The 144,179-nt window shown below is 32.4% G+C and overlaps 11 protein-coding genes, 1 long non-coding RNA gene and 1 pseudogene across 21 annotated transcripts in view; 7 read left to right on the top strand and 6 right to left on the bottom strand.

Moving 5' to 3' along the window:
- Positions 1 to 10,411, top strand: part of LOC117926215 (agamous-like MADS-box protein MADS1) — a 12,694-nt gene extending 2,283 nt beyond the window's left edge. For both annotated transcript variants that reach the window (XM_034845292.1, XM_034845293.1), the window contains exons 3-9: positions 3,372 to 3,453; positions 6,947 to 7,008; positions 7,099 to 7,198; positions 7,302 to 7,343; positions 7,942 to 7,983; positions 8,097 to 8,260; positions 10,098 to 10,411. In XM_034845292.1, coding sequence (XP_034701183.1) covers positions 3,372 to 3,453; positions 6,947 to 7,008; positions 7,099 to 7,198; positions 7,302 to 7,343; positions 7,942 to 7,983; positions 8,097 to 8,260; positions 10,098 to 10,101 — 496 coding nt within the window. In that variant the 3' untranslated portion in view covers positions 10,102 to 10,411. The remainder of the gene's footprint in view (positions 1 to 3,371; positions 3,454 to 6,946; positions 7,009 to 7,098; positions 7,199 to 7,301; positions 7,344 to 7,941; positions 7,984 to 8,096; positions 8,261 to 10,097) is intronic.
- A 15,474-nt stretch (positions 10,412 to 25,885) lies between these two features.
- On the bottom strand, positions 25,886 to 32,724 carry LOC117926576 (probable galacturonosyltransferase 15). 7 transcript variants are annotated; one of them, XM_034845711.1, is made up of 7 exons: positions 32,577 to 32,724; positions 32,134 to 32,505; positions 31,848 to 31,894; positions 30,571 to 30,732; positions 27,343 to 27,924; positions 26,920 to 27,222; positions 25,886 to 26,485 (listed from the first exon to the last, which is right to left on the bottom strand). In XM_034845711.1, exons 2-7 carry the CDS (start codon positions 32,339 to 32,341, stop codon positions 26,201 to 26,203), a joined length of 1,587 nt encoding a protein of 528 aa, XP_034701602.1. In that variant the 5' UTR covers positions 32,342 to 32,505; positions 32,577 to 32,724; the 3' UTR covers positions 25,886 to 26,200. The 7 variants fall into 7 exon arrangements, with proteins under 7 accessions (XP_034701602.1, XP_034701605.1, XP_034701604.1 ...); XM_034845714.1 differs by having other exon boundaries at positions 30,571 to 30,729; XM_034845713.1 differs by having other exon boundaries at positions 31,848 to 31,891.
- Positions 32,725 to 48,788: 16,064 nt separating this feature from the next.
- LOC117926234 (psbQ-like protein 3, chloroplastic) lies at positions 48,789 to 51,663 on the top strand. 2 transcript variants are annotated; one of them, XM_034845311.1, is made up of 3 exons: positions 48,789 to 48,893; positions 50,034 to 50,549; positions 51,172 to 51,663. In XM_034845311.1, exons 2-3 carry the CDS (start codon positions 50,091 to 50,093, stop codon positions 51,265 to 51,267), a joined length of 555 nt encoding a protein of 184 aa, XP_034701202.1. In that variant the 5' UTR covers positions 48,789 to 48,893; positions 50,034 to 50,090; the 3' UTR covers positions 51,268 to 51,663. The 2 variants fall into 2 exon arrangements, with proteins under 2 accessions (XP_034701202.1, XP_034701203.1); XM_034845312.1 differs by lacking the exon at positions 48,789 to 48,893 and adding an exon at positions 48,928 to 49,409.
- A 10,255-nt stretch (positions 51,664 to 61,918) lies between these two features.
- Positions 61,919 to 64,549, top strand: LOC117926297 (cell division control protein 45 homolog). Its single transcript, XM_034845387.1, has 2 exons — positions 61,919 to 61,998; positions 62,351 to 64,549. The coding sequence occupies exon 2, from the start codon at positions 62,487 to 62,489 to the stop codon at positions 64,263 to 64,265; it is 1,779 nt and encodes a 592-aa protein (XP_034701278.1). The 5' UTR covers positions 61,919 to 61,998; positions 62,351 to 62,486; the 3' UTR covers positions 64,266 to 64,549.
- Positions 64,550 to 74,778: 10,229 nt separating this feature from the next.
- Positions 74,779 to 77,856, top strand: LOC117926217. Its single transcript, XM_034845294.1, has 2 exons — positions 74,779 to 74,910; positions 76,433 to 77,856. The coding sequence occupies exon 2, from the start codon at positions 76,435 to 76,437 to the stop codon at positions 77,473 to 77,475; it is 1,041 nt and encodes a 346-aa protein (XP_034701185.1). The 5' UTR covers positions 74,779 to 74,910; positions 76,433 to 76,434; the 3' UTR covers positions 77,476 to 77,856.
- A 7,889-nt stretch (positions 77,857 to 85,745) lies between these two features.
- Positions 85,746 to 87,481, bottom strand: LOC117927390 (protodermal factor 1). Its single transcript, XM_034846898.1, has 3 exons — positions 87,271 to 87,481; positions 86,419 to 86,803; positions 85,746 to 86,317 (listed from the first exon to the last, which is right to left on the bottom strand). The coding sequence occupies exons 1-3, from the start codon at positions 87,425 to 87,427 to the stop codon at positions 85,987 to 85,989; spliced, it is 873 nt and encodes a 290-aa protein (XP_034702789.1). The 5' UTR covers positions 87,428 to 87,481; the 3' UTR covers positions 85,746 to 85,986.
- A 3,696-nt stretch (positions 87,482 to 91,177) lies between these two features.
- Positions 91,178 to 94,647, top strand: LOC117926122 (annotated as a pseudogene).
- Positions 94,648 to 97,084: 2,437 nt separating this feature from the next.
- Positions 97,085 to 103,291, bottom strand: LOC117927373. Its single transcript, XM_034846875.1, has 5 exons — positions 102,591 to 103,291; positions 102,248 to 102,325; positions 101,872 to 101,945; positions 101,678 to 101,785; positions 97,085 to 97,650 (listed from the first exon to the last, which is right to left on the bottom strand). Exons 1-5 carry the CDS (start codon positions 103,246 to 103,248, stop codon positions 97,534 to 97,536), a joined length of 1,035 nt encoding a protein of 344 aa, XP_034702766.1. The 5' UTR covers positions 103,249 to 103,291; the 3' UTR covers positions 97,085 to 97,533.
- Positions 103,292 to 109,147: 5,856 nt separating this feature from the next.
- On the bottom strand, positions 109,148 to 110,595 carry LOC117927262 (ribosomal L1 domain-containing protein 1-like). The gene has a single exon (XM_034846713.1). The coding sequence runs from the start codon at positions 110,529 to 110,531 to the stop codon at positions 109,284 to 109,286; it is 1,248 nt and encodes a 415-aa protein (XP_034702604.1). The 5' UTR covers positions 110,532 to 110,595; the 3' UTR covers positions 109,148 to 109,283.
- Positions 110,596 to 118,362: 7,767 nt separating this feature from the next.
- LOC117927126 lies at positions 118,363 to 119,969 on the top strand. The gene is made up of 2 exons (XR_004653291.1): positions 118,363 to 118,551; positions 119,617 to 119,969. It is a non-coding gene; the product is annotated as an uncharacterized LOC117927126 (long non-coding RNA).
- An 8,961-nt stretch (positions 119,970 to 128,930) lies between these two features.
- Positions 128,931 to 130,560, top strand: LOC117926625. The gene is made up of 3 exons (XM_034845792.1): positions 128,931 to 129,139; positions 129,254 to 130,014; positions 130,154 to 130,560. Exons 1-3 carry the CDS (start codon positions 129,055 to 129,057, stop codon positions 130,247 to 130,249), a joined length of 942 nt encoding a protein of 313 aa, XP_034701683.1. The 5' UTR covers positions 128,931 to 129,054; the 3' UTR covers positions 130,250 to 130,560.
- A 3,174-nt stretch (positions 130,561 to 133,734) lies between these two features.
- LOC117926624 (peroxisomal and mitochondrial division factor 2) lies at positions 133,735 to 135,310 on the bottom strand. Of its 2 annotated transcripts, none has more exons than XM_034845791.1 (2): positions 135,204 to 135,310; positions 133,735 to 134,962 (listed from the first exon to the last, which is right to left on the bottom strand). In XM_034845791.1, the coding sequence occupies exon 2, from the start codon at positions 134,952 to 134,954 to the stop codon at positions 133,971 to 133,973; it is 984 nt and encodes a 327-aa protein (XP_034701682.1). In that variant the 5' UTR covers positions 134,955 to 134,962; positions 135,204 to 135,310; the 3' UTR covers positions 133,735 to 133,970. The 2 variants fall into 2 exon arrangements, with proteins under 2 accessions (XP_034701682.1, XP_034701681.1); XM_034845790.1 differs by lacking the exon at positions 135,204 to 135,310 and adding an exon at positions 135,114 to 135,203.
- A 3,288-nt stretch (positions 135,311 to 138,598) lies between these two features.
- Positions 138,599 to 139,353, bottom strand: LOC117926121 (transcription factor bHLH149). Its single transcript, XM_034845197.1, has one exon. The coding sequence runs from the start codon at positions 139,351 to 139,353 to the stop codon at positions 138,889 to 138,891; it is 465 nt and encodes a 154-aa protein (XP_034701088.1). The 3' UTR covers positions 138,599 to 138,888.
- Between the last annotated feature and the right edge of the window lie 4,826 nt (positions 139,354 to 144,179).

Genomic DNA, 144,179 nt, shown 5'->3' with positions numbered 1-144,179 from the left:
ATCAAGTTATTTTTTCTTTGGGTTCTTGTATCCGCAGCTTCAATGATCATATAAGCTTAGAGAGGTTCAGAGGAGAGAGAGGGTAGCTTAGAGAGGTTCAGAAGAGAGAGAGAGAGAAGGTACAAGTACACGTAGCTGGGAGCCAATAGGGGGTGAGTCACTTTTTAGCTCTCTCAATGCATGGGGAAGAGAGCGTGCATACAGAACGGCTGCTCTGCTCTGCTCTCTTTTTCTCCATCTCTGATGCCGTCCTAAGACCAAACACATCCATATTTCTCTTTCTTTGCTTATTTTTAAATTATTAAACGTTCAAAAAAAAAACGGAGACACTGGGTAAATGGAGGGCTCTCCAGGTTATTACCCTACGCGTAATGGACACGTGACGCATGTCATTCTCTTAGAGGCTGATGTGCTTTATCCAATCATATCTTGGGATCTTGTGCCAGCGAGGCAGAGATAGCCAATCAGTGTTTCGACAAGATTAAGGTACAATACAGGCCAGCTCCTACGCAGAGTAATTATTGAAAGTATTCGTGTTTTTCATGTGTGTACCCCTACAAATGTTATATGTTGTTGTAGTTGTTATAATATTATAATACCTATGTCCTTAGCTTGTGACATGTTTGACCCTACGTGACCAACATTAATTTACTCCGTACCTTTAGCATGCTCTTTCTATGCTTTACTTAAATTGTACAATCTTTTCAATTGGTCAGATCTCATTACTCAACTCACCGGTTCCCATGAAAGATAGTAACGTTATTATACTATTTTAATGGTTACCCTTTTTCTTCTTTTTTCTTCTCAAAATATACTTTCTTCTTATTATATTGTCATATGAAATCATAGTTAATATGACCCTATATCTAGTGTTAAGCTTTATATATTCATTCTAAGATATTTCCTAAGTTTTATATATTCATTCTAGAATATTTTCTTGTTCCTTGTGGGGGTGTGTGTATATAAAAATCAATCATTGCATTTTATTTTAATAATCGAGGAACTTTTTTATGACCAAGCTCTTAAAACTCTTCATAGGGATCAAAACCTTAAGATGTTAACCGTCCTATAACAATCAATACTGAATAAATTTAGGGTATCGTGATTGACATAATTTGAAACTATAACTATGTATCACTTACTAGAATTATACTTTTTAGTATTTGTATTAAGTGATTGAGTTACCCTGATAGGTATCAATCATTGCATTTTATTGTAACCAGTCAAAATTTTAGTTTTCTAACTAACATATTTATCGTTACATTAACCTAACCTTTTTTCCTTTTAATATTTTATCTATTATGAAAAAGAAATACAACAATGAAAGAGAAAATAATAAATTAAATTTAGAGTTTTGTAAGTTACACATATGGGTTTTTGGATATATGGTTTATTCTTCAAGGGATTTTCATATTTAGTTATTATCTTTGAAAATAGCATAATTTGTGGCTCAAGTGGCTGGAATGGGAAGGGCATCACAAGTAAGTTGATATCTATAAGGCTTGAGTCCTAGTTAGGTAATGTCGAGGAGGAGAAAAGTTTAGTGTTATGATATATTGCCAAAAGATTTTAGCTTTAATTTGATATCCATATTGTTGATCCATTAGCTTGATATATATAAATATAGTTCAGTGAGTTCATAGGCTATTCATGTTAATTACCTTGGAAGAAGTTGCCCTCCCTTACTTTTGTTGATGTTTCAAAATTCCTTTAATAAGTACAATTGAATGCCACACAAAAGGATTTTTTTTTGGGATGTGATGGGTATTTTTCATTGCAGGGGATGCTCTCATCTATCAAAGCTTAGGGAAATCATTTATGTAATAAGTTTGGTATTTTTTTTTTTTTTTTTTTTGGGTGAATACTGGTCAAGTTAGCCAAACTTAGAGGAAACAAAAAACATGAAATCCATCATTGGAGAACCATAGCCCCATGGGAAAAGGGAAAATGATAACCCTTACACTATGTTTGATTTTCATAAATTATTTAGGAATGAAAAAAAAATGGTAAGATAAATGATTTTATCATATTTGGCTTCACCCGGAAAAAGATCAAAGAAAATCAATATAATTAAATTTAGTTAAAAATATATGCATTTTAAAATTATTTAATCTCTATATAATAAAGAAAAATAAGTAAAATGAATTTGAAAAATAATATAAAAATAATTTATTGATTTTAAATTTATTTTTAAATTTTTCTTCATTTTTTCTTTCCTTCATATTTTCTCTCAAATTTTCCGGAACCAAACATAGCCTATATATTTTTTCCCAACCCCTATATTAAAGAACATATGAGTGCATCTTCTATAACTTAATTAGGAGTCTTTATGAATGAATTAAGTGCAGGTTCCAGCTAATCTTATTTGTTGGACCTTCAGTCTAATAGCATCTTCTATAACTTAATTACCAGTATTCAAGTCACAAATATTTTACTGTTTCACTTTTACAATGAATTTTCCAAGAGAAGTGTTCAAGTATCCATCTTCATATTCCATTATCTTGCTTTACTGTTTCTGATTCATCAATGCTTGGTGGGACTTAAACAAGAAGACAACAACAACCTCAGACATTAAATTTTCAAAGATGTATAGCATTCCAAGAACTTGAACAAAAAGGATTTTCTTTTGTGTCATGCATGAAGGCTTCAATCTGATGGTCCATGTAAAATCTGTGTGATTTGTGTAATGCTACAATGAAATCAGAAGCCGATACAAGATTCTTTGCATATGAGATTAGTCCATCTCCCACCAACAAAAATTTACAAAGACAAATCTCTAGCTACTTTATCTTGAAAAAACAGTGACTTCCATTACATTGAATTCCTGTTTCTTTTCTTCCAGTGTTAATTTTTTCCTTTACATTATGTTTGGTTCTCGAAAAATATTAAAGAAAGAAAAAAAAAACGTTAAGAAAAATTATTTTCTCTTGTTTGCATTTTTCCACAATTTTTTTGGGAACCAAACAGCTTTAGGGATTTCATTCCTTTGTCTAAAAGAAAAATGTAAAAGCCATAGCCAATCTGAGATTGAGCTTGGCATAAAATATTTTAAATAGAAACTTGTACCATGCCATGCAGTACTAATCTTCCAAAGTGCTTCAAGTGCTTAGCAGTTGATCATATATATATATATGCATGTCTCTTCATAAGGATTGAGCTGTTGTATTGCAGGAATTCATTCTAAAAAGACTTATCCTACCTGGGTTTGGAAGTTAAAAATGTCCATTATTATCATGTCAAAGAATGTAGTATGTTCCTGAAAGTTATGATTACAAGCACTACATTTTTGGCTGATTATCACTCGGAACAATTGCTGACATGAATGCTTCTCTGCAATCATCCAACGTAGTGAAATTTTGTTGTGTTTGCAGTGTGAGAACGACAATCGAAAGGTACAAAAAAGTGTGTTCTGATTCCTCCAATACCGGATCTGTTTCTGAAGCTAATGCTCAGGTAAAATTTTAACTGCTCACTTGTCTAAACGAAAACTCAGCCTTCCTCCTCAAAAGATTGTAAGTATTCCATTCATTGAAATTCATACCTGGCCAGTATTTTTTTTTGGTTGGGGAAAGACCTTTTCATTAAAGGTTTGCAGGCTCATGCTCATGTTCATACATTAAATTCTCAGTTACAAAATCTTGTCATTAATTTATATTATACGTTAGCTTGCAGGCAAATGCAACCCCAGAATGCAACAACCTTTCATTAACTTGTGTCCATTATTTTGTTCAATTATGTTATTATATTAGAAAATATTGATTAAGTATGAAAAATCCGTTCTACTTCATAAAGGAGAGTAAAAATAAAATTCTTATGAAAATTGAAATCCTCTCATGACTTGGATGTCTTTCTCCGTCACGTACTTTTCCTATTCCTAGCTATCAAACACAACAGTTGAATGTATCAATTCCCATAAACATCCTGCTATAAAAAAAGAACCCTTATATGCCAAATAAAGTTGGTTTAAGGCTCCATTTCAATCCAAAAGATTATGTTTGGTGCTCGAAAAAATTGAAAAAAAATTGTAAAGAAAAAAAAAATAGAGACAAAAAATAAAAGGAAATAAAAAGTGAAGAAAAATAAAAAATAGAGTTAAAAGTCGATAAATTATTTTTATATACTACTTCAAAATTGTTTTATTTATTTTAACTATTAATATAAATATTAAATAATTTTAATTATATTTGATTTTCTTTGAAATTTTTCATAAGATAGTCAAACATTATAGAATTATTTTTCTTAATATTTTTTTTCTTTCCTTAATACTTTTTGGAAACTAAACATAACCAAAAGTATTAGGGAAAAAAGGGAGACAAAAGAAGAAGAAATTAAGAAAAGTATGAACAAATCCTAGATTCTCTCAAAACAATAGAAAAACCAAATAAAATATCACCAAATTAAATAACCCAACTATAGTGTCAAGTTCTTGCATGTCTTATGTTTGATGTGATCTTAGTCCATCCATGCATATAGAGGGTTTCAGTGGATGAAAACATTGTATAAGAAGGCTGTAATTAGAGCCAAGGTGAATGAAAAATTATAATTCAGAGCTAGCCCTAGTTTTCTCTCTATATATCTCTCTCTCTTAGAAATCGTCTCTCCAAACTCTGGCTCTATCTTGTTGCCTAGCTGAAATAACCACCAACATTTCCAAGAAGATCCAAAAGTAGACTAAGATTCCAATATGCCATTATTGACTAGGGTATCTTCAAGAACCAAGAGCCAACTATTTACTCTTTATGATGTTCAAGCTTTTGGACAATATTTGAATCACTCAAAATTTTGAACTAGGACTCAATGGATGTTTTGTTTTTTCCTAAAAACGACACATTCAAATTAAACACCCTTTTATTTATTTATTCGTTATTTTTTATATCCTAGCTTTAGCTTAATCTTCAGAAAATCATTCTTGATAGAAGCTCTACAAGATTAGAAACACTTTTATGAGGATTACTTCTGAAGGGGCTCTTAGCCAGTAGCATCCCAGTGATTACTTGATGGACCAAGTTATCTCCATATATATTATCTCCCATGTAGTTTCAAACTGATACCAAAATTAATAGAGTGAAATTTGATGAGCTAGATAATAGGTCAACCATCCCAAGTAGTTGGGGCATTGAACCTATTTCACCAATCCTCCCATCCTTGGGGCCAATCTTCGTCTGAGTCATAGTTGTCATAACCATGTCAGATTGGCTGGTCTTGTAGCAAATGTATTTGGAAGCCAACAAGTTCAGTCACAACTGTAAGAGAATTTGGATATGATTTTGGCTACAGAGGAAATAGGAGATCTTAAGGGAAGGAAAACATCAGGACCAACCCTACTGCTAGGGACTCCTAAAATGGGCATCTAACCAACATATTTGTCCTAGACATTTCTCATTGTGCATTTCCTCCTTTTCTTTGTGTGAAAAATTAACAGACTTGTCCATGTTTTCTAGCTTTCAGATCCAAATTAATATCTTTAATTTGGTCATAATTAGGTAACCTTAGATAATGACCAAACGAGGGTTTATTTGATTCTCTAGCTTTGCCCTAGACTAGGCCATATGTAGATCATGGAGGGTTTTCCATGATAAGAAAATTGCCTCTTCCAGTAATGGCTAGATTGCAGTTTTCCACATTTGTAAATTCCTTCCCATAGTTTTGAAGAGTCTTGTGGCTTATGATCTTCAGAAACTCAGTTCTGAGTGTCAAAATGTTGAATCTGGCAAGATTTGGGTAAGAGGATTTTTTGAAGAATCTTGCCCTAGCCTTTCAATAATGTTATTTCTCGACTCCAAGTGCCCAACTACTCCAACATGGCTATTGACATAGAAAGTATTCCATTTGTTATAGAAATTTCAGACTTAAATTCTGACAGTAAACCCTCTTCAATGCCTTAAAATGCTGTCCCTACACATCCTGGATGGTAATGGGGATTCTAGCACTTAAGGAGTTTATGCATTCATAGAGATGAACCAAGATAATTCATGAAGTAGGAGATAGCACTGTTGGATTTCTTATTACACAGTTTTCCTGAGCACAGAATCATAATCCATAGCCTGCATTTGTATAGTGGTGGCAAAAATTAGCCAGGTTCAGTCTTACTCAGTGGCAGTATGCCTATATCTCATGTGCATCCAGACCCGAAATATTGGATTTCAGACCCAACCTTATTTTCCTAGCCATCTCCAATGTGAAAAACTGGGTTCAAACAAATGAAGCATCACCATCTTTTATAACTAAACCTGTAGTTTTGACAATAATCTTTTGTTGGAACCAGCTTTTCCTGTATTCATTTCGGTCTTTCACTAAAATTATTCATACAGAAACTGTGTTACATGTATGTTTGGTGAATAATTTGAAATCTTCTCAACTCAACTGGTGGAAACCAACTAGAAAATCATGGTTTTCCACCATTTTGATGACGATTCAAATGTTCTCTCATTGCTCTTAAACATGAAAAAGGCCAAAATTTGACATGCTTCATTACTTCAATTAGTGTAACAGCAGCAAGCAGACAAAGATTGTGTTAACCCTTGCCTTAATTTTTTAGCATCCGTAGACTACATAAACTGCCCTATAAGGCCAGCGCTTAGGATTCTCAAAGAGCTGTGGGAACCTATATAGAAGTATATGGACAATTAAATAACTGGCATGGACATGGCTGCAGAGTGGATCATAACTCTTTTGGTGTTGAATGCTATTGCACCTAGCACAAAGTTTTTGAAAAAAAAAAAAAAAGGAAAAACTTTTTGGTTTATATTTTTTTTGCTTCTTCATCGAGCACATACCATATTTTCTTGGGCTCAGTTAAAATCCTAAAGAGAGAAGTGTATTGAGCCTCAGAAAGAAAACAAAAATAAAAGTGACTTTGCTATATGATGATTTCCTAAGACTCTGCATGTGTTAATTGAAGTGCAATATTCTAACATTATTACTACTACACATACATCAACCTCAGTTTTACCAGCAAGAAGCCTCCAAATTGCGCCGTCAAATCAGGGATATACAGAATTTGAACAGGTAAAGTTCATGAGATGTTATGTTTAGGCTCTTATGTGATACTTCTGAAATTGGAAATTTTGATTGGAAGAAATTGTTATATATTTTCAGGCATATCCTGGGTGAGGCTCTTAGCTCTCTGAACTTTAAGGAACTCAAGAATCTGGAGACCAGGTTGGAGAAAGGTATCAGCAGAATCAGATCCAAAAAGGTACCTACTATATGTTTCCTTTGTGACTATGTTTTCTATTGTCAAGTCTTTTCATCAGTTCAATGCCCTTTTCCTGTGTTCTAACTTGCTCTTATTCTGCCAGAATGAATTGCTGTTTGCTGAAATCGAGTATATGCAAAAGAGGGTAAATAATGCTTCCTACTTCATTTGTTTGTTTGGGTTTTTTTTTTTTTTTCCTTCTTGTTCTGAGAGTAATATTTGCATTTCAACACACTCAGCTGCAGCTGTCTTCAAATTAGAGCTGTTTTTGACTTGAAGTATTGGCTCCATTTGGATTTTTAAAAAATTGGGCAAAGTAGAAGGAAAGAAAACTTTTAATGTAATTCAAATCAGAATTTATATTTCCAAGTTTAGGAAGCTAAACCCTACTTATAATGCTAATTAATTCCAAACCTATATCACTCAAAATTAAAAATATTCATCCTGAATCTGATTTGTTAATATTCAAGTAAACTTTAGTCAGAACCTACTTCATTATGCCCTAGCAGAACTATGAATGTTTTTGCAAAAAAACAAAGAACAAAAGACACTTTCAGTAGTGGCAATATGAAATAGGACTGGTTCGAACTTAATTTGACAACCCAGAATCCATGCCAGTTCCGGTAGTAATTAAACTCACAGCATTTTCAAGTACAGCTATTTACATGTTACTCACAAAGTTGATGTTTAGTGAAAGTTGAAACTGTGGTTGATGAAAACAAAATGTTGGTTACCTTGTGCAGGAGATTGAGCTCCAAAACAGTAACTTATTTCTGCGAGCACAGGTCTCTCTCTCTCTCTCCCCCTCCCTCTTAGAGCAAATATGCATGTGAACTAAGCATATTCTTTTTTGGTTGTAGATTAATGGTAATAATAGAATTAAGTTTTGATGATACAGATAGCTGAGAATGAGAGAGCCCAACAGCAAATGAACCTGATGCCAGGGTCTCAGTACGAGAGCGTGCCGCAGCAGCCATACGACTCTCAAAACTTGCTCCCTGTTAACCTCCTGGACCCTAATCACCATTACTCTCGCCACGACCAAACAGCTCTCCAACTAGTGTAAGATTTCTATATTCCATTCACAGCTCTCACCATTTTTTTTGTTTTGGATGCATATTAAACATATATATACTTACCATATCTTACTAACTACTCCTAGACAAAGAAACCAACATGAATAAGACTTCGTTTTTTGGAACATGAGAAGCATATATAAAAATACTTTGAATGTTTGTTGCACAAGAAATCACAATTCAACCCTTAAACCAAAAGAGATAACAAGTTTGGCACTACTACTTTTAAGAGTAAGTGGGTGTTTTGTAAAATTTAATACTTATTATTTAATGACTTAAATTGATTTTAGGTTAAATTGTTATTAAGTGGGTGTTTAGTAAAATTTAATAATTATTATTTAACGATTTAAGTCAGACTTAAGTTGTTAAAATAATATTTTTACTTTGTTTGATAAAGTTAACTTAAAATTTATTTTAAGTTATCAAAGTGAAATATTTATCCTCATTAGTTGTAATCAATATTTATCATCATTAATTTTAATGAATATTTATTTTCATTAATATTAACTAACAAATTTGTTTATTAAACATCCATATCTAAAGTATTATTGATATATAATATAACTTTAAAATGCATATATATATTAGTAAATGCATTTTAAAGTTATATTATATATCAATAATATATAATATATATGTTATTGATGTGAAATTATGTTTCTTAAATATTCTCTCATCAGATGTGGTCAACTAAGAGAAAAAAGATTTGAAATGAAGAATAAGTTAACTATTTTAACTTTATACTTAGTCATTTTTAATTTTAAGTTGTAATATTAAGTTATTTTACCAAACATGCTTAATCTTTTTAATAACTTAAATTAAGTTATTAAGTCATTTTAAGTCATTAAATTGACTTATTGAACATCCTCTAAGGCCTATTTGTTTACTTTATTTATATCTAAAAACTTATTTTTCCTCAATCTTAAAAATTCATAAATTAATGAAATATCATTTTATTGTTGCTTTATCTTATAATGGATTAGTTATTATCATATAATAAGATTAGTTATTATCATATAAATATCCTTGTTTGTTATTTCTTGACTTGATAATACTCTTTCCATTTTGTTGTTTTACTATCTACTCATTTATCTCTATATCATATTTATTATTTCTTTGTTTCATAGGAAAACTCATTTGTCTCATTAATAGAATTACTTCAATAAATTACCTATTACTCATCTACTTAATATTAAAAATCTATACATATCAATAAAACATCATTTTATTATTTTGTTTATTTTATAAAATCTATACATACCTATTTATAAAATTTTCTTTATTTTATTCATTTTTATTTACTTATTTATTTTTCTATTTTTCAATCTATTTTATTCTTATTTATATTTGCATAATTTGAAAAAGAAAATTTGATACTCTATCGTGTCCAAAGACCCACTTTAAGGGTGTAATGGTCCTCCGACACTTCAAGCCCAGAGATTGCCCATTACTAAATTTTTGTGTAGAGTACTAAAACATACTATAATCCTCAAAACTTAATTTGTTTTAAAAAAAGAAAACCAACACATCAAATCAATATGTTATCATCCAAACAACTTCAAACTTAAATCAATATTTTTATATTGTTTTTGTGATCCAAAGATTATTTAAATGACATAAATAATAATTATTATTTTATTTTATTTTATTTTTTATAACCAAAGAACTTTCCATGGTCAAGTTCTTAGGACTATCCATGGGGACCAAACCTCGAGGTGTTGATTGCTATAAATAATAATAATAATAACAATAACAATAATCGGATTATATATAAATGAAGAAGAATTGATAAAGTAGTGTGTTGTCTTGAACAATGGGTGCAGGTGAGAAGCGGTGCTGTATTTGTGGGTCTCTTCGTGGAGTAGAATGGGAATGAAGAGATATGTTTTCCTGCAGATTGCAAGTGTAGTTAACTTTATGTGAAGTGATGGTGAGAAGCACTGTGTCCAAGTAGAGAAACAAGTGAGAGAGCCCTTTCCCATTTTCTGATAAAACTCTCTTTTTAAATTACTCTGTTGCCTGCCACAAATTAAGAAGATGTATTAATTCATCTTGTATGACTGAAACACTGAAACTGGAGATGAAACTGGAAACTACCTACATTGCTTCAATCCACTTGCTCCAAATGCTTTATTAATTAATTTAGTAGGTGATGCAGCCGCTGAGCTGATTTGGAGATCACTAGAGACTAGAGTAGTGATCTACTTCTCTCATCTACCAACCACATATACACCATCTTCACACTTGCTCTTACTTCCATTTTCATCAACATTCACTCTTTTCATGCATTTCTACATCCTCCCATCAACAACAACATTTTTTTTTAATTATTATTATTATTATTATTATTATTATTATTATTGTTATTATTATTACTAAGATTTCCAAAACCCAATTTTATAAAAAGGTGTTTAGCAAGTTGTTTTTAATAACATGTTTCAAAAAATAAAAACCAAAAAACTTGTCTGGATAAGTTATTTTTAAAAATAATTTTCTATTCTGATTTTATAAAACATTGTAAATTCAATTTATACAATATTATTTGAATTTAGTTAACTCTTATAATTAAAATAAAAATAGTTTTGTAATTAAAAATTAAATAGTTTTTGGTAAAATATGAATAATAATTAATATTTTAATAAAAAACAAAAATTATATTTTTTTATAAAAAAAAAATACTATTTTAATATATGTTAGAAAAATATAGATATTAACATTTTTGTAAAAGCATAATTTTTTTAAAAAAAATATGAATAATAATTTAAAAATAATAATTGTTGATATTATTTTATTTTAAAATGGATAAAGTTTAACTTTTTAACACATAAATGAACCAAGTTTTTCATTACATACACATATTTAGTACTCAATTATAGATACAATACTATGAAATGGTTTGATTTATTATGCAATTAAATTGATTTTTTTTATTACAAGTTATTCTTAAAAATTAGAAGATTCTTTAAATTAAGTACATCTCACTTAATTTAGTATTTATTTACCTAGTGAGAAAATTTAGAAAGAATCCTTGTATTCATATGAGAAATGGTAAAATCATGACTCATAATATATAAATTTTAGTCAATTATTTTTTGTAGTGATTAGATCTATTTTTTGAGTTCCAAATGATTTTTAAAAAAATTATTAAACTCATTAATGAATTCAATGCAAAGTGGTTTGAAGTTCAATTCTTGTGAAAAAATTTATAAAAATATCATTATGTGCCAAAAATAATAATAATAATAATAAAGTTATTGTGAACCAATTTTTATCCATAAACTTTTAGTATTAATTTGGTCACTATTTAAGTTTTAAATTATTTTAAAAAGTTATTAGACTTGTTAATGAATCTAACTCATTAAATCTTGTTTAAAGTTTATTTGTCTAGTGAAAACAAAAACAAAAAAACAAAAAAAAGTATGGTTCGATATAATTAGAAATTAAAACAATAATCATTTTAGATCATTTTTTTTTTCTATTTGAGTTTCAAGTTATTTTTTAAAAATTATTAGATTTGTTAATAAATCCACTGCATTAAATCTTGCTTGATTTGAAGTTTATGCTTAGTGAAAAAAAAATATAATTATATTCAAAGAGGAAACTAGTTAAATCATTTAAAATGAATTTGGTCCGTCTTTCTAATGTTATTGAGTCCCATAGGTTTCTAGTACTAATTAAATTGGTTTTTTAGTTTTAAATTATTTTTAAAAAGTAATAAATTTTATGTATCAAATTATAGTTTGGTTTGGAATTTATTTTCTTAATGAAAAATTTTAGAGAAATTCAAGAAAAATAAGAAAAACATATGTAATTTAAAAGATCGTATTTAAGGATCTTTTGTATGAGCATTGATTATATAAAAAAAAAAATTATATCATGTTCAATTTTATTTACTTTTTATGACCTCGTAATTTTCATGTGCATTTCCATTGGTGAGACTCGTTTTTATTTATGAAAAAATGATTTTTGAAAATTGGAGTCATCATTTATTTTTGTTGTTTTTAAAAAGGGAAACAAAATAAAAAATGAAACTCTAAAGTGACTCATTTGTAGGAAAAAAAAATATCTACAAGAAAATCTGAGGTCAAAGTCCAACATCAAGTTATTTATTGAAAAGGTACAATAGAATAACACTCCTCTAAACCCTTAAAGGTATGTACTAAACAAGTAAAGAAAACTTTAACAATTAATTAATTTTGGGTACCAATAAAAGAATAATATAAGTGAATATAACAAAGTTCTGTGACATAAGAAAACAATAAGAATGTATAAAATAAATGATAAGAGAATTGCACAAATTGATCTATTAAATTGATTAAAAAATAATTTGATTATTTTAGACATTGTAACACATTTTTAAGAAATTTCAAAATTAATTTATTTGTATTAAAAATAAGTCCAAATTAATGATTTCAATTTATTTATTTCCAAACAAAATGTTTCAATTTATTTACCACAAATGATTTCATTCAATTTGGTTTTATTTATAAGCAAAATGATTTTTATTTGTTTTTGTTAGAAAAATTATTTTTATAAATTACATAGAAAAGAAAAAAATTACAAATTTATTCAAAAAGTATTACAATCCAATTTTTATTTAAAAGAGAATGAATTTTATAAAATTATCTAAAAAGGTGTTTAACTCGAAATTTTTATTTAGGAGAAGTGATTTTTATAAAAGGATATTTCAATCCTTTTATTTTACAAATGTATCTACAAAAGGTGTTTTGTTCCAATTTTTATTTAGGAAAAGTGATTTTCACAAAATTATTTATAAAAGATAATTCAATCCCTTTTTATTTGCAAGCAAAATGATTTTTGTTATTTTTACAAGACTTTTATAATTTTATTTACAAAAGAATGCTTCAACTCAATTTTATTAATAAAAATGATTTTTAATAGGAAAAAGACTTTTTACAAAGTTATTTACAAAAATACTTCAATCTTTTTTTTTATTTACCAAAAATCAAATAAAAAAAGATTTTTTCTTTGTTTGGTTTAAGGAAAGGTTTTTCAATTTTATTAAAAGAACTTTTAAAATTACTATAATTCTATAAAAATGATTTTAAATTTATTATTTAAAAAAACCAAAAAAAAGTTTCAAATTTATTTTAAAAATAATTAGAAGAATGATTTTCATAATTTCATTCACAAAATGTATTCCAATTTTATTTTTATTTAAAAATGAATTTTACAATATTATATAGAATTATGTTTTTAAAAAAAATGAAAATTTCACAATATTATATAAAATAAAGAATTTTACTTAACTTTTATTGAAAAAATATTTTTTACAATTTTTTTTTATTAAAAAATCTTTTACAAATGTATTTACAAAAAAGGATTTCAATTCAATTTGTTTGTACAAAAATGATTTTTACCATTTTTATTTTATAATTTTTATTTTGATAATTTTATTTTTAAAAAAAATTCATTCATCTTCTATTTACAATATTATATAGAATTATGTTTTTAAAAAAAATGAAAATTTCACAATATTATATAAAATAAAGAATTTTACTTAACTTTTATTGAAAAAATATTTTTTACAATTTTTTTTTATTAAAAAAATCTTTTACAAATGTATTTACAAAAAAGGATTTCAATTCAATTTGTTTGTACAAAAATGATTTTTACCATTTTTATTTTATAATTTTTATTTTGATAATTTTATTTTTAAAAAAAATTCATTCATCTTCTATTTACAATATTATATAGAATTATGTTTTTTAAAAAAATGAAAATTTCACAATATTATATAAAATAAAGAATTTTACTTAACTTTTATTGAAAAAATATTTTTTACAATTTTTTTTATTAAAAAAATCTTTTACAAATGTATTTACAAAAAAGGATTTCAATTCAATTTGTTTGTACAAAAATGATTTTTACCATTTTTATTTTATAATTTTTATTTTGATAATTTTATTTTTAAAAAAATTCATTCATCTTCTATTTACAATATTATATAGAATTATGTTTTAAAAAAAAATGAAAATTTCACAATATTATATAAAATAAAGAATTTTACTTAACTTTTATTGAAAAAATATTTTTTACAATTTTTTTTTATTAAAAAAATATTTTACAAATGTATTTACAAAAAAGGATTTCAATTCAATTTGTTTGTACAAAAATGATTTTTACCATTTTTATTTTATAATTTTTATTTTGATAATTTTATTTTTAAAAAAAATTCATTCATCTTCTATTTACAATATTATATAGAATTATGTTTTTAAAAAAAATGAAAATTTCACAATATTATATAAAATAAAGAATTTTACTTAACTTTTATTGAAAAAATATTTTTTACAATTTTTTTTTTTATTAAAAAAATCTTTTACAAATGGATTTACAAAAAAGGATTTCAATTCAATTTGTTTGTACAAAAATGATTTTTACCATTTTTATTTTATAATTTTTATTTTGATAATTTTATTTTTAAAAAAAATTCATTCATCTTCTATTTACAATATTATATAGAATTATGTTTTTTAAAAAAATGAAAATTTCACAATATTATATAAAATAAAGAATTTTACTTAACTTTTATTGAAAAATATTTTTTACAATTTTTTTTTATTAAAAAAATCTTTTACAAATGTATTTACAAAAAAGGATTTCAATTCAATTTGTTTGTACAAAAATGATTTTTACCATTTTTATTTTATAATTTTTATTTTGATAATTTTTTTTTTTTTTAAATTCATTCATCTTCTATTTACACAAAAAATATTTTTTAATTAAAAAAATGTGAATTTCACAATTTTATAAAATAAAAAAAAATACTTCCATTAAAAAAATTTTGATTTTTCTGTCACTATATACTTAATAACTTGAATTTATTTATTAATTAAAATACAAAATTGTATTTTATTAAAAAAAAAACAAAATTAAATAGTGATTTTATTGGAAAATATGAGAATTTATCGGATTATGGGAACTTATGGATGATCATATGTATATCTCTTTGTGACTCTCTATATAAAGGAGATACTTCTAATGAAAATATATTATATTCTCTTCTTATATTCTAATTTCTCTTTCTTGTTTTCTTCTCTTTTCACTTTATATTTTTACAACACATTACTAGTCTCTACAAGAGAAATAAAAATATTATTCTCTTCAGAGAAATAGAAAGATTCTTCTCTTATGAGAAATAGAAATATTCTCATCTCTTCTTTCTCATAAAAAGGTATGTGATAAACTTATATTATGATTTTTTATTTTATTACCCTTTGATCTCTATTTTCATTTATTTTATTTGAATGCATAAATATTACAATCCTTATAACCAGAAGTTATGGGATAAATAAAAATTATAGGGTAAATTCATAACCAGAAGTTATGAAAAATATGTGCAATCCTTATAACTAGAAGTTATGAAAAATATGTACAATCCCTATAACAAAAAGTTATGGGGAAAATTATAAAATTACAAATACATGACCAGAAGTTATGTATATGATCTATAATTATTTATTTTTAATTATATGGTATAACTAGAAGTTATACCAAACAATATTATAGTCAGAAGCTATGTACAAATCTACATAATGAAAGTTCATAACCCGAAGTTATGCACAAATCTACCCAATGAATAGTTCATCGGCTGAAGCTATGTACAAATTTGCATATTTTCTTGTTTTGACAAAATGATCATAATTCAAAGTTATGAAAAATATTGGCTTTTAATTTTTATTTTGTACTCACTTATTTTTCACAACTGGAATTATGGAAAACAATTTTTATTAACAATAGTTTCATAGCCAAAAGCTATACATACAATTTCTAGTTCTCTTGTATAACCAGAAGTTATTCAAAACAAAATTGCCAATGAATCTTGGAGCTATGATCAAAGAAGGAAATCAAGCATCCTTGTAGGATCACGCAAAAACACTGATTTTCCTTCATCATCATATTCCTCAAGGTTTAACAAAAAATGAGTTTTTGATGAGAAATCATCAATCTCGTCCAACTAGATCTGAATCATTCCTTGGAATGAATGCAATATTGTCCCAAACACGTGGACGATGACGAGGATGTGGTCGTGATCGTGGAAGAAATCCCCGATACCATGGTTTTTATAGTATTAATTCACCAAATTCTTAGAAAAGGAAAGTCTCATTACACCACCAGAAGTGGAATAATACTGAGGTAAAACAAGAAAATGTGAAGTGTTTACAAGATAAACCTCCTAAGAACCATGAGAATAATTGTTATAGATGTGGTATGAAGGGGCATTGGTCGCGTACCTGTCGTATGCCCAAACATTTGGTCAACTTTTACCAAGCATCAATAAAAGGAAAGGAAGTTGAAATGAACTTCATCGATAATGATGGCACAGTGGATCTAACCCATTTAGATGTTTCAGATTTCTTTGAGAATCCTAATAGGAAAATTGACCATCTAATTTGTGATGGAAATGTTTGTTATCATTAAACGTTATGTTTTTATTTAGTTCTTTGCAAATAGTTTATTTTGTTATCATCTTTGAACACATTGCTTATTATTCATCTTTTATAGTTTATTCCACATTTAATTTAAATTATTTTCTTTATTTATACTTGATGATACATGGATCTCTCCCATACCTTGATCCATCACTACAATTAGTTTGATTATTGAAATACTTCCTAGTTATTTCATGTATAAATTGCCCCACACTTACAAAATCAAATGTGTGAGATACTTACGAAATATATAACTTTAAATTATCTTTTCATATTTGTTTTATTGTGTTATATGTGCTCTCATTGCTTTTACACAACTTATTAAGTTAAGTTATCATCGATGACTAATATTTTTACATTGATTTTAACTTTTTCTCTATGATAATATTTATTCAACTCTATAAAGACGAAGTCTTTATGACAATGTTTTATGATTTGTTAATTTGATGAAACTCTTGTCTCATTAATTGCACAACATTGATGACAAACAATGTTAATATTATATCAAGTGATAGAAACCTGATTAAAGGCTCCAGAAGAGCTTATACTATGTCACTAATAGTATTTGATTCCATGTCAATGACACTTTATACGATACTAGATCCAGAAGAATCTTGTAAAACCAACTTGGTCCTCTGGGGTAAAAGGTCATATGGATGTATATTACAAAACCAGAAGTTTTTATTTAGTGACTAGTCTACTTATACACTTAAAAGTATAATGACATGTGCAGATTATCATTTTAATGAGACAATTTTCCCGCCATTAGGGGGAAAAGAGCCAGTTCTAGAATAACGGCGTCAAATTATTTGGAATTGGAATGCATTGACTTTGACTCATCTTGATCCTCGTACAAATCAATGTGAACTAGAAGTTCAAATGATCATTCATTTGCAAAATCTTACAAATCAATTACCAGATGCATTCATTGATACAAAGAAAGTAACAAAGTCATATATCTCAGCTACAAATACTTCAGCATGGATTGATGTCCCTGTAGAACAGTTAACAAATTAATCTAAGATACGCCTGAAGCATGGTAAACCTATCGGCTCAAATTATGTAACTCCTCGGAAAAGGAGAACCCAAGAAAAACTTGGCACTCTAAAAGAGGCCATAAAAAATAACTGATCAGTTTAAAATTGATAAATCTATAGTCCCAAAAGAGGCACAAATAATGTAGAAAGCCCTTGAAGAGGCACATATTGAACAAGAAGCCCCTAAAGAGGCACATATATTGAACAAGAAGCCCTTAAAGAGGCACATATTGAAAGAGAAGCCCCCGAAGAGGCATAGATACCTGAAAATTTTGAGATCTCAATAAGTTGTGTATACACGGGAGAAAAATTGGATCAAAATAATATTATTTTCACTTTCCAAGTGGCCTCCATAAGAAATGGTGAAGATCCTGAACCACGAAATGTGGAAGAATGCCGACATAAAAATGATTGGCCAAAATGGAAATAAACTATATAGGCAAAGTTAAACTCATTAAAAAAATGAGAAGTTTTTGGACATGTAGTCCAAACACCTGAAGATGAAACCTATTGGGTACAAATGGGTATTTGTACGAAAACACAATGAGAATAATGAGATCATAAGATATAAAGTGTGATTAGTAGCACAAAGTTTCTCGCAAAGACCTGGTATTAACTACGAGGAAACATTCTCTCCCGTCATGGATGCAATCATATTTCATTTCTTAATTAATTTGGCAATCCCAAAAAAACTAGATACGCATCTCATGAATGTTATTACAGCATATTTATATGGATCCATGGATAATGATTTATACATGAAAATCCCTAAAGAATTTAAATTGCCTGAAGCAAATTGTACAAAGCCTCGCAGCATGTACTCAATAAAGCTACAACGATCATTGTATGGATTAAAGAAATCTGGACACATGTGGTACAATCAACTTAGCGAATACTTGCTAAAAGAAGAGTATATGAATAACCCTATATGCTCATGCATCTTCATTAAGGAATCAGAAACCGGATTTGCAATTATTGTAGTGTGTGTTGATGACTTAAAACTTGTTGGAACTCCTAAAGAGCTCACAAGAAACAAATTACTTGAAAAGAAAATTTGAGATGAAAGATCTTGAAAAAAAAACAAAATTTTGTCTCGGCTTGCAAATCGAGCATTTTTCAAATGGAGTTTTAGTACATCAATCAACATATAGTAAGAAAGTTTTGAAGCGTTTTTATATGGATAAAGCGCATCCTTTAAGTTCTACAATGGTTGTTTGATCACTTGATGTGAAAAATGGCCCATTTCGTCCTTGCGAAAAAATAATGAAGAATTACTTGTTCCTGAAGTACCATATCTTAGTGCTATTGGTACATTTATGTATCTTGTCAATTGTGTACGTCCAAACATTGCTTTTTCTTTCAATTTATTAGCAAGATATAGTTCCACTCCAATTCGAAGACATTGGGATGGTATCAAACATCTATTACGTTATCTTCGCGGAACTACTAATATGGGTCTATTTTACTCAAGGGAATCAAAGTAACAATTACTTGGATATGCAGATGTAGGATATCTTTCAGATCCACATAAAGGTAGGTTACAAACAAGGTATGTGTTTAATTCAATGTTTTCAAAACCAGACCGGTGATCGAATAGGAAAAGTTATCTGTTCACGGTTCACTGGTCGGATCGGCGGTCAAACCACGGTCGAACGGTGACATCATAAATATATAATTTATATATTATTAAAATTAAAAATAATTATAAAATTTTTAATATATATATGAATAAATTAAAAATCAATAATATTATCAAATTAAATCATATTAATATTTTTAATTTTATTAAATGAAATATGTAAAATATTAAAATGTGAATAAATTAAAAATGAAAATTTAAACTAATTTTATAATTTTTAAAAATATTATATTATTTTTATTTAATATTTAAAAAAAATAAATTCTGATAAATATTATTTTGTTTGGCATATTAGATAACAAAAGTTGTGTAGTTGAGTGGTGTCCTAGGATGGTTATAGAACCTAGGATCCAAGTTCAAATCCTCTTGGGTGAGACTTGTTATTTTTTTTTTCATTGATTAGGTTGGTTAGCAATCCCACATCAGATTCTAAGAGAAATGAGAATGTAAAGGATGCCTATAAAAGCTATCCACATAGAGGGTCAATGCATTACATCATTTGGTGGGCTCAAGACTTAGCCCACAATATGGTTGAGTGGGGTGTGGGCTTTGTCATTATGAGACAAGGCCCAGCATGGGCTTTTGCCAGAGCTTTTTATACAAGGGAGCCTTTAAGATGGTAGTTCAATTAGAACCGTCTGGTTCAATTAGAACCGTCGGGTTCGATTAGAACCGTCGGGTTCAATTAGAATCGTCCGGTTCCACCTAGTCACCGATCCAACTGCTAGTTTAGGTGGTTCGTGACCGGTTTAATTCTTAAACAGTTCAACAAGGCAAACTAGACCAGAATTGTTACCATTTGATGGTTAAACTGGTTGGACCAGCCGATCCGGTCCAGTTTTTAAAACATTGGTTTAATTACAATGTTACTACTATTTTAGGGAGATCTGATAAACAAACAATGGTGGCCACGTCATCATATCATTCAAAAATACTAGCAATTCATGAAGCAAGTCGTGCATGTATATGGCTAAGGTCAATGATCCAACATATTCAAGAAACATGTGTACTACCTTTCATCAGAGGTAATGCAATCGTATTACATGAAGATAATACTACTTGTATTGCACAAATTAAAGGAGAATTCATAAAAGGTGATAGAACTAAGCATATCTCCCCTAAATTCTTCCATACTCATGAGCTCCAAAAAAAAGGTGAGATTGATGTTCAACAAATTCGGCCATACAATAATCTAGCGGATCTATTCACAAAGGCGTTACCTTCGACCACATTGAAAAAGTTAAGTTATGGCATTAGAATGCAAAGATTGAGAGATCTACCATTTGAAATGTTGAAGAAATCATAATCATGTTTACATGAAGGGGAGAATGCTAATATGAATATATTGCACTCTTTTTTCCTTTATCCAGGTTTTGTCCCACTGGATTTTACTGGCAAGGTTTTTAATGAGGCAGTTACCATATTCTTATGATCATCCAATGGGGAGTGTTAGAAAATATGAGAATTTATCGGATTATGGGAACTTGTGGATGATCATCTATATTGATGTATATTTCTTTGTGACTCCCTATAAAAAGAAGATACTTCTAATAAAAATCTATTATATTCTCTTTCTATATTCTAATTTCTCTTTCTTGTTTTCTTCTCCTTTCGCTTTATATTTTTACAACAATTTGACCAATTTCAATTTTATAAAAAAAAATGATTCCCATTTATTAGAAAAAAAAAATGTGTGATTCATTATTAAAAGGATAATTTCATACTTGCCAAAAAAATATATATAATTTAGTTTTTAAGAAAAAAGGTTTTCCAATTTGTGAAAAAAAAAAATTTATTCACTAAAAATTATTTTGGTTTCAATTTATCTATTTATTTAAAAAAAAACGTGATTTCATACTTTAAGGAAATTGGTTCTAGAATTGTTAAAAAAGAAGATTTTAGTCTATTAAAATTATGAATTTCCTTTCATCTTAAAAAAAAAAAAATTATGAATGACTAAATCTTTATAAAAAAAAAAAGTTCTAATTTAATTACTATTACAAAAAAAAAAAAAATTTAAATCCGTTCATTAAAAGGATTGCAAACAAAAGGATAATTATTAGTTTATCACCAAATTTTTACATAACAGTCAAAAGGAAACAATAATAAGTAAAACTCATGCTCACCAATAAAGCAAGAAAAAAAACCTAATAGAAAAGTAAAATATTTATAAGAATAATGAACAAAAATGAATCAAATATAAATAACTCAAAACTAATATTTACATGCATGACAAACAAAATAAAACCAATATATACAAAAATAAATAAATAAAGAGGACGAGGATGAAGAGCAAGTATATTCTCTTTATATCACGTTTACATGGTTCACAGACCAACTGAGAACTAGTAAAGGAAAAAGAAAATTTCAGCTTAGAAATTAGGCTGTCAGAATACAAGGGATTTTCAATGAATATGACAACTAATTAATCCCATAATCAATATTATTTATGTCATATTCAATAATGGTCCAATAGCATACTTCAGGAAGTTTGATTCTAATTTAAATAAAGTGTTCAATATATTGCAGTCCATTTCAATACTAAAAAATTTGTTAATTAGCTAATCAAATCTCTATGGAGATAACCTAATTGTTTTAATTAGTTGTTAATTATTTTTTACTAAATTCCTTTTTGGTTCTAGGAACCAAAACTACGATCAATCAGGGATCAAAGACAAATGTGAAATGTAATTGTGAAAGCAATTAAACCTTGAGTAAGAAACTATAATTGGAAATAATCATTGGAACATGTGGAATTGTCTTCTAATTATTATGATAATATTGTTCAAAGTAACATTATGTGCCTTCTTCAAAAATTCATCATGCTCTTTATCAAACATCACTGCTAATAGAGCCTTTTCACCTTTCATTGTTTTAGACAATTCGAATTGAACCAAAAAGGAACACATCTTAACACATTATAAACTAAAATCATTTCTGCCATAAAACTCTCCATGCTTGAACTTTTTCATCATTTCAAGTCTTAACAACCTTAATTTTTATATTAGTTTATTGTGAAAAATAATCTTAGAAAAATAAGAAGAAGAAGAAAACAGGAGAATGAAAAATGTACACATACAAACCATACAATGATTTGCATGATTCAGCTTAAAACCTACATTAATGGATAAAGAAGAACTTTCGTTGTTGTTTAAGGAAATCACAGTTACAAAATTTTCGCTTTCCAACATATTTTTTACTTTTTCTCAAATGCCTATCTAAATTTACAATAGTGAAAGAAATTAAAAAAGAATCGATAAAACAAATCAAAAGAAAATTCACTTTATTTTAATTATAAAATGGTTTAAGTGATATTTGTTTTTTGGCTGAATAGAAAAAACCAAAATCAGCTAAAAGTAACATGTTGACGTCGTCCAACATAACTAAAGTGAACTTATTGATAACAAATTCACTTTACTTATATTGGACGATGTCAACAAATTACTTTTAATTGAATAAAAAAAGCAAAATATTTTAGTTTTTTCTAATCAGTCAAAAAACAAACATTACCTTAGTTTCTAATATTAGTAATAAGAGTTCACATATTTTTTTGTAACCTATCCTCCTTGTCACAAGCATATGTATTTTACAAATTATCACAAACCCAACTTGTATAAATTAAAGATCTATGTTATATTTTAATTGTGTTATTATGTTTTTTAATAATTAAATATAAAAGAGATAAAAATTTATAAATAAAATTATCAATATTTTTAAATAAAAAAGTAATTATACATATATCACCATTTTTTTATATCTTTTAATATATCCAAATTAAATATATTTTAATTTTAAAGTATTAAAGTGTTTTCAAATTCTATATATTACTACAAAAATTTTAAAAATACTTGAATATGTATATTATTTCTTATTTTATTATTTCTTGAAGTTCTCTATTTATTTTTATGAGTTTTCATTAATTTTTGTCTCAATAATTTTTTTGATAGGCATAAAGTTTTTACAATTTTATTGTTGAAGTATGATTAAAAAGAATAAAAGTTCTAATTAGATAAAAATAAATAAAAAAATTTACTTCAATGAAGTACATATTTTTCGTTTCAATTTTTTCTAGTTAGATATATAATTTAATTTAATTGTATATATAATATATTATTTATCATTTGTATAATTCAATAACTTTAATTTAGTTCAATTTAAATATTGCCTCATTTAAATGCTAGTTTGATATTTAATATAATTTAATTAGCTCAATTTAAATATTAGTTTCCTATTTAAATAATTTAATTTAATTGTTATACAAGTTGATTATTTTTTTAATTATGATTGTTCATCCATTATTATAGTTCTTTTTTTCTTCAACATTCTCATTAGTTTTGATGAATTTTGTTCCTACCAATTTTTATTTTTTCATTTTTTTTATTTTTGTCTAACATTTCTGGTATTTTCTTCAATTTCAACCATTAATATTCCATTGACATTTGATACTTTTATTATTAGTGATACAATGTTCCAAATGAGCTACAACCTACAAGCATGTGAGAAGTCGAACATTATCTTTGCAAGCATAATTATGAATTGGGAAGAAACGACATGAGATGAGATCAAGCATGGAGATAGTTACTAACCTTTGAACGGCGGAGAAATCCATTCTCAATTCCCAAACAAGATATCCTGGTAGGGAGAGGCTCCTTCGTGGAACTAATGCATGACCAATGCCACCGAAAAAGTAAAATAAAATATTAGGGGGAATAGGCTTGGGTAAAATGAGTAAAATCAAATAGAGCATGCGCAAGAAGCCTGTAGCATACGCCCCTCGCACCATTCCATCACTCTTTCAACGTCCCTAGTGTTCTTTTACTCCATGGTTTACAGTCCCTTCTTTCATTTCCATTCTCTGTCAAATTGTATGCTCTACTGGGTTTATCAATATCATTGCATAATCAAATCAAACCAAACCAAACATAAATCATCATTAAAGGGACTGCTTAGATCTTCGTGCTTAAAATTCCTCCAAATAGTTTAAGCTTTTGCTTAATTGTGGTCTAGATAATGGAATGTTCAAGAAAAATACCCAAGGAAAAGTGAAAACAAAATAATGTATATTTAATTTCAATAAAATCTGTTCTTCCCTCAAACGGAGCATTGGACTAGTTCTAGTTTTAGGGCAAATAAGAGTTTGATTGGTTCGATTGGGTGTCTCTATGCATATATTCTCAACAAGATTAGGACATTCTTTTTGAAGTTTCCCGTTTTGAAAAAAGAAACCATTTATGTCCTTTGGCACATGAGTGGTGTCCTTCCACAATCATGTGAAGAGCTATGTTAACAAAACGAGCAACTAGCGTCGAAATTTGAAAACATCCCCCCTTAATCCCCTAAACACACATACCCACACAATGGAAGCCAAATCCACAAAATACATCATCAACAGTGAACAATAAAACCTCCCACCTTCTGGGGTCTTTGTTTTTTGATCAGAAACAATAACTAAATAAAACTGATTGCAGAAATAGAGGAAGGGGGGGGAGGGCAGGGGGGCATCTCGATTCTAGACTGATTGAGAATCATATCAAAATCCACTTTCTGGTCTATTTGGACCAACAGACATAATTCGATTAATCCAATCTCAATTCTTTACCAGGTCTGGGTTTGAGCATTGCTATCTTGGAAAAGCCTAGAGGTCTTGCCTGATCTTTCATCACCTATCTAGAGGGGTACTGAAGCAGACCTAAGAAGTTGGGTTTGCCTATTGTCTCCACATTTACCACCAAAATCAGGAGAAAACTAGCACTTAGCATCTACCAGTCATAACAACCTGATGGCTGGAGAGTGGGAGTTTGGCTGGCTGAATTCCCTATTACACCAGGAGAAGCAACATCAATGAGCCCAAATCAACATCACAGTTCCACCGTCTGTGTCCCCTGCTTGTCTGCAACGACATAAAGGGAGTGAAGACCCATTAATCCAACCCTAACCCCAACTAACCACAAAATGGTAAGACCTTCAACTCAACCCCAATCCAGCATAACTGTCAAAACCAACCCCACTTAAAAATCAACACCTTACAGCTAGTTTCAGCACAAGGCATAAAAAGACTAGCCCAATTGTATGCCTAACCTTATAAATCCAACCCATTGCCAGAACCTAGCCCCTTGTGAAAGGTCGACCAGCCTAGAGATTACTCCTCTTTCATCTAGTCATATGAGATGCTTTTCTATCATTCAATTTCTACAAACAAATTTCACAAATTCTAAAGTTTAACCGTAAATAAATATGATTGTGATTCAAGGAGAAAGTAAAGAGTTTAAAAGATTAGTTTGTAAAAACTGCAAGTAGGCTTGGCACTACTCTTGTCCTTGAAGCATCAGAATGCAAAACACTCCATTTCCATGGAAGACCATAAAAGATGAACCACCAAGTAGTCCTTTCTGTAGGCAAAATAATTGATAAGAACCTCCAGCCACTCCAAATTGAATTGCTCAACAATAAGACCATGAACCAAAATAGGAACCAAATCCTCATAAAAATAGAATCATTAAACTGCTTTCATTATTGAGTTAAGTAATTTGGATTGCCATAGTAAAAGTGATATACAATAGTGCTATATCTAGCTTCATCATGATCCTTATATATCTTGAAGATCGACAATACAAACTCCGTTGTGTGAATCTTGGTACCTTCATCTATTTTCTATTTGTGGACATGAAATAACCATGTCATACCATCCAGAGGTAATGCAGAGACTGAAGGCAAAACCTTCTTCCCTCTGTATCATTATATACCTCTGTTTTGGTCCCAAAATTAATATAAGATGTGAGGGTACTTTGTCCTCCTCACCCCTTGATTCTACATTTCCTAATAAATTTGTTTGAGAAATTTACATGACTAGTCCATAAACTTCGTACCTCAGGGAACCCAATCTCAAGCCACGGCTTTGCAGGGCCACTGAAATGTACAACAGCAGCAGCTTCTAATCTCTCTCGGCTAACTTCTGAAGCTTGACAACCTAACCCAGCCACATGCCATGAAGAATCAATAGGATGCACATGACCCTTAAAAGCCATCAAGGCTGGTGGAAGTGCTCCTGGATACCATAGTCCCAACCCAGAATTGAGGTTCTGCAAAATAGTATCATTTCATTATGATTGAAAACAAAGATGAAATCTATACTTTTGCATTTAATAATTGCAGCACTGAATCACAAGACCCCAGAAAACACCAAATAATATTTCTGATACCACATCTTGATGAGGATGGTATTATAAAACACAAGACATGCAGTTTTTAGTGTGTAATTCATTATCCATGATTCTGTGGGATAATTTTTCTTTTCCATATGTTCTACTAGGAGAAAATGCCTTAAATTTTATTCCCTAGCCTTTGTTCATTTCTGCATTATATCACCCTGGTGCATTAGAAAGGACGGGGTTCACCATCTCTTATTAGAAAAGACAGGTCCCTACAGTCATTTCCTTTTCGAAAACACTAAAATATATTCCTTTGAACTACCATTCATTACCCGCTTTCTAAGTCAAATGAAGAATTTACTCACAAGTTCAAGCCATCGATGGTAAGCTTTTGTGATGTTGGACCTCCTCCAAGCTTTAAGGTCAAAAACATTCATCCCATACAGCCATGCACAATGATCATAATGGAAGTTGGATGATATAAGTGGGTTTGAAAAATTCAAATAGTCCTTCAATTTTCTTCCTGGGCAACAGTTAGATCCACACCATGAATCAACAACAGCGCCAACAACTTTTCCATTGAGATCTAATTCCCACAGAGATGATAAGTCATGTTGTACTACAATATCATCATCCAAGAACACTATCTTGTCAAGATCTGGAAACAGCTGCATAGCCCACAAAAGTCAGATAATAAATCAATCTTCACTAAAGATGCATAGGCAACAATATCCGCCCAATTAATCAAGCCAGTTGAGAAATTTATTAGGAAAGTCAGGGGTATTAACCTCAGGAATATAAATCCGTAGATGATTCATAAGGGAGAGGCAGCTGGGGCTTAGAGCCTCTAACTTCCTTTTATGCTGTCCATCAAATTCAAAGTTGTCTTCTTTTAAATTGTTGTAGTAATGGCTCCAAATTAAGCGGTGAATCTCTAACATCTCCTTAACCCCAACATTCACTTCCTGGGACCAATCGTATTGATGCAGTCCCTTGACTTCCACCACCGCTGATTCAATAGAATTGGTAGCAAACCATGCATGCATTGGAGTGTATGTTTTCTTGTCTGTGACTATATGAAACACCAATTTTTCAGGGTTGGCTGCACTTTGGACGGCAGAGGAGATGACAACAGAGGCAGCAAGTACATTATCAGTTAGAAGAACAAGGTGGTGGAAGGAAGAGTCAGCAAGGCGGGAAACAGATTCAGGCGGAGGTAAACGAGATCGGGCCATGGCATTTACCGCATACTCTTCAGCCAGTTTGAGACAAAGGCAATGTACACTTTTGGGAACACCATGCGAAGCTAAATGCCAGTAAATTGACTCACGCTGTCTGGCTGATTGAACCTTACGCTCCATCTTCAAAATCTGCATATTCAGAAAATAAATGGAGGATTGGTGCTTTGACATTATAATGCTAGCACAACAAAAGTTCTTTGCTTAAAAAGCAAACTGATGGCTGAATAGAGCTTAAAAATCCATGCTGTCATCCTCTCCAGTTCAGTGTTCTCAGTTCAATTCCATTGGAACACACAGGAGGTCTAAGCTATTCTCCATATTTGTTCTCTGGGCCAAATAATTTATTCCAATGAACCACATTAGCTAGGTAAGATAGGCTAATTAGCATCAAAAGAAAAGTCAGGTATAATGTTGGTTAACATTTTTCAAGACAATATGAAATTTATTTTTGCAAGAAAGGAAAGATAAATACTTTAGACAAATGATCTTGCCCTGGTAGTAATTTGTGGCTACAGTAGAGTGGACAACATGCATTCAGACCAATGCTAAAAGATATGCAGACAAAACAATGCCAAAATGCCCTTGGATCATTTTAAATTTAGAGTTCTCTCACCTCTCCATTCACATTATAATACAGGATATCTGAATCAGAAACACATCCTTTAGGTTGCAGGGTGCGTCAGACTTCATGAGTGGAAAAAAAAAACACCTCTTTTGACCAAAAATTGCATTTCTAAGATATTGCTACAACATGGTGGTTCAGAACCTATTAGCATCCTATATGCTGGTATCCTCATTAAGATATTTAAGACAAGGGTAATATTAGCATAAGTTACCATCGGTATTCTCCAAGGAACTATTGTTTTACTATCAATTTTCTCCTACATTCATGACAAAAATATCAGTCAGCAATGTAAAACACGAGTAAATACTTAGCGCCACCAACAATTTTTTTAATAAAAATGATAGGTTAAAAGATGAAGTAAATACGTTAGCAATAAGGTGCATCTGCTAAGAACTGAATTCCCCAACTTGTTATCACAACCAACAATTCAAGTGTTTGTGAGAACATAGATAAGCGATACCATTCATAATCAATGTTGTTCATGTGCCCAAACCGAAGAAACTTAAAACTCCTTGATACCATAAAGAAACTGATTAGAATAAGGAATTCTAGTGAATCTGGATCAACTTTATATTATAGTATTGTGTCTTATATAGGATTCTATACAGCAGATGACTTGAGAAATGGTGCAGTTGTTGGAAAGTAGTTGCATTTAGCAGGAGATATACAAGACTTAGTCCTTGGAGTTAATCTTTTAGTCCAGATATTTGTATTTGTCTCTCATTGCAAATCACATGGGCAAAAAAATTACAAAAGTTGAAAAAAATAATTGAAGGTGTCAAGATCTTTTAAAACCAGGAAGTAATGGAGAAGAGAACAGTGAGAATTGAGAAAGTGTTACATATAAATTTTGAGTAAAACAATGGAAGAGTGGTGAATGCTCAATTGGACAAGGGAAAACAGAAACAAGTTATTGAATTCGAGGGCAGCACATAGGAATGTTGTTCAAATCATGACTTGTTGTGTTGTCAACAGCCCCACTCTCAACCATCTTTCCCAAAGTAACATAGGAAATGAATATCATTACCAACAGCCCCAGATGTCCAACAATACATCAGTATTTTTATGCTTTTCAATACTTAATATTAATTAACTTACCAACTGTGTGCAAAATTATAGTTCAATCCGGCAAAATTAGGATCAAAGACAACTCTGGTAGCTAATCTAGATTTTGATCGTTAAATTTTGAAATTTCCATTTTTCTTTGTGGTATCTTCAAAGGCTCAATTAAAAGTTCATTCTTAATAAGAATAATCCAAATCTAGATGATCAAAATAAACACCCAAAATATAGGCCAGCTTTTTGAGTCTAACAACTTAAATCACTAGGAATGGCATAATAAAATAACTGGTAATATCAGGAAATTGGTTTATGTCAATTGAAATTGAATTAAATTTTTTGAGGGAAGATTGTAAAAGAAACGCCATATTATTTCAATTCAGTGCAGCCCCCTGACACCACATCCAAATTTTCCCACTAGTAGCAACTTGCAATTAGTTTACAAATTTTAAGACCATCAATCGATCCACCCATGTTGAAGGCGTTTTAATCCTTGTGGTCCTAGCAGATGTCTTAAAAAGATAAGAGTCATAGCAGGACATGGAAAGTAAAAATATTGATGAACAAGACGGTGTCACTGTGTCAGGAACCACAAATGTAACTACAATTTCTACCATGCCAGCAGAACACACAGTCATTGATGAAAAATAATGAAATGTACCAACATTCAAATGCGTGTATAGGCCGTAATCGTGAGAGGGGACCTTCCCTCATTTATTCACACAAACAACCAACAAACAGAGGTGATAATTAGATCTGACAACAGTCCGGCTTCAATGGGGTGAATATAAAGCAAAGTTCAGCTACTAAATTCATAATTAAGTCACAATTATACTCCATGGGAAGATTACCATCAAATTAAGATTCTTGGTTTTGCCTTTTTGAGCAAATGGCCCCACATTAGACTTAGGTCACGTTCAGTTTGGTACAAGAGGCAGACCCTGGCCCACAACCAGAAGTGTTTTTTGGTATTGATCTAGACTTCGCTGACTTGATGACAGATAATAATGCAACTTCACCTAGGTGGGTAGTGGGTGAAAAGACAAGGGAAAAAATGAAGTTAGAAAGTGAGAGTAGAGTGTTTGTAGTACCATAGCCTTGGTCTTGAAAGCAAAGGCCTTAATGTCATGTCCATTTGACGTCATATCCTCCACTAGTTGATTGAATGACGCGGGTGAAGTCGTCTCTATTCTTCCCCCATCTTCTCCTTGACTTGCCTCCACTAGTGCTCTCGTCAGTTCATCTCTTAGCTTCTTCACATGTGCCCCCGTCACCACAGTTTCAACAAAAACAATCTCCACATTATCAAAACCGTGTTGACGACATCATCACATCACAGTGCCATAGGCAATTCAATAGGAAAAAAAAAAAAAACCAAGTGGACTAGAATCATATGATTGCAGTGCAACTGACCACGAGTCAAATAATGGAATGGCTCGCAGTAGATTACCGACAATTCCCCAAAATGCTCTCATCCATGGACTGTACCGGATGCAATGCAAAATGCAACGTCGAAAGTGACACCAATAAATTTATTGAAGGACGAAAATACCCTCCCTCAGATAAAATCATAAAATAGCAAGTGGGGACGTCTGACGTGCGATGGGTGCGAAGGAGACAAAACGTGGGGACACTAGCCCAAAAAGAAAGAAAGAAAGCAGGTGGGTGCCACCAACTTCGTTATGAAAATGGAGAGAAGTCGTAGAATTTTTTGACACTAGTACAGGAGAAATTGTAGTCTTGACTTTAATAATAATAATAATAATAAATTTGTGCTTATCAAATTTCGTTTCCATCTATTATAACTTTTTACAAACCAAAATCTTTATGCATAAATTCTAGAAATTTTAATATGAAAAAAAGTTATAGGGCATTGCTACATCTAGATGAGAAAATGACTCATGATCATTTGAGAAAGGGAAAAAGAGTGACCTAGTTGCCCCAACTCATAGTAACTATGAACTACTGTTACCAAATTATTCATAGAATGTATGAAAAGTTCTACCCAAACGAGAGCCCCCACTTAGAAAAAAGAAAAAAGAAAGTACAAAAACGAAAAAAACATGACCAAAGGTATGAAATGAAACCACCATGGAGCAGAGGGTATAACTTGGTGTCGCCTTTAGATTGTGACTATCTGATGGGTGGTGGTAAAGACATGTTTTACTGAGGCATATTTTTGTCCATATCACCAACATGGACACGTGGCAGTCTACTACTACTACTACTACATCTTATTCCACTGCGTCCAGCAACTCTTAAAATTCCCGTGTCGTCCCACCTCAACTCCGATGAACCACTAAAATATCCTACAATTTAAATATTAAAGGGTGTTTTCGTCATTAAAGGTAAAAAAAAAAATACTCACCGCAGATAAATCACTCCCGCCGAAAACCCTCAACCCTATGCAATCTGCTGCCATGGAACAAAACAAAATCACACCATTACGATTAATAATTATATTTACCAAAAAACAAAAAATGTCAATAAAAGTTCATGAAAAACAGTTTCCCTAAGAAACATAGGGTGCAGGCGCTGAATCAAACTGGTGAGACTCTCACCACACATCCTAGCTAAGAACTCCTTTTTATTTTAATAATTTATAAAGAAATAATCCAAAAATAAATCAACTTTTCAATCGAGCAAGAAATTACCGAGGGAAGAACAAAGAGTGGCAGATTCGAGTACAAGAAAAGCAATTCTAACGAACAGAAAGGGCAAACAAATTGCTAGCAACAGAACCACCGGCAAGAACGTCCGATTAGAGAATCGGCGATTGGCGGCTGCCGAGGATCCCTTGCCGGAGCCGGAGTTGGGTATGGTGACTTTCTTTATTCCGGCGGAGGATATGTAAAACTTCATCTCCTTCAGATTCTTCCGATTCCCCCTCCCAATACTCGACACTCCGTTTCATTCCATCAACTCCGATCCAAGATGCTCCGATTCCCGCTTCTTCTTCCTGAACAAAGCTCCCACCTCAGATCCCCACTTACTGAGTCCGTACACATATTTAGAGAAGCTTTGATCTTGAAAAACCACATTGAATTCAGAGATCAGTAGTGCAAAGTCACGCATTGAATTTGAGTTGACAATTTACCTGATTTGAAGAGTTTGGGGTTCAAATTCACTAACTGATTCTCAATGATGAAGATCACGCTCTTGTGCTGTGTTTTTCATTCGTAGCTCGGTTTGGATAGAGACGGATAGAAAGACATTTAGAGAGAGAGAGAGAGAGAGAGAGAGAGGGGAAAAGCCAAAACTAATGCCGCGTTCGTTCCGCGGGAAATATATCGAGTATAATAATAACAGCTTTCCATTTGAGCCCTATTTCTTTATCTTAATTACGGACTTAACCCTTATATATATCTTCTTTTATCACCGACAAATCGTGAATGTGACCGCCTCTTTCCCCTGATGCATACTCAATTAGCGCAACCCTCGGACCTAACATGTCTGTCAGTTATTTGGGATCTTTGGTTAAAGAGCTAAAATAACCCAATAATAAAAATATTTTATGTCAAATGGATATAAAAAATTTGATAACGGGTATTTTGATCATTTCAATCAAATATATAAAAATGAGTCAGCGTTTTCAAAACCAAAAACAAAGGATAGTTCCTCCCTTCCAAAAGTAAAATCAAACTAGAAAACACGTTGAAAAACTAAAAATATTAAACAAAAAATGTGATATTTTTAGATAATATTTTTTAATTATTTTTAGTTATTTTTACTAACTATTTTAAAAAATAATTATATAAATATATATAATGATTAAAAATAAAATTATGAACATAAAAATTATTTTTAAAATACATTTAAAAATATTAAAAACATTTTAAGTTCTCAAATGGACTTTTATTTTATAAAATATAACCGTTTTCAAAAACAGCTACTAAACAAGGTCTAAGGTACTTATAGAAAGTAAAGAATTTATCTTGCACGTTTGTTTTGTAATATTTAGGATTTTAATGTGTTGCTTATTAAGTATTTTGTCCTAATGTCATGTTGTTTATCTATAATGTATTTTGACTATTAATCAAATATTTCTCCAATGAACTAAGATTAAATTCTACTATTTTTATTTTGAGTAATTGTTGAAATACTTAAGAATTGGAATTTGTGAATTGAACAAGGGTTGAGTTTTGCTCTATTACATTGTAAGCCATATTTCGAACATTTTTTTGAAATAGCTAGGAATTTAATGTGTTGAAATTGTGTTGTGGAGTGTGATTAAATTAGGGTTAAGTTCTTTTGTGTCTTTTTGTGATCTATGTTTAGGAATATATGATGATTTCAATATATTCACTTAACTTGTTTTGGAGTTAAGTTTTTTTGAGAATATTAATCTATGTTTAGGATTTGTATTAAAAGTGCAATTTGGGTGAGTAAGTCTGATTCAATTGGTATAAGTTTTGTTAATCATTTTTAATACTTAAATTTAATTTGAATTAAGTTTTTTTCAACTCAAACTCAATTTAGGTTCGGGTTGTATCAAGTTTTAGACAACCGGAGTCTAACCCAAATTTGATTTAATGTTTTTATAATATTTATATTGTATATATTATCCTATATAATATGAAATTATATTATATCATCTACTTTTCATTTTTTTATTTATAATTGTTGTTACTATCTTGAAATTTGATTCTATTTATTATTTAAATTTTCATATAAATATATAAAAATAAGTTTTTTTAAAAACAAGGGTTTTGAATTATTTTACTCAATTAATTCAACAAATCCGAGTTTAACCCAATCAACTTAAACTCAACTTGAATTTAGAGAAATGAGGATGAGTTAGGCATGCATGAGTTAAGTATCTTAAATTAGTGGTTAGATTGAGTTGGATTTAAATTGATTGTTTCTTAATTCGGTTTAGACTGGAATTAGTCATCAATCCAATCAACTCACCTTAAGTTGTAACCACAATTTGTATGCTAAAGTTGTTAACTAAACTTTATGAAAAAAATAATTATTTTGGATACATAAAACATAATAAAAATAAATATTAAAACAATGATAAAATAATAATCATATTCTTATTTTGATTTATAATACCGATAATACTTTTAAAGTAAGTTTGAGTCATCTTATGAATTGTTTTGGTCAAGGTCTTCAACTCTCATTACTCTCATATGGTAGATGAGTCATTTGTATGATTACCAACTTGAATGCACTCATATAATTGCATAGGTTATACTTATCTATTTTCTTCCGCTACTCATAAACATTATGTATAAATTAAATTTGATAATGATGGGGTTACATAAGTAACATCATATTTATATAAATGAAATTATTTCTAACTCCCTATTTATAATTTGACTCTTTCATAATAAGACTTTTGGATGTCAATCAATTTATTCACTTACCTAATATATGGTCACACACGTTATTGGAAAAAAGCTACGAGAAGTTGGAATGGAAACCTAATGTAAAATGGAGATATCAATGGTGGCCATCACACCAATACATGGAAATGTTGACAAATAACACGAACATGGAAATCCAATGGGAGATTACTTGAATGGGTATTTATTTATTTTATTATTTTTTGCGTGATTGGTTGAATGAGTATAAAATTTCTTTCACACAATATTTGGATTAAGAATGCTTTAATTCATGATTTTTAAGTTAATTGTCAACCTTTTATTTTCTTTTATTAATTTACTTGTTCGTCCTCGTCTTAGTATATTAGTTTGTGTGACAGTATATTTTTATAGGAATGCTTTACCTCCAATTTTACTTTGTGACTACCTGAATTTAAACTCAAGGTTTTTATTTATTTATTTATTTTTGCTTCAAAATTATTTGAAATAAATTTTTTTGAATTCACAAAGTTTGTTTTATTTTTATTTTTAACATAAAAAAGAATTTTTTTTTTAATATATCAAATAAATTGTATTCTAGTATTTTGATTAAAATGTTAATACGACTTACATAATATTATTCTATTAAAGATTTTACATCCTTAGTGACCTGTAAAGGGTAAAGACACTTAGGTCTTATTTGGCAACTGTTTTCATTTTCGAGAACATTTTTTTGTTCTTCAAAAAGAAAAAAAAAAAAAGCAATAAAAACACATTTTACAATTAGAAAACGGTTTTTTTATTTTCTTATTAAAAAAAATAGAATGTTTTCAGAAAACAACATTTAGTTTTTTTAACTTCTTTTGTTGTTTTAAAAATAATTATACTAACATGGTGAATGATTAAAAATAAAGGACAAGATATAAAAATTATTTTTAAAATATACTTAAGAACATTAAAAATATATTACAAATATTTCAGGTTTCAAACAAACTTTTGTTTTATAAAATATCATAAAAAATATTTAAAAATTGTTCTCAAAAATTATTTTTCACAATTATTTTTTAAAAGAGTTACTAAACACAACCTTAACATTCTATGTTTATAAATAGTGCATTCTCAAGAAAGCTTTGACATCATCAACGAGAAGAAAACTAAAAAATAATAATAATAATAATCATGTAGGTTTTCATCAAAAGGAACTTGTTCTTATAACATCTTTGAAAAAAAAATACGCTTTAACAAGACTTTTAAAAAAAAAACAAAATAATAAGTTACTAATCTCTAAAAAAAAATTGTTTTTGAATTAAGGGATAGTAGCCTATAAAATTCCTTTAAATATATATATAAATTTGATGATTTTTTTTATTAAGTAAAATAATTTTAGTCTTGAAAAAGTAAACATTTTTTAGGAATATCTAGGTTATGTTAGTTCCTAAAAAGTATTAAGGAAATAAAAAAATGTTAAGAAAAATTATTTTCTCATATTTGATTTTATTATAAAAAAAATACAAAAGAAAATTAAATATAATTAAAATTAGTTTAAACTTATATTTTTTTAATTATTTAGTCTTTATATAGAAGAGATAAAATAAGTGAAATGAGTTTAAAATGGTATATAAAAATAGTTTATTGATTTTAAATCTATTTTTATTTTTCTTTACTTTTTCTTTCCTTCTTATTTTCATCTTCATTTTCTTTCTTTCTTATTTTCATCTTCATTTTCTTTCCATCACATTTTCCCTTATATTTTCTAAGAACTAAACATAGCCATAGGGGTTTAAATACGTTGTAATGGTGTTTACCCATTACCTTTTTTTCTCTTTTAACTAAATACTCTTAATAATGTTTGTAATGGTGTTTAGAGTGTAATTAGAGTACCAATAAGTTTTATTATCTTTATTTTGATTAATTTTAGGCTATTGTAGAATTCAAATATGTTCAATTGAACTATAGTGGAATTAAGATTCTTTTAAAAATAACTTAACTAAGTTAAATTGTTAATTAAAATATTTATCTAAACTGTTCTACAATTATGTTTTACTTAATCAAGAACTTAGCTAGGATTTTTAGTCAAAAGATTCATCTAACATATTTTTAATGAATATTTTGACCTTTACAATCAAATATATCTTAAAATATATGAAAATGAGCCATCGACCAAATTACCCCAAATAAATTAAAAAAATAATAATAAAAATAAAAAATTCAAAATCTTCCTAAAAGAAATAAAGGTGAAGGATTCAAAACCGAAAACAAAGAATAGTTCCTCTCTTTTAATGTAAAATCAAACTAAAGTACTCATAAAAAGTAAAGAATTTATCTTTAATTGAAATGATGAGAATGTATACATTTGTTTTATAATATTTAGGATTTCAATGTGTTGCTCAGTAAGTATTTTGTCCTAATGTCATGTTATTTATCTATTATGTATTTTGAATATTAATTAAATATTTCTCCAATGAACTAAGATTAAATTCTACTATTTTTATTTTGAGCAAATTTTGAAATATTTAAGAATTGGAATATGTGAATTGAACAAGGGTTGAGTTTTGCTCTATTATATTGTAAGTCATATTTTTCGAACATTTTTTTTAAATATCTAGGAATTCAATGTGTTGAAATTGTGTTGTGGAGTGTGATTAAATTAGGCCAAATTGAGTTGGATTCAAATTGATTGTTTCTTAATTCGATTTAAACTCAAATTAGCTATCAATCCAATCAACTCACCTTAAGTTGTAACCATAATTTGTATGTTGAAGTTGTTAACTAAACTTTATGCGAAAATAATTATTTTAGAAAATCAATTTTGGATGCATAAGACATAATCAAAATAAGTATTAAAACAATGATAAAATAATGATCATATTTTTACCTTAATCCATGATACTGATAACACTTCTGAAGTGAGTTTGAGTTACCTTGTGAATTATTTTGGGTAAGGTCTTCAACTCACTACTCTCATATGGTGGATGAGTCACTTGTGTGATGTATGTTGTTAAAAGTAAAACAACAAGACGTAAGAATGAGAGTGTGACTTGGGACTTTAATTTTATATAAAAGATTTATATCTCTTAATCTTCCCATAAAAAATTGCATGGGAGGTAGGCTCATTATTTACTATAATTATCCACAAATTAATGGATGATAGTGGGTTACCAACTTGAATGCACTCATATAATTGCATAAGTTATACTTATCCATTTTCCTTCACTACTCATAAACATTATGTTTAAATTAAATTTGATAATGATGGGGTTACAAAAGTAACATCATATTTATATAAATGAAATTCTTTCTAACTCCCTATTTATAATTTGACTCTTTCATAACAAGATTCTTGGATGTCCAATCAATTTATTCACCTACCTCACAAATGGCCACACATTATCGAAGAAAAGCTAAGAGAAGTTGGAATGGAAACCTAATGTAAAATGGAGATATCGATGGTGGTCATCACAAGTATATATTAAAATGTTGACAAATAACACAAACATGGAAATCCAATGGGAGATTACTTGAATGGGTATTTTTTTATTTTTTGCGTGATTGGTTGAATGAGTAGAAAATTTATTTCACACAATATTTGGATTAAGACTGCTTTAATTCATTATTTTTAAGGTAATTGTCAACCTTTCATTTTTTTTTATTAATTTACTTGTTCGGCCTCATATTAGTATATTAGTTTGTGTGTTAATATATTTTTATACGAATGCATTACCTCTTATTTTACTTTCTAACTACTTGAATTTAACTAAAGGTTTTTATTTATTTATTTTTGCTTCAAAATTATTTGAAATAATTTTTTTTAAATCCAAAACCTTTGTTTTATTTTTATCTTTAACATAAAAAATAAAAACTTTTAATATATCAAATAAATTGTATTCTAGTATTTTGATTAAAATGTTAATACAACTTACATAATATTGTTCTATTAAAGATTTGATATTAAAAGGAACTTACTCTTATAACATCTTTGAAAAAAAAAATACACCTTAACAAGACTTTTTAAAATAATAATAATAAGTTACTAATCTATAAAAAAAATTGATTTTTGAAATGCCTTTATATATATATATTTGATGAATTTTCTTATTAAGTAAAACAATTGTAGTCCTAAAAAAGTATCTTTTTAGTAATATCTAGGCTATGTTTAATTTCTAAAAAGTATTAAGAAAAGAAAAAAAAAATGTCAAAGAAATTATTTTCTCGTGTTTGGTTTTATTATAATAAAATACAAAATATGAGATTTTATTGGATTATAGGAACTTGTGGATGATCATCCATATTGATATATATATCTTTTGTAACTCCCTAAAAGGGAGATGCTCTAATGAAAATGAATTCCATTTTCTTCCTACATTCTAATTTCTCATTTTCGTTTTCTTCTCCTTTCACTTTTATTATTTTACAACATGTTATCAATATGACGGTTTGAGTACATAAAAAAAAAAAAAGAAAAATACTTGAGGTAGAAAAGAAAAATAGAAGAATGCTCAAGATAGAAAAAGAGAAGAATTAATCCACAAAATTTCTTATAGGTATGTAGCTTTATTCTCTTTGAATGAAATATGAATAGTATGCATTGTATTATTATAATTTTTATTTACTTTATCTCGTAGCCAAAAGCTATGTGAATCATATTTCATATAATTATATATTTTAATTATTTAATAATTATAAGTTATATAGAAAAATTTTCATAACCAGAAGTTATAAAAAATATGCACAATCTTCATAATTACTTTTTTATTATATTATATAACTGGAAGTTATATAAAACAACATTATATGACCGGAAACTATATAATGAATAGTTCATAGCTTGAAACTATGTATAAATCCAAAATTACAAATACATAGTTAGAAGCAATGTATATAACTCATAATTATTTGTTTTTAATTATACAGTATAACTAGAAGTTATACAAAATAATATTATATAATTAGAAGCTCTAAATGAATAGTTCATTACTTAAAGTTATGCACAAATCTACAAAATGAATAATTTATTACTTAAAGTTATACACAAATTTACATAAAAAATAGTTCATAGCCTGAAGTTATATACAAATTTAAATATTTTCTTGTTTTAACAAAATAATCATAGCATGAAGTTATGAAAGATATTAACTTTTAATTTCTTTAATTTCTTTTAATTATATTGTGAAACTGAAAATTATACATGAATAGTTTATAACCTGAAGCTATATACAAATTTACATATTTTCTTATTTTGATAAAATAATCATAACCTGAAGTTATGAAAAATATTGACTTTTAATTATTATTTCGTAACTAGGAATTATTGAAACAATTTTTATTAATAATTGTTTCATAGTCAGAAGTTGTGCACTCAATTTCTAATTCTCTTATATCTAAAAGTTATATAAAACAAAATTGTCAATGAACAACTATATAGCTAGAAGTTACAAAAAAAAAAAATTAATTTTGTTGTATAACCAGAAGTTATATTATAACATAATTGTCAATTGTGTAATGTTATTATAATACATTATAATATTACTTAAATTTTAATTATTCATAGTCTTAAGCTGTGAAGAAAAAGTTAGTAAATTAATAATTGTTAAACTTGTATAGTTAGAAGATATAGATATATATATATATATATATATATAAATTATTTTATTATAAACTTATATTATATAGCCAAAAGTTATATAAATATTATTATTTATAACTTGAAGTTATGAAAATGTGAAAATTAATATTCTTTGTACAAATAAAAGATTATGTCAAAGTTGTTAATACGTAATTTCTTATAGCTAGAAGTTATAAAAAAACTAACAATTTTGTACAACTTTATGAAATTCATATAACCAAAAATTATAATGAAATATATTATACATATTTCTATCAAATAAGTATATTTATTTGAAATTAGAAAGTTAATGAAATAGGAAAAGTTTTTTATGGAAAATATTTTATGAAATAATTAAGAACAATTTTTCCTTTTATAAAATATTATTTGTAGAGATTTTATTCTAAAAAATATTTCGAAATTAATAACAATAAAATTTTTTCTTTGTTTTCTTTGATTAATTAAATAATAAAATATTGGATTATTTTTTATTATTTTAATATTTAAAAAAAATTAAAACTATATAAACTACTTCACATTAGTTATTTCTTTTAACTTATATAAGGGTATCATAATAAGAGTATTTTAATCATTGTATGGAAAGAACAACAATTAAATTTTTTTATATGAAATAAGATATGATTTAATTTTTTTTAAATTTAAAAAATGAAAAGTTAGTCACATTTTTTTAAAACATTTTCCAAGGTTTGGACACACATAAAGGGTCATTACTGACTTGTTACCGTTGGTTTCAGCCTTGAGTATTAAATCAAACAAGGATTGAAGTTCCACTTTGATTCTATGTTTGAATTTTTGCCATATCATGGAGCCACAACCCTTATTAAGACACGTGACGCATGTCATCACCCATACCATAACGCATGCCAAGGCTCTTACATGATGTCACGACTTATGCCAAGACACGTGACACATGCTATTGCTCGTGCCACATATTTCGGGCCTCAAGGCTTAGAAAATGTTAGCACGTTAATCTTAAAAGGTGTACATGTTTCATGTAAGAGAAAATAAAGGAAATAAAAAACAATCTATTTCAAAGGCGAATATCATGTTTCGTTACTCCACAATAGTTAATGCTTCTTGTCTGACTCACATCTTTTTTAAGGCACTTTGAAGACTTTGATTAAGAATTGATTTGGTCCTTCGTTGTGACCCTTGGAAACCCCTAAGATTACACCTTATCAGGATTTGGATTTATGGAGGACATGATAAATGAATTTCAATTACTAATACGAAAGGTATTTGTCTCGCGTGCATCTATTGATTTTTAACACAACTATTCTATGTCTTTCTTATTTTAATAAAATTTGTGATATTTGAAATAATAGTTTCCAAATTTAAAAAAAAAATGTAAGAAAAAACTATACATTAAAAAAAAAAAAAAAAAAACTAACAAGAAAATTTACAAACAAAAATTTAGAATTTTTTTATTCAAAAAAATTATAAAACTTTTAAAAATTATGACCTAAACCATTCAAAAGATTAAATTAATTAAAATATTGTATAGGTAATTTGCGTGATGGTTTGTCTAAATAATAATTTAGGTAACATTAAATATTTATGGACTGGCAGTAAAATAATTTTATAGGGTAAACAATTGTAATACTTTAGAAATGAAAATGGGGAATTTAAGTCTGAAGTGACGTCTCAAAGTTGGAATGAGAGAAGAAGTCAAAGGTGGAATTGACGGGGAAATTGACTGATTGCACATGGTAAGGGCTAAAAGTTAGGAATTATAAATATGGGCCATAGAGGCTTTCATACTTATGGGCCTAGTAACATGAAGGCTAGGGCCCACCACGTACGAAAATCACAACCAGATGGCCCAATTCATCTGGACACGTTGCAAGTGTTTTCCTAATCCACGCAGCTGATATCTCTCACTCACAACCCATCTGGGTGGACACTCAAGTACTAGAAATATTAAAGTAAAATTAATATATATATATATATATATATATATTTTTAAAGTTTGTAAATAGAGATATCTTTATACTATAAAATTCAACATGCCCGTTTCTTTGTAACTTTTTTTACTTTTTTTTTTCTCCTTATTTTCTTCTAATATTTATCAAATTATAATTTCTTAAGAGATGTTTGAAGACAACAAAATGTTTGGCATACGAGACAAATGGAGAGCATATTTTTTTCTCATTCACTTTTATATTTGGATAATTTAAATGATAATAAAAGTTCATTAATTTTAAAAAGTGTTTTTAATGTTTTTAACACTTTAAAATTTTTATAATTTAAATATTAAAAATATAAAAATATTTTTTAAAAATTAATGTCAAATACACTCTAAGAATAGAATAAAAATTATTCTAAAAAAAATAAAATTTCACTTATAAGTGAGTTTGAATTTATCTCTAATAAAAGGTATTTTGACTTCTTTATATGCAAATTGTTTTAAAAATCATTTTTAAAGAATAAAAAAACCAAAAACTTGTTTGGATAAATTATTTTTAAAAATAGTTTTTTATTTTGATTTTGTAAAAAAATAATAATTATAAATTCAATTATTTAATTCGAGTTTCATTAAAATATTTTTATAATTGCAAATAAATTAAAAAATAAATAACTTTTAATAAAATATAAATAGTAATATTATAATAAAATCATAAATTATATATTTTTAAATATTAACATCCTCACAAAAGCATAATTGATTTTTTTTTTAAAAAAGTAAATAATAATAATTTTAAATTATGTTAATACTATTTTATTTTAAATGAATTTTAAAATAAATAAAATTTATTCTTTTTAAGATATAAATAAATAAATAAATTTATCATATGCATATATTTAGTAATAGTTATAAACATAGTATTATGGAATTTTGAAATGTCTGAGTGAGAGTTTAACCGTATCTCAGAGACTTAGGTGGTGTTTGTTTTTTGACTGAATAAAAAAAACCAAAATATTTGACTTTTTATATTCAGTTAAAAGTAACTTATTTACATCAACCAACATAATTAAACTAAACTTATTGGTAATAAATTCACTTTATTATCTTGATTAATATCAAAGATATTTTTAGCTGAATAGAAAAAGTCAAATATTTTAACTTTTTCTATTCACCCAAAAAACAAATATTTGAAAATGAAAGAACTATAAAGTGATTTGAGTCCCCTCCTAATCGTTGTCCTCAAGTAAGTGGGCTTGACCCTCGTATGGTTCTACAAGTGCCACTCCGTTGGTGAATGCCACGTTGCCAACTTGATATTCAAGTTTTTGGACAGCCATCCTCCTCACCTTGCAAATATATGTATATATTCCTTCTCTGTGATGTTCAGGCTTGTATGACCATTTCTAGCATTGTCGGTCGTGCTAATCAGGACCGGCTTGTGGCCATGGGGAGGCAGTCGAGCAACTTCGACGGGTCCCCGAATGAGATTTTTGGCTTGTAGTTAAAATCTTGGTATTAAATATATTTTGTACTTTGTTTATACAAGACATGTGCAAGGAGAGATTATAGGTGGCAAATGAAAACCAAAAAAAGGACAGTTATTTGATGTGTTAAAAATAATATAATTCAAGTGTAAAAATTGATATAAAATATATGATTAATACAAAAACCAATATACGTTTCTTTGGTTTTTCTTCGTCTTTTTTTTTTTTACTTTATTATTATTTTTTTGTTTGATAAAATTTAATACTTATTACTTAAGTTGACTTTAAGTTAAGTTAAACTTAAATCGTTAACTTAAGACTTATTACTTAATTCTTATTTTAAGTATTAAAATTATTTGATAAAATTAATTTAAAATTCATTCTAAATCATTAAATTAACATGTTTATCTTTATAAATAATAATTACGGCAAAAAAGATTAAAAAATAATAGAGATCATAGTGAAGTAGTAAAAGAGATCATAAAAGTAATTAGATCAAATAAAAATTAAAAAAGTAAAATAAAAATATGGACTTAAGACTCATTTAATTATTTTGACTTATTACTTAAAATTATTTTTAACTTTAAGTCATTCCATTAAGTTATTTTACAGAACATACTTATTTTACTTAATAACTTAAATTAAATTATTAAATAACTTTAAGTTATTAAATCGATTTACCAAACATCCATTAAATTATTTTATCAAACATACTTAATTTATTTAATGACTTAAATAAAATTATTAAGTTATTTTAAATTATTAAGTTAGTTTACCATACACTCACTCTTTTTCCTTTTTTTAATATTATTTATCCTTATTATTTAATATTATTGTTAATGTTAATATTAAAAATAGCAGTTTTGATATAAAATAGTATTTTAATATAAAATAAGTATTATTAATTAACAATAATAACACTAATGACAATATTTTAGTGAATTAGAAAAAGAAATAAAAATATACAAATAATATATATTTATATTTTTTAAAAATACCTTGTCAATTTAATTTCTTTTCCCTTATCTTTAATAAAGAATAAAAGAGTTAAAAATAAATTATTGTATTTATTTTTAGATTTTATATTATAAATCAAATAAAAAGATTTTTCTTCCCTTTTATAGTACTTAAATGGGACATTCAGCATATTCACCCATATGCCTTGTTGCATGGATAGAGTACGACTGGAGTAGGGGCTCAAGGAGGCCCAGCCAACGTGCACACACTGCATTGGGCATCTCAACAATTATTACGAAATAAGTGGAATACAGCAATGCATGTGATGTAAATGCCACTTCTCAATTATTGAGATTCCATTAATGTTGTAATCACTTCCAAAGACCAATCACCTTTCCCCTACTTTTTGTAATCCTATTAGGTATTTTAGGGTCCATTTAATATTCATTGCTTAAAGAAAATAAAAGAGGGGCCATCAAGAAGTCAATTCCATTTTTGTTTTTTATGTACTTTTGTAATAAATATTCCGTTACAAAAATTATATTCCAAGGAATTATTTTACATGTCATAGATTTATAAAACATTCATAAAATAAGAATATTGTCCATACAAAATAAATAAATAAAACAATGGTACCATACAAAATATCCGTTTTAACTTTTTTCCAAAAACATCCTAAAGATCAATTAATTCCATACACAAAATTTAGATAGAAAAAAATTTATTTCTATTATTGGTATTGGAATTTATCTCTTGTAATCATTCTTTTGTCGACTCATATGGAAAGTCTCTTAATTATGAGTTGTCATTTGTCTATTCAACTTTATCAATCCCTTCTATCATAATTAGTATAGATATTTGTGATGGCATAAGATTTTCACATTATTAGGACTCTTGGTCCAATGAAGTTATGGAGTCCGTCAAATCTTAATCCATAACGCCTCTTTGTTATTCAAAAAGAGCAAATGAAACTAAGTTACCCAACCTCAATCATGGTTTAAAATCATGGTATTGGTCATCGACTCGACAGGTCTCAAGGCACATTGGTCTCGACATCTCATATCAGTATCCGATGATACATAAAAGATTATAGTTTAAAAACAAAAGTTACACCAAATGAGGGTATAAGTCTTCAAATAAGCATTTTTACATAAGTATACCCATCTCATCATCCATGGGCCTAGAAAGCAACCCGAACCTTGATTTCAGTTTTAGGGTTGAATTTGGCCCAACCCAAGATTGGATCATGCAAGGTGCGCCATGTGCGATTAAGGAGCCAAAATATCACACGATTACAAGGTCATTATCAAAAAAAAAGAAGAAAGAATTGTCTTATATTTTCATAACCCTAATAATTGCTTTAAGACTTAGAGGGATGATGATATGCTCTATATTCTTATTTTGGATAATTTATTTACTAGGCAAAAAAAACCCTATAAGTCATACGCAATTGAATGTCTTATCACATCTTCCCAATAATGCTTCTCATAATACAAAACTAACCATCATTACAAGCATTTCAATTTGAAATTTTTGTTGGTCACTAAATGGATTATTATTAATACATTGTGGTTTACCAAATTTTGAGGGTTTTGCATTCTTTTTTCATTTCAGTACAATTACTAGATACAATATGCAAAGTATTACCTTTAGTTGTTAAAGAATTTTTCTAGCTTGCATTATTGAACCAATGTTGTTTTTATTTAATTTGACCCACTTTAGTTTTTGCAATTGCAATCCTTTGGATATCAATAATTTGCTATACATTCTACTCACCTATGACTTGATAAGCATTGGTTAATGCTCAACATGCATCACATGTGGACGCTCATTAGTATATATAAAATACCTAATTACATATAATTATATAAAAATACATTTTTTTTCTTTTTTCTTATTTTTAATATATATGAAAAAAAATTTAAAAATTACCACTGCTTTCTCAAATTAAACATGTGATCAATTGAAAAAAAAATGATCTGAAATGTCTATATAATATCATAAATGTATAATGTTGAAAACTTTCATTATCAACCCAAATACAAAATAGAAATCTCATGTTTCAATCATATAAAGAAATCATGTTGAACATTTTAGAGAATGTTTACAAACTTGAATCCGTTATGGGTGTTGAAGAAGTATAATTCTTCTAAAACGATAGAAGAAGAAACCACCTTACCGTTTTTTCTCTGTGATGGGAGGCAGGAGAGGGAAACATTCTATATTTTCAAAAGGGTTGAATTCACACCAAACCCCATTTTTGAATCCTTATATATCAATTTCATATATACCTTGGGGACCATACTCATTGGGTTGTTGGACCACATGTGTCTTAGGCCCATCATGTAAAACATATGTGACTTGGACTCTACACACAAGGTGGTCCATACTTTATAACAAATATAAATTAAATATATATATATATATATATATATATATATATATATATATGAATAATTTAATCATAAATAATTATTAAATATATGTGAGTCCAGAATTATTCTAACATATAATTTATAAGTTATTAAAATTTAAAATAATTACAATAAATTAAATTATATATAAATAATTAAAAACACTCTAAAGATTTCATCATAGTTATTATAATTTATATAAAAATTATTATTATTCTCATATTTTTAAAACATAAAATGAAGAGTATATTTAAATGAGACTTAATAATTTTAAAAACATAAAAACAAACTTTAGTGTAGCAATTAACTTGGAACCTGTAAACAATTTTTCTATATCCACACTCAAAATACAGGATATGTATATCTAAAATTACATTTTGTTTTTTTTTTCAATGTAATTGCTCTCTATGAAGAAACCTCTTCTTTCTTTCACAAAAACAATATAATTGTTCTCAATGAAGAAAAATTAGTCAGGAAAAACCCTCTTCTCTCTTCCACCATCTTTCACTTAGGCTATATTTGTTTACGAAAAGTACTAGGGAAAAAAATGTTAAGGAAAATATATATATTTTTTTTCAATTTTATTATGGAAAATACAAAAGAAAGTCAAATATAATTAGAAATATTAAGATTTTTTTATATTTTTAAACTATCTAATATTTATATAGAAAAGTTAAATAAATGAAAAAAATTTAAAATAATATATAAAAATAATTTATTGACTTTAAATTTATTTTTTATTTTCTTTCACTTTTTTTTTTTTTTTTTTACTTTTATTTTCTAATTTCTTTTCCTCGCATTTTTCTTCAAACTTTTCGGGACAAACATAACCTTAATCTTTCATATTTCAAGGTTCCATACTTTGCACATAATTTTATAAATTTTTTTATTAAATATTAAACAATATTTGGATGAAAATTGTGAAGCAAATAAGTGAAAATGGGAAGAAAAATGGTTTAAAAATAAACAAAAAATGGTGTGGGGAGGTATGACCCCATGAGAAGTGTTCAAATCTCATGATTGAGCATCTTTCGTGGTGTCCTAATTTTTTATGTTTAAATAATATAAAGCCTTTTAAACTTATAGATGTAGACACCATTGGATAACTTGATCGGTTAGAGATGATTTTTTATTTGTCATTGCTTGAAAACAATAATTTTATTCAATTTTTGCTTGAAGATAAATAACTTCGGTATATAGTGGTATGGGATTTTCACATTATTAGGACTATTGATCTAATGAAGCTAAGGAGTTCGACAAATCTAGTCCATAATGCCTCATTGCTATTCAGAAGGAGCAAGTGAAGCTAAGTTACCCCAACCCCAATCATGGTTCAAAATCATGGTATCGATCATCAACTCAATAAGTTTTGAGGCACATCGATTTCGACATCTCAAATTGGTATTCGGTGATACATAGTTTAAAAACAAAAGTTACACCAAAAGGCGGCATAAGTCTTGAACATCATCCATGGGCCTAGAAAGCATCCCGGACCTTCAGTTCAGTTTCAGGGCTGAATTCGGCCCAGCCCAAGATTGGATCATGCAAGATGCGCCATGTCCGGTTAAGGAGCCCACTGGCTATAATCGAAGAAAAAAAAAAAGAAAAAAGAATTGCCTGTGATTCCCACTGACTAATTTGGCCTCAAACCTCAGACCCGTCGCCACTAATCTCAGTTGGTTGCTTCAATCTCCCTCTGTATTGGCCAGCATCAGCATCAGGTTCATCCCTCAGCTCTCTTCGCCGTGGCACTATAATTAGGGTTTATGGGCAGTCTTTTATCTATTTCTTTTCCTGCTCGTTCCGTTTGCTTGATAATTGGGTTTGTGATATTATTTTGTGTTTTATTTTTTTCCCATGTTCGTAATTAGGGTTTTTGATTTGATTTGATTGTTTGTGTGAAAATTTTCAAATCTATGTCGAACAGATAAATTGGTTCAACTTTCAAATGTAAATCCGTGGCGTGTATGGTAATGAATAGTTTGGAGTTGGACAGAAAGTATATTGCCATTTGGGTATGCCAATGTCGAGTGATTTAAATTTGATAATTTACCCGACACCCAGGTTTCAAAAAGTGAGGGCATTTTTGTGGCTAAAAAGCTCTGTTGTTGGGTTTGTCCGCAGCACTCTCGTCACCCTTTCTTTTCTTCTGCGGCTTCCCAAAATATTTCTTATCGTTTCCAGTTTCCAGTTTGCAATTTTATCCACAACGCAAAATCGAAAAATTCCTTTTCAAGGTAACTGTTCAATTTTCAGTTTGCTCACTTTCTTACCAAAGTTAAACAATTTCTACAGAGATTTGAATGACATTGCGAAATGGAATGATTTGGTTTGGTGAAATGGTAGATTGATTAGACAGAAGCCCAGTCAGTTGGATATTCTGTGCGTTGATTTTGGGTCTTGGTTTCATGGAAATGGGTTTTCTGTGTGAAGCCCTTTACTTGTATAAAAGGGTTTTGTTCGTAAAACAAATTCAAGAAGAATCCATGTTCTATTTGCTCTGGGGATGGGTGAATTGGGGTTGGGGTAACTCAGTTTCACTTGCCCTTTTGGAATGCTTGAAGGTATCACAACTTTTGCTCTGTTTGCTCTTAATGGAGTATTTCATCTTTTCAGGGGGTATATGTTAGTTCATCAACTCCTTGTGTGTGTGTGTGTGTGTGAGAGAGAGAGAGAGAGAGATTAACCAGGTCATTGACTCTATGTGTGCATTTCTTAGTCTATGTTTCCATCATTGTTGCCCATGAGGCCATGGTAGATTTCAATTTGTATTGTCACAAACCTGAGATATCCTGCATGAAAATATGTTAGTTTTTTCTACAAAAGAAATATTTAAAGAAAAAGAAAATGTTATTTTGCAGGAGAATCTCTTTTGGGACATTATCAAACAAATTGCTTTGCTACAATACAATAGAGCGATGGCACTAGTACCACGGTTTGTACAATCCTCTCCACCTTACCTTAGTCCAACCTTTATATGCCATCTCAAACCTTCCTTTCTATTGAGGGAGAACCCTGAAAAGGTCCCTAAATCTAATTTCACTAGAAGAATAGGTGCTATAGCAACAATGGCTAAAGTACTATTAGCAAGGGAAGCAATTTTCAATGTAAAAATTGCAAATGGATTTGATTTGAAAATGGTAGCTCCTGGTCAGACACTTGAAGAGGCAGAGAGTGGAATCAGAGGCCACGCGCTAGCTCTGCTACAAGTAAAAGCTCTGATAGAGTCTGAGGCATGGAAAGATATGCAGAAGGCACTACGAAAGAGCTCCTCATTACTTAAACAGGATATCTACACCATAATCCAAAGCAAACCTGGAAGTATGAGGCCTCAGCTAAGGAAGCTCTATTCAAATCTATTCAACAACGTGACCAGAGTAAGCAGTGCTTATTATATCAATCTTCTTTATACTCCAAGGGGAGACCCTTAATCTACATGAGGGAAGCTCTAGTCCTTCTGAGTTGGTCTTCCCACGCATTAAATGGTTTATAGAGCCATGCTCTTTAGTCACACTTCACTCTAAATTTAGTGTTTAGCAGTTACATATTCATAGGTGTCATTGATTGAAATCAATAATCATATTTCCAGGTGGGGGAGTCTATAGATTGAGGGTTGATTATTAATCCTTGGTTAAGAAATGATTTTAAATGCTTCGTGTTTAATTGGTATTAAAGTTTTGATTGCAAGTACTGGAAATTTTAAATAGGAGTTTCAAGGGACATTTAATAACTACATTATTGAATACATAATTGTGTCGCGAATTCTTGTTTGCTAAAAGGACAATGGGGGCCCTCCAATCTTAAAGTATTTGAAATTAGAAGGGGAGTTATCCTTACAGTTAGTTTGATTCTTCTTTCAACATGCATTTTGCAAGATTGCAGGGCCTCAGGAGAGGTGATTCATCCTAATCTACTATGTGGTGTCTCTGTTTAGGAATAATTTCAGTGTTAAAAAACCATTCTTGAGAATTAACCTCATTTGGTATGTTGACATTGCAGCTAGATTATGCAGCCAGAGACAATGATGCAACGCAAGTTTGGGAGTACTATGAAAAAATTGTGATAACCCTTGATGACATTTTGTCTAGAATTTAGTAATCAGAGTTTTCAGTTTTTCCCCAACTGCTGAAAAAGGAAGCCTCACACAGTTGGTGCCACAATCACCCGTGGGATCCCATTCATTTAGAAATGCAGTTGATGGCTGCATTCTCACGTCAGGTCTCGTGCGAAGTTTTGTTTATGAAAATGGAAGTTCGGCCGGGGGGTCCTTGAAGGGAGGAAAAAACATAGAAAGGTCCTTGTGGGTGAAAGGTGGGTGGCCCATCAAATTGCTGGCCGAACCCCTGATTATTCTGATGTTGTCCAGCCGAGTTACGGGATCAGGTAGGCAGATAGGCAGATAGGATAGAACCTTGTGCTTACTTTGCAATTTGAAAATGTGGAACATATACACCATGTGCTTAAAATTCTTTTCTTTCTATTTTTTTTTTCCTTACAATTCTTTGATGAGATTTGTTGATTAGATAAGAAACAGTAGCTTTTGTAGGTTCAAATGTTATTGAAAACATAGTGGTCTGACCACATCTCCACGAAGTTCCAAAATGCATGGCATGCCTTACAGGAACTGGTAATAAACCCAGGAATACATCAACAAAAGGAGGGTCGTGGACTGACTGATTGTAATTTTTGTAGAGATGGTTGGTAATTGCTAGTTTTCTTTTTCATGGAAATTAGCCCTCCTAAGTCCTAACCAACAATGGAACAAAAGGGAAAGAAGCTTTATGTGTTAGGCCCCCATTCAGACTGATTGTAATTCATGTAAATATGGTTGGTAACTGTTAGTCTTCTTTCCATAGAATTAACCCTCCTATCAATGTACAGAAAAGGGAATGAAGTTTTATGTGTTTTTTTCATGGAATTGGCCCTCCTATCTATCAATGGCACAAAAGGGGAGAGAGAGGGAAAGAGGGAAAGAGGGAGAGAGAGAGATAGAGAGGGATAGAGAGGGAGAGGGAGAGAGAGAGAGAGTGAGAGGGAGTGGGAGAGGGAGATCACAATGGACGAGGAAAAGAGAAGTTATGAACCCATCTATTTAAAAAAAGAAAAAGAAAAAGAAAGGAATTCATCCAAAATTAGATGTATAAATATGAACTTCTCATTCTAATAACCCGTGATGTATGAAGATTGTCTCAATATAAAATTTACTGGCATCGCTAACCATCCTTAAATCACATCTGAAATAACCACATTGTCAGTATAATTTTAATTATAAAAAAAGAAAAAGAAAAAAAAAAGTAACCAATAATGAAGCCATAACCTTAAAGAAACCTACCTAAAATCACGGGCAGCTTTAATGGCTGCTAGGATTCTTGGATTCATTGGGACCTTTGTCAAAACACTTTTCAATTTCCTCAATCGTTCTCCCCTATGAGTGTAGCTCGTCCAACATCATATCCTATCAATATTTACAACCCCATTGGTCAATAAGGATCCGTTTGGTTGCCAAGAAAAATTTAGGAAAAGAAAAAAACCAACCAATTTATTTTTTCTCGCCTTTGGTCAATCCAAACGGAGGGTAAACACAAATGATTTAATCAAATCAAGGACAACAAGCAATATAAACAAACAAGCCAAAATGAAAAGAGAACAAAATTATTAGAAACTTGCAGAAAGATTGAGAAGAAGAATCATCAGAGAACAATCAGTCATTTTTTACAATCATTACAAATGGTATCAGAGCCGATCTTTGTAACGACCCGCACCCAACCATGTAGATATTGTCCGTTTTGGGCTCAAGGGGGCCCTTACTGCTTTAAAACGCATCTTCTTAGTTAAGAGGAGTCTCTACATATATAGCGTCAGGAACATTCTCCCCTATCCGATGTGGGACATCACAAATACCCCCCCCCCCCCCTCCCCATGCAGACACAGCGTCTTCGTTGTGTCCCATGGGATTGTGGGGCTAAATAGACAAACACCCCTTATGGGGCTAAACAAACCCCCACACCGGGGTCAGGGATCGGCTCTGATACCATTTGTAACGACCAACTCCCAACCGTGTAGATATTGTTCGCTTTGGGGCCAAAGGGGCTCTCACGGCTTTAAAACGCGTCTACTTGGTTAAGAGGAACCTCTACATGTATAGCGCCAAAAACATTCTCCCATATCCGATGTGGGACATCACAAACACCCCTCATGCAGACACAACGTCCTTGTTGTGTCCCATGGGATTACGGGGCCAAACAGACAAACACCCCTTACAGGGCCAAACAAACCCCCACACCGGAGTCGAGGATCTGCTCTGATACCATTTGTAACGACCCGCACCCAACCATGTAGATATTATCCGCTTTGGGCTCAAGGGGGCCCTCACGGCTTTAAAACGCGTCTACTTGGTTAAGAGGAACCTCTACATGTATAGCGCCAAGAACATTCTCCCATATCCGATGTGGGACATCACAAACACCCCTCATGCAGACACAACGTCCTTGTTGTGTCCCATGGGATTACGGGGCCAAACAGACAAACACCCCTTACAGGGCCAAACAAACCCTCACACCGGAGTCGAGGATCGGCTCTGATACCATTTGTAACGACCCGCACCCAACCATGTAGATATTATCCGCTTTGGGCTCAAGGGGGCCCTCACGGCTTTAAAACGCGTCTTCTTGGTTAAGAGGAGTCTCTACATATATAGCGCCAAAAACATTCTCCCCTATCCGATGTGGGACATCACAACTCTATCACGTCCCAAGACCCACTCTAAGGACGTGACGGTCATTTCACACCTCAAACCCGAAGGCTTAAAGTGTAACTTGACCCAAACAATTATCTTGTAACCGTAAGTTACCAATTACCAAATACTTGTTCAGAGTAGCAGAACAAAATTCTAAAATCTTCAAAACTGAACTTTAAAACTAAGCATCCATCAACCAAAATCCATTATCCAAATAAATTGCAAACTTAAACAATTCAAGTGCTAACAAAATTTTCATAATCTCCAAATCTCAACTTCAAACTATCATAAAAAAAAAAAAAAAAATTTAAAGTTCAATATCTAAATAGCTTTCAAAAACCAATTAATCCAAATGAACATAAACTTATAAGCTAACAATGTCCAAAATAACATCCTAAGCAAAATCCTAATGATGACCATTCCCCGACCTAGCCATCACTCCTCGCCTGAACTAAGGGTACCTGAAAAGTAATTAACAAATAGGAATGAACTCAAAACCCAATAAGGAATATTAATGTAGTCCATGGATCAAATATTTCAAGTTCACTTGCAAAATATGAGATATTATAACTAATTATTTTCATAAACCTTTGAGTCAGTTTTGCCAATACATTCAAAACTTTTAATTGTACACTTTCATTTCTGATTCAAACATTTTCATATCAAATTCAGTTAAAACATTCAAATCATTTATTTACTCTGGTCATCAAACATCAAATGGTGTCTAGTTAGGTGGGACTTTTCAAATAGGTGGCTAACCTCAAATTATTCCTTTAAGGTTGACGAAACCAAACACTAGTAGTACTAGTAACCTCTAACCAAACCCTTAGAGGCTGGGGTCCAAATCAATCACATTCCCCACCAAGAAATATAAATGACAACTATTATATCCTGTTGACAAGGGCCAAACAAACCAGAATTAAACACTTATTTCAATTATTTAAATTTGTAAAACATAATATCTCCACATTTTTCTATTGCAAACAAAATATAAGATCTAACATACTTTTCATGCAAAACATATTTGATCCATGCACAAAGCGAATAATAACTCAAAATGTTTCCAAATGATGTATATAAAAATTTATTTCTAAAAAAAAACAACTGCATTAATTTCCCTTACCTCAAAACAAGTCCTAAAAAACTTGGGAGAAAAAATAATTTTGGAAAATCTACTCTTCCCCTAACAAAGTATAAGATAAATAACCATTATTATTTATCTAAAATTATAGGTTTAATAATCCTAAAATTTTAGGTATTCGAATTAATGTTTTTAATTATGAAAGATAATTTAATCTATTCCTATTTTAGAAAAATTAATAAATTTCTAATTCATATAAAACTTAAATTTTATTTTTCATTTATTTCTTGGGACACAACATAATTTAATTAAACTACAATTTATTTCACTAATTAAATTCTATACTTTTTATTAACTTACACCCATCATTAGTATAATTATAATACCAAAAACTTTACTTTCATTTATTTATAAATTCTATTCTCTCACTTTCACGTTTTTTTTTTCACCTAACATAACCAATACACAATAACTCTTCATCATTTTAATATATATATTAACCACCAAACATTATCCATAGACATCTTTTTTTTTTTTTTTTTTTTTTTAAAAAAAAACTTCCTTCAATGCACACGAGTTCTCTTTTTTTCTCTCTTTTTTCTTTCTTTTTTTTTTTCCTAATATTTTCTAATCCCTTAAGTCACATATAACAATATATTTATTTACTCATTTATTTATTTATTTTTAAATTTCATTACTTAGATATATTCATCTAAGAAATTTTTAATTTCCCTATTTTCATCAATAGAACAATCTATATTCCTAATTTCAATCTTTTGACTTAAAAGTTTTAAATAGGTTAACCCTAGCCTAAATCAAAATCTCCTAGAGAATCATTTTTTTTTTCAAAAACTTAAGATTTTCCAATTTCTAACAATAAAACCACCAATAATCCTAAATTTTCAATATTTTGATATTAAAACGAATTAAAAAAAAAACTAACCCTAATCTAAATTAAATTTTTTTCAAAGAATAACTAGCGTGTTCAAAACTAACTAACAAATATAATATATTAATTTAGGGTTAGAATCTTACTTGGAAATACCTGAACTTAACTCTGAACCTCTAACCCTTGAGCCCTACGATCTCCAATTCCCTAATTCTGGTTGATAAATGTTAGAAATATTAGGCTAATCTAAACTATGGTAATCACCTTAGAGGGGGGGGGGGGGGGGGGGGGTGTAAATAGGGTGATGGTCTCTTTTTCCCAAATTTAAACTATGTAAAAATAAGAGACAATTATATGCAAATATATAATAAACAAAATAAACACAATTGCATATAATTTAAAAGAGTAAGAGAAGAGAGAGTGCAAACACAAGATTTATAGTGGTTCGGCGCAACCCGGCCTACATCCACTCTCCTCTAGCTTCGATCCCAAGCTTGAGGTTCCACTAATTCAAGGCTTCCAAACCAAGTCTTCAAGCAATACAATTGGATTATGGTTCCAATCCACCCTCTTGGACTTTTGGCTCCAAGCACCCTTTACACTTCTCAAGAGATACCACACTCTTGGAAAACTTCCTCTCAAATATATACAAATAAAGATCTCACAAAATTCTAGTACAAAAGCTTTAAGCTCAAATGATACAAGAAACTAGGATTGAATGGTGCACTAATGATATGCAAGTTTTGGAACAATGGTGCACTAAAAAACACTCTTCTAAGGCTCAAATATATTTAAGAATGATTTAGGAAGGTTAAGCTCTTGAAACAATGAAGATTGGAGCCTTTTTATAGAAGAAAAAAGCCAAACTAGCCGTTTGGGGTTCGACCGGTTGACTAGCCGTTAGCATTTAATGCTTCGCAGGTGACCGTTGGGCCTTGACCGGACCTGGTTCAACCTTGACCGGTTGAACAACCGTTCTGGAAGAAAGAGAAAATTTTTGCATTTTTCGAACGGTCGACCGGGTACTGTTCATACCCCTCAACCGGTTGAGCTGGGGGTCAACCGGTTACTGTTCATCCGGTTCAACCGATTGAGCCATTTTTGGCTCAACACCCAACTTTTTCAACTTAAAACCTTTAAAACAAGTTTGAAAAATATTTGACACAAGGTTTTAATTGAAAACATGAAATCATCCAATTTTAAAAGGATTTAAAATGAATTAATTCTTGGATGATTTTGGTGCATAAGTAAAGAATGTAATGCATGAAAAAACCTAGTGCACCAACAACCTTACAAAGAGATCTTATGAAGCTTGGGTCTTGAAAATCACTTCTCTTTGAGGTGGTCTTTTTCTTCATGATTTCTCTTTGGCTTGATATGTCTTTGTAATTGCCACTTTGGAAATCATCTTGCCTAATCACACTTAAAATATAATCATTAGTTCTAAACCTTGTTTTGTTATCATCAAAATCAAGATTAACCAAACCTTGGTTTCACAATAAAGTTTTATGAATGAAGAAGACAAGAGGGGAAAAAAAATTCAATTTATACATAGGATTTTTAATTGTAAAAGGACTCTTTCACCCTTAATGAATTTAATTAATTACTTAATTACTTTATAAATTACTATTTTACCCATAAATTAAATTTTGGGGTGTTACATTCTCCCCTCCTTAAAAAAAAGTTTAATCCTCTAAACTTGACATTCTTGGGTCTTGAAAAAGATGTGGGTGTTTTTTCTCATCTTCTCTTCTAATTCCCAAGTGGCTTCTCTAATATTGTGATTGCTCCATTAGATTTTTACTAACTTAACAACATGTCATAGTACTTTATCCATCACATCAACAATTTGAACGAACACCTCTTCATAGGTCAAGTCATCAGAAATTTGAATAGGCTCCAACTCCACAACATGAGAGGGATCATAAATATATTTTCTCAAAGTCGAAACATGGAATACATTATAAATCTTAGATAGACTTGGGGGCAAGGCCATTTTATAAGCCAAAGTGCCTACTCTTTCTAATACCTCAAATGGTCCTACAAAATGAGGACTGAGTTTCCATTTTCTTCCAAATCTCATTATAGACTTCATAGGTGAAACTTTTAAGAAAACATGATCACCCACCTCAAACTCCAAATCTCGTCTACGATTATTAGCATAATTCCTCTGTCTACTTTGTGCTACTTTCAATCTTTCTTTAATTAAAGAGACATTTTCAACAGTCAACTGCACAAGTTTAGGCCCCAAAAGTTTCTTTTTTCCAACATCATCCCAACAAACAGGAGATCGACATCTCCTACCATATAACGCCTCAAAAGGTGTCATCCCAATGCTAGTTTGAAAGCTATTATTATAGGCAAACTCCACTAGGGGCAAATAATCATCCTAATTACCTTTTAGGTCCAAAGCACAAGCTCTCAACAAATCTTCCAGGACCTGAATTACCCTCTCTAATTGACCATCAGTCTGCGGATGAAAAGCAGTACTAAAACTCAACTTTGTACCTAATGCTTTTTGTAAACTATGCCAAAATCTAGAAGTGAAACGAGGATCTCTGTCAGATACTATAGAAACAGGTGCACCATGCATTTTCACAATCTCTTTAATATAAATAGAAGCCAAACGATCCATAGAAAAATTGACTTTCATAGGCAAAAAATGAGCAAACTTTGTCAGTCAATCCACAATTACCCAAATAGCATTATTACCCCCTAAGGTTCTTGGCAACCCTGTCACAAAGTCCATGGTAATATTTTCCCATTTCCATTCAAGAATAGAAAGTGGTTGTAATGATCCTACTGGTTGTTGATGCTCACCTTTCACCTGTTGGCACACCAAACACTGAGCCACAAATCTTGCAATATCCCGCTTCATACCTGGCCACCAATAATTTTGATTCAAATCTCTATATCTCTATACATCTTCATCCCTCCTGGGTGGATCGCAAACTTAGAATAATGAGCTTTCTCCAATAGCTCTATCCTTAAATCTCCATCATTTGGGACACAAAGTCTAGTCCCAAATCTCAAAATCCTATCATCTGGTAAGACAAAGTCAGGCTTACTACCCCTCTTAACTTCCTCCATAAGCTGCACTAATTGTATATCATTCTTTTGCAGGGTCTTAATTCTCCCAACCAAGTCTGGTTGCACTCTAAAGTCCGCCACAAGAGCTCCCAAGTCTAAAACTCTTATATGGACTTGTAAACTCCTCAAATCTTCCAATAATTGCCTCTGACAACCTCTAATAGCTGCTAAGGAACCAACAGATTTCCTGCTCAAGGCGTCAGCCACATCATTCGCCTTCCCTGGGTGATACTGAATAATGTAGTCATAATCTTTAAGTAGTTCTATCCACCTCATCTGTCTCATGTTCAATTTCCTTTTGGCAAAATAAATACTTCAAACTCTTATGATCTGTGAATATCTCACAAGTTTCACAAAAAAGAAAATGTCTTCAGATCTTAAGTGCAAAAACCACTACAACTAACTCCAAATCACGAGTAGGATAATTTCGTTCATAAGGCTTTAATTGTCTAGAAGTATAAGCTACAACTTTCCCATGTTGCATAAGAACACAACCCAAACCCTGACGAGAGGCATCACTATAAACCACAAACTCTCCTAAGGCTGAAGGGATAGTCAAAATACAAGGACGTTGTGTCTACATAGGGGGGGGGGTGTTTGTGATGTCCCACATCGGATAGGGGAGAATGTTCTTGGTGCAATATATGTAGAGGCTCCTCTTAACCAAGTATACGTGTTTAAAAGCCATGAGGGCCCCCTTGGGCCCAAACCGGACAATATCTACCTGATTGGGTGCAGGTCGTTACACCTTAAGAGACTTTTCATTACTTTTCTTTAGTAGTAATGCGAGTGAGAAGGGACTAGTAGTTTGGATACCTGTGTTTCATGGTAGCAGTAGCTTTAGTGAGCATACTAGTGGTTTGAAGGACCGAAGAGTTTGGGCTGCGTATAGGGAAGAATGTAAAAGAAAGAGCTTCATTTCCTACAATCCATTGTTGGGGGTATAAAATACCAAATAGGGATGACAACTAATGGGTTTGGGTTTCCCAGCATCCTCATTATTAATATTTACTTCCATTCCCATTCAATAAAATAAAAAAATAAACGGTGTTAGGTGGGACAAGCAAGTAGATTTTTTATAGAGAAATTATGTCAACATCCACTATTTATAAAATATGGATAAAAAATAAAATAAAATTCTCATTTCATTCATTAGAATAATATCAACCTCCCGTTATCCCAAAATACCCTTATATGTGTTTTGGCCTTAAAATAACATAGTTTTGAGCTTAAAATACATTTGTTGATTGAATGATGTATCATCCTCGTATGAGTTGGACTGACATATAAGGACATTTTTAGATAATATAAAATAAGACACTTGGTCTAATGTATGAAATGAGAATTATTTTTCTTAAAATGCACTTCCCATAAATATGCACTTTTTTAGGTTTTCTTTTCATTCATATTTTGTAAATAGTACATGTTTACATAATTTTCATTTTTTATATTTGCCCTTTTTTATTTTATATATATTATAAAATAAAAAATTAAATCAAATTATTATATATTTAGAGAAGGGCGAGATAAAATAATACTTGAGACAATACTTGAATACATTTTGAACTTTTGTTATTTAAAAAAAAAAATTAATTCATCTATAATTAGGAATTTCTTAGACCCATTTTATAAAGGCCGAAGGGCGGTAAGTACTTGAAAAATTATGTCTTATTAAAATTTATATATTTTATTGTCATCTCTAATACTAAATAATTGTCAATTATTAATTACATTTCTATTGTAATATTATGTGATAAAAAGATGAATATTAACTTGATAACAATTATGTGGAATTGGGTGTGTTTTAATTATTCCATGTTCATCGGTTCATGTTTCTTATTTTCTAGATAATTTACTAAAATTATTCATTACTTTATATTTTGAATTGTGAGTTTTGGTTGGAACTTGGAAAGTTGAGGGCAAGAGAATAAAAAAATACAAAGAAAAAAAAATATAAGAAAAGAAAAAAATTATATTTTGTAAATTAATAAACTATTTTTTACATTTTTGTCCAAATTTAATTTTTATTTTAATATAAAATTTAATAAAGCTAAAAATGGATAAACTTGAAAGTGTTTGATAAATCAATTTAATGACTTAAATTGATTTAATAATTTAATTTAAATTAATAAATAGATTAAACATGTTTGATAAAATAACTTAATATTACAACTTAAAGTTAAAAGTGACTTTAAGTATTGATTTAAAATAATTAATTTATTTTTAATCTCAATTTTTTTTTTGTCCACATCTAATGAGAGCATATTTAACAACCATATGATATTTTAAATATGGATATTGATAATTAAAATAATTAATTTATTCTTAAATGATTTTTTTTTCTCACTTTTTGCTTTCAAATTTCAAATTTCAAATAGCTTCTTAGTCTTCAACAACTAATGTAAACTTAGGGCAGTATGTAGAGTTAGATCTAAGAAATAGAATTATCAAGCTAAACTAATTGACTTAGTTCATCAACAAAAATTTCTATAATTATTAATTATGTAATTTCTATAATTATTAAAATATATATTTTTTTAAAGACAAGAATTATCCATTTTTTTTTTTTTTAAATCATTTTGATTTGAATTTGTATAAGAATTGGGTTAAGTATTATAACAAAGTCGAAGGTTGAAAAAAATGACTTTTTCCCCTTAAGACAAAACGGTCTTAAACATTAAGAACAGTAATCCCACCAAAATTGATAATGAATTCAAAAATAGTTATTGGACCATAGGGTGATGTTGGGTTGGGCTTGGCATGGAGGGAGTTGCAGTCCTTTTAACTAAATGGGCCGAAACATTAGCAGGTGACATAAGACGCTGCCGCCAAACTTTTGGCGGTCCAAACAAAATTTGAATTTCGCAAAAAAAGTTTCTAGATTGAAATTTCGAAACCTGAAAAGAAATCCAAAACCTCTTTCTCGCTTCATCTCTCTCTCTCTCTCTCTCTCTCTCTTCTATGCCAGATGGGCAGTAGTGGCTGGCTCAGGGGACTTGTTTCTTCCTTCTCTAATGGTGACTGCCTGAGGTACTTTCATTTCTATCCTTCTCATTGTGCTTCTCTTTTCCTTTTTTTTTTTTTTTTTTTTTTTTTTCTGCCCTCCGTTTGGTGACCGAGAAAATGAAGGAAAAAGGGTAAGAAAAGGTAAGAAAATTATGAGTGCTATGTTTTTTCTTGTGGATTTTCTCTGTTTGCAAAAGTAGCTCTCTGGTCTTCTTGTCATGGGTTCGTTTGACTGGGGAGAAAGGCAACATAAAGGATGAGTCAATTTTTTTTCTCCTTTTGCTTTGCTGTTCTTTCATTTGATTCCAATTTATCAGAAAAAATTGCATGGGAATGTGTAATTGGAAGCTCATTTTGTGATTGTTTTCTCTCTCAGGTTCTATCTGTAGATTGAATCAACAATGACTGTATCTTTGGATAATTCGGAGGTTCTAGATCTGTAATGTACTCCAAATTTCTGAAAAGAAAAAGGTCACACACTTCATCAAATTTGTGAACCCAATTGAGTAATTATGGTGAGGGAGCAAAGGGTCGAGTCTTTCTACACTCGGCTGCGCGAATCTGTTTCGGCTTCTTCTTCCTCTCCCCTGCTTGTGTTCCCGTCTACATCGGATGTCGATTCGTTGTGTGCCCTGAAAATAATTTTCCATGTCCTTGAGTCAGATTCTGTTCGATATGCATGCTATCCAGTTTCATCGTTCAAGGAGATCCATAAATATGCGGGGCCTAGTTTATGCTCATCGGATCAGCCTGTTTCGATTCTCCTTTTAAACTGGGGATGTCAACGGGATTTGCGAAGGGTTCTGAATTTGGGGCCTGCTGCTCGTGTTTTTGTGGTTGACAGTCATAGACCGATCCATCTCCATAATTTGAGCGATCAGAATGACCAGGTGGTTATTCTTTATACTCAGGATGATGAAAACCAGACTGATTTGGCTTATGATTTTGATGTTTCGGCTTTGGCAAGTGTCAGTGATTTAAACAAAGAGGATGAGGTTGAAGGTAATTCTGATAGCGATGATGAAAATGAAAGTGATAGTGAGGAGGAAGATGGGGGTGGATCTCGGAAACGGAGGAGGGTTTCAGAAGAAAGTGAAGCTGATCCAGTTCAGCTCCTTAAGAAGCTGACAAGGGAGTACTATAATATGGGTAGTTTCCATGGTAAGCCTTCTGGGTGTTTGATGTTTGAATTGGCTCATTCTCTGAGAAAGAACACAAATGAGTTGCTATGGTTGGCTTGTGTTTCCTTAACTGATCAGTTTGTTCACGAGAGGCTAACAGATGAGAGATACCAAGCTGGGGTTATGGAGCTTGAGCAACATATCAACAGCTCAGGTAATTTGGACACTATTACTTCAGTGACTCTTAAAGATGGAACAAAGATTCGAGCACCTGATTCATCTAGAATTGCCTATGAAGATGAACCAAGACTAATGTTGTTACAAGAGTGGAATTTGTTTGATTCTATGTTGTGTTCTTCCTACATTGCCACTAAATTGAAAACTTGGAGTGACAATGGGATGAAAAAGCTCAAGCTTCTTCTTGCTCGAATGGGATTTGCCCTGGTGGATTGCCAGCAGAAATTTCAATACATGAATCTGGAAGTAAAAAGGAAGATGAAAGATGAGTTTGAACGATTCCTACCTGAGTATGGACTCACAGATTTCTACTACAGAAGTTTCTTGCGGCTACATGGGTATAGTTCAAGGGTTTCTGCAGCAGATGTGGTATATGGGGTTACTGCATTGCTTGAGTCATTCATGAAATCAGATGGCTCTTCTGCTTCCAAGCAGTTTGGGGTGGCTTTTGATGCATTGTCCTTGAGCAATCTAGATAAATTGAGAAATGGGATGCAGTATGCAATTAGGATACAGAGGGCTATTCTTCGACAAGGAAGTGCGGCAATAACTAAGAGTGGTGCTATAAGGAGTGGAAGAAAATTCAGGTGGGTGAAGCTTGAGGATTCAGCAGATACAAAGCTTTTGGGGTACCCACAAGCATTAACCAAATTCTGTTATTTTCTGATGGATGCCTTGCGAGAGAAGGGAGCAAAAATGAAGCCTTTGCTTTGTGCTTGCTTATCACAAGAACCAAATAAGGTATTAATAGTTGGAGTTTGTGGGAAGCCACGACTTGGGGCAGTTCAAGGAAATGCATTTGGGATTGCATTTAGAAATGCAGCTGAAGAGATCGGAGCTGATTTCTTCCATGAGTTGTTTGAATCTTCATGGATTGTTTTGGATGCAGTTGCAGTTAATTCCTTTATGATCAGGTTAACCGAGAAGCTTTGATGTAGAACTAATATCCAAACTTTGCCTAACTAAATTTCCCTTGTTTGGTTAGTTACTTCAAGCAAGTGCGTTTTCTTGAATTTGGAATGTTTAAAATAATTCTCTAAGGAGAAATCATAGTTGATTTGTTCAACCATAGGTGGTTGGCTTCTTTCTTCTTACTTCTGTTGTACTGTGATTTTCTTGTACCATCAACCGAAGTTGGATTTCTCCAATTGCGCGATACATATTTATGTAGTTTCTCTTGAAAGAGTTTTATCATTTGCAGTAATTTTTTCTGTTCATTATCTTTGTGTGCTTCTTTTCTATCTTCTGTCATGCGCAAGAACATAGTATTTTTTTATTGCCTTAGTATTTGACACAGATAAACCATATATTCATACCCCAAGTTTTTGGGATCAAGACTTTTGTTGAGTTCAGTTCAGTTTATGGGATCTGGTATTGAAAATAATGATGTTAGCATTAAACAATTAATGATGGTTATCACAAAATTTGATGTATGGCTGCCCATGTAAAATGTATTCCACATTAACATAAATATGAAACATTTGAAAACCTGAAGAGTGTTAAGCAGTTGGTGGTTTCTGTTCAATGCAGGGAATTGTTCACATGATAACTAAATTGATCAAGGGTCTACTTTTGAAGCAGGTTAAATGCGGAGTAGCTCTATTTTGACTTTCAGTAAAAAAAAAAAAAAAGAAAGAAGGAAAACTACAGCCTTTCTTGCTTATACCTAGATCATGCTAAGAATTTAGGATTTAATAGTTTAAGTAATTGTAATGTAAAAAAGTAATTCCTGGAAGAGGAGGTACACCCCCCCACTTCCATGGTGGAGGCAGTGAGGATCAATCTGGAGAATTGAAGATTAAGTATCCTGTCAAATTAGATGTCTAATCATTTATCAGAACTTCTGATACAAGTTGCTTGTGCAGCACTAGAAAACTTGTTTAACTATTATGTACTTGGTCCACTTAAGCAAATAATATGATAGTTAATCTCTTTGATTAAAACAATATTAGTAATGACAGGTTGTATGCTGTTCTATGATTTAGTAGGTTATTCCCTTTCCTTGAGTCAAATTTCTAGCCAAGAGGCTTCCATGTTGTGGCAAAAAGCAAAAGATTTTCATGCCAACTCTAACACAAAGGAACTTCAAAAAGAACCCTCAAACCAATATTATTTACATGGTATTATGGATTATCCAGTTTAGTGCTTAATTTATAGGCAACCTATATTCTTTTGCAAGGAAGTTATTGGTAGAACCTGCAATGGTATATGTGCTATCTTTCCTTCTAAATCAGTATCTTGTGGTGGCCTAACATTTTTTTTTTCATTTAATTCAGTTTTTCTCTTGTTCTTTCTTATGTGAAGCTTATCATTCCCTAACTAAAAACCACAATATTTTGTTGTAACATGTGATCATGGTTGCAGGTCATTAGCTTGCCATGCGGAGTTTCTTTTCTCTATCTTTAATTTCATTTCTATTTTGTTCACTTAAACTATATGTTATGTATTCTTTAGTTGCAATTTTTGATGCATATTTCTTATAATCTCAAATTTAATGTTTGAAAGTCAAACATGGGTTGAGTTCTCTAAGGACGTGGAAAAAAAAAAAAAAAAGAAACATCAAGTTGATGTTCCCATACCAATCTTATCTCAGAACAGTCATTAAGCTTGAATGGTTGGTTGTTTCTCTCCTTCAAAACCTCTAATGATATTATCTACTATTGGTTTTATTCTATTTCTCAATGTCAGTGATGCATTTCCTATGTGCTCTTCCCACATCTGCATGTGAAATAAGCAAATACATCTTGCACAACACTTTCTTAGACAGATTTAAGGTTATCTTTTGCAGAACTAGAGACTTACAAAAGGTTGGCTGGGTAAGAGAGGTTTCCATGTTCATTTGGGAGTTGAGATCTGAAAAACGAGGTATTGAATATGATATTATAGTGGTACAACAGTGTTAATGCCTGCACAGTTAAGTGGCTTTTAATCGTGTTCCAATTGATAAAATCATAAATGTGGATGCATTTGTCCTGCAATATATATTAAGTTTAACTATTTTGTTGATCATTGAGAACAACTGACTGCAGGTGTGTGTTTAGTATGTTGGAATTTTGATATTACTTTTTGTGTCTGATCAAACAAATGGCATCTTATTCCCTAAAAATTTGGTCGTTCTGCATATAATTAAAGCTTACTGATCTGCAGAGTCAAATTTAAACTTCTTAGCTTTTGTAGTGGTGTGTATTTCAAAATCTAAGTATTTGAACTCTTGGTTTTCCCCTCTCTTCTCTCTTTCCGCTTTTATTGCTTTTTTCTTAAAAAACAAGGTGAATCAGAGGTCCCTTGTTGATTCGGAGATTAAAATATGCATGGCCAGTATATGTAAGTCTACCCAAGCTACGGTAAAGCTCATTCGGACACAATGCTAGGTGAGTGGAGGTGACCGATCCAAGAATTGGCTGATTGGGCACAATCATTGCACACAAATTGGACACAATTTTTGCCATTTATTATGTTGCAACCTATTTTCATTCTTGCAGATCACTATTTTTTTCCCTTTCTTGGTTGTTCCTCCCTCCTAATATGAAACCCTAGTTGTGGCAAAGCATGGCAAACATAAACAATAGTCTTCTTGTTGCTCTCGCCTTCTGTCTTGCTGCACAACCTCTGCACTTATTTCTGGTATCACAGGAACAATTATGAGTTGCTTCTCATCGTGGGACATTGAATGAACCTTGTAGGACGATGCAGTTGTTTTGACTTGGAGGGCAAGGTACCATCAGCATTCTTAACCAAGTTAATATTTGAGGAGTGGATCTACCCTTAGGGCAGTATTTTCACATGCCTGATAGCTTTTCATTTTGCTTCTGTTGAATCTTGTTGTCTATGTTTCGTCCATTAGCACCCTTCATTAATTTTCCAACAGAAGATACACATATCTGTTTGGTTCCCTTTCAGCCATTAGTACCCTTCACTAATTTTCCAACAGAAGATACTCATATCTGTTTGGTTCCTGGATATGATTCTGTATCTTTTGGTTTACGCCTCAGATGTCTTTTCCTATTATATTGGCCCATGTTATGAATGCAGGTAGAAGAGGATGAATGGTGCTGGTTGATGAGAATTCAACTGTGTGGAAATTAAGTAAAATGTATTCTGTGGAAAACAAGCACGAGTTAGCTACTTAACAAGTTGGCCTTGATCCATGAGATTAGTAAGTTGGAACTTTTCCTTCTATGATCATTTTCCTATATCTGTGTTTTTCCCTATTCATTTTTATGAATGGAAAATAAACTGGAACTAAAGTGATTCTGGGTAGATTCTCATAGTTCTTGTTGAGCACAGAAAAATGCATGCGTATACTCATTGATGTTGCTGTTTGTGTGAAATCTTAATTTGTGCTTTTGTATGGAATGCTTGCAATGTTGGATAAAATCTGTCTTTTTTCCCTTGAAAGAATTGCTAATTGTTATTTGAGCAGCCCTTTTTTCAGGATCATATGTTCAATAGATGTTCTTTGTCAAGGCAAAGATAGTCTCCCTTAGCCAAGGTTATTAGTTCTTATTAAGCTTGAACAGACAAACTTTGTTTCAGTTAACAATGTTTAAGTAGAAAACTAGCTCCAAATTCTCTATTGGGCTTTTCACTAAGTGTTACTCCTTTTTTTTTTTCTCCTCTATTCTTGTCTGATTCTAATCTAACCTAAGATTATGCAAAGGTACATTATTAGTAGTAATGAAGGATACATTTGAATGTTTATGGAATGATTTGATGTTATGGGCTGATTATATGATATGCTAATGCAGTAAGTTAACTAGATATGTAACTGAATTATGAATTGCCTTTGGTGAAACAACTAGGTAATAGTATGGTGTTGCCTTGCTCTAGTGTGACTGAGATTGGGTGTCGTTAGGTATTCTTTGAGCTTGGAAAAGGCATCTTTGCAAGCACTATTCTAGCCATGCTTCGATTCTTTGATGACTTCTAGCTCATAGTTGAAGTCATGAGGTATTTTGAGGCATAGGGCCCAACCATGGAAAAATGCTTAAAAAAGATTCGGGAAATAATGCAACAATTTAGTTATGTCACCACATTCCAAAATCCTTTAGACCCTTGACCAAAAATCAGCCTCCTTAGCCATTGATACTTCTAATGAAATGCCTTTCATGAATCTACTAAGAAATTAGTGATGACTTGGGCCTTGAGAGTTAGAGGTGGTGTATATTTAATGGCAAATTTGTTAGGATAAAGCCCTTAAAAACAATGATATGATGTAACATTTGATTTTATTGTATATAATATTAGTTTTCCTTTTCTATCCTATTCACACTATTATGACATTTTAAGCATTCAAGCCTAATTACTTGTATATGATTTGAGTGCATTAAGAATTACATGGAAAATTCAAGTAATGAGTTCCTTAAAAATTAATAAGTTTGTTCACGGTTAGTTCATGGATTTAGACAATCCATTAGAAGTCATAGTGCATTATCTCCCAATGGTTATTGAGATGGTTGTCCTATGATGTGTGCATTAGTGTTTATGATTACATATTAAACAAGACCTATGGAGAACCATATGACTCAATGACCATTGGGTTATCATGATTATTTTAAGTTACTAAGTTGCATGAGTTCTCAACCTTGAGAGAATATTGTGATAGTGTTGAGGTCATCGGTGATTTTGGACCTACGAGTGAGATCTTAGAGTTATGGATTGAGTGATTAGCAGTTTAGGCAAGTGATAACAAATATTTTCAATAATGACATCATAATATCTCATGAGTTTGAGATAAAATGTCCTTTTGAGTGATCCTAAGCATTTGTGATTATGAATGAATGATCTTTAAGTGAAATTTAATATATGTCATTTGTAGATGAAAGCATTAGTTGATAATAACGTAGGTGGATTTGAAACTCATGAATTGAAGAGACAATCCTAAGAGGTTGATAGCTACAACCTTGTTGGATTACAGACATTAGTTTATGGGGAACTTGCATGAAATAGATGGTAGGTCACATACTTGAAAATAAATTAATTTATATTTTAATTTAATGTTACAAGATATTGAAGTGCAATTCATTCTCTTTAGTAGAATGTTGACTCAACTTAAGAATTTGATTATGAGGGAGCTAATGTTTTCTTATAAGTTTTAGTAGTCCTCACTCGATCTCACATTCTTAGTGGCACGTGGTTTGAAGGAAATTTCTATTTAATTATAAGTGTGTATAAGGATGTATAAGCATAAACATATAAGTGCTTTTGCATAAGCAGAAGGTTGCATAAAGTGCTTATAATTAAGTGACTTATGGTTTCTACTTAGACTATTTAACTAGTTGAAGTCCATTAGGTTAATTAATTAAATAGGAACTATTAAGGTTAGATTAAGTAACCTAAGCCTATGAAATGACCTTAGTCATTTAAGTTCAATTAGTATAAGCCTTTTTAGGGTTTGGACTAACTAAGACATTTTGTTATCTTCCATTCTAAAGAAAAAAAAAAAACTAGCTACCTTCATTTCTTAAGGAAGAAAAGGCTATACCTTCTTGTGCCTAGGTATGAAGAGAGGGCCATTGGATGGAAGACTCTAATTGCTATACATCAACTTTAGAAAAGGGATTTGAAAAGCAACAAGTCATTCTCTTGTGTGAGGATCATCATCTATTAGACATGCAACGAGTGTTCTAATGGATCACTTATCATATTGAACGTGTTGAATTTGGGGGATTACAAATCCCATGGATGCCTCCTGCTTGAGGACAACCTTGGTGAATAATGTGGTGGTGATACCATGTACTACTTGTAAGATAAGGGGTTTGATGGGTATGGTAGATGTGTGGGTTCTATCAATTAGGGTTTGGTGGGCGTTTTTTTTCCCCTTATGGAATGAGAGTACTTCGTGCTCACTTGGCGTTGGTAGACTCTTGCTCAAGTAAGTGGCTCATTTGATGTCCCGTTTCCTTGACTTCTTCATGATGGTTGTGGATCAATGAGGAGCTTGGATGCTACTAATTTCTCGTAGTTCTCCCCTTAGTCGACCATTTTCATCGATAAGTTCTTTATCACACTTGTTCTGTTCCATGAGCTAACGTGTTATTTCTTCTCTTTCTCTTTGAAATCTACACTCCATTTCTTCCATTTGTTCCTAGATATATGATAACAAAGGATCATTATGAGGACACCTATTATTGGTTGATGTTTGGACCATGACTAAGTTGATTAAGTGAGGACTTTTATGCTTCATCCCCATTGATGACATCAGTGTGTTATGTCCTCTTTCAAGTAAGGTCAAACTAGGCATCACTTGCCTTCTACGGATCAAAGAGATAGATAAGTAAACAAAGGCTAATTAAGCCAACCCTTCTTTGATGGTCAAGTCAACCATGAAGTGATGTAAAAGGAAACATATAAAAAGATGCATTGTTTGTGTACTTTTTCTAAAACTAAGGTTTCCTTTGATGAATGCCTTTTGGTGGGTTGATTATAGCAAGATGATAAAGGGAGACATCAATTGCATATCACTTTAAATGATTTCTATTATGTTCGTCTTTAAGGCTTTGATCATTATGCAATGATGATAGAATGACCTTTATGATTTTGATTGTTATGTGATTAATACAAGGTCATGACTATTATGCAATTAATGCGATAGTCTTCCTTTATGTGAGGTCACATATCGCAAGAGCCTAGTACCATATGATTGGTGGTCGCCCCTTATGCATGGATAACCTTGACTGTGGTGTAATGATGACAATAGTATAGTCATACTTATTGTGTTATAGTATGATGGGTCCTAACATGGCTTCATGATAGACGATGCATGGAAGTAACACTTTGTAGACTTTGGCCATAGTGGATTATTTTTGTGTCTGTGCAAGTACTGAGCATCCTGAAGGGTATAGTGTTGGACACCCTTAAGTATGTCCTAAGGTATAGTGTTTGACACCTTTTAGGTTATGTTTGGTTGGCTAGGATATCATACCCTACTGGATATGATATGTATATCCTAGAAATGATATCCTTAGATGTAATATTTAATGGACATGATATCCTAAGTTATTATATCCAATGAGATATGTTATGTCATGCCTATTTTTGGTTTATAAAACAATTAGAAACATTGACTCAGCTGATTTTATCTCCTAATTTACTCTACTAAATCAGAACATAACATCCCATTTACAACACTAAATCAAATCTCCCACATATTTTATGATTTTCCACACATAGTCTTAAAACATTCTTAAACATGTTGGAAGGTAAAGAGTTAGACATTTTGATGATGGATGTGTATTGTTGTGTAAGAATATTTTTATCACTAACATAAATTTTAACATAAAAAAATTTATAATTCAATGGATGTGTGTAGAATTTAGTTGATTTGAAAATATGAACTCTCAAAACTATAAACTTATGCAGGGAGATTACATTTGCATCCACCAAATTGATCTTTGCATTTACCTTATTTATACATCCACCTATAGTTTTAAAAATACCTAGAACACCTTTCCGATTCTTCTCTTCCATAACCATCTTCTTCTTTTTTCTCTTAACTTATTTCTTAACCACAAACCCTAAGAGAAGATCATCGTCTATGAAGTTCATTTGATAACGTAAGAGTATACAAAACACGTTCATAACTAATTTTAATTTGTTTTATACATTTTGTTTGAAGCCACATAACATACCACATGAATATCTTTTAGGCTTATTCTTTATTTGTTTTTTTTATTTTTTATGAAACACTTGTAAAAATTGTTTAAAAACTATTAGGAAGAATTTAAATATGATTTAAAAGTGAGAAGTCATAATAGAAATATAAATGAAAAACATTCCCTCAGATAATCTATCTTTGCAGTCAAGGCTTAAGGAACGCCAACAGTTGATATAGTTTACAACCGACTCGTATTTCCATTGCTTAGTGTTAGTAAGTTCCATCATATTTACAGTTCGTTGGGTGCTATAGAAACGGTTGAGGAATTCACGTTCCATTTGGTCCCAACTATCGATACACTGAGGTGCAAGGTCTATGTACCAATCAAAAGCATTCCCTTGGAGAGAACGGACGAATTATTTAACTAATAAGTCACCATCTGTACCTGCATTGCTACAAGTTTCAACGACATGGGCAACATGTTTTTGATTTCCTTTCCCATCAAATGATTGAAATTTTGGAGGTTGATAACCCACAGACATACGTAGGTTATCAATTCTCTTAGTGTAAGGTTTAGAGTACATGAGCGTACTCTGTGAGGGTCCACCGTACTGCGCTTTAATGGTGTTAGTTATCATATCCTAAAGTTGTTGGATAGATAATGACGCCATTGAGACAGATTTCGTCGTTTGTCTCTCAATTTGCATTCTCCTATACGTATGTGGTGCATCATCAAGAGGAGATGCAACGTTCTGAAGGTGGTTGAGTCCTTGACTTGACCCACCCGTATTTTGTACTTGCGCCTCAACCTTGTTTGTGAGAGAGGCTATCTGCATATCCTTCTCCTCAATTGTATTGGTGAGTTTGGCGATGGTGCGAGCCATCTCTGCTAATTATTCCTCTACGAATGTAGTGTCGGTTGCCATTATCGGCATAGTCATCGAGAAATGATAAGTAAAAGAGTCGGAACGATTGGAGTAGTTTTCCTCATTTGACATTCTAGTTGGCAATCCGGAGTGTGAGTCGATGCTAGAGTTGGCATCAGTAATAGAGCAAGGAGATTTATCCTCAAAGTCCTGTAGTGTTAAAGGGAGTTTGCCTCTGCTACGAGGACTATGACTCTTTGCCCCTAGAGAAACCAAGGTGATGAGTGGTTGGTGCTCATCGCGTGTTCTTACTTGTTTTAGCAAACAAGCAGACTCACTTGTTTGTTTTGTTGAGATTGAAGATGTCGATTTTGCTTTCCTATGAGTCATGAGGCCCGTAGCGGTGTCATGTGTCGATTGTGCAATGACAATCTTGTCATTGCCTTTGTTGACATGCACAACTTGAGTTCTTTTGGGTGTCATCGACGTAGTAGAGATCAATCTTCTAACAAAAGAGATGAGAGACAGAGATGTCCCACCGAACGTGCTAGAAATTTGTACGCACAAATTTCGTAAATTTTGGTCCTGCGAAATTAGCAAAATAAAATAGGAAAATAATGCGCACAAAATATTTATTGAAATTAAAAATATTGTGGGTACAGTCTAAAAAAAAAAAATTATTTTCAAAAGAATATTTTCCCTTTGATTCTTTTGCCTTAATCATACTTTGAAAAATGATGATGACATTTCTTGATTTCGAAGATCAATCGAGGGCCACAAGTGGCTTATTCCCAAATGACCTTGTTGAATGACGAAAAACGCGTGTAGCAGTTCTTTTGCCGTTTACCGAACTTGTAGGGAAATTTGATGAAACTCTTTCTTTTGTTGTGAAGCCCTTTTTCTCGTACGAAGTTACCTTTGGATTTTCTCCTTAGGATTTTCCTTTATGGATTTTTTTGATTTCTAAATTGCTTCCTCTTCTTGATGGAAGACACCTCTATTTATAGGTGAAGATAGGAAATTTGAATTTCAAATTCCCGAATTTTAATTGCTTAATTCAACACTTTCTTAGACATATTTAAGGTTATCTCCTTGGCCAAATTTTATTCTCCTTCACGAAGTTTTACCAACAAGATAATAATAATAATAATAATAATAATAATAATAATTTTCTTATTATTATCATTATCCTCTTTATAGCTAGAGATTAGGAAACTTATCCGTGAGAGGATTTTTTATTTTTTTATTTTATTTTATTTTTTTCAATTTATTGATTTTGAAGACCAAATTAGTGGTAATTTAATCCATTATTTTTTTTTATGTCTATATATATATATATATATATATATATATACTTGTATTATTATTGGATATGATTATTTTTTTATACATTGATCATAAACATAATTTGCTTGATAAATTTTATTAAGGTTATAAAGAGATTAGAAGATAAGAAATGGAGGACAGAAGAAGAAAAATGTAGTTTTGGGTTTGTTTGGTAACTATTTTTGAAATTTTTTTTGAAAAATAGTTTTTAAAAAAGATTTTTGAATATTATTATATAATGTTTTGTAGAACAAAGCCTATTTGGAAGCTTAAAATGTTTTTAGTTTGTTTTAAATATTTTTTAAAAATATTTTTTATATCTAAAGTTTTATTTTTAATCATTTTATATGTTTCTATAATTATTTTTTAAAATAATCATTTAAAAATAAATAAAAACAACTAAAAAATATTATTTGAAAACACCATATTTTTAGTTATAAAGAAAAAAAATAAAAAATAGTTTTTGATTATCAAACGTATTTTCCTATTATTTTATTTTGAAAAATGGAAAACTATTCTTAAAAACCACTACCAAATAAACCGTTAGGATTTCATCAAGCACATTTTTCTCCAAAAAAAATATTTCATTAAAAGGGTGGATGTATATCCATGTATATAATTAACGCTTATAATAAATTTGGATGTTAGTCGGGCCGGGTAAGGCAGGCTGGTGTGAAGCCCATTTGCAGCATGGCGCGTGTCATCACGTGGTCTCTCCATCGTCAAGCCAAAGCAACACTCTTCGAACTGATATAGGGCCTTGGATATCTTTATCGGATCGACAATCCAGGTATTTTTCTTCCTTAATCAGATTCTGAAGCTGGGTTTTTTTTTTTTTTGTGTTTTTAATTCTGAATTTCTTTGTTTATGTTTGGTTGCTGAGAAAGTTAAGAAAATTAGAAAAAAAAAAAAAAAAAAAAAACAGAATTTTGGATGTCGCGTTTCTTCTTGTTGTGCTTTCTCGCAAGCTGAGTGAATGTTATTATTCTTTTGAGCTTCAAGGCCATGAAGCATCTATGATTCCAGATATCAATTTCTTTGAGACGAATATTCACTTCCAAAAATCAATTTTTTTTTTTTAGTTAATTAACACTCTATACCTAAGATTGCGGGAAATGAAGGTAATTAATTTCATCATCCACAAACAAGCAGGTGAATGTTTTTTGGAATCAACTGATCCTCATTTCAGGTAAACAAAGAGCAGACGCGGTGAAAAAAAGAATGCCCCATTTTGCATCAAATTATATGGCATAAGGCTCTGAATTTGTTGACTGAAAACAAACCATTTTATCTGTCTTCATAGTCTGCAAAATGTCTGCGTAGGGATGACATTTTTGTTCTCAACATTGAACTTGCTTAATTCACCATTTTTCTTTAACAATTTTGTACTATTTTCGAGATGGAGAACTTCTGCATCTAATGGTTGACACCGATTGATGGAGTGTGTGGTTACTGAAAAATTAAAGTGGAAGAAGACAATAGAATTTTGAAAATTTGAATTTATGTTATTTTTGTTTTATAAAAAAAATTAAGAACATATCTCAAAGAAGTCAAACAGTTGTCTAAGGTTTGGCTTGATGAAGGTTTGTGTCTTCTTGGGTTTGAGATAGTGAAACATTTAGGTTAGGTTTGGTTTTTGAAAAGTTTGAGGGAAAGAAAATAGAGAGAAAAAATTTAAGGAAAGAAAAATTTTGTAAAATTATTCTCTAATTTGGTTGTCCATGGAAAAGTTAATGTAAATAAAATTAAATTATTGAAGAATGCACTTTCTCCAGGTTTTCCTCACCTTTGTCTATGGAAAATGAGGAAAATCGTTTAGCACTTTTCCTCATTTTTTCCTTATATATATGTGTGTGTGCATTTTCCTCACCTTTTTCCATAGTATTCAAATATAAGAAAATCATTTTCTTTAACATATTTTGACCTTTTCTTAGTGATTTCTAAGAGCCAAACATAGCCTTAAGACAAGAACTTTTAATTCTAATGTTTTCCTATATTTTCCATGGCCATCTAACGGAACATTGTGGAAATGCAGATAGACCTGTCATATTTATCTTTTCCTTTGTACAACTATTGCAAAATGAATTGAAAAGTTTTGTTGCTTTGCTTTTCTTTTCTTTTGTGTTTGCAGCCATCATCACATGTTCCTTCTGTTTTGTTTTTTGGAGTAGTGTAGGCTTAAATTCCTTCCTTTGATCAGATTTTGCACAGCTGATTGTATGCTTGGTGGAAGGATTTCTCATTCTTCTTTGTACTTACTACTTCATTGCAATGGAATTTTTGTCTGATAAACAAGTTATCTTTGCTTTCAGCAATGTTGAAGCACAGCAATAAATCATTGAAGCCATGGCACAGATCGCATAAATGTCCTGTGCCGGTTCTGATTGTACTTCTGATTCTAATAATTGTAGTTTTAATGTTGTTATTTCACGACAATGGAAAACAGCCCAGTTCTTCAATTGGAGTTGTGACACAAAGCAGTGATCCTCTGGTCCAATTCCACCCCACCATAGAGTTCAGGAATGGAACAGATGTTATATGGCAAATACCCGATTCACCTAAGGCTGTTCTCTTTCTGGCCCATGGGTGTAATGGCCAAGCTGTTAACTTTTGGGACAGATCCCCCAGCTGTCTGGATTGTGTTGGTCTTCCTGAAGAAAGGTTAATAGTTCTTCACTCTCTCAATCGAAAATTTGCTGTTCTTACCATTTCAAGTGCTGGGAGATGCTGGTCATTTGGGGAGGAAATTTTAATTGTTAAAGGAATCATCCAATGGTGGATTGAGAAAAACAAGCTTGAAAAGCTTCCTCTTGTGGCTTTGGGGGCCTCCTCTGGTGGGTACTTTGTTTCTGTGCTTGCCACTAATTTGAGATTTAGTAGTATTACACTGATGATTGCTGAAGGGCTGTTAGGTAAAATGGATATTACAAAGGATTATCCACCCACCCTTTTTGTTCACATGCCCAAAGATCAAGCTAGGAAACAGAGAATAGCTGAAAATATGAAGATTTTGAGGAATAAAGGCATTGATGTTGCAGAGGTTAAATGCATGGAATTCCCCCTGTCGCCATACTTTTTGGCTGGCAGAATCCCAGGTGTTGATAAGAACAGTTCTGCCAAGTTGTTTGGGCTCTTGCGTGACAAGGGCTTTATCAATGTGAATGGATATATGAGGAACGATGGGCGTGCAACAAATTGGAAAAAAATTCTCAGTGAGAGTAAGATTATTTTTCCAGATTGGGATATATTTGTCCACCACATTCAGGAAGAACTGAATCTGGCATTTGCATATCATGAAATGACAAGCTTGCATTCAGAGCAGATTTTTAACTGGTTTGAATCTCATATGACTTGACCAGGACTCTCTCATGTCACATTCTTCCTTTTTGGCCTTGGAAGAACACTATGAGCTGTATGCCTTCCAGAAAGTCCATGAAATCTAAAAAGTAAAATGTACAACTTATTACCAGTGTTTACCCAAAAAACACTTAAATTGGGAGCAGATTTAGAAAATTTGCCTGTCAAAACCATTCTCATGAACAAACAGATCTGCAGTGTCACAGGAAGAAAATGTATTGTGATCATCACATAAGGTAAGCTGAACTACAAGTTCTTTATTGATTGGAAAAGTAAATGTATTGCATGAACCTTCGATTTCAAGTACACTTGGGTATCCATGGAAATGAAAACAATAGTAATTAATGAAATTGTACTTGGATCTCTTTTGTCATACTTATACCTTCGCATGGTTTCTCTGATTAAGTTGTTAATGTTGTTCATCTTTCTCTTTAGCCTTTCAGCTTGAGTTGACGGGTTACCGATTAAGTGTGGTAGCTTAATTTATGTGTAGCTCTGCATACATCTAATTAGATGGCTTGAATTAAATATGTTAATTGATGGGCTTGATTTGTCATTTGGTTTCACCTGTTTCAAAGAGATGTTTGAATGTAATTTCCCGTTGGAGAATGAACTAGTTTTAGGTAGTGATCTATTATCAATGCTATCTTTCTCTGTATTTCTTTTTAATGTAATTGGGTCTCTTAAATATAAGAATTTAAGTTATAATATACTGGTTAGGGAGGAGAATAGGATCTTAAGGAGGGTGACTAAGAGAATAAATTGTGTCAAGATCATGGTAAGTCCAATTGGCCCAGTCATTGCATGCCATGTGTCCAACTTAGGCATAATTGTGGCTTGGATAATCATAGCATGCCATGTGTCTTGGATTTAGAGTCACATGATGAAGACAGTTCTCCACTAACATGAAACTGGATGCATCCTATTTCAAACGAATGTTCCAAAGTTGTTTTGGGGAGAGGCTGTCCTAACTACTACATACCTCATAAATAGGCTACCCTCTCGAATTCTTAACTATTCTAACCCAATTGAAACATTTTCTAGATTTTTTCCAAAATTTGATGGTTTCAACCACCTTTCCCCAAGGATTTTTGGGTGTGTGGCTTTTGTACATATCTATGCTCATCAAAGAACTAAACTTGACCCAAGAGCCCTTAAATGTATCTTTGTTGGTTATTCTCCTACAAAAAAGGGTTATAAGCGTTATCACCCAGCTTTTAAAAGGTTTTTTGTCACTATGGATGTATCATTCAATGAAAACCAACCTTTTTTTTTCCAATACTTATCTTCCAGGGGGAGCCTTTTGTAGAAGATAAGGAATTCTTTCCTAACCTACCTACTCTTCCTATCCTAGAGAACTCCACCAAAACTGTCCAAACTAAGGGATCAGATTTTTCCATAGCAGTCACTCCAGAAAATATAAAAAAAATAGCCCCAAAAAATGCCTCAAACACTGCACCAGTAATGCCAGATTTTGATTTTTCTATAGCTGTTACTTCAGAAAATGCCCAAGCAATTGCCCCAAAGAATGCCTCAGAAACTGCACCAGAAGCTGTCCCTGAGTTACCCAGATTTGAATCCTATATGCAAAGTTCAGAGGGGGAGGATCTTCAAGTGCCGCTCAAGGTCTATTCAAGGAGGAAGCAACTGGCCCCAGAAACTCCACATGTCCCAGTCATTCAACTAGAAAAAGTTACTAATTCTATTATCTTGATGCACAAAAAAAAGGGCAATGATTTCCTTAGCCTTAATGATCTTGATTTGCCTATTGCCTTTAGGAAAGAAAAAAGACAATGTACTCAACACCCCTTGATCCATTTTGTTTCCCTTGAAAAACTATTACCTTCTTACCTAGCCTTTGTCTCAAAACTAAATTCCTTAGAGACACCAAAAACTGTCTAAGAGGCACGTAGAAATGACAATTGGAGGAAAGCAATGATGGAAGAAATGAGTGCACTAATAAAAAATAACACATGGGAGGTTGTTGATCTTCCCATAGGAAAAAGAAGGTGGGTTGCAAATGGGTGTTTACCACAAAGTTTAGGGCTTATGGTACACTAGAAATATACAAAGCAAGACTAGTGGCAAAGGGGTGAACTCGAACTCATGGAATTGATTACCATGAAACCTTTGCACCTGTGGCAAAGATGAACACTATTCTAATTTTATTGTCTTTAGCTACTAATCTTGATTAGCCATTGCAGCAACTAGATGTCAAGAATGCCTTTTTACATGGAGACTTAGAAGAGGAAGTCTATATGGAAGTGCCATTGGGGTTGGAACAAAAATTTGAACAAGGCAAAGTATGCAAGCTCAAGAAGGCTTTTTATGGACTTAAATAGTCACCTACTGGTTTGGAAGATTTACAAAGGCAATGAAAAGTATGAGATACAACTAGAATCAAGGGGATCGTACCTTATTCTTCAAATAGACAAAAATGAACAAGGTAATAACCCTTATTGTATATGTTGATGACATAGTCTTGACAAGAAATGACCCTACAGAAATGGAGAAACTAAAAAGGCAACTAGCTAAGGAATTTAAAATCAAAGACCTAGGGAAGCTCCAATACTTCCTAGGGATTGAAGTTGCACACTCTAATGAAGGAATCGTAATCTCACAATAGAAATACATTCTAGATCTACTAAAGGGGACATGAATGAATGGTTGCAAACTGGCAGAGACTCCAATAAAACAATCTCACGAGCTAAATGAAGGAAAAGGAAGCACTCCGGTGAATAAAGAAAGATATCAATGCCTAGTGGGGAAATTGATATACTTAGCTCACACAAGGCCTAATATAGCCTATGTAGTGAGTGTGGTAAGTCAATTTATGCATGATCCTAAAGAAATGCACATGGAAGCAGTATTTAGAGGACTAAAGTAACTAAAGTCTTCACCTGACCAAGGCATTCATTTCAAGAGGGGAAGGAGTTTGATCCTAGAAGCATGCACAATGCTGATTGGGCTGGGTCAATAATAGACCGAAGATCAACATCAAGGTATTGCATGTTTTTAGGAGGAAACTTAGTGACTTGGAGAAGTAAGAAGCAATCTGTGGTAGCAAGGTCTAGTGTAGAAGCGGAATTCAAGGCTATGGCACATGGAATCTATGAGCTTCTTGAATCAAGATACTACTAAGTGAACTTGGAATCAAATGGAAAGAACCTATGAAACTCTACTATGACAACAAATCAGCCATCAGCATTGCACAAAATCCAGTGCAACATGATCGAACTAAGCACGTGGAGGTGGACCGACATTTTATAGAAGAGAAACTTGAAAATGGGCTGATTTGCACTCCTTATATTCCTACAAAGGGGCAGTTGACTGATATTCCAACAAAGGGGTAGCTGACTGATATTCTAACAAAGGGGCTTCCTACTCGGCAGTTTCAAACTATCTTAATCAAGCTAGGAATGAGAAATATTTATTCCTCAGCTTGAGGGGGAATGTTGGAAAATCTGCCAGTTGGAAATTCTAGCAGATTGTGTGGCAGATAATTGAATATTTTTCCAGTCCATATGAGCTGTAATAATTGTATAGTTGTACATAGAATCTCCTAGGATTTTTCCTTTCTTAGCATTCTTCACTTATCTTATTTATCTTTGATATCATGATCGTAGGCATTATTTCCTAGGCTATTTTTATACAATTATTCTGTATATATTCATATGTAATCCTATACAAAAAAGGTAATAGAAAGCATTTCACAAAAAGGTTCTAGATCTGAATGAGAACAAGAACTTTAGTTGAGCTAAGGGTGTTCTAGATTATTTTGATGTCTGATAGAGACTCAATGAAAAGCTCCTGGCTTAGAGCCCTTGTACTTAGTGACTAGTTCAAGCCATAGAAGTATGCAAAGGGATAGGTCTGGAATAAGCCTTTTATGAGTCCTTTAATCCCCATTTCTTCTTTAAGAAGTGCTTTCTGGTAGCAGGGTTTGATTATCCTTTTACAATTACCATATAAGTCTTAGATTTCTCTGCCTCTCCATTCCTTTATCAAAGTCTAGTATTTTTTCACAAGTCAGTCTCTTCAAGTGCAAGCATCTTATGAGTCTGAGGTAATCATCTGTGTTCTTGGTAGGCAAAGGGGTAAGCAAACATGGTTGTCTTTGTCAATAAGCAAGTTGGTAAGTAAGCAGAATTCTCTTGTTTGGTTGTTTATGGTCCTATGTTGCTTCCTTTGCTTAGAAGGGCTTCTTGCTTCTCTTTCCTCTTTTGATCTGACAAAACTTTGTTTAATGTCAAAAGAGAAAGATACCAAGGTAAAAAAGATGAAACAACAATTTATCGACTCTTCCTACTTAGAACATGCATGGTAAGAAATATTATTATTGTTCTTATTGAAGGTTAAAATGTGATTGTGTTTGTTGATATAGTGTTACTTATAAAATATTTTTTTGCAGTATTCTTCTGTTGTAAAAAGTAAAAACCATTTTCTTGTAAATTGTGCCTTAAATTTATTTGTGTGTTTTCTTAACTGGACATGAGAGGCATGTGTAGTGGTGGCCAACACTGCATTGGCAATACAAAGAGTTTGTTTAGACTTTAATTGGCTTGATCAGATTTTTTAGAAGAAAGATGTTTCTTAATTCCTTAGACAGTCACTAAAATAGCTTTCTAAATAAAGAGTCTGAGATGATTCACAACCTCAATTGTGATGTGAATGTGGAATGTTCTGGAGCATAATTGGAAATCAAGTAGGTGGTATCATAGAAAATAGATGAACATGTTATAGTTCCATGAAGTTGCAGCTTGCATGTATTTGGTGGGTTAACAAACTCAATAGCAATAATTAAATCATTTCTAACATCCTTTTCTGGTAGACTTTGGTGGTCATTTGAATCTGAAAGGCTTGCCTCCCACCCACAAACAGCAGAGGACACGGACTTAATGAAACTGATTCCTACAGCTATGCTGTTGACTGTATCTATAATTGAGTTTGAATATTGTACTTGGTACACTTCAACTAGAATCTGACAAGCATGCTACTGCTGGACAGGCTGTCCATTTGTTTCTGATTTCATTTCTACTAAATTTTGGTTCGTCAATGGCTGGGATAGCACCATGAGTTTGATCTTTGTGGCTGTGGCTTCTCTGAAAATTTCTCAAATTACTTAAGTGATTCTCTGAACTCACTCTTGAGTTTGTTGTACTTTCTGTTTTTACCAATGATATACATGAAAATACTTTGGTAGGTTTACATTGACTGTTAGTTATGGAAACATATTTTGTTAATTGGTACCTCTGTATATATATATATTAATTGTTATTAGCATATAGAGTGAACCTGATATTTCCCAAATCTCCAGTCTAGTCCTTTGCCACCAAAAAAAAAGAAAAAAAGAAAAAAAGAACTATTAGTTAATCACTACAAATTTCCAAATTACCCTTGTCATTCTTTGGCCACCAACTTGAGGTTATTTTTCTCCCCCTCTTTTCTTTTGATGTCTCAAACCAGATACAGGGGCTTCTATCTCTTTACAGGGTTCTTTTAATTGTTATGTGGTGTGAAACCATGAAATTCAAACTCTATGACAGTATGACCACATCACTATTAATCTTAATGTTGTCCTGAAGGGAACCAAAATTGTATTGAACCATGATTTCCAATTTTCTTAAATGAAGTGTCACATTCAGCATTAGAAGTACCAAAAACTGGGACTACTTTTAGCACACAACATGTGAAGATCTGCCAAACAAAAATCAAATTGGGCAAAAAACTGAAATAGATCTCAACTGGTTTCAGCTTTATGCTACCTCTTATTACAGATTGAGGAGCCAAGCATCAGGTATCATTTAACTTCTTGTGGTAGGCCAAAACCCAAATGCAACTTCACATAGCGACTTGAAACGAGTTTGAAATGGAGGCTCAGTTAAAATTCCATCGTCTAACGATCCCTATTCATGGAATTATATGGTTGTGGTTACTAGGTAGAGAACATAGCATAGTTATTCTGTTCTAAGGTGCCCTTTTATTTTTCATTCTTACATTTTACTTCAGAGTAACTCAATGGGGGAAAAACACTATTGTAATTTTGTTGGTGTGGAGTAATTGTTAGGTGCTTCAATTCATTGTTATTTTATATATATGTTAGTTGGATGACTTGGATGGAGAAGCGATCCGTCTAGTTGCAAACACTTCTAATTCAAGGAGATTTCTCTTGCCAAAAATTTTCATTTGAGGAGGTAAAAGTGATTCATTGGACAGTTGAATACCAATCTTTCTTTATACTTGTTCCTTGTTTGGTCATGAAGTTGAATCGTCAAGAAGTTAAGATAGATTTGGTGAATAATGTTTTCATGCAGTTGGAAGGTTTTGGAGAATCTTGGTGTGCTTTCACTCTAAAGGTTATAATTGGTTGCTAATCCCCATGCCATTTATAGTTATTTTTACTTGGAAATTTGTTTGGTAAGTTGTGTTTGAATGAAAACACTTGCGTTTAGTTTGGTAAGTTGGTTGTATTTTGGTTGGACATCTATGAAATAACAAGTATGGTTACCCTGACAGAACCTATTTCATGTCTCTTTACTCCTTTTTCTTGTATTAAATATAGTCTCTGATAAGTTGTGAATTCTTTTGGCATTGGATGGTGGCATGGGGCTGCTTGATGTTTTCTTAACCACGGTGGGTGGTACAGAGAGATTATCATCATCATAAAAATCATCCTGAAATCATATGTAAACCAAAAATTGTTGGCAGGGTATCAGTGACTTGATTTCTTGATAGGCTTATATTATGTACCTTCCACTAGGATAAGCTTTAGGCTTTATGATATTTCTGTGAGCTTTGAACACTGTATAAACTGATGTTTTTCTTCAAATATTTTCTGAACTTCCACAAGGACTACTACATTTCATCTCAAGTGTAATTTAAATTTTCTTTTCTATTCTTTAATTGCCATCTTCTTCAATACTTGTTTGCTTTCTTGGACAGCAATATTTGATCTTCTTACCCAAAAACGAAGTAATTCAACAACTCAGCAACCTTTACCCGAAATCAATGCATTCTCCTTTATGATGTCAGGAGCTTGTGGAGAATTAATGGTGCCAAAGCACTAGATGGTGGACCTCATGGTTCTCAACAAGAGCTAAAGTTCACTACTTGAATTTTAGGATCTTTGAATCATGGAAAACAATAACACATCCAGTACTAGGTAACTTGAATTTAGGATCTTTCAAAATCTCCTTCTATCGAGATAGGCAACACACCATTTGAAAAGGGGTGTAGGTGCATCCCTGTATGAACTACAATCTGGTGCAGGCTCTTTCCCTATCTTGTACTCTTGCCCGCTATGCAAAACTCTTTAGATTTTCATAAAAGTTTAATCCCATTTCTTTGCATTGGTTTCAGCCAATCTAACAATAATGCTTCCTCTAATTGCCAAGTGGAGGGGACATGAGAGAACAGGCCATTTTAAAGATCCCTATTTATTGCATTAACCTGCCTTGTAAAATGAAGTGTGGATGGGAGTAAGCTACAAGAAGAATCCGATAAACTATATGTTTGACGCCTGGGATATATATGGGCATCAAGGAGTCATAGGCAATGGCATAAAAATTTAGCAGGTTAGTGAGACCATTCTTAATGGCAGTTATTGGTGCCTTTTAGCTTGCATTTGATGAGTTTGAATACTCTGACAGCCTTATCACCAGTCTGCACTGTGTATTTAATATTGTATGCCCTAGAAGTAGTGTTATTAACTATGAAATATTGGTGATTGTGTATTTATTTCTTCCTGCTGTGCATTATGGTCTTATACTTACAGATTCACATATATACTCCTTGGGGCTAGGTCGTAGTTGGCATGACAGTAGGATTTCATTCCTTAGAATGATAGCTAAACCATGATCATGCATTATATTGCAAATCAATTAAGCAAGTTCATCTCTTTACCAAGTGGAATTGTGTGCTTTTCTGCATATTCCAGCTGTCATGCTAGCATTATTGGTGTTTACTTCATCTACAGCACCAAACCTACACTATGCACTGACTCAACACAGGTCTTATTTATTGTTCATTTAATGGTAGTAAAGTCTGATTTACTGGTGGCTACCATTGCTCCCAGTGCCTGATTTTGGCATCCATGGTAAACCAGCAACACCTATTAATTGAGTGAAAATTACCTGAAGCCACTTGTGCTTTATATTCTTTAGAATTTTGCCCTTGATATTTGCTTCTAAAACTGTCTTTTAAATTATATGCATACTTCTTTTCCTGTTATCTTTGCATGACGATATGGGAACCCAACTGTTAATCTTATTTGAAGCTTAGAAGAAGCATGAACTTACTATTAAAACATAAAGGTAACATGGTAATCCATTTCAATATTCTGTAACATCACAGATATCATAAGAAACTAGAAACACAAAATCTCAAATAAGACACTAACATCCAGATAACACACTAACAAATAAAATGCACGCAGAAACCCATAAACTAAATCTCACAGGCGCATATTCAGATCAAGAAGAAATTAAGGGTAACTAGACCTAAGTCATTTTTAGGCTCTAGGCTTGAGTTTGCCCTCATTAGCCAACTTGAAGAGGTGGGCCTGTGCTGCTGCAGCCTTGTTTGAGCTGAGTGCTGCAGCAAAACGGTCCCTAACTTGCTTGGTTGTGAAAGGGAACCTCTTATTCACCATGGAGTTCAGCAAGGAAGCAGTCCCTTCCCGGTATAGTTCCCCCAGTCCATCAGTACGTGTGTTTGAAAGTGCTTGCTGCAAGCTGATATTTGCCCCAAATCCTGGAACGCTAGCTACGCCAAATGCTCCACCCAGAGTCCCCCACCAGCCCAACAGACCCCATATCGCACCCGGGTGTGTACTCCAATAACTACAAAATAGATTTAACAGAGTTATTTATGACAGAAAACACATTCCCTTCTTTTGATTTGCATTTCACAATTAATCTTCGTTCAAGTTACTGTAACTTACTTGCATGTACCAGTGAAGGGTGAATTTGGATCAGGAAGAAATGGAGGTGTGGGTATGGAGATACCAGGAGTACCCGGGTCAATAGATATTGGAGTGGTTGGTGGGCTTAAGACAAGCGGTGGCGAACCACCAACACCACCACCAGTAGTTGGAGGAGAGTGGTAGTATCCACCACCACCGCCACCTGTAGGAGTTGATGGAGTTGGATCATGTGTTGGGGTTCCATAACTTCCTCCGCCACCTGTAGAAGGTGTGGGGTTGTAGCTTCCATGTGAGGGTGTGGGGTTGTAGCTTCCGTGTGAAGGTGTGGGGTTGTAGCTTCCGTGTGAAGGTGTGGTACCTCCATGTCTTGGTGAAGTTCCAGAAGGAGGAGTCCTGTGTGAACCTGCAATCAGCATAAGAAGTATTAGTGGTCCAAATTTCCCGGTGAAGAGGAAAACACTTGATTTAACGACATGGTTGTGGTAGTGGTCGCCTGGTAGGTGGTCTGATCATTACATCTTTTCATATGTTGTCAAACACGGTACGACTCCCATAAATCATGGAAGCTACTGATTCCTAGTTAGTAATAAAATAATTTTGTTTCTCAAAAGACAGTTGACATAACAGTCAAAAAGAAATCTCATAGCATAGTTGGTTTGAGTGACCTAGGTTGGTTCCTGTTGAAATGTGTATATGATGTACAAAGGAACACCAAAAGAGCATGCAAGAGTTGGGACTTTCCTAGAAAAGAGTACAATATAACTGGAGTAACTCATCATACAAAACGTGTAGCTCAAGCATCAAGATTGTGTGTATGTGTGTGTGCTATGTTAAAAGTGTTTGAAAGAGAGAGGGATAGAAGAAAGATACCACTGGGGGGTCTTCCAGCATGTGGGTCTGGAGAGTAATAGTTCTTTTGATCTTCAACACTGGTAGCGATTACAGGAATGAGCAAGTTCTGAGAAAGCAGTGCAGCAACCAAAATGGTGATGAATGGGGAAGCCTGTTTGTTTCTTTCCCTCTCCATCTCTGTGTGGTTCCAAGAAAAACCAAGAAGAAGAAAGGAGTGAGAGTGGGATGAGCAGCTTCTGAGGAAGAAGCGGTGAATATAAAGGATAGAGAGAGTGCAGTAAATATGAGCAGGTGAAGGAGTATGTGGTTAGTTGATGTGCTGCAGGTGCATTTATATGTACCATTAATTACTCCCATCTTTGCAATTTTGGTTGAAAATTTGAACACATTTACCTTTGATACAGAAACTCATCAACTCACTTAAATTTCTGCTCAACCTCCCTATTTAGTCACTCCTCTGGAATGTGGGTTTTATTTATTTATTTATTGGGATTTACATATTTGAAAAACATTGAAATCGGAAATATTCTGCAATAAAACTAGTCTCAGTCCCACCTTGTGACCAAAGGATTGCATTCTTGTATAGATACTTTCAGCCTCTAGGACATGACACCACACACCACTCAAGATTGATTCCTTAAAAATAAGGCTACAAACAACTCAATGGCCCGTTTGTCTAATAGATAGACACCCTTAACAGTATAGACCCAGGTGATTTCTCTGTTGTACATAAAATAATAATCATGATAATTAAAATTATATATATATTTTTTTAGGAGACTAGGATGAAGGAACAATCTTGTTTAAAAAGTTAAAATACTTTCAAAATACATTCTCAAGAATTTTTACAAGTTTATAATAATAATAATAAACAATCAAGAAGTGTGAGGGTAGTCTGGTTTAAACAAATAGATTTTTCATGTTTAATTTATTTTTATTTTTAAAAAATTGCCATTCCATCTCAAATGATAATATAGAGATAAGTAGTGTGGCAAGCTGTCCTAAATGGGACCATTAATTGTGACATATTTCAGATGCCTACTTTTTGGACATGACCCTAAATCCCAATCTACCATGTGAAGTGGTCCAAGCCAAGCCCATTCCCCTAATTTTGGGTGCCCATGTTCGGGCTGGGTTTGGGTGGACCCATGTCAACCAGGTGTTTGGCCACCGGCCCATTGCCTGGTATGCTCTACACTACCCACACCAACCCTAATTTCATTTGAGAGATGTATATTTGTATACACAGCTTTAAAGGATGCATCCATTATGAAAAAGCTTTGTTCAATTGCTTGGCATAAATGGGACAATACATGAGGGTTTGCTATGGATACTTAATTCTACTATATACAAATAGCAAAGGAAAAAAAAATTGCGTAGAATGGGAGTGAATGGTGAAGAGTTAACGAGGATGAGGACACTTGGAGCAGATCCACAATTGACAAGAGCGAGAAGAAGAAGAAGATGGGGAGGAGTAAGGGTGGTTTTTGAATTAAATGAGGGTGACAGAGAAGTAGTTGTGGTTGCACAAAAATGATAGGTAGCAGTAAATATGAGAGCAAAAGCCGTGTCATCTCTGGGATGTGTTGGTTTTATCTGCAAACCCTTCCCTTTTGACTTCAATTCTATCATATATGACTGTAAGAGAGAGAGAGAGAGAGCTGGCCCATGCATGTACTCTCACACTCACACCCCACCGGCATCAGTAAATGTAATGAGCGACGCTAATCAAAATCATCTCATCCCCTGCTGCAGGTCCATTAACATGGAGAATGGAGGATGGGGGATTGGGTCTTTTAGTACTTTTCCATTTCAGCCTATTTGATTAACAAATCCTGAGTTTTGTTCTTTCTTTTTCCTAATTGAAAGTGGGAAGTTAATTGAACATCTTTCTTACTGTCCCATGATGGCTTGGTTTCATATGCATTAGATGTAGATGGTTGAACCTGTTGACATTGTTGTATCATATTAATTGGTGCATGAGCTAGCCTTGTATTTTTTTTGAGATCTTGATGACGTTGATCACAAGAGATAATTGAAGGCCTTTCAATTTGTTATAAACAAGGTTTCTTGTTCAAAATTCATCTTCAGATCTCATTTAGAAATCGATTCAATTATCTCTTGAAGTGGAACCTCATCTTTGACAATTATACTCGCAGGAAAGTTAAAATCCATTTTTTATTTATTATACAAAGTACGAGAGTTTGGAACTTATTGTTAAGTTCATTTCAACTTCTCTAATGATGTTGGTATGTCTGTCGAGTTGGATTTAATAGATGACTAATCTAAATCCAACTAGAATAAAGAAATAATCAATTTGAATCCAATTTAATCCGATCTCCAACCTAGAGGCATTCAATACAAATTCAATCCAACCTCGCTTTTCTAAATACGGATTGCTTGAATTAGGTTGGTCTGTTGTTAGATTGTATAATTCAAAATAATATTTTTTAAAAAAAATCTTTTATATATTTATTGATATTTACATAATGGGACAAAATTTCAAGATAATAATAAAAAAAGTATAAATAAATTTATATATATTTCTAAAAAATTATAAAATATATGATGAGATTATAATTTAATATTTTTTAAAAAAAATCTAAAAGGAAAATGAACAGTATTATATAAGATAATATATATCATTTATATTACAAAAATATTAAATCTAATTGGGGTTATTGAACTGTTTTCGGTGTGGCTCATTTATCGGTTACTTAGCATCATCCATCTACTCTAGTGAGTTGCCCTTTCCGGCCAAGTTGTCTCTCTAATAACCATTGTTATTCAGTCAATCCATTTTCTCTCCATTTGTCAATCAAGCCTTCGAAGATTTGAGGATCAAACCTTTGAAGATTTAAAGATAAACCTTTAAAGATTCAAAGATCAAGTTCAAAGCTTCAAAGATTAGGTTCAAGATGTTCGCTGCAAGATACAAAGATTAAGTTCAAAGCTTTAAGTAGCCTCATTAACCGAGCAGTGAGAGGGGGTTTTTTGTCAGGCGGCAAGATAAGGGGAAGGGAAAGCGTTGGGATCCAAGTTTCGCACTTGCTGTTCGCTGATGATACGCTGGTTTTTTTGTGAGGATTCCCAAGAACAATTGACTTTTTTAAGTTGGTTATTATTGTGGTTTGAAGCCACTTCTGGTTTGCATATTAATTTGAACAAGAGTGAAATTTTGCTAATGGGTAGAGTGGAGAATGCTGAGTTATTGGCTGCTGAGCTTGGCTGCAAAGTGGGATCTCTCCCTACCACTTATTTGGGGCTCCTTTTGGGTGCTTCACATAAGTCGGTGATGGTTTGGGACAGAGTGGAAGAGAGGATGCAGAAGAGACTTGCCTTGTAGAAGAGGCAGTTCATTTCTAAAGGCGGAAGAATCACTCTCATTCGAAGCACTTTGACAAGTATGCCAACCTACCTTATGTCCTTATTACATATGCTAAGAGTGGTTAAATTAAGACTTGAGAAAATTCAAAGGGATTTTCTTTGGGGAGGGGGAGCACTGGAGATCAAAGAGGTCTCATCTTATAAAGTGGGTTGTTGTTTGCTCTCATAAAAAGAAGGGTGGATTGGGGATTAGAAATCTTTCTACTCTCAATAGGGTCTTTTTGTGAAAATGGAGTTGGCGTTTTGCGATTGAAAGGGATTCCTTTTGGAAGCTTATAATTAGTACGAAGTTTGGGGTTGTAAGAGGATGGTGGAGTACTCACGGGGTTAGGGAGGGTTATGGGGTGGAGCTTTGAATGAAATCAGTAAGGAAGGTTTGTTGTTACTCAACGATGTTTCATTCTCGGTGGGGGATGGTAAAAGGATGAGGTTTTGGAAAGATATTTGGTGCGGGAACTCTTCCCTTTGCGAGGCCTTTCCCTCCTTGTTTGATTTAGCGGTTTCTAAAGATGCGTGAGTAGCGGACTGTCGGGATTCAATGGGGGAAGATGGAGGGTGGACTCCCTGCTTCCTTAGACTTTTCAATGATTGGAAGGTGGAGGAAGTGGAGAGATTCCTTCCAACCATTCAAGGAAAGAGGCTAAATGCTGATGTGGAGGATAGGATGGTGTGGAAAGAGACAAAAAATGAGATTTTCACTGTAAAGTCCCTTTATAATTCTCTTGATCATAGTTGTGCAGTCCCGTTTCCGTGGAGCATTATTTGGAGTCTGTATGTTCCTACAAAGGTGGGTTTTTTTGCTTGGGAAGCTTCATGGGGGAAGGTTCTCACTTAAGATCAACTCAAGAGGAGGGGCTGGACTTTAGCAAACAGATGTTCCTTGTGTTGTACTGAAGAGGAGACGATAAATCACATCTTTGTTCATTGTTCTAAGGCGAAGGTTTTGTGGGATCTCGTGTTTTCTTTATTTGGTGTTAATTGGGTCCTTCCGTTTACGGTTAAAGACACTCTTTTAGGTTGGTATGCTTCCTTTAAGGACAAGAAGCATGGTAAGGTTTGGCGGGCAGCTCCTCTTTGCTTATTTTGGACGGTTTGGAAGGAAAGAAATAGGATAGTTTTTTATAATGAGTTCCTGTTGATTCAAAGATTGAAAAATTCCTTTGTTTGTAATCTCTTTTCCTGAGCTAAATCTTCTATAGTTGTAGGCCCCTTAACTTTGTTTAACTTTGTGGACTGGTTGGGTTCTTATTAAGGGCCGGTGAGTGCTTGTCCCTTTTGTTTCCTGTTTTTTAGGTAACGCTTGTATACTCCTTGTATGCTTTGGGTCGCCTTTCAAGCACTTTTTATCTAATATGTCCTTGTGCGTTTATCTATCAAAAAAAAGATTAGGTTCAAGATGTCCTTAATCCAAGATCAAACATTCATACCCTCAATAAATGTGAACTACACCAAAGTCCAAATTTGACTTACGAAGTGCCAAATCTAAGTCCAAGTTGAATACAAGTTAAAGTCCAGGCTTAAGCCCAAGACAAGCCAAAGTCCAGACCCAAGCCTAATCTTGAGACAAGTCAAAGTTCAAGCTCGGTCCAAGACACATTAAAATCTAAGCCTAAGTTGAAGACAAGCTAAAGTTCAAGCCTGACCTAAGACAAGTCAAACTGTATGCCTAAGACTAAGATGCTCCAAGGTCAAACAAAACCAAAGCCCAAGTCAAGCTTCTTCAAAGAAGAATTAGAGGAAAAATTAAAGATTGTACCCCACTCTTCAAATCCATAAATTTCTATTTCGAGAAAAATTCATATGTACACCAAGTATTATGAATATTTTCACAGGAATTGCTTATGAAACATTTCAAATATAGTCGCATATTCTTTATGTGGCTTCATTTTAATAAGATTTTCAATCATTAAGAAAAATGATCTACAAGGTCTATTTGGTAATTGTTCTTAAAAAAAAAATTGTTATTCTTACAAACAAAAAAAATGGTTAAAAAGCATATTTGAAAGACTTTTGACAAAGAATAGGTTTTCCATAATTTGTTATGAAAACAACTTTTTAAAAACAAATTTCAAGTGCTTTTGGTTATTTTTTGTAAAATGTTCTAGACAACAATTGAAAGAAGGAAAATATTTTGAAAACTTTTGCATTACACGTAGGTGTATAGAAACTTTTTGGAAAATAAGTCAAAAAAATAGTTTTCCATAATCAAACGTTATCTCCATGCACCGCCCACATGCGGTTCCACCACCAATCATGCTTGTTTCGATGCCCCGGAATCCGGTGATCTTTCTCAAAAGTCAACTCCGGGCAGGAGGATTGGAGGCCATAGATTAGATTTCTTGATTGCTTATAATAGAAGAATAATGGGTTAGATGAGAAGATTATGACCTTCTAATTAGTTGACTTTCTTAGAATCTCAACTGGGTTTGACTTGGTGATGTTGGGGATGAGATCACAGTTAACTTATTCCTCCACTATATATGAATATAACCCCTACCCGGTTGGTACCAGTATATATGCCTGAAAGTATGAGTTCTGGGTCAATTTTCTCCATTCCATTAATGGCTATGGAAATGACCTTTGTTTTTGCTTTGGCAGTCTCTCTTAGTCGCAGTTCCCTCTCTCATGTTCCTCCAGAGGAGAAACTAACAACCCAAGCAAGAAGAAACTACCACCAGGGGAAATGGGACTTCCTTGGATCGGGGAGACGGTGGAATTCTACAAAGCACAACGTAGATATCGATTGTATGTGGAGTTCATTCAACCTCGGATTGCAAAATATGGAAAAATCTTTAAAACAAGCCTAATGGGATCACCAACAGTAGTGGTGAACGGAGAGGAAGCTAACCGATTCTTTTTGTCAAACGAGTTAAAGTTGGTGATAAGCTCATGGACTTCTGCATCGGTGCAGCTCATGGGCAAGGACTCCATCATGGAGAACAAGGGGAGTTCGTCGGATTATAGCTACAAGTCTCAGCTTTGCTGGGCTGGAGACTCTAGTGCCCAAGATATGCAACTCAGTTCAGTACCACCTAGATACAAAATAGCATGGCCAGGACACCATTAGCCTCTACCATTCAACCAAAGTTTTGACGTTTACCATTGTGTTTTGAGTGCTTGTGAGGGACCAATGTAGAGCCGGAAATGATACAAGTTTTTGAGAGGGTGTTGGAGGGGGTATTTTCTCCACCCGTTAAGCTTCCTGGCTCTAGGTTCTCGAAGGGCAAAGAGAGCGAGGCAGTGAGAAAGAAGAGGCAAGAGATGGAGAAAAGGGTAGAGGAAGGTGAGGAGGGAGGGATTTTACTATCAAGGTTAGTGGCTGGGAGATCAAGGAGGAGGAGGTTGTGGATGATGTGGTATTGCTAGTATTTGCAGCTCATGACACAACTTCATTCGCTATTGCCATGACATTTAGAATGTTGGCTCACCACCCAACCTGCTAGGCTCTCCTCTATCAAGGTATAATCTCTTATCATCAAAACTAAAATTATGAATTTGTTTTAAAAAATTTCTGATGATCATCTTCTGCCAAAACATGCTGCTTTGATGAACAACAAAGGACCGGGCCAGAATCTAGCATTGGAAGACATAAAGAAGATGAAGTATACCTGGCAAGTTGCTCGTGAAAGCATGCGACTGTTCCCTCCAATCTTTGGCTCCTTCAGAAAGGCAATAGTCGACACTGAATATGAAGGATACACCATTCCCAGAGGATGGAAGGTAATGGCACTCTTTAATGATCAATTGAGCATCAAGTCCAAATCCCATATAAGTAACAACCCCCAAATTGGCGCCGTGCCACCATATGTTTTTGTTCCATTTGGGGGAGGACCAAGGGTGTGTGCAGGGTACCAACTTGCTAAGCTAAATATCCTCATATTCCTGCATTTCGTCGTCACTCACTATGATTGGTCCTTACTCTATCTTGATGAACCAATCACCATGGATCCCCTCCCATTCCCTTTCCAAGAAATGCCCATCAAAATTTCTCCTAAGCCAATAATATAAAGCAACAAACAAGATTGCAGTTTGTACACTTGGTACTTGTACCTACTTCAAAATGTATATTAGCTACCTTCACTAATCAATCACTAACACCCTTCACAGCTGATATTTATGTAATTCAAGTGAAGATTGAAATGTGATTCATACTCCATGTCACAACTGACAACAGAAAAGAAGTTCTGAATGGGCCAAGGGTAGAGTTTGAGTCATCACATCCATCAACTATTAGATTCTAGTTCTGCAGAAGTTATGGTTTTTAAATCATGATGCTGTCTTTTATTACCTGTGAAGTGTTTTGGAAGACCACACCTAAGAATAAACGCATGTATTTGAATACTTGTCATGGTCCCCCAAAGGGCCAAATCAGCCTTATCATGTGTGTTATTTGTAACAGTAAACAAGGGTTGGCACTAAGGAGAATGAGGCACCTGTCCTGAAAAAGTTTTTACTTAGCATAAGTAGCTTGGAGATAAAGCTTAGTATACAATTACACTTGGTATAACTGTTGATGTGGCCTTTTGCTTTCTGTCAGAGTACCACAAAAATTGAACTAAATATGCCTTTGGCATGATGACAAAACCTTGCCTAAGAATTCTCTTTTAATGCTGCTTTAACTGATCAAAGTTGTGATTTTTGAATGGAGGAGAGCTTTTTGGGCCATGGCTAAGAGGCCAGTGTGGCAATGTGGAAAAGCTATGCCACTGATGTAGGTTCAAGATTGGAAAGAGAGAACTGATACATCATAGATTGAACTAGATCTGGGGTTTGAGTAAAAAATGGGATGAAAATTACAAACTACCATCCTTGGAAAATGGAATCAATGTCATTGTTTGCCCATATTAACCAGCTACAGATGAAGAATATTGAAGCATGCTTAAGAAACATTCATCTGTTCCCTCCCATGGTAGTCTCTTTTGAGAAAGTATTCTCGAGATTGAATAAGAAGGGTCAATAAACCCAAGAGATAAGAGTGCTCATCATCCGTCATCATATTTATTCTTCCTAATCCATCACATTCCTGACATCACAAAACTGTCTGCACCTCTGACTTTGAGGGGTTAGCTTTCATTCAACCTTTTTTTTCTTTTAAATCTTTATATATAGTTTTTCATTCATGTTTGAACTTGGGAAGAAGGTTCATCAACCCAAAGAAGATGATTGTGAGAAAGAATTAGATTTTTTTATGCTAGTTTCCACAATTTCCCAGTCTATGAAGGGAACTCAAAATTCAGTAGACTGCCTTATGTCACAACCTGCTCCATGCTTAGAAAAGGCTTAAGTCTGTAACACTTAGTTGACCTGATGAATTCAAGTTTCCAGCTATGATTTTGCAACACAGACTTCAAGTAGCCTGAGATTAATACCTTTAGGCTATGTTTGGTTCCCGGAAAATTTGAGGGAAAATGCGAGGGAAAGAAAATACAAAGGAAAAGTAGAAGGAAAGAAAAAGTTAAGGAAAATAAAAAAATAGATTAAAAGTTGATAAATTATTTTTTTTGTTACTTCAAACTTATTTTATTTATTTAACTCATCAATATAAAGATTAAATAATTTAAAAATACATAAGTTTTTAATTAGTTTTAATTATATTTGATTTTCTTTGATATTTTTCAAAGGACAACCAAACATGAGAAAATCATTTTCCTTAACATTTTTTTTCTTTTCTTTGTACTTTCCGAGAACCAAACATAACCTTAATACAAAGTCAGACAAAAATAACATAGTTTGACAAAAAGCAAAATTGGCATCTAATCAGAGCTTTTTTATGATGCATTATGATTCCAAGGAAGCCTCGTATTGACCTTATGCACGTACAGTGAAGAAACCATAAAAGAAGCCTTGTTTTCATTCAATTTAAAGTGGATCTGAGGAGCCCCATTCAACCAAATATATCGGTATTCCACTTGGAAGTTCTCGGGCTAATGCAATGTACCAAGTGGCTAAGTTAAACATCTTCACTATCAAAGCCATTTCATGGTAACTTCCACACCCATTCCCATAAAATGGAAGGCCATGAAAAGTTTCTTTCTAAACAGTTTAACAAAAGCAAAGAATGTCGGTATTTATACACCTACACATTCTGCTTTGCAGGGGATGCATGACAGGCAGTTAATTTAAGTAAAAATGCAGGCAAACCGGCAAGCATCCAAGTTTATTTATTTCTCATTTGTGTTGGTAGGGGAGCATCCATGTTCAGAAATAACAAGCTGCCTTACCATAAGTCATATTCTTTGCCAAATTAGACAAATCAACAAGTTTCACGAGTACACATTGGTTCAAAATGAATTAGAATTGAACCTTCTAGATATCGAGTTCTTTCTCTTAAATTTTATCTTGTGGATGGTTAAAAAATGAACCTTGAGTAGAAATTCACAGGGGAGTTTATACTCGATTCTGATTCCTAAGAACTCTTGAAGCACCCTAGTCTGGTGTTTGGTCCTGCATCTCCAAATAAGCACTAGTTCATAAAGCAAAAGAACCCACCATGTGAAGATCATGCAAAAGAATACCAAACTAACCAGAATACTAGGAAATGAAAACAATCCCTATCAGGAAAAACCTACTTCTAATTGAAGGCTAACAGAGCAATCCAAATTTAATGCAAGTCTAATCCCAGAAAGAACAGCATTTACTCTTCATAATTTTTCTAGCCACCTTTGCACGGGGGTGGGGTCATTCATCAATGGCATATCTTCTTAGATTTCCTTTTCCTTTCTTCTCGCCTTTCCTTTTGAAGCTGTCAACTTAGATTTTAGTCAATATTAGAGAATCACCAGTCCATAATAATTATTTTTACATGTGGTTCCCATAACTGAATGATGATATAACTCAAAATGGGTTGCAGGAAGATAAAAGAATAATTGAATTTGTATATATCCACAATATCTCTTAAAGAGGTGGTGGATTTTTCACACACTCCTGTGCATCTGGCAGTAGACTGTGATTGGTTGGCTTCAACCCTCTCTTATAACACCGGTTCACAACAAAAGCTTCCAGTTTCCTTACCTGTAAATGTTTTATTCCATTGCAATAAATCAAGAGAGAAAGAAGAAACAGAAACCTACACTTCTAATGCCAAAAAAGTAGAAGCAAATAATTTAGGAAGGAGGGAAACAACTCTTAGGCAACATAAAAACCATAAGTCTTGCTTTTACAAACAGTTTTATGCACCATTTATGAGTTTCTCGAGTATCGATCGGCATGATGTGAATATATGTATTCTGCATGATACAACAGAAATAAATTACTCAGATACTAGTACATAGTATGTTTTGGAGTCCTAAGGAAATGCAATCTCTCCATTTTTTTTTTCCATGGATTTTTAAGGCAAATACCATCCACCAAAATAGTCATTGCAATTTACAAAATATAAATGGAACATCACAGGAAATTTGACTCGATCACTCATAATTAAAGAAAACAATCCAGTTCTCAACATCCTAGTGGTCCTACCCTGAATTTAACCAGTACTGGTTGTTATGGGGCGGTCAACACCCTGAGGTTTGGGTCCCCACGGAGGACTTATGGGCTTGGTCATAGAAGGTTCCTCAGTTATTAAAAAATAAAAAATAAATGTATCTCTTATTGGTTAATATAAACATGGAATGCATAACATTTATTGGGGGAAGTTCATCTAAAAATCTTATATCCTCATCTAACATTTTAGACCAAGTGTCATTCAAATATCCCTGATTGGTTACTTTCTCACCTTTTTATGGCAAATAACTTCAATTTCAAGCAACCATTCCAAATATCCGTCACTTATTAATTACAAGCACCAAGGATTTAGATCCAAATATCATTTTAAAACCTTTTAGGAACATATTTTTATTGTTCCAAAAACAACACTAAGGTTTCCAAGTCACTTATCCTAAAGTTACTCGGACTGGCGGTTGCGGAATCTTCAATGTGTAAGGGAAAGGCAACCAAGTTATCTCAGCCTTTAGAGGATTGCATTGGATGGGATTCAACTTAGGTACAGAGTTTTGGTATGGAATTTGGTAACACAATTTGACACTCAAATTTCTAGTACAAATTCTTGCTCTAATTATGACTGAAAGAATGTTCATGGTGAATTTCCAAAACATCTAACCTCTTGGGCACTAGCCACGGAAGACATCCTTTGAGGCCAGGAAAACCCAAGAAATGAGAAATCCTGAGCCAAAAGCAAACTATACCATATAACAGCCACAAACTGACAGAGAGTAAACAAGAGGCTGGGTGAATATTCAGAACACAAACAAATCAGACACCAATTAGGGAGTAGAAACACTTATGTTCAACTGATCAATGGTAAGGAACCATATAAAATAGTAGACCAAATTAAGAAAGTTGTCTTAGATGACATAAGCAGAACACTGTTTCTTAACCAGGAAAGAGCCGTAAAACAGGCAATTAATGAGGTTGAAAAAAGATCTGAAGGAATTTCCTCAAATCCAGAAACCAACAATAAGCACCTCTAACCCCATCCTCAGAAACATGGAGGAAAGAAACTTCAACAAAACCAAACATCCATGGGGATAGCTTGGCTTGTTGCAGGCAAACCTTGTACATGTTGGTGCTAGTATTGTGGTGTTTTGTGTATACAGCCTGTATACATAGGGTGCACCCCCTCTTTTTTGGCACTTTTTAATACATGCTCTTGTTATCTATCAAAAAACAAAAAGAACATCCATGATCTCCCAACCATCTAAGTTGTGCTTCATATAGAAGGCCTGAATCCCACAAACAATCCTTGGTGCAAAATTAAAGTCTCATCCACTTCACAAATAGCAACCAAAATGGGAAAGGCATCCTTCAAAGAACATTTTCCACACCTCCAATGAGCCCTAAAGCAATGTTTTCTCCACAACAAGCCCAAACATGGTAAGTTTCTTGAAATTTTCACGAAAGAGCCCTTCCAAGGAGTAAGGCTGCAAGAAAGTATTCGTTCTATACTAACTGCTTTGCTAGTATAATACCCCTCCACAAGGAGGAAGTCCATCGTTACCATGTCCTATTTCCTAAAGAGACACATGTAAACTACAACTAAAGCTTTTAAAGGTCAAAGCGTTAGGTGAGGAGTAAGCCGCAAAGTGTTGAGGTGTAAGCCTTTTGGAACTCTAATTTTCATAATTAATAAATATTTAATATAATTTAAAATATATAGAAAATAAAATAAAATAAATGATAAACCACATAATAAGTCAATTTAAGTCAAAGAACCATACTAATAATTCCATATTTTTGCTTAAGTCTTAAAATAAGAAACATAAGTCAAACACATAGGAAACCCTATCAACTTAAGTCCTCTACAATGTTGTTATCTTCACTAAAATACAAGTGACATCCATTCTGTAAAAAAAAATCTATAAAAAAATAAATTAAATTAAATAAAAGACATCTATTTTGGCAATTTTGCCATTTATGAAAAGGAAATAAAAGACACTGAGAGAGAGAGAAGCAGAGCACATCGAAAGAGAGAGAAAGTCCCACATAAATGGAAAGAGAATAAAGAAACGAGAGAAAGAAACAGGGAAGAAACAAAAGAATGAAACAAAGGAAGCGAAACACCTAATAGCACAAAATACTAACGAGAGAGATCAAAGAGGATGTCAACAATGCAGACGAGAGAGAGCTATGATGGAAATGCCAATGAGAGAGAGTTGGGATGGAAACATCAATAAGAGCACTGGAAAGGATAGGGTTTTCTCTCATTTGATTTGTGTGTGTGTGTAAATTTGGGTCATATCAAAAACTCCAAGGCCTCTGTCTCACACCTCAAGGTGTGAAAAGCACATCTGAGATGCTTCTCAACTAAGCCTCAATATATATATATATATATATATATATATATATATTTGGGTCACATCAAAAACTCCATCAAGGCCTCTGTCTCACACCACAAGGTGTGAAAAGCTCACCTGAGATGCTTCTCAACTAACCCTCAACCCCTAAGGCATGTATCTTTGGCTTCCCTTTTTTTGTCCTCTGCTTCACATCATGTTTTGAACCACTTTGCCCCATAACACACCTAAAGAACGCCTTTGAAAAAAGTGATAGCAACATTGTCATTCATCAAAGGGATGTTTCATTTCCAAGAACTTATGCATCTTAAAGTTCAATATCAATGTAAACTTTATTTTATGGCCATTATGTAAAGTGAAGATAACACCCAAAATGGGCAGAAAATTTTTTCCATTCAGAAGGACTACCATGGTAAATATAACGCTTTTCCATCAGAAGGATGTCATATGTTTCTTGAATCAAGCATGGAAGTTGATATAGATGCTATGAGGAGAGCTAGGAAACATCTACCATTATGTGAAAATGTTGAAACAAAACCAAGTATAAATGGAAGGAATACACATTGAGGAGTGACCAAATCATGCCTCACAACATGGATAAGCAAAAAAAATAGAAACTTCATAAGAAAAATAAAATTGTGAAGAACAAATAATATCCCAAATAAAGAATATGTGCATTTCTAAATGGTGTAAATTCAAGAGACATAAATAAATATAAGTGGTTGACTCAAATTTTTTTATTAGCACAAAAACATGAGAACATGATCTACTGTAACCAGAATGGATCGATGCAGTATCTAATACTTGAGATTTGGAAGATTCAGTTGAGAAGAGAAAAATATTGCTTACCTAACAAACTTTTCAAAACAAATGACTAGCTATCCACATCATAAATTTGGACAAGCAGCTTACATATTGCTGTTAGTCCGGTAAAGTTACTTTATCAAAGTTTATAATAAATTTTAATATTAAATGAATCAGCAAACCAAATAGAAAGTTTTTAGAAATCCTCAAAATCTTATGTGATAAACTGATGTGATATGGAATTGGTTGTAATTAGTAGTTTTAAAATGCCCAAGAAACAAGAAATACTAGATTTCAGAATGATTCAAGGAATCTTATGAAAGGGTTAAAATGGGATGGGGATTTTAGTGTTTCTGATAAATGCACAGCAAGTTCTCTTTTCAAGAATATGGATGCTTTGCGGCAACTGGTAACTAAAAAAATGAAAGTAAGGAAAGACCAACCTGCTTAACAAGAAAAGGCTCCTCCGCAAGACTCAATGGTTCTGTTAAAATGGTGAGAAAACCATTTCGGTTCCCAAAAACAATGTCAGTGAATGGCCGATCACCCACCTGCCATAGATATGATTATGAATCCATATAATGCAAAATGAGAAACTAACTGAACAACTTGATCAGTTTTCTTAATTCATGTCTACCATGATAAGCAAAGAGGATGCACAACCAAAATGTTTCTCAATCTCTTCAGCTGTTCCAGCAGGCTTCTTCACCCCTAGTTCAACATACAGTGGACAGGAATTAATGCTAATTTATTCTATTAAATTGAAACATGCATCTTTTTCATTATTGAGAAGTCCAAGGAAACAAAAGAAATTTCACTTAACTGAATTTAATATAACTGTTTTGCCTGAGTTGAGTTGAATTTTTACTTTTTTTTTTTTTTTTCAAAGAAGCAAAGAACAAAGGCCATGGCACACACTTCTTTTTTTCTTTTTCTTTTTATTTTGGTTTCTGTTTATTTATTTTCCATTTTTTTTCTTAGCAAAGGAAGAAGCAGTGAACAAAGCAACTTACTATGCCTTATTACTTCAATTCCAATGGCCCCCTCGAGCACCCTGGCTTTTGATCCATCTGGGTCATACTCGTATAGCCCTGATTCACCAAATCAATAATATAAAACACTGCATTGGGAGAACAGCACCACCAACAACAACAAAAACAAGAAAAAAAAATGTAAAGTATCGGGCTAAAAGACCAATAGAGTTATTGAAAACGTCACCAACAACAAAAAGAAGGAAAATTGACAAATGGGTCAGGCCAAAAGCATCAATGCAGTACTGAACTCCATCACACGATCAAGAAAAACATCATTAACAACGACGACGGGAAAATTGCAAGTGAATCCTTCTAGAATTACCAGCCGAGTTACTGAATACGCCAATATCGTGTCCGAACACCGATTTGCACTGTTGCAGAGAAGACCCAATAGGTTCCCAAAGTGTTAGAGAGTAAGGTTTAGTAAGGGTGTTGTCCTTGTCAAACACCACACCCTTGAAACCCCTTCTATGCAACTCAGCCCAATCAATGTACCTAATATCAGGGACGGCAACGTGTGGCAGTGCTAAATGGCGGTCTTTGGCGAGCACGACCGCCGAGCAAATGATTCCCTCAAAATTGAACCTTTGGCCCAATGCTGCTTTCAAATCCGCCCACCACATGTTTGTGAAAATGACCCGACTGCTGTTGATTTTCCTCTCTTCAGGATCCTGGGTCGTCTTGCTTTGGTTGAAATTTTCAGTAGAAGAGTACAATTCATGTAAGAAAATATTGGTCTGGCTGGGGGTGTGACTGGGTTGTGAATTGCTCTTGTTTCTTTTTATTTCTTGTTCTTTGCTGCAACTGTTTGTGGGATGGAGAGTGAGGGCGCAGATCTTTGTGAGGTGGGTTTGGTGCTTGCAAGGCCGGGAAGGTAGATTACGATGATAAAGACGAGGAGATAGGTAACGATGATTGTGAAATTGGTTAGGGATGGGGAATTTGCAAATGTGCCATGGAGCACAAGAGCAGGACTGCATCTCCAATGTTTTTCCTTATTTTTTTTGTTTCCTTTTAACTTTGCCCTCTGTTATTATTATTTTATTTGTTTGCTTAAGTTAGGGTTTTGAGCCTTTTGACACCACTCACTCGAGACTCTATGCCTTGGGAGTCACCTTTCTCCTGAAATTTCATGGCTTAAGTACCGTATGTCGTGTAAAAGAAAAATTCACCATAGAATTGGCAGTTTTTGAATGCGATGATGGTTAAAAGTATGGTTGTGGGATATGTGGTTACAAAACCGATTCGGTGTGTACCAAAAATTAAGAACAATTACATCATATTACATGTATTATTAAGTACAATCCCATTACTTTGTATATTAATTTCATGAATTGTACACGATCTATTCTCATTGTTTATATTTTCATCCAATAATTTAGATTTTATAATATATTTTTAAAAGTCGGATTTTTTATAAATCAATTCGCATTATTTTCATTCTTGTCTGACAATTTAGATTTTATAATATATTTTTTATAATGAAGATAAAAAGTTTAATAGATACCTCTTTAATACCTTAAACTTTTATAAAAATTAATTCAAGTGAAAGAGGGAAATAGAAAAATCCCTGCTAATTCACATTTTCTAGATTTTTATTGAATTTTAGGGTGAAGAAAATGGATGGTTGTAAGAAGGAGAGGTTGAGTTTTTGCTTCCCCTATTCATGACTTCTCTAGTGGCTGCCTCAGCTGGCAATTTCCACCAGGCCTTCTATATTACTTGGAGCAAATGCCAAGATACTTAACCTCTCTGGACAAGGCTTCTGGGTCTAGGTTTCAATCTAAGAATGAGTATCTACTTGGAAGGGATCCACTTGTACTGGCAACTCAGCTGGCACAGTCACTGCATGTTATGTGATAATTAACCAACACTACCCCCTGCCATCGTCGATTTGTCATTTCTAACAATTAAGATTTCATAGCTAACTTGTATATCCATTCCAGTTATCTTCTCTAGGACCAAATCATGATGAGCTCGATTACAAGTTCTTGGGCAACCTCTCAGGAGACCCCATATATACTTCATACCAATGTGTGCTGTTCACCCAGGAAAGAAAACAGGGAACAGCAGTTCTATCTCTGGTTTGACCCCACGGCGACCTTTCACACATAACTCTGTCATCTGCAACCCTCATTGCAACATGTTAGGAGCACTCACTTTGAATCTCTTAAAATTTACTTGCTTGCATCCTATCTAATATGGCAGTATTCCACCTTTACCTTACAGTTTCTTGGTGGATAGCACCCCAATAAGAGTATTCAACAACAGAGAATCCATAGATGTTCCATTCCCCAACAAACAACTCATGAGAATTTACTCAAGCCTCTGGAGTGCTGATGACCGAGCAACAAGAGGAGGGCTTGTGAAAACTGACTGGACAAAAGCTCCTTTTCACTGCCTCCTACAGGAACTTTAAAGCTAATGCCTGTGTTTGATCATCCGAGTCATCTTGTGTCCCTAAGTCCACCAGTTCATTGCATTTAATGCATGGAAGGATCAAGAGCTTGATGCTGTAGACCATAAGAAACTTTGATGCATGGTTTACAAACACTGCACTGACTTCAAATGGTCTCATCAAGGTCTCCCACCTGAATGCCAACCATTGAGGTTTCCCTGATAGACTAAATCACCCTGCATTAATTTCTGTGATTAATTAATTTTTGCAATAAAATTCTTTGTTCTCTGTGAAATACATCCATGTAACAACAATCAAATAAATTAACTTTCTAAATCTCTTTTTTTTTCCACCCTCTCTCCACTGCCTAAATATATTGTCAACTGTAACAAAATCTCAAGTTCATGGTACCACATGGGAGCGTGTCAAATTGTCAACTTTTATCAGAAGCCCTAGCATAGGCTGACTAAACATACTCTATAACCCTAATAACATGTTTTTTGACTCCTCAAGCACTCAGCCAAAACCCAAATGCATCTTCATGTGCTACTTTTCCTCTACTTAACCAGGAAGTCGTGGTAGAATAGAATGTGTTTGAACACTAACAAAGCATATCTTAAACATCACTACAGATGATGCTTGTGCACAAAGATATATATGCCCTCTGTGCATGCTCAATAGCAGGACTGCCAAAATCCAACCAAGATTTTTTAACCTGTAATACGAAAAACAACATTTAAAACATCTTCATACCAAGATGTGTTCAAGAATGTTGACCAGTTTCCCATTCAGCAAATTTTCAAGTTTATTCTACTGTAGACCTACAGGTTATAGAACTGGGTTCTTTCATCTCAATTTCCATCAAAATGTCTATATATGCATACTTCTACTGTAGATCTACAGATTATACAACTGGGTTCTTTCATCTCAATTTCTCCAGTGACCAACCCCACCACCTGCTTTTTGCTCCCACATATCTGACCCCCATGACTTCTTAGATTTGGCAGTGGCAAAAAAAGCATGGAAAGAGGCTTTTGGTACAGCATCACCACACCACTTATCCAACCAAAATTTAACTTTCCTCCCATTCCCTACAATGAAATGCCCTTTGCTTTTAAAAACCTCCCTTTTTTTCCTAATAGCCTTCCAAAAACTGACCTCATACCCCTCCCCTAGCACCCATAACATCAACCCCCACCACCTTCCCCCCCAAACTTCTCAGCTATCTCCTGCTTCCACATAGACTCACTTTCCAAGGCAAATCTCCAACCCTACTTGACCAACAAAGTTTCATTGAGAGCAGAAAGCTTCCTGATGCCAAAACCCCTCTTTTCTTAGCCATTCATACAATAGAAAAGCTGACTAGATGAGGTTCTCTCTCTAAAGCTCTACCAACCCATAGGAAATCCCTTTGGATCCTCAAGTCATAAGTTCACCCTTATAGACATCACTAGTAATGACATGGGGTAAATAGGCAAGCTAGGCAGCATACTTTCAATAAGAGTGAGTCTCCTCGCTTTCTATAAATATAGTCTCTTCCACAAGGCCGGCCTTTTTCTGGAATCTCTCCTCCACCACGTCCCACAGTGTCACTGATTTAAAAGGGGCTCCCAAAGGAAGGCCAGGTAAGTAGAAGGAAGCCCCCCCACCTTACATCCCAATTCAACAGCAAACTCATTTGAGTTTTCTACCCTTCCAAATGGAATCAATTCACTCTTCTCCATATTGACTTTTAACCCAAAAATTGCCTCAAAGTGTCCAATTCAGATACTTCAGCTGCTCTACCTTGGCCTCACAGAAAAAATAAAAAGGGAACAATTGATAGAATCATCAACATATAAAATATTAGACATCTCAACTCCCCCTTGTACAACCCTGCCCATCGAGAAACCAGAAATGAAACCTCCTTCCCTTGCTTTTATCAAATGGCGACTGAAAGTCTCAATAGCCAAAACAAATAAATACAGAGAGGCGTTTCCCTTGTCTTAGGCCCCTAGAACTCCAAAAGAAATCAATAGGCCAAAAAGGAGGCCAATGACATACACCACCTCATCCATCCATCCCACCCACTTTTGCCCCAAGCCTATTTTCCACAACTTCTCGCAAGAAATTCCAATTCATAAGCCATAAGTTTTTCATTTTAGATAGTTCTCCAAGTGACAACCATATTTTGACATACAAAAACAAAACATAATGACAAAAACAAATTGCAAAATATTAAGATGCACAACAATCTCGTACTTCATATTGCTTGTGCTCAATCAAGCATATGCTTCCCAGAAAAGATGGTTAGAAGGCTATAACTGATTCTGTTAGGTGTGCAGAGCATAAAGTTGTGGCCCTTGCAGTAAACAAGCTAAGTCAAGCTGTATATACAGATTTTGCCTTCACAAAATCCAAATTCATCCAAACAGAGAAAGCTTTGCCCCTATGCCCAGAGATCTACACTATAGTTGCAGAAAGGAAGCAGATCGGTAAAATTCAAAAATAAACAGCACAGATGCATTAAAATGGCACCTAATATGAAAAGGGAAGCACACAGAATCATGGGATTCAGGAGAATATAAGACCAATTACAATGTTTATATTAAAAAGATGATTAAAAATTGTTCTACTTTTATACTTCATTGAAAATACAAAGGACAATTTCTTTCCCCAATATCCATATATATACAAATATATCCTCTGAAGAAACAAACATAAGATAAGAATACAAAAGGAAGAGTGAGCATCCTACTTTTATACTTTATATTGCAGCAATGCTTAAGAATCTAACTGTGGCAGACCTAATATTGTACTATATGATATTGGTTAAACAACTAAAAGGAAAAGGACTAACAGTATGGGAAGGCACCACTTCATTGATGATTGTTTTGAAGGTTTGGCAGGGTTGTGAAAAAATGGCATGACAGCAACAGATAAGGAGATGAAGACTACAAATAAAAAATTAAAAAAAAAAAAAAAAAAAATCATTTTATAGGTTATAAATAACAAAATTCTTACAAATAAAAGGGTTTATTGATCAAGCAATGAGAGAATCCAGCATTTTTCTCATAAGCAAAATGACGTCATGGGGCCCATGGCACTAGTTTTAGGTTTCCATAGGGGAAATTTCCTTTTTCTTTTCTTTTCCTCTTTTTTTTTTTTCTTTTTTCTTTTTTTTTTTTTTTTGTTGAACTAAGAGAAACTAGGTCCTCTTCAACTCTTCTACCTTACCAGGAAACCTTCTTCCCCTTCTTAATGGTAAAAGCTAGTTGCCGACCCTAACCAGTCACCCATAGCAACAAAACGAATCCTTTGTTCTCTTAACCACCAACATATCCCAACCATCAAACTTTTCCCATAGATAGATACACTAGACAAAGATGTTATGAAATGAATAAGTAAAAGCCTGTTTGGTAGCAAAAATGAAAACAATTTTGCAAATTCATATTCCAAATTGTTTTTTTATTGCCACAGTATTTTTCAGAATGCTATAAGAAAGACTTCCCATGTCTTCAGGTAATTTATTTTCAGGACATACATTTGAAGACAGTTCTTTGGAAACATATCATCAATCCCTGTTTTCTGTGTGGTCTTTATTATTTCTATTCATGGAAAGGGAAAAAGGTTCTTCTTTCCACACACAAACAGGCACTATTTTTTGAATAACACCTAGCCTTGTTTATTACTATTTAATTCTATTGTTTAGAAGCAAACGCTTCCAGGATTAGAAATTGTTCAAATTGCTAAGACTGCTCATAAAATTCACAAATCTTTCTAGCAACTCCTGAGTCACAAAATAGAAAACCAACAGAGACCATCCAATCTCTCAAGTATGCCAATTTGCAATTATAAGATAGCATGTGCAACAAACAACAATGTTGTTTATGTTCATGATAGAAGTGATATATCAAAAAGCTAAAATTCATTAATTTTTCTGCAACAAGTTTGGATTGAAGCATGGAATATAAGAAAGATTTAAGTTAAAAGTGGAAGGAATCAGGAAGATAGAATAAATAGATTTTAATACATAATAAGCATTGTTCAGCTCTCATTTCTTCATTACCCAGCCTTCACAAGATTACTTCTTTCATGTTTACACACCTCCACTGTTTGCAAATATGTCTAAGTGTTTCAAAAATAACTACCACAACAACAACTAAGAATCAGCAGAAACCTAATAGAAACTTCTAAGATTAACTGTAACAACCTTATCACCAACAGCAAGAAAGAAAGGAAGCATTGAGGACAAAGAAACAAAACAGTCATTGAGGAAATTCAGACATCATTGTATCTCGAGGTTTTATATTCATACCATTAAAATATAGAAATTGTTCCAAGAAAAGGTTTACAAAACTTTTCCTCTTAAATTCCAAAATTAAAACCGATGAAAATTTAGTTCTTCCATAACTGAAATACAAAATAAGTGACCTTCCAGAATATTCACAAAGCAATAACAAGATCAGAACATAAATGAAAGCAATAAAAAGATTAGAACATAAATGAAAAACTGAATAATAAAACACAAATCTACTATCTCAAGAAAACAACCATACTTGGTTATAACGCAATGCTGAATTTAAAATTCCAGAAGATCAATCTGTTACAAAAAGAAGTTCGACAGCATGATAGTTCTTATTTATTAAGTCTATCCTTCTTCTTATTTCCGCCAGATTTTTCTCCAGATTTCACATTCAACCTATCTTTCTTTTTCTTTTGTTTCTCCTCATCTTCCTTCTTCACCTTTTTTGATTTCTTCAATGGTTTCTCACCATTTAAATCGCTAAGGGCCTGTTCTTTCTTGGTTTTTTCTTTCTTTCTCTTCTTACCGACAATTTCACCACCACCCAACTCATCATCTGCACTCTTGTCACCCTCATCATCATCTTCGTCCCCATCACCGTCCAACTCACCCTCTTCCAACAGTCCACCAACATCACCATCCATGTAGCGAACCTCATGAATCCTCCCTTTCTTTCCCACCTTCTTCTTTTCTCCTTTCTCAACTCTCCCACTCTCCTCTTCCTCCTTCACCTCCTCGCTCTCCTTCGCCAAAACTCCTTCAATTTTCAATCTCATATCTGGCACCGCCTGATAAACAGGCAAAGCCAGAGACTCCAACAACTTCAAATGCAGCGACCGAACCCCAGCCAACTTCTTTGGCACCAACTCAACAACCCCATCAATGGCGGCAACCACATTCTCCACAATTTGCTCCTTCTCCATAGAAAGCTTCCCCACCCTCACTACACTACAAGTCCCGGTCCTCAAATATAACAAAGCCGACCCGCAAGCCCTGTCAATCTGCTCCTTCCAGTTCTTGTGACCCAAATCCACCGCCACCGGAATCTTCCTCTTCTTGAAAAAATGCTTCCCCAACAGCTTGGGGAGCAAAGGCACAATCCGCTTATCCGCCAAAAAGAAATCATAGGAATCACAGAGCTTCCGCTTGGCCTCAAAAGGCCTGAAGTTGGACTTAAGCTTGGAGAGACTCAGAACCTTCGAAACAGGTATGTTTTCAGATTTCACCTTGGTTTTTGCTGCTTGGGAGGTGAGATGGGAGTTTGGTCTGTCGTCGACGATGAGGCACAGCTCGGAATTTGGGGGGGTGTGAAGAGGATGCGGAAGTGGGATTTTGTGGGGGTTTGTACGGCCTTTTGGTGGTATTTTCTTGAGGGTGAGGATGAGGTAGATGAATCGATCTTCGTCTTGATTCAGGAGTTGGGGCTTTTGGCCATTTGATTTCGAAGCTTGCCACTTGAGAAGCGCTGTTGTGGCTTTCTCGATCGTCTCTGCTGCTACTGCTGGGGGAGAAGCCATTGAAGAGAAGAGAGAGGCGGCTTTCTCGATCGTCTCTGCTGCTACTGCTGGCGGAGAAGCCATTGAAGAGAAGAGAGAGGCGCTCTCTAAAACCTGAAAACCTAAAACTTCACCCCGGAAACCTTTACTTAAACCTGGAAAAAGTAAGGTTTTAGTCACGTAGGGTTTTAGTGGCCTCCTCTCCCAGCCGTTGATCTCGTCATGCCGTTGCTTTAAGAAAACTGAAGTAAAAATATCATATTTGTTTTTCCTTTTTTTTCTTTCTTAAATATATTTAGTTAAAAATATATTATTATAAAAATTATTTGAAAATATTTTGAAAAATATTATAAAATAGTGAAAGAAGTTATTGAAAAATATTTATATACTTGATATTTAATTAGTAATAAATTTTAAAAATAAATTTCAATAAATAATATTACACCATAAAAATAGATTCATATATAAGATTTATTTTTATTAATATATTAATGTCATGGTGATGATTATATAAAAAATAAAATTTATTAATATTATAAATTTTGAAATTTCGTTCATAATAATGAAAATTTTAGGAGGGTGATATTTTATTTCACATATTTATTTTAAAATTAATTGATTAAAATGATGAGATAATCTTCATATTTATAAATTTAATCTTTTTTATATTTTTGTTTGAAAATATACTTTACATAAATACTTTTAATTATTTCAAATGATTCATGTATATATTAAAAAATATTAATTTTATAAAAATAAAGGTATTTTAAAAAAAAAAGATAAAGATAAAATTGATAATGGGTTAGATTTTTAAAATTAGATTTTTAATTATCCTTTTAATCAATAATCCTTCAGGTAAACAAAATTTTAATTTTTCTATAAATAAAATATATTTGTTTTTATTTGCTTTACAATTGGAATTAACGTATAAAGACATAGAATCCAAGATACAAAAAGTAACTTCCGCAGCAACAACACAAAGCAAAAGATTAACGATTTAACGATTTTTCCCTTATTCTAAAAAAAGGGTTAGAAATCCATTCATGTGAGGCATCACATTCCAATTAAGTTTTATCACCAGATGCATAACTTCCCGAACATAAAATAATGACAAGATTAGAACATAAATAAAAAGCTGAATAATAAAACCCAAATCTACTAATCGCAATTCTGCTACCTAATATTTATATAAATAAAACCCTGAAACTGTAAAATCAAGTCGGTCTACTAATCACAATTCTGCTACCTAATATTTATACAACGGAGACTAAATAAAACCCTGAAACTCTAAAATCAAGTCGGTAAAGGTTTTGGTAACATAAGATTTTAATTTACACCAATATCTCACACCAAAATATCAATGTTAAATATTGGAAAAAAGATGGGATAGTTAGGGTTAAGTTTTAATGATTCGAAAAAGGTGGAAAGAGTGAATTTATTTATAAGTTATCATCACCAACATTTTGTGCGGCAGGACATCTAAACATGACTTCAAGAATTTTTAGTTTTTCTCATTCTTAACCACAGAAGTTGTGAGGGATCATCACTAAAGTTGTGATTGGAGTCTTTTTTGTGTGAGAAATGCAATCAACTTACAACTTCGAAATTGCAAATGGAGAAATGAATTGACCCGCCTAATCCATCTTCATGACAGTGAGTCCGGACCCAACTTCTATTCGACTTGAAGGGTTGAACCCGCCTAAGAATCTGTATTTTTTATTCATTAATGGTAGTTATAAATATTCTAAACATAACTGTTAGAAAAAAAAATCCATGGAATCATTATTCTAATTTATTTTTCTTATTCATAATGATATTTTATTATAAAAATGATTTTTTTTAATTAGATATTTGATGTTTTATTAAATAAGTTTCTCAAATTTGAAAATTTTAAATATATTTATTTTTATTTTAAATTTTGTGCTATTTAATTTTTTATAAATTTAATCTTATTTAATTATATATATTAAAGAAGTTTTTGCCTAGTTTTTATCACACTAGACCATATGATTTAAAAAATTCTTAGTGTATAAAGTATAGTTTCCTAACCCTGTGGCTCCGCCATTGAAAACAATAATTTATGAAATCACATGTTAAATGATATTCATTCGAAAATGGGAGGTTGAATAGACGTTTTGAAATTAGATTCTTTCAAAAAAAAAACTTCCATTTGCTTATTTCTTTTCAAGAAATAAAGTTGCTCATCTACATACTAGTCCATAAATTGGGGTATGCATTAAGATTAAGGTTGGTCCAAAAAGTAATAATATTTTCTTATATTTGATTGTATTATAAAAAATACAAAAAATATATATAATTAAAATTAGTTAAAAATTTATATATTTTCAAAGTATTTAATCTTTACATTATAAATTTAATATAACTAAAATAAGTTTGAAATTACACATAAAAATGATTTATTGAATTTAAATTTATTTTTTATTTTCTCATTTTTTTATTTTCTTATATTTTTCATTTATATTTTCTTTTCTTTATATTTTCTCTCAAATTTCGAACCAAACATACCTTAAGTAAAAACATTAAAAATTGCATTTGTAGTCTTTTCATATTTTGCCCCTCCACGCTATAGGCTGCAAAGGAAGGAAAATAAATATTGCATTTCCTATTCTATAAATACGCACTTCCATATGTAAAATAAATATTGCATTTCCTATCCTGTAAATACACACTTCCATATGTGAAAAATACATAGTGTATATTAAGACTTGCTAATCAAATGAAAATACCATGACTTCATACATTCCTTGTTTGAATTTTCGAGCCATCATCGGCAAACCAAAAAAGAAGATTTTATCATTCCTTGGTAATGGTATCCCTTCTAAAGCTTAATTTGCAATATCATTTTATCATTTTGCTAACATTTGGTATAATTTTTGTTAATAATATAACATTTGATATCACATTGATAAAATTGGTATAATTGTTAAACCAAGGTTTGGATTAAAAATACGATTTTTTTTAAATATACCTAGGTAAAATTGAATGATCAATTGTATGCTCTAATAGTGTTATTCAATGCATGTTATATATCTTTTTAAATGCATATGTTCTCCTATATATCTTTTCTAGATCATGCTTTAAATTGGGAATGTTCTAAGATTAAGCAATCTTTAATTTGGAAAATATTCTTAAATGAAAAAGGGGGAGATTCATTTTCATGAGAAATTATATTATGTTTATTATTTATTTTTTTAACTTTTGATATTATGTGATTCCCCTTATATACCTTATTATAACTTTCTGTTGATGACAAAAAGGAAGAGAAGTAATGGTAGGTTGTTAACTTGGGAAAAAAATGTCAATATTGCTTTAACAATTCTATTCGTATTGATGTTATGTGCTATAATTGCATGCATCATATTTAATAATGATATCTTGTCAATTGCTAAATTGCTCTTTATGTTATTTATATTTGATTATATCATTTTGAGCATCCTTAATATACTCCTTGAAGTTTCTAAAATTGGAATATTTTCTAAATTCAAAGAAGCATATATTGAGGGGGAGCTTTTTAGCAACCTTGGTTTTGTCATCATAAAAAATGGGGAGATTGTGAAACCAAGGTTTGGTTAAATATCGGTTTTTATGATAACAAAATAAGGTTTAGAACTAATGATTATATTTCAAGTGTGATTAGACAATATGATTTCCAAAATGGCAATCACAAAAACAAATCAAGTCAAAGAGAAACCATGAAGAAGAAAAAGACCTCAAAGAGAAGTGTTTTTCAAAACTCAAGTTTCATAAGATCCATTTGTAAGGTTGTTGGTGCACTAAGATTTTTATACATTACATTATTTACTCATACACCAAAATCATCCAAGAGTTTTTTCATTTTAAATCCTTTAAAATTGGATAATTTCATGTTTTCAACTAAAACTTTGTATCAAATGTTTTCCAAAATTGTTTAAAAGGTTTTAAGTTTTTTTTTTAAAAAAATAGTTGTTGAGCCAAAAACAGCTCAACCGATTGAACCGGAAGAGGAACCGATCGCCTCCCAACTTAACCGGTCGAACTCTAACTCAACCGATCAAGGGGTGCAAAAAATACATTTTCTCTCTTCCAGAACGGTTGTTCAATCGGTCAAGGTTGAACCTCAACATGTTGACTCCCACCTCAATCAGTCGAGGTTCGGTCAAGGGGCGGTCGAGGTCCAACAACCACCTGCCAAGTATTAAATGCTAACGGTCAGTCAATCGGTCGACCCCCAACTCAACCGGTCAAACCTCTAATGGCTAGTTTGACTTTTTTCTCTTATAAAAAGGTTCTAATCTTCATTATTTCATGAGCTTAACATTTCTAAACCTTTCTTGAATATATTTGAGTCTTGAGAGAGTATTTTTTAATGTACCATTGTTCTAAAACTTGCATGTCATTAGTGCACCTTTCAATCCTAATTTTCTTATATCATTTGAGCCTAAAGTTTTGTACTATGATGTTGTGAAATCATTTTTAAATCTTTGAGAAGAAAAGTCTAAGTGTGAGGTCTCACTTAGGGATTCTTAAGTGTGGAGTATCACTTGAGGGGTTGTTTAAGAATGAGATATCTCTTGAGAGGTGTAAAGGGTGTTTGGAACGAAAAGTCCAAGATGGTAGATTGAAATCATAATCCAATTGTATTGCTTGAAGGCTTGGTTTGGAAGCCTTGAATTAGTGGAACCTCAAGCTTGGGATTGAAGCTAAAGGAGAGTGGATGTAGGCTAAGTTGCGTCAAACCACTATAAAATCTAGTGTTTGCATTCTATCTTCCCTACTTTTTTACTTTATATGCAATTGTTTTTATATTGTTTTATTATATATTTACATATAATTGTCTCTTGTATTGATTTTGCAAAAATATATCATCACCTTATTCACCCTCCCCCTTAGGGTGATTACCTTCTATTGGATTAGCCTAATTTTTCTAACAATGAAATAAACTCCAAAGCCCAGCCCAAAAGTCAATCTAATTCAACCTAGCCCATTGTTGAAGTAGAGAGATGATTATTGAGAAACAATGACTTGACTTTTCCATTGATTAATAATGAATATATATACACAAAACATAAAATGCAAAAATAGGAAACAATCTACCCAAAACACAAAAATAAAAAATAATCCTAGAATTAGGGGATTACAACAAAAATAGGAAACAATCCTAGAATTAGGGAATTACAAAAATAGAAAGTTACAACTAATTACAAAAATTTGAAAATAGAAAAAAAAAAAAAATCTATTGTAATGAATTCTCTAATTGATTTGTGATAGTTCACAAAGCAATTAGTTTCAAAAGCTTGTTTATGAGTGTTATGGTTGTTGATGTGACAATTTTTTTTATAGGAAACAACAATGAATTATATTGAACCATGAATTAAAAAAATACAAAAGATGAGGAATCCCTCCACAAATGAAAGCAAAAGCAAAAAGTATTTAGTAATTACAAAAAACAACCTTTCCTTACTAACCGACACCCCTGGAGCTATTCACGGTTGACATAGCATTTCAATTTTTTATCTTAAAAAAAATTAAATTGAAGTGGAGGGAACGGATTGAACCAGGATCTTGTGCATGGAAAGACATGTTATTTATTATTAAGTTTGTTACACTAAGTAAGGTATTTGCACAGTTAGATAATAAAGTTAAATATTATATAAATTTTAAATTATTTAATAAAAATGATGAAAAAAATAATAATTTAATAAAAAATCAAATAAATTATTAAACTTTTAGGTATTTGTGTTTAAAGATATATTGTAATATATGGACCTATATTTTTCACATGCATTCCTACTCATTGATGTGACTCATTCTTTATTTGTGAAAATTAATTTTGAGAAAAGTTTTTGGATTCGTCACTTATTTTTATTTTATTTTGAAAGGGAAAAAAAAAAAAAAACTCTAAATGTGACTCCTAGAAAGAAAAAGCAAGTTTGTGAAAATTCGAATTTGGGTTCGAAATCAGGTTACCTATCGAGAAAGTACAACTATACTCCCCTCTAATCCTTAAAATTAAGTCTTTACTAAACAAGTTAAGGCAGGTATGACAATTGATTGGGAAATCGATGGATACCAAGGATTAAGACATAAAATAAAGCAAATCCTATATGATCATAAATGAACAAGATAAAGATAAGAGTGTACTTTAACAATGAGCGGTAACAAATCAAAATCAATATGTACTATTTTTTTTTATATATATAGTTAGTGCAAATTGCATAAAAACACCAAAAGGGGTGCAGTAAAGTACATATGGTGTATACAACATAATGCCTAATAGCACTAAAACGGATAGGAAAAACAAAAATACTCTCTCCCTCAATCTGACCTCAACTAATCAATAAAATCAACTAAGGACATAGAAGTATGTTCTATAAACAAGTTTGTCAAAGAAAATAAGCTGCACAAAAACAAGAGCTTCAGCCTTTGAATAGAAAGTTTCATATTCTCAAAAGATCTTCTATTTCTCTCATTCCAAATTATCCAGAAAAGGCACAAAGGCTTTGATCTCCACATTTTCTTCTTTTTCTTCCAATAAACGAGCCCTGTCACCTTAAAAAACTAAAGCATGAATCACCCAACACACCCTAAATAAAGATAATAAGAGCTCCCACAACAACCTTATCTTTCCCCAATGCAAGAGAATATGGTCAATGGACTCCTCATGAGCATAACAAAGGGAACATCTATGGGCTAAAGACCACCCTTTTCTTTGCAATTGGTCTAGAGTCAAAACTTTCCCCCATGTTGCCCCCCAAGCAAAAAAAAGTATGGTTTTAAAAACCGGACCGGACCGGCCGGTCGAATCGTCGACCGGTGAACTATCCGGTTCGGTCCGCTCAATAAACCATTTTGCCTCTTGAGGGTTGGATGCACGGAACTTTGATTTTATTTCAAAATTTTATCATATAAAATCTTTAAAAAAATGTAAATATTTAAGTTCCTGTTTATTATTATAATAATTATAAAAAATAATATTTAATTAATAGAATAATTTAAAAACAATGAAATACAAAGACAAAAGGATAAAATTAAATATTATAAATTTTTTCATCTTAAATATATCTTCTTTCTTAAATATTACATATTTCTATTTAATAAAATTTAAAATATTAAAATTTATCATTTAATTTAATATACCAAATATAAAAATCAAACATTATTAAAATTTGTAATTTTATATATTTTTAATTTTTATAATTATTTTTAATTTTATATAATATATAAATTATATATTTTATTATTTATTACATCACCGGTTCGACCGTCGGTCCGACCAGTGAACAGTAAATCAGTAATTTTTCCGGTTCAATCACCAGTCCGATTTTTAAAACATTGAAAAAAACCAACCTTAAAACATCTATGAGCATAACAAATGTACACTTATATAAATTTTATAAATGTACGTTATTAAGTTGTATTATATATTATTTTACAATAATAGTATGATAATATGATTAATTTTAAAATATATTTAATAGTAAAATTATGATCCATTTTAATTTAAATGTATTTAATGATATCAAATAAATAAATAATAATAATAATAATAATATATATATAATTTTTTAATATTTATATATTTTTATATTTAATAAATGTATAAATTATATAAAAAGACCTATTAAGAAAATTATGTTTTTATATTTTTGGTAATAAATTAAATAAAAATAAAAATAAAATAATTAGAATTAATTTATTTAAGAATTGAAAAATGGAAAAAATCTAAAAATCGGTGAATTATCAAGTAATCTAATAAGTTGAAACGTGAAAAAATGACGTGGGATACTGATAAAATATTTGGAAATAGCGGTTGATAATTTGATATGGGATGCAATCGGATATATCGAGGATATTTGGGCCGATATTTTAAACCTTACTTCCAAGTACAAAATAGAAAATGACGTGAATCGGGAAGGGCAAAAGCCCTCCTTAAACCCAAGGAGGCAAAGGACACAGCAGGGCAGAGGGGGGGAAGCAAAACCCACAGTAGTCGTGACGGAAGGCCAACGCTTTGCTGCATTTTTCTAGGGTTTCTCTTTCACATGGCTTCGATGCTCATTCCTACGGAAGAGTTTTTTCTTGCAAAATGGTCACTTCCCTTAAGGTAATACTCACAAACTAACCACTCTTCATTTCGTTTCTTCATTTTCTTTCTTTTCCCTACTTGGAGAGAAGGAAGGAAAATAAAAGAAAATGAAAAGCACCCAACTCAAATGTGCCGGATGTTTTGTAAATTTCTTGGGTTTTACACTTTATTAAGGATTAACTATTCTCTTGTCTCAAGCTTTGAGTTCTTCTTTTAAATTTGTTTTCTTTAATATGTATTCTTGCCTCTGGTGTGTGTTGGGTTTTCTATGTTTCTGGTGAAGTTTCATTCATATGTTATATACATACCTAAGTCAAATAAGAAATTTTTGTGTGGGAAGTGGCATAGTCTACCTATTAATTAATTTAAGAAGCTCCGATGACTGCAGTGGGCTGATTTTTTCTTGACATTGAGGTGAATAATCATGTGTGGAAGTAGAAGATCTAAGAACCTCAAATCTCTTATCTCTTTTAGATATAGTATTGTTGGAATTCAAAAAGAAAAAAAAAGGTCTGAAAATTGGGCCTAGACACATGACATCAGTGTATATAGGACATTTGTATTTCACTCAGGTGCTCTGCTGTGAATATCTGTTTGACTCTTTATATATATGTATGTAAATATGCACGTATCTGTATATCAAGTGGATGAAATTAGACACTAAATTCTTCTTCGAATGATTTTTAATGAATTTTTAGTCTGATGTGATAATAGAAGTGGAATACTAATGTTGGTGCTGTCCAAGAGAGTGCTTTAATGCTGATTTTCCAAAGCTGCTTCACAAAAAAACAGATCTCCATTTTGTGAATGGAGAGTTTGTTCATATCAATAATATATCAACATTTTGTCTTCCTGTTTGAGTCTTCCCTGATGAGAAGTTAGCTTCTGAATGCATGGTTTTTGAATGCTACAATGTAAATAGAATTTACTGTCTACAGGTTTGGCAGAAGTTGGTGCACATTAAACCTTTTGTGGCATGAGTTTTACCTTTTTGAACTTGAACCGGTGCTTAAAAGAACTTTCTTTTATGCTGATATTCTGATACTAAATGGAAAATTCCCTTTATCCTTTTCTTAATGCCAGATTTGAAGATAGAGGTGATGCCTACTCTATCAGCTTTCAACTGTTCAAGCTTTATACATGAGTGAATATTCTATCCCTTACACCGCTACTGGAATATGTGAACTTATAAGTATATAGCGTGTGGAATGGGGGAATGAAGCCATTGGTCCGTGGAGCTCATTTTTTTGGTTGTTTCATGTTCACATCACCTGTAATGGTATTTACAGATCAATTTTTTTTTGTATCCCTGCTGTGCTGACAATCTTACTTCTTATTTTGTTTTATCTTATGAATTTCCGAACTGGATCTACTGCTGTAGTTGGAAACCTAACATATTAGTTCATCAAATGAAATATCACCTATCATTTATATAAGTTGGATAATTGCCAGAATATAAGAGATTTTTATTTGCACTATGCTATTATTCATTTTTACTGCTTACCATGGAGCCATGGATGGCTTACTGCAGGGTTTTAGCATTTTCTATACTTTGTGTCCTTTAAAGTGGATGCTCTTACATTATAACATAAACTAGATCTTGCATGCATGGAGCTTGTCATATCAATCTATGCTTTCTTTAACAGTGTCTTGCCTTCAAGAATTTTTCAGAGAAGAGGTTGTGATAGGTAACCAGGGTTAACATCTGAATTGTTTATGCAGATGAAATGACATTATCCATTGGAGAATATTAGTAAGTTTTACTTAGTTGTGAAGGACCATAATTGAGTTATTATGAATCTGGTCTTGGGCTTAGTGATTTATTATTGACGACAATGTCTGCAATTTTGCATTCCCTTTTCTCATCCCAGTGAAATTGAGAACTGGTTTTCCCCAATTCAAGTAATTGAAGAGGAACACCCTCAACATGTTTCTACAATCATAATTATTGATGATGGGTTCTTGTTCATGGCATGATAGGCAAGTTTCCGTTCTGATTTGGCTTCCATTTTTTCATTATAAGACTCTCCTTCTAAGGAAAATCTCAAAGTGGAGCTTTTTACTTCTAAAAAATGCATACATCCATATGAAGTTAAAACAATATGTGAAAACCAACTATAAAAACTTGAAGATCAAAATGTCCCTAATGAACTTGTAAGGAGAGAATGCTAGAGAGTGGAAGTATGATTGGTTGAGGAAACTCAATCACCGTAACACACCATGAGATCATTTCCATATGTCATTTAGAGTCTGTTTAAGGAGGAAATTTCAAGAGAAATAAGTAGCAAAGAGAAAGATTTAAGAGGGTTCTCTAGAGAAATAGAACCTTCATTGGCGCATTTCTTGCACAAACAAATCATTTGTTTTGGGAATCTTGCCATAGAAAAAATTGAGAGAATTTTTAAGGAGAGAAATAAAACTTATGAGGAGAAGTTTTAGGAGAGAAGAATCTGACAAAAAGGGAGAGAATAAAGGGGTGTGGGTAGGGAGGGAATATGATCATGAAAACAGTATGGAAGTCAGCAAGAAGAGGAACACTTTGAATACAGAACGCATAATAAAGAAATTAAAAACAAATGGTCACTTTTTATTTTTTAAAATTTTCTCTCGTAATATTCCTTTATGCTCCCTAATGTTTTTTACTTAATCTGCCAGATCTTTTTTGATTTATTTCCAGACTCTTGATTTAATGGCCTTCCAATTCCATCATACTGATAGAGCCTTAGTCTTGGTTTGTTGCAAGGCATTTCAAATAGGAAATGGTATTAGAAGTTGGGAATAGAAGCAATAATCATAGTACATGAAATATATGTGAAATTTAATCTATGCTTAAAAAATTGGAGTTGAATAGGAATTATAGAAAAAAGATGCAATGAAACTCACGTAAAATAATTGGAAGCATTAAGAAAATATAAAAAATAATTAAGAAATTATAGAGGACCCTGCTGGAAATTTTTATAAAATCCTTCCACGGTTCAGAAAATGTTAAGAAAAAGAAGAAGAAGAAAAAAAAAAAACAAACAGATTGATATGGTAACATTATTGCATGAGTTCTGGAAACAAAGATTGTAAGGTTATATCAATAATTTTTAAGGTAGTTCTTGAGTGCTTCCCAAGTTTTTCTCCGGTGTTTTCCAGGCTGGTTTGAAAATGTTTTCCATGAAGCATTCTTAGAAGTTGTCTCTATTTCAACAATGCAACCAAGGAAACACATTACCTATTGGAACTAACTCTTTTGCCCCTCATGTGCTATAAAATATGTTATATTGACAATTCGAAGTATGTGAAGTATTTATGTTAGATATGATTGTGTTTATGATGTGTATCAAACACCCTAGATTTCTTGGCCCTACACAGTCATCACCAAGCGTAGTGAATACTGCAGGGCCTGACCTAAAGGTGATAAATTTGGTAAAGGTTCTAGAAGGGAATTGACGTGACAAGCAATCATTGCTATCATTGTGGCACAAGGCGCTTTCTGACCTAATTCTAGCATTTAGGGTTCCAAAATCACAGTTTTACCTTGTTTGGTGATTTTTGCTTCGATCATGTCTTCACTTAGAGATTTCAGAATTAGAATTCATTATGTCTGCCATGATCCAATGGGTCAATTATTTTTGTGTTCTAGTTATAGGTTTTTTTCCCCATTTGTAGGAAAATTTCACTCTCTTTTTTTTGCTCTTTCGAATTCTTTTACCCTATTTTGGAGAGATTTTTGGTATTAAGAAAGAAAACTTTTGGCAATTTTCTCGTTCTTTTCTTTGTTTTTGCTATTTTTATGCAAAATCAACAAGCTCATATCCCTATTCTTGGTGTTCATGCTCAAATCAAGAGGTTCAGGCAAACTTCTCTTCTATCCCGTAGCATTGATTTACGTATGGGATATGGATCAGATATTGCGTATTGGCTAGATGTGTACCTTATGTTCTTAAATTCACATTGGACATCCTATCTTAGTTATAACATTCTCATTGGTGACCCTGTCTTATAACATTCATATTGGATGTGCTATCCTAGTTATATACTTAAATTGGCCTAGAATATAAAATGAGAAAAAATGAAAAAATGACTGTTAATGGGTCATACCACCATAGGTCCATCTTCTCATTATTTGCTATATGATTAAGCTGAAAAATGACTATTTATTCTTGAACCATTGCCTATTAATTTGATCAGCTTAGGAGGGGGTTGTTTCTGTATTTAAGAGTTTGGTGCTCTTCTTTTTCTGCTGAAGTGTCTGTCTTCATGTGGATGGGAGTGTGGGATAAATGCCTCACAGTGAATATTTGAAGAGTAGGGAGTGGTCAATAGGAATAGGTGTGTGGAGTGCAAGAAGGAATTGAAACCGGTTGATCACCTTCTGCTTTATTGTGCATGTCTAAAATAGGAAGCTCTTGAGTTGGTTATTCTCAGTGTTAGATCTTCCTAATGGTTGGTACTTTGGAGTAGCGGATGCAGCTAGAAAGCTACTTGGAAAGTAGCACCTATAGGGTGGGATCCTTTGGTGCATTTGGAAGGAGTATAAATGAATAACTTTGAAAATGAGGAGTTTTCTGGTTGTTGAACTTAAAGAAAGACTTATTTATCCATCTTCTTTTGGTGCTGCTATTCATGCCTTTTCTTAGATCTTCTTTTTTGCAAGCTTTGGGTTGTTTTTCTTTGTTTGAAACCTCATGAGGGCCCTTCTATGCTTCATTTTTGTGCTAGGCTTGGGCTTTCTGCTTTTTCTTTAATAATATGACCATTTGTCAAAAAATAATTCTACCATTCAAAAAGCAAAAAGGTTCATGTACTTTAACTTAAATCAGTGCCCTACTGCTTTTATTAAAATATTTGAAAAATTTTAGCTGCTAAATCTTTCTGCATTGCTTCTCTGTTGCTAAAGCTTCTCCTTTTATTCTCAAGTTATAATTACTGAATATCTAGTTTGTTTCTCCAACATTGAAGAACTAATCCCCTGCTTTTCCAATCATAAAGCACACAAGAATACTAACATTACAAATCATAATGTCTTTTTACCTTCCAAGGTGATTTCTTTGAGTACTGGATGTACAGCTGATGACTAAGAACATCTCAATGTGTTGAAGTTAGAACAAGTCTCTTACATGAGTTGCTTGTCCCCAAACAGTTTCCAGGTGGTTGTTTCTTGGGAAAGTTTCCATGTCTGATAAATTCCCTAAAATGTCTAGGAAACTGCTGCTTCCTTTTTTTTATTTTTTTATTATTATTATCTTGTTCTCACAGGGAGAACTTGGAATGTGAAGGTTAAAATCATTGAACCCAAAACGTCTAACAAGTGGTATTTTAATAATAAAATTCTACATAAATAGCTCAATTGCATTTGTGATGGTCCTTCTTGTTAAAGAAATGAGTTTGATTATAATCAGTAGAACAATTTTTAATCATCTTTTTAATATAAACATTGTAATTGGTCTTATATGCTCCTGAATCCCCTGATTCCGTGTGCTTCCCTTTTCATATTAGGTGCCATTTTAATGCATCTGTGCTGTTTATTTTTTAATTTTACCAGTCTACTTCCTTTCTGCAACTATAGTGTAGATCTCTGGGCATAGGGGCAATATGTCCAATGCCCAATATAAGCTTTCTCTGTTTGGATGAATTTGGATTTTGTTAGGCAAAAGTTGTATATACAGCTTGAACTAGCTTGTTCACTGCAAGGGCCACAACTTTATGCTTTGCACACCTAACAGAATCAGTTATAGTCTTCTAACCATCTTTTCTGGGAAGCATATGCTTGATTGAGTACAAGCAATATGGAATATAAAGTACGAGATTTTTGTGCATCTTAATGTTTTGCAATTTGTTTTTGTCATCATGTTTTGTTTTTGTATGTCAAAATCATGGTTATCACTTGGAGAACTATCTAAAATGAAAAACTTTAAGGCTTATGAATTGGAATTTCTTGCTAGTATTTAATGAGAAAATGGGCTTGGGGCAAAAGTGGGTGGGATGGATGAGGTGGTGTATGCCATTGGCCTCCTTTTTGGCCTACTGATTTCTTTTGGAGTTCCAGGGGCCTAAGACAAGGGAATCCCTTCTCTCTGCATTTATTTACTTTGGCTATTGAGACTTTCTGTCGCCTGTTAATAAAGGCAAGGGAAGGAGGTTTTGTTTCTGGTTTCTTGATGGGCAGGGTTGGACAAGGGGGAGTTGAGATGTCTCATCTTTTATATGTTGATGATACTACCATTTTTTGTGAGGCTAGGGTAGAGCAGCTGAAGTATCTGAATTGGACTAGTTGAGGCAATTTTTGGGTTAAAAGTCAATACGGAGAAAGAGTGAACTCATTCCATTTGGAAGGGTAGAAAACTTGAATGAGTTTGCAGTTGAATTGGGATGTAAGGTGGGGGTGGGGGGTGGGGCGGGGCCGTGGGGGAACCCCTTTTAAATCAGTGACAGTATAGGATGTGGTGGAGGAGAGATTCCAGAAAAAGGTTGGCCTTATGGAAGAGATAATATTTGTAGAAAGCGGGGAGACCCACTCTTATTCAAAGTATGCCGCCTAGCTTGCCTATTTACCCCATGTCATTACTAGTGATGCCTATAAGGGTGAATTCACTTAAGACTTGAGGATCCAAAGGGATTTCCTATGAGGTGGTAGAGCTTTAGGGAGAAAACCTCATCTAGTCAGCTGGTCTATTGTATGAATGGCTAAGAGAAGAGGGGTCTTGGCATCAGGAACCTTTCTGTTCTCAATGAAGCTTTGTTGGGCAAGTAGGGTTGGAGATTTGCCTTGGAAAGTGAGTCTATGTGGAAGCAGGAGATAGTTGAGAAGTTTGGGGAGGAAGGGGGAGGTTGATGTTATGGGGTGCCAAGGGAGGGGTATGAGTATAAGTTTTTACTCCTGTCAGGTCTTTTAATAAATATGTTCACATTTGCTACCAAACTAATGTCTGAATCTGCTCTTAAAGAGTATAGGAAGGGTTGACGATTTGGTGTTGGGGGTTACCGACTAAGCATTTAGCATGAGCAGTTGAATTCAAGTACGTGGCACCCATGATTGCCTAAGAAAAAGTAGAGTTGGATTCTTTAATTGCTATATGGTTGGAATGTATTTATTAATGTAGGCTATGTTTGGTTCCGAGGGAAAAATTACATTACTAATTTTGATTTTATTATGAAAAATACAAAAGAAGTTTAATATAATTAAAATTATTAAAAAATTTATATATTTTAAAATTATTTAACCTTTATATAAAAGAGTCAAATAAATTATTTAAATGATTTAATTTTTAAATAAAAGAGTCCAACAAGTAAAAAAGGTTTGAAATAGTATATAAAAATAATTTATTAATTTTAAAATTATTTTTTATTTTTTATTTTTTTCTCTATTTTTTTTTCCTTGTATTTTCTTTCAAATTTTCTAAGAACCAAACATAATCTTAAGTTATGTTTGATTTACAAAAAAATATTAAGGGAAGAAAAAAATGTAAAAAAAAAATATTTTCTCGTATTTAGTTTTACTATGAAAAATAGTAAAAAAAGAAAAAGAAAAAGGTAAAAGTAATTAAAATTAGTAAAATTTTAAATTATTTAATCTGTTTATTGAAGTGTTATATAAGTAAAATGAGTTTAATGTAGGATATTAGATTTATATTTTCCCTTTGGATAGAATGGAGTATGTTGTATATTTGTATCGGTGCCAAAGCGACCCAATTTTTGGCTTTGGTGCCAAAGTGGCCTCCCCAGGATTCGAACTCAAAACCAAGGCTCTTGTGGTTGCCTAGAGCCAATAATCGGGTTGCTTTGGCACCGATATAAATGTACAACACATTTGATTGATCCTCAATATTATTACGTGGGGATGGGAATGATGGGAATGAAAATAAAATGGTGGAAATGGAGATGTAGAGGAGGAAATAAAAAGGGCATATCCTCTCCGTCCATTCCCCTTCGTATTGTTGTTTTTTGTTTTCAATTTCAATCATAAGAGGTGGAAACAGGTTGCAGCCCAAAGTCAAACCCTCGTTCACATTTGTTAATGGATTCTAATTTTGTTTTCTCTCACCTTTTGTGGTGTGAGTTTTTCCTTCGTAACGTTGAAAAATTATTGTTGACTTTTAAAATTTTGAAAAATCGTAACGTTGAAAAATCATTTTTTTTGTGTTTTTATTAAAAAAAAAAAAAAAAAAACTTGATAGGCATTCTTTTAAAAAAGGGTTCTTAGAAAAAATACTTTTATTAAAAATGCTTTAAATAAAAAAAATACTTGAAGTAGAAAATGATATAAAATAAAACATGTTTGATAGTGATTCTAATAAGTACTTTTAATATTTGTAATATTTTAAAAATTTTTATCATTCAAGCATTAGAAATGTTAGAAACGTTTTTTAAAATTATTGTCAAACTCATTCTTTAGAATACATTTGGTAGTCTTTTTAGTACTTTAAAGATAAAAAAAAATTTAGTGTTAAAAAAATTAAAAATGGTTCTTGGAATCATTGCCAAATGTATAATTAGAACATGTTTGATAGTAATTTTAAGAAATGTTTCTACTTTTTTTAATACTTGAATGATAAATTTTTTTGAAGTTTTAGAAAGGTTAAAAATGCTTTTTAGAATTATTATCAAGCTCTTAAAATGTATTTTTGATAATGATTATTGAAAGCGCTTCCTAAATTCATTATGAAACAAACTATTAGTCATTATTATTAAAATTTCATTAAATAACTCCTCTATTTTGAACAAAAAGGAAAATAAGTGAAATTAATAAATGAATAGGATAAAGAAAAATATTAAATAAAATTCAAACGAATGATGGATATATATTTAGCTTAAACTTTAAGGGTGACGAGTGAATTAATTCTATAAAGTAAATTTATTTTTTCGTTTTACTTAAAATTTATAATTATTTTTTGTGATATTTGAAATATAATTATTTTTTATATTTTAAAAATTCAAATTCAAATTTAAATTTATAGGGGTTTATTTTATTTTAAAAAAATTTAAAACAATGTATAATTTTTTTTTCTTTCATTCTCTTCCTAGATCCGCCCCTGATGAAGAAAGTAGGATCAATTAAATTATTTTGATTTTCAAAAAAAGATAATATGACCAATATTTTTAAAATGAGCCAAAAATGTTTTTATGTTGCAATTTACGTTACATAATGACATATAAAGGAAAGGAAAGGAATATTTATGTACACAATATTTATGAATAATGGAAAGGAAAAATGTATTTTCATACACACCTATAAATAAATAAACCCATAAAATATAATCTTAAGTTTATTAAATATGAATTTCAAGTGATTATCCAAAAAAAATAATATTTTATACATATTTTTTTATTAAATGTATTATCTTTTACCATTTAGATATTATATTTTAATGATATAAATATTATTTTATACTATTTTACATACTACATTGATTTGATCAACGAGTGTTTGATTATATTAAATATTATTTTTGATATGTGAGTAAATGAAATTTGAATTGTTTTTAAAGGAATTCTATTTTATAATTATTTTTACATGTATATGAAAACTTACTTTTTCCTATAAACAAAAAACCCCTCTTGCACAAGTCATTTACAATTAGACCCCACAATTTGGTAACAACTTGAATTATAGTTTATATAAAGGAAATTAAAAAAGATATAGACATTATTTTTTCGCCCTCTTAGAATTTTTGTCTCCCACATTATGTTTATAATATTCTTATAAAAACAATTTTTTTTAAGAAATGAAAAATAAAAATAAATAGTTCCATTTATTAATAAATAAATCTTTCTCTTTCTAAACATTTATTTAAAGAATTGTTTTACAAGCCGACATATATCTCAGCAACTCCTAAGATAATGAATTCGGAATCCTAGACTTCTATAAATATCAAGACACCACCTTAATTAATTAATTAATTAAGCAAAAAAAACCACAAAGCAATTGATTAGAAGTATCAAGATACCACCTTAATTAATAAATTAATTTTATCTCATTATTATTAAATAAAATGATAATGCAAATTTAAAGTTTGTTCCGTTGTATGATTTAAAAATAATTTTTTCGTTTTTAAAATTATAAAATTGTTTTTAAAAATTTATAATACTGTGTTGTGATTGTTATGTGGAAATAATTTTTAAAAATAAAGTGAAATAAATAATAATTTTTTAAAAATAAGTAAATAAAAGGAAAACATTGAAACATTTGAGCATGTTTTTTTTTTGAACTTTTCAGAAAACATGACCGAACCCTTATTTGATGGTTGGTTATTCTTCCGGTAAAATCCAAAAGTCAGATGATGAGATTACTAATGATAAGAAAGGAAAAAGTAAGGAGATGAATGGAGCAAATTCCTGAGTTTCAGCACTCAATTCAAAATCACTACTCCCTGAAGGCTAAAGGGTGCACTGTAACATCCTCCCTCCATTGTTGTTTCATTTTCAAAATTTGTCTTTGACTCTACATATCTCTCTCTTTTCACTTTCCATATTCCCTCGAGATTTAATACAAACACCAAACCTTTCACAATCGAGATCTCGCTCCAACAACCAGTCATGCCTTCAGGTCCAAAGAGAAGAAAAGCAGCCAAGAAAAAGAAGCAACAGACACCCATCTTCCGTTCATCACCTACTATTCAAGGTAATTCCTAACTTTCCTCTCTCATTTATGTTTTCGGCTTCTACAGTGCATTTTGCCTCCTGGGTGTCTCGAGATTTTTTATTTTTTAATAGTTGTGAGTGTCTTGATCCTTAGGAAATGTTTCTCAAAACCATCATAAACTAGATTCAGAAGTTGAGGCAAGAGAGACTGATTCTTCAGCTTTTGAAGTCGATTGTACCCACATGGAAGAAGAATCTGCAAACTACATGGTGGAGGATATCCAGAAAGAAGAATTTCAACTTGATAATGAGATTGTGAAAGAGGTTGGTGTTCATGAAACTGAAAACTCTGAATATGTGAAGGAAATCGATATTGGGGATGATTCAAGTAGCAGTAGTTCCGAGGAGGAGTCCAAACAAGAAGAGAAGAGCCCTGAGTTTGTGGAACAAGAGAAATTGGAGGAGAAGCAGGAGGAGGTTTCTGACTCATTTGTTGCCTCACTTGGTGAGCCTGAAGATCTGCTTCAAGCAGTGGAAAACCCAGTTGAGAACTCATTAGTGCCTGATGTGCCTGGGGTGGAATCAGAAAAAATTGAGGAGAAACTATCACAGTCTCTTGATGACTGTAATGGGATTTCTTCAGTTGGAGCAGAGATGGTGGCAAATGGTACCAAAGAAACCGAATTAGCAGCTGCAGAGGAGAAGAATGGAGAGTCTGCAGGCGTTAATGATTTGGGGTCCAAAGATAAAATTGATGATTTGTTGCAAGAGGCAGTGGTCGTTCCTGCTGTGGAACCCAGTGCCGCCGAGTCCCAGATTCCTGAAAGCACAGCATATCAGGTTGCTGCAGTTGATACTAGTAATGTGGGTGAGCACCACAATCAGCCTGAGATTCCAGAAAGCACAGGATATCAGGTTAGTGGATTAGATTTGTAGTGCATAATTGTTCCTCAAACATATTTCTTTGACTCCTAAGTTTTATTCTTCCTGTTAGCCCCTGCTACATCAAAGCCAACTAATGACTGCTTTTCTTCTGTTTTGAATCTTTGAATAGCCGCCCATCATATCTGTGACTCAGCGTACCCTGCACCCCACATCTTGGAGGAGTTGCTGCGGCCTGTTTGATGTTCTGCGACGCTCTGATAGATAATTCTAGGTGAATTGACTCTCTTTGGAGATGTAATCTCCTTTGCCTGTTTGATTATTTAGAGAATTTATATGCATTTATTTTGATCGTGGGGATGATATTTAGCTACCTATTGTGTGAGATTGATTGGGCAGTTTGTATGATTTTCGGGGTATCCTTGCCTATATGGTAATTACCTCAGTACTATCTAGTTTTCTCTGGTTCTGAGATGTGTGATAAACAGTTATTATAAGTTATAACTGGGATTTGTGAACATTTATGAGATAGAAAGAAAAATAAAGAACATGGGAAGAAAATTAATGATATATTTTTCATGGATTTGTGTGATTAATCAGCATTGTTTAAGCACTGTGTTTTAACACAAGTGTAAGGAGCATTGGACCCTTATTTTCTTTATAAGATGGGTTTCTAGTTTACTGACTGGCGAGAAAAGGAGAGTAGAACAAAAGGCAGTTTTCATCTGGCAGAATGGGCTGGAGAATGCACTTTTTCCTCAGGATAGAATGAATTCTCTGAAACTTTTTTTGCACTCCATAACACTTGACAGGCTTTAGATGTCATACTTTTCAAGCTTTTGCTTATAAGCTTGAGGAGACAGCAATTGAATTCCAGGACATTCCTTTGACAAAAAGACTTGTCTAAGGTAGAATTTGTGCTCCCACTCTGTTTTTATCGATTCAAGTTGGAAAACGATGAGTTGCGTGGGCTTTAGGCAAATGGCTGAATTGAGTGGGATCAGTAAGTTATGGCACATCTGTCCGGAGTCCATGCTTATCATCCCTTTCACAGATTTTGCAGTGGCCTTTGTGTATAACAGAAGACACATCTCACATCTTTTTTCTCCTCAGTTTTGGTAAGAACTAGTGGGTGTTATAGAGGAGATTAATAGTTCCCCCGTGAAATACGAGGATATTTTGCAAGTCAGGATAGGAGGAAACCGTGAAAATTGCGCAAAAAGCCCTGCGGCGAAAATGTCCCATATTGTTACATTAGAATCTTTTCACCTTCATGCAGGCATACATATTAATAGGAAAAGGTTGCATGAATTGTACTGCCATTTAGTATGGTATGAATGAGGAATCATGGAATTAATGGCAGGTTTAAGTCGGAAGGAAGGAGGGACCTTTTTTTTGGGTCTAATCTCTTAATGGAGATTGATTACGGCCATTACGCTCTTGATGGACCCTCATTTTGGAGGGATGAGGACACTGGGGTTCCAAAAGGACATGAAGCATTGGGGGTGTAATACAAGTTTGTAAAAACATGTTGGGATTGAAATCTTGGCCACCATGTGGAAGTTGTCTCCATATCTCAGAGACTGTCAGCAGTCAGCTATTGTCTATCATCTCCATACCAATTGCCATCAGATCTTACTTGATTTCAAACTGTGTTTGATGGAGTAGGGTGTTCTAAAGAATTGGGTTTGGCAACAGAGATCCAAGAGGTTTCCTTTATCAAAAGGGATTCCAATAAAGCATATGGAGAATGCTTCACTCTTACTATCATTTACAACACCTGTTCCACAACAATACTTTGACAAGAGAATTTTGGTTACAGCATCATCAACATGCCCTCCAAATATTGCTCGCAAGATTATTTTTCATTTTCCTTATCTTTCTCTGTTTGAAATATCTCAATAGCTGAGATTTCAAAACAAAGAGGAAAGGGAACTTAAACAAAAAGAGGATTCTGATATACATTTCTTTTGATCTTTTTCTCTTTCAACTCATTCTTTTTGAACATGCTTTAAAGCTTTAAATTGCTGTAGGGCACATGTGGATGGGGGAAAAGCAACTTTCGGTGGACAGCATATGCATATCTTATGATGAATAAAAGCACTTTCCCACACATTTATCAAATTGCTGAAATTACTTTATTCTTTAATTTAAATTTCATAATAAAATTAATGGAATATAAGAAAATATAAGCAAAATATTCCCTATTTATTTATTTATTTGAAAATAAAACAGGAAAATGGGTCTAAATAACACTCCAAGGATTAAAGCTATATCATTCACCTATCATTTCAAGAGAGAATAAACGATAAATATGGTCATATCTATAAATTTAAAGGAGAGAGAGACAGGACATGAACAATGTCTTCCTACATGTGGGATGTGACCATGTCCATTTACATATATACCCATTGCATGTGAAAGCTTCAAAGGCACAAAATTAATATTTTAAAATAATTAAAAAAACACAAGATCATCCAAATTACTTTAATAAAATTTTTTAATAGTCTTTAAAACTGTTATTTTTTCAATCCAACTGCGAGTTTAGTCATCAATGTAAGTGTATTTTTGTATCTTATGTAAAAGTACCTATTATTTTCTGATTTTGGAAACAGAAAATAGGAGGCGTGTGCACTAACAATTATTAGCTTTCAGTGTTTGAAAGAAAGTATATGCATGCTTAAACACATGTTTCATTGTTGCTCTTTGTGTGCAATAAAGAAGAATTAGGACTTTGAACCAAACAACATCCATAAATCAGTGAACGAGTGCCTCTAGCCATCATTGGTAAGAAAGAGTAAGATATGTATCTAAAACCATTACAAGATGGCAATAATTTAGAGAAGTGTAACACCCAGCAACTGCAACTCTGAGGTATGACAAACATATGGTTTTTAGTTTGATGATTATCAGAAGAATGAGCAGTATCATCAGTTGTAAGTCTAAGTCCCAACACGATGACTATTGACTATTCAACCCTGTTTGTGAGCGTCAATTTCACAGGATACTACACAATATATACCGCCATTTGCCCATCACCCATAAGAGTTTAAGCCTAGTAAAAAGTTGATTAAACACCAATTCAGCAGTATAAATGGACTCCCATTATCTTTAGCTTCCACCATGAGAAGGATACAAGTTTTCAAAGTCAAGCCATCCTCCATTATTTATTTATTTATTTTTTGATAACTGTGGATGTCCGGGCCAGCTTACACGCACCTCGACTAATCCTATGGGCCCTGAAGTTAACAACCGGGTAAACCTCCAATGGCCCTGAGGGGACTTGAACTAGTGACCATTGGGGAACAAACTCAAGGCCGGACCAACTGAGCTACCCCTCAGGGTTAAAGCCATCCTCCATTATTTATAAGCTCATTCTTTTAAGAAATTCCAGTAGTCTAGGACTAAATCTTTGACCAATCTCATGGAGCCACTTCCATTTAAGAGGTTTTCAAGACAACCATCCAAAAGTTTTAGTTGAGAAAAACATGTTCATGCAACAAACCAGGCCTAAATGGCACTATATTTGGCAATAAGTTTTCTACTTAGGTAGAGGATGATCTTCCAAAATCCTATCAACATTCTTGACACATGGGCTACAAACAAATTGTACCACAAAAAAACCATGCAATTTCAACACTTTGCCATAAGCAATTAAACCAGCAAATGAACAGTATGCTAAATGGAGAATTGAAAAAGCAAAAGAAAAAAAAAAAAGAAGGCTCTCCCACATTGAGAGCATACAACAGGACATTGGTTCAGTAAGACATATTGCAGTAGCAGTACTTCATATTATTGAAAAAAAAAGGTTTATATCTAGCACCAATCAAGTCTACAAGCAAACACGTAACAACCCAGACGAAAATTAGAGTCCAGCAAGATCCACAGGCTCAAACGAAAAAAAAAAAAAACCACGTAGGCAGTTCAAAAAATCCTAACCTTAAATCTTTCTTCATCTTGCCCTTTGCTTTGCTTTCTACCAACTAATCTCACCTTTGCCTTCTATAGCGGAGATAGCACACCGCAGCTGCAGCAGTAATAGCGCCGGTGAATATTGCCACTTGCCACTTGAACCCCAAAGGTCTTTCCTCCACGTCCCCTGTATCAGAATCCGATGCAATCCCATTAACTCCTTCATATTGTGTGTCCTGTAGTGTCTTGGACGCCACCTTTAATTCCCTTGCTTCTTCCAGCGCTTGATCCAGTGCTGATTCCGTATATTGCGCTTTCTCATTGCATTTTCTCAGAGCTTCCTTCAATTCATTGTTCCTCATCTCCTCATCCTGTTTCTGCTGCATCTTTAAATGCTCAATCGATGATTTCAATTCCTCAATATCTGACTTCAGATTAGATATCTCCCTCTCTTTCTCATCAATTTTCTCTTTGGTCTCTTGTTCTATCTTGATTTTCTCCTCATTTATCTTACTTTCTTTCACCTCCATAACTCTAATTTTCTCCTCCAAATCCCTAAGTCTGCTTTCATTCTCACCTTTCTCTTTCTCGATCAATCCCTTCTCTTTCTCAAGATTCTCCACTCTCAGTTCCTTCTCCTCGAGAATTCTCTTTAATTGCATAACCTCTGCATTTGCTTCGTCTGCTTCGCTCGATGCCGATATCAGATCGTGCTGCAATCGCGACACCTCAGTCTCCAGCTCCACTGCTCTTGCCCCGATCACATCCAAAGCCTTCCTGTCCGATTCTGATCGTTCGATCTCTCTCATCATTTCCTCCAACTTCTTTTCCATCTCATCCTTATCGCTTTTCATTTCTTCACTTTCCGCCGTTAATTTTTCGACTCTCTGCTTCACTCCATCATATTCACGAATCAGGTCGGCCTTCTCTTGCTCAAGAACTCCAACCTTTCGAGTTAACTCCGCAATCTTGATATCGTTCTCGCGATCAAGATCGTAAAAATTCTCGTTCGTTTGATCGTCGCCGTTGGTTGCTCCGCTGATGAACACCTCATCTGCCATTGTTAATCCTGCAGAAATAAACAGAACAGAAAATGAGACCAAATCCATTTGATCTCCGATAAAATCATAGAGAAATAAAATAAAACATCAAAAGTCGAGATTGGAAGTTGTTATCCTGAGCATGGCAGTAGAGCTTAAACACGAAGTTTGTTTTCTCACCCTAAAGATTTTCTCGAGAAAAGGCTACGGAAACTTTCCGAGAAAATTAAGAAGGCAAAGATAAAATGAACGGGGCAAAAGAACCTCTACCTTTCTTTTAGAGATTGATTCGATTAGGGTTTCGAACTTTCACTTTGCGTTTTCAAGCGTCGGAATATTTTCTGATGAAAAAAAATGGACGGTCCAAGAGCCCAACACACTGTTTATTACTTCATCTGAACCGTGTAATTAGGGATTTTATTTGGGAAATCTAACCAATTATTATATTTTTCTTTTTTTTTTTTCTTTTTTTTTTTTAGTATCATCATAATCTTTTTGGAACGTATTAAAATTTGCTTATATAGTGTTTTGATTTTATAAAATAAAAAGTTTTCTAATATAATGTCAAAAATGTAATTTTAAGTGATGAATCTCCTTATATTAAATAAAATGTTTTAAAAGTTTTTCAAATACTTTTATGGATTAATAGATTAAAATGATGAAAATATCTTAAATTTATAAAACTAATCTTCATCATTTTTTAATATGAAGAGTAACCCAGTTTTTATATAAATATCTTTCAATATTTTCATTATTTACACGTATGTTTTGAAAAAAAATATTACTTTTGCAAGAAAATAATGAGGGTACTTTTGTCCAAAATTTATATTTTTTAAGTTGAAAAATATTAGAACCTATTTGGTAATGCTTTTTTAAAACAATTATGAAAAATAGTTTTTGAGAACCGTTTTTTAAAATTATTTTATAATGTTTTGTAAAACAAAAATTTGTTTGAAAATTTAAAATATTTTTAATCTATTTTAATATTTAAAAAATGATTTTTATGTCTATTATTTTATTTTAAATCATTTAAAATATTTATATAATTATTTTTTAAAACAATCATTAAAAAATAACTGTTAATTTTAATCAATTAATTTTAGTAAATTTTGTTTAATTGTTTTATTCTTTTATTTTAGGATAAATTAAATATGTATAGTATTTAAATGTAACTATATTGAAACTGAAGTAGATTAAATTGTTTAATTTTAACTAATTTTATAATTTTAAAAATATTACAATATTTTATTTAATATTATAAAATTTTCAGAAAAAAAATATGTTTTTTGTTGTTTGCTTTATTTAGTGTAAAGACCAATGTCGGTGAGTGGTTCTCTGTAGCATTTCTTAAGATCCAGGTCTTAGTTCAAGTCCTGCGGGTGGAATTGTTAAATTTATTTTATTGATTCCTTCAACTTTAATATCATAAACATCAATCCCACATCGGATTTAAATAAGAATGAGAAGCTGTTAACATAATCCCTCCATAACAACAAACAGGGCCAAGAGCGAGCCCAGCAAATGGTACTAGAGACTGGGCTTTTGAATTGGGCCCTTTAAAAAGGGCAAATTAGGCCTGTTAGTGGGCTTTTGAGTGAAAAAAAACCGAGGTTCAATGAATTGTTCGGTTATTCAAAAGCCAGTTTTTCTAAAGGGGTTAATTCCTATTAATCAATTAAAAGAATTTATCCTTGAAGCTCTTAGGAGTAAAGATGAAGGTAGTGTTTTATCTTCTCATACTTATTCTAAGCCTTATTTCTAGAGGATTGTGCAATTGAGAATGCTTATAGAAGCCTTATTTATAGAGGATTGAGCAATTGAGAATGTTTATAGACTTTCAATTACCTAAATTCAAACAATTTGACGGCAAAGGAAACCCGAGACAACATGTCACTTATTTTGTAGAAACCTATAACAATGCAGGCACTCAAGGGGATCTCCTAGTCAATGTTCACTCATCAAAGGGAAATATCTTTGATTAATACACTAACCTCGAGTTCGGCTTAATAGACAATTGGGAACAACTTGAACAAGAGTTCCTAAATTGTTTTTATGGTATGTGACACATTGTGAGCATGATAGCACTCATAAATACTCACCAATGGAAGGATAAACTTGTTATTGACCATGCACTTCTGTAAGTGCGTCATTTAGATTAGCGTCAATGCACTAATCTAAATGTTATTAAGGCTATTTTTTGTATATGAGAATGGAGAATGTGAATGGGTATTTTGTTTTCATTCTTGTGTTTCACTACACCTAGAAATATAAGGTTGGAATGAGTATTTATTTACATTTTAATGTTAGACAACAATGAGAATGGAAAAAGAAATAATTTGACAATAATACTGATATATATACTTTAAAATATTTTTTTATTTTCATTTAAGAAGAAAACTCTCAAACTGTACATTTTAAAATATATATTTGTTTTTAAAAACAAAAATTATATTTAAAAATTTATAAAATTATTTGGATGTTGTCTTGAATTGGTTTTTAGAAACAAAGGAGAATCATTTTTAAAAAACAAGTAGAAGTCTGTTTCACTTGTTTTTTAAAACAGAAGAAGAACATAGAAAAATAAGGAAAAAAATTAAGAATAATTAAGTGAGATATAATTAATATTTCCAATTCTTTAATTATTTTTCTAATTTTTAAGAATAATTTGAAAATATTCTATTCATAATTGAGCATTAAATATATGTTGTTATTTATTTTAAAATTTATTTAAAATAAAACAATATTAACAATTATTATTTATTTATTTTAAAAACAAACAACTATGTTGTTGCGAGGAGGTTAATATTGAGATTTTTATAATATTTATAAAAAATATATATATAATTTGTGATTTTATTAAAATATTACTACTCATATTTATTAAAAACTATTTATTTTTTAAATTTATTTATAATTAAAAATTATTTTTATTTTTAATAAAAATTTAATTAAATTTACTTTACAATATATAAATTGAATTTTTTTTTACAAAATTTAAATAAAAAATAATGTTAAAAATAACTTATCCAAATTAAGTTTTTGGGTTCTTAGGGTCCGTGTGGTTTACAAACAATATTCTAGAAATAATTTTTAAAAACAAAGTGAACTAGTGAACAATTTTAAAAAATAAATATGAGTTGTTTTTATCGGTTTTCAAAAATAAAATAAAAAAATGAGCTCAATACTTAAAAACAGTTTTAAAAACATGTTTCAAAAAACATGATCCCACGGACTCTTCTTTTTATAAATGTATTTTTAAAGACAACTCATATTAAAGGAATCAAAATATTTTCTATTAAAACTAAATTAAAATCTTAATTACAAGTGAAATTTTATTTTTATTTGAATCAATTTTTATTCTGTTCTCGTTATCATTTTTATTCTGTTCTATATAAAAGGAATTAAAATTAGTAAAATAAATTTAAAGTAAATATAAAAATAATTTATTAATTTTTCCATTTCCCCTCCCTATTTCTTTTTCTTCTTGTTTTCGAGATATTCTAAATATGACCTAAACCATATAAAAATGAACCATCTGGTACCTACCAATCTTGTAATGGGCTGTATATATTTCCATATCTTCCAAAGCTAGATATGGTTGCAGCCAATTTGAATTTGAACTTCTAAAATAAAAATAAGTAGCATATTCTCCGTTAATAACAATGTCACAAAAATGAACAGAATTGTACTTGTTCAAAAAGCCAACCTTATGATCAGATTTAGAATTTCCTACCTGCACATGATATTGGCTGAAAATCCATTGCCAAACCATTACAATGGTGCTCACCAACGTCAACCTCTCTTCCTTTTCATCGGAAAACCAAGAAATTTCTCTTTTTTTTAAAAAAAAAAAAAAAAAAATTACACAGAGGAAAGGGGGAAAAAAATTAAGGAAAGTTGTTGCAGGATGAAAGTTGAAAGCCATGGAGAAGAAAGAGAAGGGCGATTGTTTTGTTTAACCTCCGAGCTTCCTCTTCTCAATGTCCAGACCTTCAAGAAAGGAAGCCACAGCATTCATGGCTTTCACCTGACACTGCAAGGCCAATATATAACTAGCGGTTTGTTCAAACAAATTTTCAATCCCAACCCACTCTCCTCCTGGTACAATCCTCTGCAACTCCATGATCTTCTTCTCCACCTCTAGCTCTACCTCTTCATCATCTTCATCACCTCCACCACCGCCGTCGCCGCCGCCGTCGTTCTTGTGTTCAGTCTTCAGATGTCCCCTCTTTCTCCTGATCACGCCCTTGACTGATTTTGGCTTCTGTCTCCTCTCTCTCCTCTGAAATGTGCCTATGGCTAATGGGTGGTTGTCCGCTGTGTCCTCCATACAAAGCTGAAGACACAACTTTGAGAGAGAGTAGAGAGAGACGGCGGAGGTAGAGGCGGAGGTGGTGTGTACGACCTTGCGAATGTGCATTGTGGGGGTGTTAAATTATTGTTCAGTTCTGGAAATGTCAATGCCAAGTTGCCAACTATGCTGGGCCCACCAAGTTTTGGCTTCCCCAAGCCCCGATTATCAACCAAAAAATAGTAAAATACACTCACGAGCCGCCGTGAGCGCGTGGAGAGATCATTTGCACTAATAAAAAATCAATGAGATGTACCATCTTTATCCCTATTATTTGGTTATTAATTGGGTAGAGAATGGGCAATGAAAAGTAGTAGTAAAATGCAGATAGATAGCAGGGCATTGGTTAATATGATTGTTGGGGTTTAAACGCCCACGCTCAAGTGGGGGAACGTGGGGTGAAACACAAGTTGTAGGAGGTGGAAAAGAAAGGGGGGAAAATACTTGGGCCCACAAAATACAAATGCAAACAAAAGGAAAGGGAGGCACATGTGATCACATGATTTTCTTGAACCTACCACCACCCATGTGCCTCCTCCTGCTTCCTATGATGGACATCACCACACTACCAAACATGAGTGTCCACGTGTCAATTTCCCCAGGGTCCACCTAGAGCCCACAAAACAACCCTTTCTTTTTTTTTTTTTGGCCCCTGAGTTTTGGGTGGTGGAAGGTGGCGGTGGGCGGTGGTGGCGGTGATGTTTCCAAGAAGGAAACCAAACGGCGGTTCGGCATCGGGATTGAGCGAGAGATTGTGCTGGGCAAATGGGTCTCCATCTCATCAGAGCCACCCGACTCCCTGTTGCTCCAACGCCCTACACCCCCTTTTATTTTAATCAATTATTTTTTCTGCCTTCTCTTCCATTTTCTCACCTGCCGTACATGTTCAACGTACCAAACTCAAACCGAATTTTATCATCGAAACACACCCAATTCAAATTTCCTTCCAATACCAAAAATTTTAAAGCATCAAATTTGAAATTTGACTTGAATTTCACCTAATTTGTGGAGAGGGTCAATAGTCCTATCTTCAAGTCCATGACCATTAAAGAGTGATGACTCACTCTGAACATTGTAGTGACCATTAAAGAGTATGTGATGATAAATGGGGAAGAGAGAGATTTGGATGGTATGGCTGAAAAGCCAAATGAATGAGATGATTTTCATCTTTTTAGGAGCATAATTCAGAGAAGGAATTGATTAGAAAAGGTGAAGAGGAGAATGGAAGGGGGGTCCTCATTTGATGGAGGGGAGCTGGGAGGGACATATATTAATTAAAATATATGATGTACAAGAGAGAAGCAGTGTGGTGTATTGAATAATGATGGGGCATGGAATTATGTGCACCCATAAAATATGATCACAAGAGGAATGGTGTGAGTCAGACCATGTTTCCACTGCTCAGCTTCCTGCCTGCCTTTTGGGCTCCTTACTCATGTGCCCCACACTAGGGGAAATTAAACAGGCAAACTTGTGTTTTGATGGGGCATTTAATAAATATATGGTTTTTGAAACCCAATTTTATGAAATATGATAACTAGATTTTAATATGGAAAGTAATATTGCTTTCATGCACTCTGAGTTGGTTTCATTTTTTGTGCCAAGATTACCCTTCCGGGTCTCCATTATCGATCAAAAATAGGTTACAGTGGTGGCAGCGACGGTGGCAACAATGGACTGATGTGGAGCTGCGACGGCCTTGGCACCTCCGGATTTTTCTTCCACGGCAACATTCAAGCCTTCATGTCAACACCAATCAAAATTTGAAGAGGTTTCCTGACTCATCTTTTCGATTTCCCCTCTTCCTTCATCATCTTCTTCATTTTCCGGGTTTTTTCACTAAAAAAAAAAAGAGAGTTGAAGCAGAGCCACCATGTGATCACAACATGGGGTGAGTGTCGGCCACTGTCGCCATTAATCACCACCAGCTTCCCCTCAATCGCGATCAGAACCCACCATCACCGTTGCAGTTTCTTCATATCTCCAGTTCCGACGACTTCCAATTCTAAAACCATCTCCGTCTTCACCACATCAAATTCCAATCCTTCAATACCTATTCGTCGATGATCCACCTCCATCTTAACAATAGTCGTAGCAGTTGAAGGAAAAGAAAAATCCAGATGTGCCAAGGTCATTGCCACCGCAACTCAATCCATCGACGCCATAGCTCAGTCCATCATCGCCGCCACCACTGAAGCTAAACCCATCTTCGGACATGGAGGCTTGGATGCTGCTATGGAAGAAAAATCTGGAGGTGCCAAGGTCGTCGGTCCACATCAGTCCATTGCCGTCGCCACCATTGTAACCTATTTTTTTGATCGACAATGGAGATTGGAAGAGTAATCTTGGCACAAAAAAAAGAGGCGGTTCAAAGTGCATGAAAACAATATTACTTTCCATATTAAAATCTAGTTCTCATATTTCATAAAATTGTGTTTCAAAAATTATATATTTATCAAATGGCCTCATCAAAACACAAGTTTCCCAATTAAATAAGGATTAATAGATTAAAAAAAAAGAAAGATGAAACATCCAAATTTGTAAAACTAACCTTTCCCATTTTTAAACTTGAAGATTAACCCATTTTTTACATAAATACCCTTCAATATTTTCATTATTTACATGTGTGTTTTAAAAGAAATTATTACTTTTGCAAGAAAAACATTAGGGCATTTTTGTTAAAAATTGATATTTTTTAGGTTGAAAAAATGTGAAAGGTTAGTTTTCCAAAGTGAAAAAGATTTCATCCCTTTTAATCTATTATCCGATTAAATAATAACTAGGGTGAGAGTCCTTATTTCATGGGTGGATTTTTTACTTTCAAAATTCATGCTTATTTTGTTGAAGGAAAAAAAAATGAGTAGAAGGAAGAACAATTTTGGGTATTTGATTATAATGGAGGGGATTGGAAAGAAAATGAGCATACATGTACACATACGTCATATTTAGTACATCAAAAATAAAGAATTAGATTATAAAAAAAAAATTATTTCTTCTCTCATCCATTCTCATATTTGAATAACTTAATTAATAATAAAAATTATTTTAATAAAAATAAAATTTTAATTATAAATTAAATTTCAATTTATCTCTAATAAAATGTATTTTGATTTCTTTGATACAAATTATTTTTCAAACACTTTTCAAAAAAATTTAAAAAATTATATTTTTTAAAATATTTTTTATTTTAATTTTATAAAAATTGTAAATTTCAATTTATGTAATATAAATTAAATCTAAGTAAAATCTTATTAAAAATATAAATATTTTATGTAATTAAAAATAATTTAATTTATTTTTAATAAAATATGAATATTAATATTATAATAAAATCATAAATTATATTTTTTATAAATATTATAAAAATATGGATATTAACATCCTCAATATCATAATTGATTTATTTTTTAAGGACATATATTTTCAATAAAGGTACCATAATATCTCATGCTATTAAGACAATGCGTTCCTTTGGGTGATCCAAATGACAAGTGATCTAAAAGACTATGGCTATAACATTTCACTTAATGAAATTTGACATATGTTTCTTAGATGTAGAGTGTGTCAATTGATCATATAATAATGAGAATTTATAATTTAAGGATTAGAGAGATAATATTGATAGGTGATAGTACTATCATGTTAGATTACAGACACTAGTTCATGAGGAGTCTACATGTAGTGGATAGTATGTCACAAACTTGAGTTTCATCGTGTTATTATTTATATAGGATACTAAAGTGCAATTAATTCTCAATAGTAGAATGTTGAATCAACTTTATAATTGAATTCTAAGAAAGCTAATATTGTCCTATGGATCTTAGTGGTCCCCATTCAAGTTCATATACCTTGATAGCACGATTTATGGGGGTTGATAAGCTCTAGGTTCAATTGTGTGCATAAGGATGTTTTAGTAATTACGTAAGATTGCACAAGGGTTAGTGAACGATATCTCTAGATATGGTTAATTAATTAATTGGACCACACTATTGGGTTAATTAATTTATTAGAACCCTTTTAGGTTAAATTAAGTAACCCAAGTCTTTGTAGACTCAAATCACTTAAGTTTAATGGGAAACCTTACAAATAACCTTTTAAGAGTTAGAGTTTCTAGTTAGTTGTCTTCCAACATTAGAAAGTAGAGAGAGCTTTAGCCTCCACCCTCCCAAGTACCCCATCGTTTAGAGTGTCAAGGTTCAAGGTTGAGTAATTAGGTAGAAGATCATAGGTTTACGAGATTTTCGATGACATTGTATTTGATATTTTCTAAACGGATTTGATTTAGGAATATACAAATCAAAGGTAAAGTTTTCTAAAAGCTTTTCTTATAGATCCTTTAATGCTAAATTGTGTTTATTTTTTATTCTTATTTTTATTTATTTATTTATTTGCTTTTATTACATTGATTTGGAAGCCTTAGGGAGTTTTCATGCACCTAACCTAAGTTTGGAATAAGAAATGAAGAGATATGAGATTCCCTACTCTATCACAACAATGGAATGATATAATGATGAAAATTAGATAACTAATAATCTAGATGTAAAATCCACTACAAAATATGTTTTCCTTTTAGGAAGTGCTATTATTTCTTAGGTATCTAAGGAACAAGCTATACTATTGAGAAGTACAATGGAATATGAATTGGTTGCACTAGATGTAACATGCATTGAGACTAAATGGATTAATAACTTGTTATTAGATATCTCTCACTATATTCATTCATTATGATAGTTTTCAATATTTGTGCATTATTATGGTAGTAAAGTTATAATAGATTTGGTGAATCAATTTCATACAAACAAGAATATCAATAGACACATACAATTGAGATACAAGTTAGTGGCAAACCTTTTGACTAAAAATATGGTATCCTTAGATTTTGTAAGATCTTAAGC

The sequence above is a fragment of the Vitis riparia genome, chromosome 12 (assembly GCF_004353265.1).
Source record: "Vitis riparia cultivar Riparia Gloire de Montpellier isolate 1030 chromosome 12, EGFV_Vit.rip_1.0, whole genome shotgun sequence".
Classification (NCBI taxonomy): domain Eukaryota; kingdom Viridiplantae; phylum Streptophyta; class Magnoliopsida; order Vitales; family Vitaceae; genus Vitis; species Vitis riparia.
The sequence above is the reverse complement of the archived record's forward strand: the minus strand, read 5'-3'. Positions and strand labels throughout refer to the sequence as shown.

Bases quoted from the DNA above. Each gene is read 5' to 3' on its own strand.
- LOC117926576 (XM_034845711.1), bottom strand. From the start codon at position 32,341: ATGAAGTTTTACATATCCTCCGCCGGAATAAAGAAAGTCACCATACCC. The intron at 31,895-32,133 runs GTAATTTCTTGC...GTTCCATGGCAG, and splicing joins CACTCTTTGTTCTTCCCTCG to CAGATTGCATAGGGTTGAGG. The intron at 26,486-26,919 runs GTGAGTAAATTC...ACTATTTTGCAG, and splicing joins ACCATCGATGGCTTGAACTT to AACCTCAATTCTGGGTTGGG.
- LOC117926234 (XM_034845311.1), top strand. From the start codon at position 50,091: ATGGCACTAGTACCACGGTTTGTACAATCCTCTCCACCTTACCTTAGT. The intron at 50,550-51,171 runs GTAAGCAGTGCT...TTGACATTGCAG, and splicing joins TATTCAACAACGTGACCAGA to CTAGATTATGCAGCCAGAGA.
- LOC117926297 (XM_034845387.1), top strand. From the start codon at position 62,487: ATGGTGAGGGAGCAAAGGGTCGAGTCTTTCTACACTCGGCTGCGCGAA.
- LOC117926217 (XM_034845294.1), top strand. From the start codon at position 76,435: ATGTTGAAGCACAGCAATAAATCATTGAAGCCATGGCACAGATCGCAT.
- LOC117927390 (XM_034846898.1), bottom strand. From the start codon at position 87,427: ATGGAGAGGGAAAGAAACAAACAGGCTTCCCCATTCATCACCATTTTG. The intron at 86,804-87,270 runs GTATCTTTCTTC...TGCTGATTGCAG, and splicing joins TGCTGGAAGACCCCCCAGTG to GTTCACACAGGACTCCTCCT. The intron at 86,318-86,418 runs GTAAGTTACAGT...TCTATTTTGTAG, and splicing joins CCCTTCACTGGTACATGCAA to TTATTGGAGTACACACCCGG.
- LOC117927373 (XM_034846875.1), bottom strand. From the start codon at position 103,248: ATGCAGTCCTGCTCTTGTGCTCCATGGCACATTTGCAAATTCCCCATC. The intron at 101,786-101,871 runs GTAGACATGAAT...TATCTATGGCAG, and splicing joins CATCCTCTTTGCTTATCATG to GTGGGTGATCGGCCATTCAC. The intron at 97,651-101,677 runs GTTGGTCTTTCC...AAACATTTACAG, and splicing joins AGCCTTTTCTTGTTAAGCAG to GTAAGGAAACTGGAAGCTTT.
- LOC117927262 (XM_034846713.1), bottom strand. From the start codon at position 110,531: ATGGCTTCTCCGCCAGCAGTAGCAGCAGAGACGATCGAGAAAGCCGCC.
- LOC117926625 (XM_034845792.1), top strand. From the start codon at position 129,055: ATGCCTTCAGGTCCAAAGAGAAGAAAAGCAGCCAAGAAAAAGAAGCAA. The intron at 129,140-129,253 runs GTAATTCCTAAC...CTTGATCCTTAG, and splicing joins TTCATCACCTACTATTCAAG to GAAATGTTTCTCAAAACCAT. The intron at 130,015-130,153 runs GTTAGTGGATTA...ATCTTTGAATAG, and splicing joins CAGAAAGCACAGGATATCAG to CCGCCCATCATATCTGTGAC.
- LOC117926624 (XM_034845791.1), bottom strand. From the start codon at position 134,954: ATGGCAGATGAGGTGTTCATCAGCGGAGCAACCAACGGCGACGATCAA.
- LOC117926121 (XM_034845197.1), bottom strand. From the start codon at position 139,353: ATGCACATTCGCAAGGTCGTACACACCACCTCCGCCTCTACCTCCGCC.